This window comes from Diabrotica undecimpunctata, chromosome 8 (genome assembly GCF_040954645.1).
Source record: "Diabrotica undecimpunctata isolate CICGRU chromosome 8, icDiaUnde3, whole genome shotgun sequence".
In the NCBI taxonomy this organism is placed as follows: domain Eukaryota; kingdom Metazoa; phylum Arthropoda; class Insecta; order Coleoptera; family Chrysomelidae; genus Diabrotica; species Diabrotica undecimpunctata.
In genome coordinates, this window is record NC_092810.1 from 100,965,088 (window position 1) to 101,109,266 (window position 144,179).

General features: G+C 33.2%; 2 protein-coding genes across 2 annotated transcripts; both read left to right on the forward strand.

Annotated features, from left to right (window-relative positions):
* Nucleotides 1-1,793: 1,793 nt before the first annotated feature.
* Nucleotides 1,794-90,694, forward strand: LOC140447802 (odorant receptor 98a-like). The gene is made up of 5 exons (XM_072540667.1): nucleotides 1,794-2,074; nucleotides 28,197-28,299; nucleotides 29,338-29,442; nucleotides 79,275-79,433; nucleotides 90,613-90,694. The coding sequence occupies exons 1-5, from the start codon at nucleotides 1,896-1,898 to the stop codon at nucleotides 90,679-90,681; spliced, it is 615 nt and encodes a 204-aa protein (XP_072396768.1). The 5' UTR covers nucleotides 1,794-1,895; the 3' UTR covers nucleotides 90,682-90,694.
* Nucleotides 90,695-98,680: 7,986 nt separating this feature from the next.
* On the forward strand, nucleotides 98,681-99,601 carry LOC140449027 (uncharacterized). The gene has a single exon (XM_072542168.1). It carries the CDS (start codon nucleotides 98,681-98,683, stop codon nucleotides 99,599-99,601), a length of 921 nt encoding a protein of 306 aa, XP_072398269.1.
* The last annotated feature ends 44,578 nt before the right edge of the window (nucleotides 99,602-144,179 follow it).

The window sequence follows — 144,179 nt, forward strand, 5'->3', positions numbered from 1 at the left end:
AAATTTAGAAACAGTAAGCGAATACATCTACCTGGGACAGATAATGAAAGTTAACAAAGAAAATCAAACTGCCAAAATTACCAGAAGAATAAGGTTAACATGCGCAGGATTTGTACATTCATAGTAAATATTTCATATTCTTAGCTCACAAATTCACGAACAACAAATAATACCAATCGCACAGAATGAATGCTCATAACCAAAAGTCCTTATTTATTCTTCAAACAATTAAAAAAACCAATATTTCTAACTTCTTATGGGATCAACACACACAAATTAGAAATGTTTGGAAAGGTTTTTGTAACTTCAGACTTAGGTAGTCCATTTGGATTTAGAAATGGTCTAGGAAATAGAGAGGCACTATTTTGTGTGCACGTTTTGTTACAAAAAGCTGGAGTTCCAAAAGAACCTTTATGTTTGCTTCATCGAATTCGAGAAGGCATTCGATCGATCTACAACACGATATACTTTTTGATTGCCCGTGGCAGCAGGACGTTACCACTACGAGATAAGACTGCTAAAATACTTATATTACAATCAAGTAGCCTCTATCCAAATTGAAGATAGTCGTACTGAAAAACTACCCACCAAACGTGGAGTACGACAGAGTTGTATTTTGTCAGCTAGTCTTTTTAATTTATACTTTGAAGAATTCTTTAGAAAAGCTGTGAAATAGAGACAAGAGGGAGTATGACTAGGCGTAAAAATAATCAACGATATGAAATCTCCTGATATAAGTTAATCAAGTCAATGAAGCCAGTCATTGAAGAGGGTAAAACCAACATTTAAAAGACAAAGTGGATGACGGTTAGAAAGATTAATATAAAGTTTGTTTTTTTGCTTAGTGAAGAGGAAATAGAACGCGTAAACCATTTTAAATACCTCGGCAGCTGGTTAAATGTAAATTGTGACTCTGATGAAGAGATACTAACCAGGATAGAATTGTTACGTAATTCTTTTATGACCTGGAAACCAGTTTTATGTAAAAGTAATCTCTTGATGCGCATGCGTAACAAGGTCCTGAAATATATGTGGCCTATCCTATTATATGGTTGTGAGACATGGACATTACAAACCACAATGCTTAACAAATTAGAAGCATTCGAATTGTGTTGCTATCGACAGATCCTAAAAATGTAATGAGTTTGGCACATTTCTAAGGAAGATTTTCTTGAAATGATGAATTCTGTATGCTTGCTCACAATATCATAAAGAGAAGAAAAGCAGAATACTTTGGCCATATAAATTGAGGCAGCCGATAGAGCATGGTTTTAGAAAATTGTAAACAGGATGGTGGCTAACATTGAAATACGGACATGGCACCTAAAGAAGAAGATATAGGGAGTTGCAAAGGCTTTAACTCGATATCGTATTTGACCCTGGGATGATTCTTACCCTGGCTTAGGGATCAAAGTAAAATAATAAAAAATAGTAGGATACCCTTTAATCAAAAATCGACGTATCGCTGGTTTTTTTTAATGTTGCCGCAGTCTTTGGTAATACCTGTGTTTTCTTTTCGGCCAGTTACCCTGTATAACATATTATATAATATAATATTCCCTTATTGCAGAATAATATTTTATGCCCCACAGTTTTTATATTTACACAGTTGATGCCCTAATTTAATACTTAAAAGTTTTTAATTATACAATAATATATCTATCAGTCTATGTTTAAAAATTTTTACCATCTTAGGAATCATATTTATAATATCGACATCAACAAAACCAGCAATAGTCCATAACCAAACGTTCCCATTTGATGAAGAATTTCCGTTTGACTTAACTCAAGAACCTTTATATCAAATCACGTTCGGTCTGCAAGTTACTTGCCTATCAATATCGATATTTTTTATTACTGTTGGAATTGACTTGCTGGTTCTTGGGATTCTCTTGATGACTGGTTATCAATACTATCTGCTTGAACTTTGTCTTGGACAAATAAATTCGAAAAATATGTTGGAATATAACAAGAGCTTGCGCAGACATTGTCAAGATAAGCTCGAAGAAATATATAAGGATGAGTTAAAGGAATATTTTGTGAGATGTGTGCGTCATCATCAAATGCTTTTAAGGTAAGATATATGCATAATTATTTTAAAAATATTAGAAATTTCCTTAAAACATCTTTCTTAGATTATTCATTAAAATTATTCTTCTGGTACTTGGTTTCGAGGGCTACACGCTTTTAGTAGCAAGTAAAATTTAATATATTTTTTTTAATTTTTGTATTAAGTAAAGGCAAAAGATCCACTGACATGCGTCCGAACGCTCTAAATGTCCTTTATCTAGTGCTAAGGACTAGTTGGAAATAAAGGGGCATCCACTGAACTACAGATATACTTCATACATACTATCTCGAGTATATGTAGTCTCCTCACATAATATTTACTCCAGTTGATGCAGTGGTCATAGGTATATGAGACATAAAAAATTAGTTTTGTTTTACATGTATTTGTGTTTTTGCATTTTTTAGCAGCTCTTGAAAGTAATAATTGTAAACACAATTGAAAGCTCGAGATAACAAATAGTTAGCCAATAGCCCCTTTTATTGACTCCAGCCCATCCAAAACATATATATATATATATATATATATATATATATATATATATATATATATATATATATATATATAAATATATACATATATATATTATATATATATATATGTCAGAAATATTAGTCAACCAACACCCAAACGACGGCACCATCTACGATATAAATGAACCGTCCTCTATTTTCAGCAGCAGTAATAAATTTGTTAGTGATCAGTGTAGTAGTACCTTTCCCTCTTGACGTATCTATATCTGTACAGTGGGGACCGGGAGGGCGAGTTAAGTCCCACAGCACTTAGGTCACAATTGACCCATCGCTTACTCTCGTACTAACTATATCTGCGGGCATTCACATAGGATATGCTCTACAGTTTCGTCTTCTCGTTCACACTTCCTCCATAGAGGTATTTCTATTATCCCCCTATTAAAAATATCCTTTAGAGCTACAGGGATTTAATTATTATTCTTGTGAATTTTGTCATTGTTCATTAGAATTTTAATTTTGTTTAATAACATGCCTAAATTTCCTAAGCAGCAGTGAATTTTTATAATGATATTAACTGTAGAGTTTTTTTTATTTTCTTTATCCGCATCAACCACTAGGGTTATTAGTGGTAGGTTTATGATACAAATAGAAAAAATAAGACATATTTTAGAAGTTGTGACTTACAACAATATGGTACAATGTACATGTATGTACATGTAACAAAAATTAGATCATAATTTATTATAGAGTTTGCAGTAATTTAAAAAAGACAGACCATTGAATTTTGTAACCAGTGCTTTTTCAGGCTATTAAGTATCTTGAATATCGTCTTGGTTAAGATGTACTCTATACATTCTATTATTATATGGTTGACTATGAAAGGTGTTTGGCATCTTTGGTATATTGGTGGTGGTTCTTTGGAGATAATGTAGCTGTGTGTAAGTCGTGTATGCCCAAGCCAAAGTCTGCTGATAATTACCTGGTATTTTCTATTTGGTGGTATAGAAAGATTTTTTGAAGATACGTTTGATTTGATGCTTTTAAGATTTGTGTGATACCTGTAGTAGTCGGAATGTTCACATTCTTTATTGCTCCAAACGCTGTTTTGCGTGCTAGCTCATTACCAGTTATTCCGACATGAGATGGGACCCACATAAATGATATGGTTTTCCCAGAAAATTGGAGTTGTTGCAACGAGTCTTTAATTAGCAATATATTGATGTGTGTAGGATAAACATGTTTAATGGCCTGTAAAACAGTTAATAAATCTGATAATATTAGTACTTGTTTTTCATTTGAGGTTTTACAATGATTTAGTGAGTTAAGTATTGCTTTGACCTCTGCGGTATAAATACTACACCCGTCAGTTAATCTAGTGGCATACGCTTTTTTATATAGTAGCAGCTGCTACTCCGTTGCAATCTTTGGATGCATCAGTGAAGAACAATAATTTGTAAGTGGAATATTTGAGTAAATTTACATGATGCTGAAGCCTGACCTCAGCAGAAATGTGTAAATGCTTATCATGATTAAGTTAGAAGAGGTCTACTATTGGTAAAAAAACTGTCCAGGAAGGTGTCTGGTATATTTTTATGGATGCCAAGGTGATTTGATTGATATAATATGGTAGTCAATTAAGTCGTTCGTAAAATGGTACTGTCTTGGTGGTGTAATTTGTATATTGTTCTAGTGATTCTTCCGATACTAAACTTGCGAAAAAGGTATGCTCCTTTGCGCTAAGAATTTTTGGCGTAGCAAAGTGATAGATATTCTGAGGTATAGTGGCGTTTCTCCTGCTAGCATTTGCAAGCTTCTCTTCTTATTGGAGTAGTTCTAAAGACTCCATTTACTGTTTCATAATAGATGCATCCGTAGTCGAGTTTGCTTCTTATTAATGTCTGATATAAATTTAGAAGAGTTTTAGTATCTGAACTTCATCTGTAATTTGATAAAACTCTTAGTAAGTTTATTCTTTGTTGACAGGATTTGATCAAATTGTTAATATGTGAAGTCCATGTGAGTTGTGAGTCAAATATTATACCCATAAATTTAATTTCGCGGACTTATTTTAGAGAATGACCATTTACATACAAGTTTATGTTGTATTCCACTCTTCTATTGTCAAACATTATTACTTTAGTCTTCTTAGTTGAAACAGTTAAACCAGTCTCTAAAGACCACATTTCTAAACTGTTTAATGTTCTCTGTAAAATTTGCTTAACTAATTCTATATTTTTAATTTTAACATATATTACTAGATCATCAGCAAAAAGATTTGCTTAACTAATTCTATATTTTTAATTTTAACATATATTACTAGATCATCAGCAAAAAGATTAGCTTTTACGGGAAGCTTTATGTGGTTTGTTATATTATTTATTGCGATTAAGAATAATAGTGGACTTAAGGCCGATCCTTAAGGAATTCCATTATAGAGTGATTTCGATGTTTACATGAATACATTCGTTTTTACTTGTATGGACCTGTTTTAAAGAAAGTTTTTGATGAAAGCGATAAAGTTACCGTCTGTTTTGTAGTTTTTCATAACTTTGAGGATATAATGCGTCCATGTTGGGTCGAAAGCTTTTTTGATGTCGAAAAATATTGCGATTACTTTTTGTTGATTTGTAAATGCTTTATGAATTTCGGATTCTAGTACAACAATGTCATCATTTGTGGATCTATCTGAACGGTATACACTTTGTATTGGAGTAAAAAGTTTTTTTTTCCAAGTGCCATTTCAATCTTTTACTCAATATTATCTCCATTGCTTTGCAAATGTTACTGGTGGGCGATATTGGACGATAGGAGGATGGTAAGCTTTTTGGCTTATTCATTTTTAAAAAAGGCATTATAATTGCTTGACGCCATATTAAAGGAAACGTTTTATTTGCGTAAACATTGTTAAAGATCTCAACTAAAATTTTTTTTACTGTTTCAGGTAGTTTCTTAATAAATGTTGTTGGAATATCATCAAGTCCTGAAGAAGTTTGTTTAGCATTGCCTAGGCTTTCGTTTAACTCGTCTAGTGTAATCGGTAAAGTCTTTCATTCCTTCAGTTATTAAACTAATGTACTTTTCCCAGTCTGCTAATTTTAATTTCCATGTTTCATATGGTTTTGTATTATTGTTTGTGTCTTTAATATGAGTTATCAAAATTGGTAAATGATCGCTGTCATATAAGTGTAAAAGTGTATTATTCCACTCAAGTAGTGGTGCTAAATTTGAATTGCTGAGGGATAAATCGATGGTTGAAAACGTGCCATTGTGTGAGTTGAAACGGGTAGTCATTCCTGTGTTTACTAGCAACAGTTTGAGGTTGTTAATTATTTTAGTAGAGTTTTGTCATTTTTGTCAGTTTTTGCAGATCACCAAGATTCGTTATGCTAATTTGTGTCAGCAAAAATTAATTTAAGAGATGGAATTTTTTCTATCACTTTTTGTAGTTCTAGGAGTATGGATTCTTCCGTATGTGGTAAATATACACTGCAAATGTTGATTTTGAAATGATGAACTATTGAGACTGCAACAGCTTCCAGATTTTTATCTAACAGAATTTTTTTGGACTCGACCGTAGATTTCACAAAGATGCCAATACCACCGCTAGCTATTTGCTGCACCGGTCTATTTTTGATGTATGGTGTCTAGTTTTTCAATTTTACATTATTATTAGAAAGTCGTGTTTCTTGTTAACATATTACTAAAGGTAAGAATTCATTGATTAATATTTTTAAGTTTTTGATATGTCTGTAAATGCCATTTAAATTCTATTGAACTGTGAATTTGTTTATTGGATAGAGTTGCCGTCGCTTTCTTCCTCAGTAATAGAAGATTTGTCTGTTCCATGTATCTTTTTTAAGATCCTTGAAATGTTGTTTTTAAGACATCTGTCGTTTGTGTTTGTGTGTACCATTTGCAATTCAGCGCTACGTCTTTTTAGATCATTTTTATAATCCTTTGCTACGTTTTCAGGAAACTTTGAACCGATAGCATTTGTAATATAGTGGCATAGTTATGTGTATTTTAGTGTGTAAGGAGTAGTAGCTGACGATAAAATGACTTCTATAGATTTCATTGAGGTTCCGATGTTCAAAGCTTTTTTAATTCTTTTAGGTGCCGATTTCTTTGGAACAGGAATTATTATTTTTTGATTTTCTGACTCTATTATTTCAGGAGATGTTGACATTTGTCTTTTTATAGAAGTATATACTATTATGTTGGTATTATTAGTTAGTGATTCACTGATTCGAGTAGGTTTTGTAAGTTAAAGGAGGTATTTAGTAGTGGTCTGGTTGAAGAAGTAGGAGGAGCACTGGATTGATGAGCAGTTGGGGTTTCTGATGTAAGTGCTGTTTTATTTATTGGATAATTTTCTGTTTTAGAAATATTAGTATTTGGATCGCCAACCTTCGAAAGGAGACGGCGCACGGAGAAGAAGAAGTATTTATATAATATATTATTGAGATTATAATATCTCAATATTATTGAGATAGCTTGTCAATATTTTGTCTATTAATTGGTTCGATAGTGGAGTTTTCATCTTTGTGATGAAAAGTGCACTATCATGTCATTTGTGACAAAAATAAATTCTGTAGGGGAGATTGTCAAGAGATATTAGAAGTGAATTTGGGATATGATTATAAGTTGTTGAAGCAACAAATACTTGACGTCTAAAGCTTAAATATGATTGTATTCAGATTCAGGCATGCCAACTTTTAAAAATGTTATTTTAGACACCGCAATAAGCTCCAATTTTTTTAGCTCTTCTTTGATAATAGTGTTTGGAATACTGGGGCAGACATTTGATATCACTAGTCGGCTCGCAGGAGTAATTAATCTTCTAATTTCTATGTCGTTTTCTTCTATTGAAACAGATTTGTGATTATGTTGTATTTTTTCTAAGATTGTACTGTTACTGAGATAAATGCATACTCTGTTATTTGAGATTCTGGACGCGAAGATGATATTTTTTTGGTTGTACTAAAGGTGCTGTTGCTGTTATGTATTCGTGTATTTTTATATCCGTTACTGATGATAAAACAATTGCTTGTTCTTTGGATGGAAAGTTAAAGTTGCTTACGGCATTAGAGTAGGTAAATGTTGAAAAAGAGGTGGGTGCTGAAGATGTTAATAATGGTTCGGTAATTACTATGTCAGTTTTAAAATTGTTATTCATTTCTAATTTTAATTATCTTCATTTAATGGTATTAATACTAGAGCCACTACTGACTTACGGTAAGTAAACCGGCTTATTGGCGTTTTTATTTTAAAAATAGATCTTTTAATGTTTAGTTTTCAATAAAATTCTTTAAATGGTTTTATACGGATTAAATAAAAACTGGAATTACAATTTTTCTCTCCTGTAATTAAAAAACACTTTTATTTCACTCTTAGTACAAACTTGTATTTAAATTTTTGGTATAAACCAACACAAAACACGTTTTATTCGGAGCTGAAATTTATCGACACTTTTCTAATGAGTACCTTAATTCTCTCTTTTTAACTGTAAAGTTTGTTTTGTTCTTATTATGTTTTTTTATTTTGATTATATTATATTTTTGTATTGGTATTTGCCATTTTGACGATTTAGTTTCAATATTAATAATATTTTATTGGTTATTTGTATACTTACTTCCATTTTCCAATAAACGTTTACGATTGGCAATTACTATTAACCAATTAAAGTCCTGTCCTGTTCATCCATTTATTTAAACTAACGCTTGAGTGTACTTTCAGGCTATTGTCAGTTGCAATGCAACCAGTATTTCAAGTGAGCCGTAAATCGCTCTTTATTATTTAACTCTTTCCGGTAGCGCACAAAATAAGCCACGTGTGGTGTTCTCTAAGTGTATGTTAGCTTTTATTTTCCATTTTAACATTTATTTCTTTTTAAGATATATTTTATTTACCTACAAAGGTAAAAAGGGAGTTCTATTATTTATAAGGCATGAGGCATGGATGCTCTTTTAAAAATTTAACACAGAATTTCGCGTAAATGATAAAATTACAAATAAAATGCTTTTGGTTTAATCTATTTTAAAACAAACTTATTACCCTGTTATTAGAAATTATGTTTTTGGAATTTTCACAGTAAAACGACAATTTCAAGACCTATTTTACTTATGTGGAAGTTGATAATGATGTAAATCTTTCTCGACGGTTTGTTTTTGTGTATCGGCATATTAACTACTTTCGGTACTCTGACCAATAGCCTATCGTTTGCCTTAAGAAGCTACATAGTATAATTATAAAGATACATCTAAATAAACTCACATCGAGGTATAAATCTCCGAGTCTCCGATTTGATTTAACCTTCCATCGGGAGCGGCTGATCAGATTTATACAACGATAATGTTTAATGCAAGTACTTTAAACTTGTAAATAGTTGAGAATTTTCGCCAACAGTAGCTTCATATATCGCATTCTCTTACGAAACGAGACCAGTTAGTTATAAGTAATCTGTGCTAGAACAAAATATTTCAATTTTGCTCAGATACACCGCGCCCATACCTGTAACAATAATTTTTGTAAATATGTTTCATAGTTATTTTGTTAAGGGCTGTTTATTTGCATCATGACTTACATATTTTATTAACGGATATATATTTTTCACACACTCAGACCCCTTTCATACAATACGACTTAAGTAGTTTAAGTCGATTAGTCAAAAATAAGTTTGATAAGTTGTACTTACTTTATTTTGCATTTGAAGTATTGATCCCAAATTAAATTAAAAACCTAAATATCTTCTTCTTTTTATATAGACGTGACTCTGTCTGTTTTTAAATGTGCCTCCAGTAAGTTGTCGTTCCATTGATTTCGTGGTCTTCCTACTGATCGTCTTCCTATTGGGGAACCATCTCTTCCTGTCTTTACTACTCTATTTGTTGTCATTCGGCTTATATGTCAGTTCCATTATACTCTTCTATTTCTTTCCCAGTTCTTGATGTTCTCCACATTGCTTCAGTGGAGTGTTTTCATCTCTGCTGTTTATAACATCCTTTTTGTCCTCTCTGGGTCTTGTTTCTGCCGCGTATATCATTATTGGTCTGATGACTGTTTTGTAAATTTTGCCTTTCATTTCTTTCCGGATATTTTTATTTCTCCATATTGTTTCATTTAGGCAGCATGCGGCTTTGATTGCACTATTCACTTGATCTTCCACTTCGGTTTCAAGCTTTCCGTAGCTAAATAATGTGATGCCTAGATATTTAAACTCATCACTTGTTTTATTATCTGATCTTCCAGCTCCAATTTACGTCTTAGTAAATTTGCTGGTGTAACCATGCATTTTGTCTTTTTTGGGGAAATTAACATATTAAATTAAAGTTAACTTTTCTGGTAGTTATATTAAATTGGTGCAGCATACGTTGTAAATCATCTTAACTTTAGTTGAGTTGAGAGTACTATTGCGTCGTCTGCATAGCAGATTATTTTAAGTTGTTTTTCTTCCATTTGGTATCCTTTTTTAGTTCTTCCTTTTTTTATTATTTCGTCCATAATCAGGTTAAACAATGGAGGAATGAGGGAATCTCCCTGTCTTATCCCATTGCCAGCTTAAATAGGGTTGGTTAGTTTTTCTTCTACTTTTACTTTTATTGTGTTATTTTGGTAGATATTTTCGATCGTTTTGATTATTCCTAGAGGTATCTCTCTTGCATACAGTAATTAGATAACGTCTTTTAATTTGACCCGGTCAAATACCTTTGTAAGGTCCACGAATCATAGATATGCCGGTTTTTGTATTCTAATGATTTCTCTTTCACTTGCCTTATTATAAATATGGCATCGGTGCATGATGTGCTCGACCTAAAACCTTGTTATTGTTCTGCTAGTGTTATAATTTTATTCAATTTATTTGTTATCACTTTGGTTGTTACTTTTAGTGTTGTATTTAATAAATTAATTCCTCTGTAATTTTCCGGGTCCGATTTGTCTCCCTTTTTAAAGAGAGGTATTAGGATGCTTGATCTTCATTCTTGAGGAATTCTGTTTTGTTCTAATATTTTTTGGATTAGTTTTAGTAGTTATTTGGTCAGATCTGGTCCTCCGTACTTTAGGAGTTCGTTCGGTATTCTGTCCTCTCCTGGTGATTTACTTTTTTTTTAATTTCCTTAATTCTTCCTTTACCTCTTCCTTTTCAATATTTATTTCTTCGTTTGTCGTCACCTCTGGTGTTGGTGGTTCATTATCGTCATCTTTAGCAAATAGGGATCGAAAGTAATCTACCCATTTTTCCTTCTGAATGTGTTTCGTTATAATTAGTTCGTTCATCTCTTTTCTTTGTCCTCTGATCATTCTCCATATTTTTTTTTGTGTTCCGTAGAAATTGTGTTCCATCTGTTTTGAGAAACTCTGCCAGTGTTTCTTTTTTATTTGTCTAACTAAAGTATTCGTTTCATTTTTGATTCGTTTATAGTGGTTGTATGCCTGTTGTGTTTGTTATGTTCTGTATTGGAAAAAATTATTTCTTCTTTTCTTCACATTTTGTCTTCTCTTTCTCTCTTAACCATGTTGTTTTCTTTTTTGATATGTAGTGTTTGTTACTTTTCTCTCTACAAGTGATTCTGTTGCTGCGTTAATTCTATTATTTTTAAGTTTTTTCCAGCTTTCATCGATGTTATCGTGTACTAATTTTTCATTTCCAGCGATCTTCTCTGATATTCTTTTTCTGTATAAGTATTCCGTGAATTCCGTATTTAGTCCTTCGACTTTGATTTTTGTTTGAGTTGGCGCCGCCCTCTTGGGTGAAAAGTATTTCAGGATGATTCTTATTTTATATATTACTAGGCTATGGTCACTACCTACATCTGCTGAGTTGATGCATCTTACGTCGATTATTTTTGATGTATGTATATCTCTGTTGATTATAACATAATCTATCATAGATCTTTGTCCATGGGTGTTATTAAATGTATATTTGTGTTGATCTTTTAGGTCAAAAAATGTGTTGTTTATTCTTAGTTCGTTATTCGTGCAGAAGTTGATCATCAGTTTTCCATTTTCGTTTTTAACATTCTCGTTATGTTTCTGTTTAATGCCGGGTATTACTTGATTGCCTATTCGAGCGTTAAAATCCACCAATATTATTATCTTTCCTCAGACTTGATCTACTAATTATTGTAATAGGTCATAAAACGCTTCCTTTGTTGTTTGAGGCTTGTTATTTTCTGAGCCCTATACTCCGATGATGTTCAGGTCTTCCTTCTTCATTCTTATCTTTGCTGTTACTATTCTTTCTGATATATATATATATATATATATATATATATATATATATATATATATATATATATATATATATATATATATATATATATATATATTGGCACTCTTTTTGATGTGATTTTGGTACCTTTGGTGTATTAGTAAGTCTACACCTTCTTTGGCCCTGTTTTCTTTTGCTAGTTCACTGTAGATGAGTATGTATTTACCTAATTTTGATTGACCTTTTTCTTTCTTTTTTGTTTCCTGTAGAGCACAAATGTCTATTTCTATACCTAAATATATTTAAATAAATAAAAATAATTTTTTTTTAGGATACGGCCCAGAGTCTTTAAGGGGACCATTTTATTCTTTCTTCTTTAACCTGTAGCTGCTTAATAAGCAAAAGGCACCTTTCGGTTTTTCTTCGACCAATAATACAACTTACTGTTTTATTTATTTTTATTAGGAATTATTTTACAAATTGTAATTAATTATATTTTTGAATTTGCTATGGCACCAGATACATAATATCTTCAAAATATCTTCCTCATATTCTTTGCGGATAGACTATCTCGTATTACATTTCCTTACTGTTAATTATCAAATCATCCAGACTCGTTACTGTTAAAGGATACTCTTGCACAAAACCATCCCTGCCAAGTAAAAAATAATGTAATACAGAGCAAGCTTTAATAATGCCTACAGCAAAATCGGGCTCTTTTAGAGATCTATGAAGTATGTGCGATTTGTTGCTGAGGATACCAAAAGTGAATTTAAAATACCATCGAGCTCGACACAAGCAATAGTCAAATATCCTTTTTTCAATATTTAAATGTGTTCCCACAAAAGATCGCAGTAAATGTCGATGCAATCCAAATGCTTCATTTCCTACGTACGAAACCCTTCCAAAGTATGAGACTTTGGGGCCTTCCCTTCCCGGTAAACACTTTTCTCCTGATAGTGGTTGAGTGTTTGATTCAATCGATTGCCATGGACTAGACCTTTTAAATATTAATAAGTCACAGTCTTTATCATAACTTCCAACATCTACAACTACAAATCTATATCTGGAGTCGGCAACCGCCATTAAAACTACATAATAATAACCTTTGTAGTTGAAATACACCGACCCAATGCGAAATGAATAAGTAAGACGTATGTGCTTACCATCCACTGCTCCTATACAATGGTGAAAATTTCCAAAGGTTTCAAAATCTAAAGCAATAGACTCGCAAATTTCTCTTATTGGTGTAGGTATATACTCGACTCGCAAAACCATCCAGATTGCTTTGCAATCCTGTTTTACTATCTTACTTGCAGTAGAAATTTTAATTAGATGTATAGCTCAGTAAATGTGCAGTCACTTGCCAGATATCTATCTAGATAGATATCTAGATATCTTTATTATTAGCTAAATCTTAGTCATCTCTTAAATCTCCAAAAGTGTATGAAATAAACCTGCTTCTTCTCCTCTTCCATTAATTGGATGCACCCCATGTAGGCTAATACATTTCACGGTTTTTTTAACCCTGTATTTATAAATTAACCATAACGCCAAAATTTTTGCCTGATTCATATATGCCCTGTGATCTTTGCGGCAATAAAATAAATATTGCTGTAAATTGTGAAAGCAGGATGAGTACGACAAATGGTCGTACGACCTCTTACCAAACCGACCATAGTCATATTGTATGTAAGGAGCATATATATATACAAGGATTTCCACAGTTTTCACTGTATTCCTTCACTCAACCGTTTTCTCCAATTTTTCCTGTTTAGCCAGTCCCCTTCCCGTAGGTTTCTTCTACTCATTGCTTCGTCCACTTCATCTCTGAAATATCTTCGGGGTCTGCCTCTCTTTCTTCTTTCTATCGGGCTCCACTCTGTTATTCTATTTATCCACCGATTTTGGTCTGCTCTTCTGACATGTCCGTACCAGGTTAACCTCTTCTGTTCGATGTAATCTGTTATGTCGGAGTTCATTCCCATTCTCCTCTTAATCTCCATGTTATTTATTCTATCTCTTCTTGTTACTCTGCAGCTTCTCCTTAGGAATTCCATCTCTGTTGCTCTTATTTTGTTTTTGGTTTTCTTATTTTTACACCCATAAGTAAGGATACTTCTTTTCATGGTATTATATATTTTTTTCTTTGTTTTCATGCTGATGTTCTTATCCCATAGTACCGGGTTCAATTTTCGTATGCAGTCTCTTGTTTGTCCTAGTCTATTTTTTTTATCTTTCTCCGTTGTTCCTTTGTTTGATATTATGAAACCTAAATACTTATACTTGTCTGTTCCTTTGATTTGTTTACCTTCGTCTATTTCCAGCTGTTTTATTTCTGTATTCTCCGTTGTTAGGTATTCAGTTTTCTTTAGGTTTATTTAGATCCCATTCTTTGTATATTCCTGCTCCAGTTTTCTCACCATAAAACTGAGGTCATCATCGTCTTGTGCGATCACTATTTGGTCGTCGGCAAAACTTAGCGTATATAGATATTCGTTCCCCTTACTGGTATACCCATTCCTTCGCACTTTCTTTTCCATTGTTTCAGGGTTTTTTCCAGGAATATTTTAAACAGGGTGGGGGATGTGGAGCAACCTTGTAGTAGTCCCTTTGTCATCTTAAATGGACTGCATATTCTATTTCCCGTTTTGATAGCTACTTCGTTATTCTTGTAGAGTGCTTTTACCGCGTTTATTAATCTTCGTGGAACTTCGATGTCTTCCATTGCTTCCTATAGCTTGGTTCTAGGTATTGAGTCATATGCCTTCTTAAGATCAACAAAAGCCAGATGGACGGATCTATTTTTGGCCATTCTTTTTTCTATTAGTTGTTCGACCGTGTAAATGTGATCTAAGCATGCTTTCCCCGCTGTGAAACCTGCCTGGTCTTCTCCGATTTTATCGTGTATATATATATTTCTAATTTTTCCTTTGTGGTCTTTCCATACAGTCTGCCTATAGACGATATAATGCTGATTCCCCGATAGTTTTCGCAGTTTTTTCTATTTCCTTTCTTGTATATTGATGTCATATATGCTTGGGTCCATTCTGCCCGTAAGTCTTCTCCATTCAGTGCTCTCTCAAATATTTTATGTATCATACGGAATAACTTTTCTGGTCCGTTTTTTATCAATTCATTTGGTTTTTACCTCTGCTAGGCTTAATTCGATTTCGTCATGTGTGTAGATTTCTACTCCGTCTATTTCTGATTCTTTGAATTCGAGGCGGTCTTCGGTTAGCAATTTTTTATAGTATTCTTGCCATTCGTTTTTTTTTTGATTTGACCGATCGTGATTTTCTCTGTCTTATTTCTTTGGAGCGACTTTAAGATGCGCTATGACTCTGAATTTCTCGTTCCTCCTATGTGATGTTCTATCTCTGTGCATGTTTTTTCCCATCTTTCATTTTTTTCATTTGCCACTTTTCTTTTCACTTCTTTATTTTTTTTCCTGTATAGTTCCAAGTCCTCATAGTTTTTTGTGTTCAGGTATTTTATATGGAGTTCTTTTTTCTCTTTTATGCATGTTAGTGTATCTTCGGTTAATTTCGTAGTTTGGTGGGTGTATTTTTGGTCCACTTCTCCAAGAGCTTCTAGGGCTGCTGTCTTCATGCAGGTTTTTATGTGTTCGTATGTTTGTTCTTATGATTCATACCGAAAATCTTCTAGGTTTTAGTCCAATCTTCTCTTATATAGGTCTTTTATTGAGTCTTCTTGTAATAAATTGATTTTGAATTTCTTTTCTTGTGTTGAGCACGTATTGATAGGTGTAGCCGGAGCCGTAACTTGGTCAGACTCTCCCTGGGTCGGTTTCTGTTGGGTCCATATGAAGGGAAATTCCATCCAAGCGATTACTAGTTTGTGATCTGTGCCGCATTCTGCGCCTCGCTTTACTCTCACGTCTTTTATTTTTATCGAGCTTTCGTGGTTTATTATAACATAATCAATAATAGACCTTAATTTTCTTGTTTCTTGTGTCCAAGTGTATTTGTGTATGTCTTTATGTTTGTAGAAGCCGTTTGTGATCTTCAAGTGGTTTATTTCGCATAGCTCAATTAATCTCTTCCCGTTATCGTTCATTATATCTGCTCCAAATCTACCAACTGTTCTGTCGTTTTCTTTTCTTCCTTTTCTTCCATTTAGGTCACCGGCGATAATTATTTCTTGGTTCTTCTTTCTATTTTCGATTTCTTTATGCAGTTGTTCTATGAATTGTTCTTTTTCTGCAAAGCGTTACTCTCTAAATATCAAATTGATACACTACGCTCTATTGAACATTTTTTTATATGTAAACATAATAATACGCGTTTTAGTTCAAAAATACGCTAGAAATGAAAATCTAACTTTCACGACGATTTTGATGATGAAGATACATATAGCGAATATAAAATCTCGTGAAGGCGACTCTGTAACGAAACTAGAAGAGGTTAGTGGCGACGATGACTACGATACAAATGGATCTTATACAAAGGACAACTTTATTTTGGAAGAGAAAAAAGTAGACAAAGGAAGTTTTAGAAAAAACCTAACGGAACAAAAATCCCCCATCACAAAGAGTTCGTTGAAAATCATATAATCCTATTCGCAAGTTACCGGGTGTAGTATATGCTGCAAGAATGTCAAAAACATCTTTCGAATGTTAGAGTTGCGTCGTGGATGACGCAATAATGGGTTACAACAGTGTATAATTGAGCATGTAAAATGATGTACAATAGTTTATAATAGACCAACGACTATATTGCAGCGACTAACGCGATTGGAATGTCAAACCTACTGTCATTGTTAAGCTAAAAGTATTTGTAGGTCTCCTATAGTATTTAGCTGGTATTCACAGATTTAACAAATATTGTTTGGAAGACCTGTGGAAATCCGACACAGACGATATAAAAAATTGCTTTCACGCTGTTTTTCGTGTAGCTTATCTCTATTTTTATGTCTTGTATCAGTTCTAATACTTTATCTATTTTTCTTATGGTAGACGCTTTTTGTGATGTTCTTGTTATCCTTCTGCTCTTTCCCAATAATTTATCTTCTTGGTTTATACTTCGTCTTTTTTTACCACAGTCATTAGTTAATTCAGAGTAAATCATATCTTTTACCTCTTAATATATGATCAAGTAAGTTAAACACTGGATATAAGCACTTATAAAGTACTTTGCATACCTGACATTTTAAGAAAGGCCACCGCTCAGAGGTAAAGATTGGCAGGTCATATCCAATGAGAACGAGATGACCTATGACCGAAACTGATATAGCAGTCTGATAGAGAAAAAAGAAGACTACCAATACGACAACGTACCAGATAGAGAGACAACAGTTCATATTAAGCTAAAGATCTCAATACCATAAGCTAAGAGATAGACAAAGATTTTTTAATGGACTGAAAGAAATGGAAGCAGATACAATGGATTCCAGAGCTATAGAGTAATTATCAAAGCAGATATAGATAAACAAATATTTTGTCGAATTATTATGAAGTATGTGCAAAGTATGTAGACAAACGTTTGCCACCATAACCGCTAACCTCCATTGATGGAGACGGCACTTGAAGAAAGAAAGAATTATGAAGTATTTGAAAAACTATCGTCGATCTCTACGAGCCTATATATGTTATTGGTATAGCGCACAAAATGGTGGGTATGTGAGACATGGCGGTCGACCGTATACGTTTTAGAAAGCTCTTCAAAAGGTAATTGTTATACTTTTTACTTCTTTTACACCGGTGTTTCTATTTGAAACAGAAATATTAATCTACTTGCTGATCAATTTTAATTGCCATTCGGATCCAACAATCCGCAACAATTTAACATGAGCTCGGGCAATCACTTCACAGAAATACAAGTTAGGACGTGAGTTGTTTTACAACATACTTAATTTAGTAACGAAGTCATATTTACAGGCTGTTAATACTACTGACTTAGTTTCTCTATGGAACGAAATATTGATAACTATTCTTTTATTCAAACATCACATTTCCTATTTTTCTTGTTCAACATAGAAAAGTCGTCAGGGAATAAAAAACTTAATTTTTCAAGCGTTTTAAAATGATTCCAATGTTAACGTTTTGATAATAAATCTGCAATAACGAACAACACCATAATTAAAGACTCAACAATAGAAACATATAAAGCTGTCTGTATGACACTATGCTAAAAAAGAATGACCAATTATTTTTTGAAGATGCATGATTTTCAAAATGTATTTATATTTTAAGTAGTTCCAATAAAGATCGTTAGAAAAAATAATCACCTTTATAAAGTCGATACAACAAACTATTTTAAAAAATAAGAAACTGAACAAGGAAAAAATAAGAAACTGAACAAAGAAAGTTAAACAAATGGTTTTTTAATCACATGTTATTCAGAAAAGATAATAAAGAAGTTATGTTCAAGTTAAGTACACATTCACAAACTCAAAATATTTTTTTTTTATTTAAACAAAAAACCACATCAACCGCGCAGGGTTATTAGTGGATATAACAAATACATGAAATATAAAATTGAATAACTTGATGTCTTTTAAATAGCTTAACACTGTAGAAATTTTTTTGGTGAGAACTGTCTTGAGATCATCATCTGTGAATCCGTGGGATCTTCTTTTTTCCTTTAATTGAGGACAATCAAGCAGGATGTGTTTTACAGTCAGTGGGTTAGAGCAGCTGGAGCAAATAGGTAGTGGTTCTTTTGTTATTAGGTATTTGTGTGTTAAGGCAGTATGGTCAATTCTTAAACGATTAATAATGACTTGGTTTCTTCTATTTAAAGGAGTCTCCAGGACATCAGTTATTTTTGGGCAAATTACATTTAATTTAGTACCTAATTTTTTCCAATAATTTTGCCAAGTGTTAATGCAGTGGATTTTAACCAGGTTTTTTAGATCGATGTACGGATATGTCTTAAATTTTGGAGGATGTTTTGAGTTCATTCGACTTTTTTTAGCCAGTTGGTCTGCTTTTTCATTTCCGTAAATACCTGTATGTGAAGGTACCCAAATAAAAGAAGCTTCCTTTCCTAATGATCGAAATTTTTCTAGTTCGTTTTTTCTACTCTGTATAATAGGGTTGTTGGTATATATTTGTTTCAGTTCCAGTAATGCATTTAATGAGTCTGTTACGATAATGCACTTCATCGTTCTACTCTTTTCGAAGAAGATTAGGGCTTCCAAAATAGCTGTAGCCTCACCTGTTAGTATACTGCAGTTGGTTGGTATCAATATGCTATAAGAATTTTCTTTACAGTAGTAGGCAGCAGCGTGACCATTTGGAGTTTTAGAGGCATCGGAAAAGATTTGTAAATAATTAGGATAGTGGTCTAGAATTTCCATGAACAGAGATTTAATTATTGTGGAATTTGTAGTTGATTTGGGATACTTGGTAAGTATTACGTCAATAGTTAATGGTTGGCTTGTCCATGGGGGATAGTTTGCATTTATATTTAGCGATACATTGAGATGATTCATATCGAAAGTTGTGAGCTTTATTCTTTCTTTGAGTGGTGTAGAGTTTTTGGTCTTATTGTTAGGAGAAAGTCCAGGTTTGCTGATGTGGAAAAATACAGGATGCTGTTTCTGGGATGATATTTTTGCTATGTAGTTCAAGGATGCTATCGTCTTATATGTAAGGGAGGTTCTCCAGTTAGAACTTGCATACTACTAACCGGACTAGTTTTAAAAGCTCCCAGTGCTAATCTCAAAGCTGTAAATTGAATACTGTTTAGTTTTTTTAGAGTGGTTTTACATGCAGCATCGTAACATATGCAACCATAGTCGATTTTAGTTCTAGTTAGCGATTATATAAAATATTACAACATATCACAAAGCTGCATTTAACTATAATATCTTAAAAGATTGATTTTCATTCACTGCAAGTATTAGATATTTTAACACAAAACTCAGTCCATTTAGGAAACGATTATATGGAAAGAACCCAAAAATGGCGTAAAAGTGGAATAAATTAACTGAATTAGATCATAAGAGACAACAAAAGAACTACTCATATGTCAGTAAAATATGAGAGCATAAACAAAAGTAATAGAATAACAACGGAAAACGAAATCGACATTAATTATTGGGGAAAAAATAAAAAGAAATAAAAAATTTACTTGAAATGATCTTTTTCCTTTTAGTAATTATTCTATTAAACATATCGTGATATCACAACCTCATCATCATCATCATCATCTTCATCATCATTCATGTCTTCATCGATATTATCAAGAAAACTTGTTCTGGGTTTTTCTCTTCTTATCCGACCAACGGGTCTATCAAGGGGCGTTTTTCTAGCTGGGTCATTTTGTTTCATCCGCGTTACATGCCCTATTTACCTCAGACGTTCTATCTTAATATGTTTTACGATATGTGGTTCCTAGTATATTCTATAAAGTTCGAAGTTGTATTCTCTTCTTTACACTCTATTGTCATTCGCTGCTTCATAAATTCGCCTTAGTACTTTTTTTTCGAAATATCCTAACATGTTTTGTTACATTTTGTTAGACTCCAGGTCTCTGAACCATATGTTACGACTAGGCGCATCATTGTTTTAAAAAGTTTTGTTTTTGTATTTCCACAATATAATTGTGGATTTAAGAAAAAGATTGGGGCCAAAATAGCATCTATTGGCCGTGTAAATTCAGAGGTTTATCTCTGCGGTAATACGAGTATTATTTTCAGCGTTGAGCGCTCCCAGGTATACAAATTGTTGTTTGTTGGTGTTTATCATAAAAACATTTTTATAGCTGATTCTTTTAATGCTATATATGCCTCTGGTACAGCGTTTTCCGTTCTCTTAACAATATTGGTATCGTCAGCATAGCCAAGGATTTACACTGATTTATTATATATTGGACCAATGGTTGTGATTTGCGACATACGTTTCACTTTTTCCAAAGCTAGATTCAAGAGTATACAGAAGAGAGGGTCTCTCTGACGCAGTCCGTTATTTGTTTTAAAAGGTTTAGATAGTTCACCTGAATTCTTACTCTACATTCAACTTTTTCAAAGTTGGTTTTGGTAAATTTACCAACTGATTTGGTATTTCTAGCTGTTTCATTGCTTTGAACATTTTTCTTCTATTTACAGAGTTGTAGGCTGCTTTGTAGTCTATAAATATGTGAACAGTATTAATGCCATATTCCAGTGTTTTTTGTAAGATTAAAAAAATCTAATAAAATGTTGCAATCTAATGAATTGACGATTGACGAATTATCGAATATGTGCCATACGGTGACATACTACTGTGGAAAATATTTTATACGCTGCATTTAAAAGAGTAATTTCTCAGTGGTTACAGTAGGTATTTAAAGATAGCTTTTTTTATGTATGGTGTAAAGTATTTCAATATTCCAATCATCGAGGAGGGATGACTGTGTCCATATTTCTTTTATAAGCTGATGTAATGCCATTGTGGTAACGTGTACCTTCGTTATTTAGTTCAGCTGGGAGATTATCTATTCCGGGTGATTTGTTCCTGGCTAGTTTTTTAACTGTATCTTTAACTTCAAGAATCGTTGATGGTTCCTTTTCCCTCTGGTCTATTCCCTTAACCTCATATCTTTCATCTTCCAGGTTTTCTTCTTCTTCCTCTCTATTAAGTGCTCGATTTAAGTATGTCCCCATCTATTCAATGCATCTTTCTTTGTTGGTAATAGGTCTCAATTCTGACTTCATTGTCGCGTGGTCGCCTTGAATTTCTTTCTGTTGATGTTAACTTTATTATAGAATGCTCTGCATTATAAATTAAAGTTGAACAAAAAACGTTAAACAAATGGTTTTTCAATCACGTGTTACTAAAAAAGAAGATAAAGAAGTTATGTCTATACTTATTTAACTACACATTCACAAACGCAAAATATATGTGGTTAATTTATAGGGAATCCTCGTCTACATCTTTCAGCTTCACGTTCTTGTTTGGCTAAGTTTTTGATATTTTCCTTCAAAAACGAGCTCAAAGGTCTGTTATTTGTTCTGTTACTTGCTTTATTTATCTTTTATTGTTGTCTTAGTATATACTAGCCCATGAAAAATAAGCATTCATCTTCAACAGAACTATTCTATACTCTTTATAAATGTATCTATGAGACTTTTGCGTCGCTTTGAGAGCTGACAATTTTACATCATATAGAAAAACTAGTAAAACTAAGCTATTACGAGCCGTATTTTGGTCTTAAAGGTTACTTTACGACTTTTTTAGATTATTTTTTCTTTGGTTATTTTAAGACTACCAATTATTGTGACCTCGTTTTTCTAATTACTATATTTTGTCTTGGTTGTAATTTTAAGTACAAAAACAGAAAATTTGGTCGTTATCTTTTTATTAAGGCAGTTGCATGATTGATCTTTAAACTCCTATTACACAAAATATGTAATCATCGGTTGTTTGAATTGTTTTGCTCTTCATAGTTTGGCTTCCTATTAACGAGCGATAATTAATTGGTTACCAAAAATTAATCATGTAAATTACTTGTTATCTATAACAATTTGTGTAATTGGAATTGCGAAATGCTACAACCAACAAATATTACAGATACATAATGTTTATAACCGTGACTAATTTCGGGAAAGTAACTTAGGAATCAATAACTGTTTGGTCAATATGTCCTCAAGCATTTACGTCTCTTGCTTTGTTTACTAGTTTTTGATTTTTGTCCATATTAACACACACACACATGTACACATATATATATATATATATATATATATATATATATATATATATATATATATATATATATATATATATATATATATATATATATATATATATATATATATCCGGTCAAAAGGTGGAAAATAAGACAAAGAAGGTGGCTATTTCATCTATTTTTGGACTTATAGGACACTGTCTTCCACGGGACGGTTCGTTGTGCTTTAAAAAGGTCCAATTCGTCGAGTGTTTCTGAGAAGTGTAGAAGCTTTTTGTGGTAACTTTTAATACATTTTGACAAGATTACTACTACAAAACTTTTGCAATCATTTTAATAATGTTACTCAAAGTAAAACACAAATTACACTAAATTAATATTCCATTGTTGAAAGGTTGATGTGTTGATCTTGTAAGTTTTTCGGCCAATACTAGTTTTTTACATAAGTTTTTTACGTACTTTTTTTTTAATTACGTGTATAATAACCACATGTCTCTTTTGCTGTTCTAAGTCTGTGTTAAATTGTTAACTGTACTTAGTTTTAATTGATTGTTTCTACAACTTAACGATTCAATGGTTCAATGTCTCAAGTTTTTTACATTTTATACCTTTGACTGCTACATGTCTTTTTGAGGTAACACTGTTGTATTAACTTCTCTATGGATGTTTGGTGTTTCCATATTATTCTTTTTAGATAAACTGATGATGCTCTCTGATCAGAGATCAAAACGTCTTTAAATAAATAGATGGAGTAACCACCTTCTTCGCCTTATTCCCCATCTTTTGACCGAAAAACCCACCACTCTTCGAGTGATCCTTGATTTATATATATATATATATATATATATATATATATATATATATATATATATATATATATATATATATATATATATATATATATATATATATATCTTAAACCTAAAGCTAAGATTAATACTACAAAGGAATTAATATTAAAAACTGAACAGTCTTCCGGGTTGAACAACGCCGATTATCATTGCACCAAGCTTTCGACATCCTATTCGATGTCTTCTTCAGGGCTTCCGAGGTCGCAGTCTTCCCAGTCTCTAGACACTACTACACGGATCACTAAGCAATGCATTACTGGTACTGGGAATAGAGGATGGTTCATTTATACCGTCAATGGTGACGTGTTTTGGGTGGAGGTTGGCGTAAGGGTCACCGTAGAGATTGGAGCGAGAATAGGCACGGCGGTTGACGTGAACATTTCTGACAGTAGGATTTTGTAAGACTGGTGGGGCAGGCAATATTTTCTTAATGAGAGGTGTCCAAGGCTAAGGTAACCGTATGCCGTCATCTCTTTTATTAAGATAATTTGGCCTTTTGTCAATTAGTTTGACTTCTCGGACAATTCTTGTTTATAGAAGAGGAATGGAATGTTCATAAATGCTATTTTGAAGGCAGTCTGCACAAGGAACAAAAAACTTCTTTTCGTGTTGACATAAAACAAACTCTAATTTCTCGTGACAAGTCTTCCAGAACACCTCAAATATATGGCCTACACAAAATTCACAAACCCGGTATTTTTCGACTTCATATTGTCTATAAATACAACTGCCCTACACAACCATTGGCCAATTTCTTAGCCAAAACTCTACAACCTCCAACTAAAAATACTTTATCCTTTGTCAAAAATTATATTCATTTCACATCAAACTTCTTAAACAATACCCTATCTAACCATCAGACATATTAGTAAGTTTTAAAATCGTTTCACTCTTTGTAAACATTTCTGTAGGCGAAACTCTTAACATTCTAAAAACTAAATACAATATCCAGCAAGACGACTTATCTCTCATTATACATAGTATGTCCAACACTTATTTCTTCTTAAAAAATTAATTTTACAAACAAAAAAAATGGTGCCCCAATGAGCTCCTTACTAACTCCAGTAATTGCCAATATCTTTATTGAAGACTTCGAGACCCGAGTACTATCCACATCAATGCTCAAACCCATGTTGACGTGTCTAAGATATGTTGACGATACTTTCTTTATTCCCATAACATGGATGTTTTTGTGACTTTTTTTAAACCCATCTGAGTGGTATGTATCCTAAAATCCAGTTCACGATAGAAGTAAAAACGGATTCATCCCTACCGTTTCTCGACATTATCATAAAGAAAAATTAATCCCAAGGTTTTCGTCACTCTATTTATCAAATCTTTACTTGCATGCCAACTCTCATCATCCCTCTTTACAAATTAATTCAGTCATTAATAGACTTGTCTCCAGATCAATATGCCTTTGCGATGATGCAAGTAGGCCAGCTGAGCTCTCTAGTTTAAAACAAGCCTTCATCCAAAACTGTTACCGCAAAAATTACATCAATAGGGGCATCCAGAATCAATCTCCCACTCAATCTCAACCCAAAGACTCAGATCCTCATCGTATGAAAGCTTTTCTTCCTTTCATTAAATTACATCAAAGCAGTCACTGACAAAATTGACAAAAGTCTTAAGTCAAGAGGAATAAAGAATATATTTACCCCACAATAAAAACTTTCATCTCTTGTCCGATCAATCAAGGACAACATTCCAAATGAACAACGCGAAGTTTAATTGCTTGTGCAGACTGTCCCCGATCCTATATGGGCCAAACAAATCGTAGAGTCTTTGATAAAAGAATGTATTTTTGTGAAGAAATAATGGCAATGTACGGTAACAATGTGGTCCAATGAGAACATGTTTTGTTTTCTAATAAGACTAACTTTTTACTTTATGCGTATGATTATTCTTAGAATTACTGCTATTGGTCTAGAGAAAATCCTTACTGGATTAGAAAAAAACATATAGAATATGCTGAAAAGTTTAATGTATGATCAGGAATTGTTGAAGATCATATTATATGTTCCTTTTTATTGATGGTAATTTAATTAGCAGTAATTATTTAGCACTTTTCCAAAATATTGTCATACCAACTTTAAAAAACATATATTCTAACCCAGCAAACTTAAGTTCTAGCGAATATAATATAATTTCAGTAATATGAAGCAGCACCCCAATAACAAATCAATGCTAGGTAGTGCTTCAACCAAATATTTCGAAATCGGTGGATAGGGAGGCGAGGATCAATGGAATAGCAGGTACAATCTCCTGATCTGAAGCCATTAGACTTCTTGTAGGAATATGTTAAAAATATTGTATACAAAACTAAATCCCTAGACTAAAATGATTTGAGGAGACGATTAAAGCTTTAAATTACATCGGTCACACCTGAGATGTTGAGTAACTTTGGAAGACATTTCTATTTAAGATTAGGATATTGTCAAGACTTTCGTGAGGAACATTTTGATCTTCTTTTATATGCACATTAATGAATTTTTTTGGTTTTTACATTATAAAAAAATAAACAGTCTTACTTATTAGTTTTCTATTGTGTTATAGCAAATTTTTATACTCAGATGGTTTTCTTTTTTTTTAATGGTCTTTTTTTCAAAAAACCTGAAAACACCTGACATTTCCGATTTATTTATTTATTTATCGTATGGCAATTACAACACATTTAGAACAAATACACAAACACTAGTAATATAGGTATTTGACAAACTTTAAATAGTTACAAACAAACATCAAGTGTATTTATATAATCAATTGACTCTGAAGTTGCAAACAGGAAGTCTTCAGGACTACCATTGTAGGATCTTGAGGGACACTCTTGAATAATGTGGTCGATGGTTTGATTCTCCCCACAGTCACATTGAGGAGACGGGTTCTTTTCCCATTTGTGTAGCATGTATGCACATCTGCCATGTCTGGTTCGGATCCTATTTAGAGTGGACCATGTTTTGCGTGGAAGATCAAAACCTGGTGGCTTGTGGGTAATGCAGGGCATGTTATTTTGCCATTCGTTCAATTCTTGAGACCATGCATTCGTGATGTTGAACTCCTCATGTATCATTCTTGCCGTTTTCATTGGTGGTTTTCTAGAACGGAGACGGGTATTTCGTGCATCCTCGGTATCTTGGTGGATCGGCAGGTTTATATTGTTCATGATCTTTTTGTATTCACGTGTAAGTGCGTCGACTCGTCGTAAATGTGGAGGTGGGATGTGACTTAATACTGGAAGCCATTGGGTGGGAGTTGATTTAATTGTACCAGTTATCATCCTCATAGTGCTGTGCAGCTGATTGTCGACCTTTTTTACATGTGGACTGTGTAGCCAGACTGGAGCACAATATTCAGCGGTCGAGAAAACAAGGGCTAAGGCAGTAGAGCGGAGAGTGGAAACAGATGCTCCCCAGGTGGTACCGCAGAGCTTCTGTATAATGGTATTTCTTGTACTCAACTTTTGGGCAGTTTTTGTTAAATGCTCTTTAAATGACAGCGTTCTGTCTAGTCTTACGCCCAGGTACTTCGGTGTTTTGTTGTGGGTAAGTGTGGTATTTTCAAACCGTATGTTGAGTTCCTTTCCAGCAAGTTTATTGTTCAGGTGAAAGCAACTAACTTCTGTTTTGGATGCATTTGGTTGAAGTCGCCACTTGCGAAAATATTGGCCCAATATATATAAGTCTGCCGTCAGAACTTCTTCAGACGTTTCTAGTATTCTGCATCGTGTAGCAAGGGCCCAGTCATCGGCGTATCCGAACTTTCTTGATTGTGTTTCCGGCATATCTGCTAGGTATAAGCTAAATAGTAGTGGAGAGAGCACTGACCCCTGTGGTAGGCCATTCTTAAGTTTCTTTGGTAGGCTGATATCTGTGCCCATCACTACTTGAAACATTCGGTCGTTGAGCATGCTATCTATTAGGCGTGTTATTGGTTTACAGGGGATTGCACGGAGAATTTTGTATATAAGGCTCTCTCTCGATACTGTATCGTAAGCTGCCGAGAGATCAACAAATGCCGCTGAAGTTTTAAGTCTTCTTTGGAAACCCGCTTCGATGTAGGTGGTGAGTGACATTACCTGGTCTGCACAGCTTCGTTCTGGTCGAAAACCCGCTTGTTCGACTGGGATCGCCTGGAACAGTTCTGTACTGATTGTATTATATATAAGCCTCTCTAATAGTTTGTAGATGACAGAGAGAAGCGCAATTAGTCTGTAGTTTTTTAGGTTGTCGGCGGGTTTGCCTGGCTTTAGTATGGCTATCATCTTAGAGCGCTTTAGTTCTTGTGGAATATTTCCGAAATTATTAAGGATAGGTATTATAGGACATTGCACTTACATGTTTAGAATATTTTGGGGAATCCAAGAATTGAAAATTATATAGGATGTTGTATTTAAAATAAGAAAGTTGGTATTAGTGGGCGTTATATGGCACATTTTGTATGAAAAGTTTTTATTGACAAAAAAATGCTGCTACACCGAAACCCTTTTTTAACACGCCCTCATTTATTTATTATTGAATTGAGTACGTCTGGCTGTTCCACTCTCTATATAATTATTGTACGTATAACAACTAATTTTAGCTTTGTAAAATTTAAACAAATAGGTAAACAGTATTTTGGTTTCCATGTCAATGACCATTAGATGTCCAGATACGTAAACTTACATAAAAAATTCTATATTAAAATCTGCAATTAAGACAAGAAAATCACATAATATTTATAATGCCGAAAAATATGCAGAATTAATATTTTCTTATTACTCAAACACACTTCCACAGACGAACAGTCGAAAACCAATTATTGTTCATTTAATCCGAATCGTTATTTCTGTGTCTTTATTGTGTATTTTAAAAAGTCGTTTCATTAGAAACTTAACCATTTAGCAATTAGAAGTAAAATGTTAGAAAATCTTACCGTTTAACGCCATCTTGTATAATATTTTCCTTATACCATTTTCAGATACACAAACACGATAAATAAAACCTTGAATCCACTGGAACTGTGCCAGTTGGCCTATAGCATATGTGCTATTTGTTTTGGCATCCTTCGGATAACTTATTTAGTAAGTAGCTTCATAAATTATGTTTAGCATAGCAATTCTATCTTAATATTTTAAAATAATATGTAGTGGAATGGGTACATTGCTTTGCTTTAGATTTAATTAATACAATACGTTAACGTGGATACAATGTTTCTAAATCTAACCAAAATAGTTTAAAATGCACACTACTACAGTAAAATTTTTATGAGTTAGTTTTACAATCGCAGTTTAGTTGTCCGTTTAATTAGTTCACTGTTAAAAATAAAGTTTTAGAAAAATTGTGTTTTACAATGAGTTAGTTAAGCTGGTTTAACAAACGGAGCTTTGTTCTAATATTAATAATAATTTAATCCATAACGAAAACTTTATACTGGTACATATTTCATTGTTGAGCACCTTTCAATATTGTCAGTGATAAGCTTAGACAAAAAAAGCGTATCCGATTAAGATATCAGCAACGAATTCAGAAGCTCTATATCACTGTTGTTATCAATGATACCTATAATAAAATTTAGTTTTCTAGAAAAGTATATTTTATTAAGTTTTATATTTAACTAATAATATAGCCAACAAACTTACTGACGATTACTGACTGTTTTAATGTAGTTAAAAAGTTGGCATTGTTGGGGAACGCAAAGGTATCTTACATTTCACTAATTATATTAAATTCTTCTTATACTTATTAAACTAATACCAAATTTCTTCTGTTTGTAACCGAATTAGTTTTTTTTTCTATAATTGTCTACTATAATGCTTTCTTATTTTTATTATACTTATTTATTAACATCTTGTATATTATACAAATGTGTATTATTCAAATTAACTAAAAACCGACATCTGTGAACCTTTGTTGTACCGGAGTCCAGTCAGTTCTACGTTCTAGAAAAATATTAGAAAAGATAAGTTAAGGAACACAATATTTGGTATTAAAAATGATTTAATACTATATCAGAGCTCGTGCTTCTTCTTTCCAGGGAAAAGTTTCTCATAGATTTTTGTGTCATATTGTTCTAGCTTACCATATCATAATACGTACTAATATTTTCTATATTTTAACAGAATGACATTTCGCCTACCGAAATTATTATCAGTATTGTTTATATAATTGGATTTACGATGCAGCTTCTTATTGATTGTATTCTAGGAACTATTTTATATAATCAAGTAAGTATACGATTTCTTTTTGTTACATGTTAAAATGTATTTATAATAATGTAAGAGATATAATTTAAACTGCGATGTACAAGTTAGGGATATATTTTAGTATTAAATTATAACCTTGGAAATCTTTTTGGATGGTGCTAGAAAGGTCAAAAATAGAGATACTGCGAACAGCAGCTAGATAGTTGGTGGAGAGCGAGTCGGGGGTTCGAAACTAGCTTTTGCAACCAGGAATCGATCCCACAGAAGAAACAATAAAGATAAGACAGGATAAGATAGATTAGAAAACACAGAGAAATAGATAACAAAAGAGATAGGTAAAATTACCAAACATAAAAGAAGATAAGAAAAAGGGCTCCAATTAACTTTTTGGGTTACAAGGGAAAAATTAATAAACCTTAGAAACGAAAATAGATAAGGAGAGATAATTAGGTTCTGGGACCAAATACAAGAAAAGATGTTAACAGGTAATTATTAAATAAAGGTGGTCAACGCACTACATAAACAAATAATAAATAATATGTTCGGTGAAATTTGTCCACCTACTTACCTACAAACATATACAGCCTGATATTTCTTCTGGTCGAAAATATTGTGATAGTTAAATATTTTTATTAGCAAATATTCAGAGATACTCTATTATCAGGAAACTTAGGAGTACATAAATAAAATTCAGTAGGTAAACAAAACAAAATATATTCAATAACTGAATCAGGAGACAGGTGAATTCCAAAAACAAGAAATACAAATAAATCTACCGTAACATGTAAAAAAATGCAAAATCTTTTAATATAATAGACATAATTACATGCACATATAAATAAAATATAACGTTAAAGAGAATATGATGTTTTTAAAAAATATCCAAAAGAGTAGATCATATAAATATCTCTCCTTAATGTTTTAGGCTTATGTCGAAATAATTGTCTTTAAAAGTAATAATTTATAGCAACTACAAAATAATACTAAACTAATTTACAATATAGTTGCAGAAGAACAGAGACAAGATTATAAAAACCAGTTTTACCAAAAATTAAATCAGGACCAACCCGCACTTGGTTCACAAGAAGCTACTCGCACAGCTTTTGTATAAATAATGAATGTTTGTAATTAATATTTATTATTGAAAATATATGAAAGTTAATGAAAGTTCTGAAAAGTGCAATTGATGAAATCGCTTTTTGTTAGAGGATCTGATTGCATCGGTAGTTAGCTTTAACCACCGATCAGGAAAATGTTGTACAGTAACTCTAAATGATGTTGCCTCTTAAATCGCACTGAATTTAAACTGTATTCAACTTTAGCACCAAACACTGAAGTTACTTACTTACTTAGTCCTAAGCCTTTCTACCGTTAGCTGTAAAGCTTGTGGAGATAAGTTTTGCACTGTTGTCTCCATACTTTCCGGTCTTGTGTTAGATTTCGTGCACTTTCCCATGTCAATCCTTTCTTCTCAACTTCTTTTCTGATTTCGTCTACCCACCTAACTTTTGGTCTTCCTCGTTTGTTTTTCCCTTGCACTCTCGTTTCAAACACTCGTTTTGTTAATCTTTCATTCGACATTCTGCACACGTGTCCGAACCATCTTAGTTGCCACTCTACTAGTTTTTCGTTTATTGGTTCTAGTTTTAGGTTTTGTCTGATTGTTTCGTTTCGTATTTTGTCTGTCCTCTTTCTGTTTGCTATTTTCCTCAGGAACCTTATTTCCATAGCATTGACTCGAGATTTTTGTCTCCCAGTCAATGTCCATGACTCGCTATTATACATGATTGTAGGTCTAACTACTGATTTAACGACTGCCGTTTTTACCTTCTCCGGTATTTCTTTTTTTTTCCAAAAATGTTGTTTTCATAGTGTTAAAGAAGCTTCCTGTTCCTCCCATTCTCTTATTTATTTCCATGTCTTGATTACCGTTTGATTCAATTATTACTCCTAGGTATTTAAACTGTTCCACTTGTTCTAGTTGTTTTGCGTTTAATTGTATTGAGTGTGTCTTTCTCTTATTTGAAATTATCATTGTTTTTGTTGTTCTTCTAGAATTTCAAGGTTGTTCTGTAGGTCTTCTCTGTTTTCTGCTATCAAAACCATGTCGTCTGCAAATAGAAGCTCTGATAGTTGAGTCTGTTTCATTTGCCAGTATCCTAATATTAGTTTTTTCATTATTCTCTTGGCTTTCTTTATTGCTTCATCTGGTACCACTGAGAACAGCAGTGGGCTCAACACGCATCCCTGTTTGACGCCTTGACTTGAAGTAAATTTTTCAGATTCCTCGTTCTTGGTTTTCACCGTATTTATATTATTATTGTACATATCCTTTATTACATCAATTCTTATCCTGTCAACTCCTCTTTCCTTTAAAGTCATCCATACGTTCTTTCTTTGTATTCTGTCAAACGGCCTTTCCAGATCAATAAAGCATATATGTATTTCTCTATTTTTATTGATTACTTTCTCACTTATTTGTCTTATTGTAAATATGTGGTCTTGCGTGCTTCTGTCCTTCCTGAATCCACATTGTGTATCTTCCATAGTTGGTTCTATTTGGGTTTTTATTCTTGTTTCTATTATTCTTGTGAATAGCTTCCCAGGAATACTTGATATATTAATACCTCAGTAATTATTACAGTTTCTCTATTAGCACTTTTTGTTTATTCGTAGTATAATGTCTTTTTTCCAGTCCTGTGGTATTTCTGCTCTCTTTATGATATCATTCATTAGTTCTTTCATGCTGCCCACTCCCTCTATTCCCATGAATTTTATCATTTCCGGGGTGATATGATCCTTGCCTGGTGCTTTGCCCAATTTAACTCTTCCAATTGCCTTTTCTAGTTCCTCTGTTGTTATGGGTTCTACTTTTTGTTCTTTATTTATTTCTTGTATCTCCACCATGGGGCCTGCGTAGCGCAAGCGGTAGGATACTTGCCTCGCATGCCGGTGGTCCGGAGTTCGAATCCTACCGCCGGCAAGAACAACTAGACATTTTTAATGTCTATAGGCCCCAGGTCGACTCAGCCTGAATAAAATGAGTACCTTGGGTAAAACCAGGGGTAATAATAGGCGGTTGAAGCGTAGCACTGGCCATGTTACCTTCCTTGTATACCGTAGGAGCTAGATATAGCAGACTACCCTGCTATACTCCCAAAGCCGCGAACGGTATAAAACGGGAGACTATTATATCTCTACTATGTTGTCTTTGTCTGTATGAGTTAGCTCTTTGAAATGTTTTCTTCATCTTTCCATTATTTGGTTTTTATTTTGGTTTTATTTCTATTCATTGCCCTGGTTGTCATTGTCAGACCTTTTCCGTTGCTTTGGTCGTTATCAATATTCCTCTTGTGGGTGTAGTTTTCTAGTTTTTTGGATGTTTTTCCAGTTCCTTTTTTATTTTGTTTCATCTCCATTCTTTTTGGTTTACTAAAACCTTGTTGTAACCAATTTTGATGTCTTTGCCTTTCTCTTTTTCGTTTTTTGCAAAATTTCTTAGGGGTTTCTGCTTTTCTTTTTCATCTCTAGTCAAGTCATCATTGAGGAATACTTTCTCTCCTACGACGTTTTTTAGTTTATATTCTTTTGCCATGATCTCGTATTTTTTCTCTTCATTTCTTAATTCTATTACGCATGTATTTTCGCCTATTTTTTTACTGTTGTAGGTGTAATATTAATTTGAAGATGTTTATTAACAAGTCCTTTTATTCTTTCTTTTAGGCTGCTTGGTTCATTTGTATCCATTTTTAGACCATTTATTACAATGTTGTTTTTTCTTCTATTTTTTTCGATTATTTTGACTGCTTTTTCATTTCTTGTAACTCTCTCCTTATTTCTGAATTCGCTTTTCTTATATCCTGATTTTCTTTTTTTTTAATTAATTGTTTTCTACTGTCAGTTTTAGTAGAGCTTCGTTTGTTTTGTTTTGTTGGTCTTTAATTTCTCTTATTTCAGTTTTTATTTCTTTCTGTTCTTGCTTAATATCTTTTTAAGTTGTGTTAATTTTTTTCATCATTATTAATAACTGGTCTAATTTCTCAGATTCAGTTGTTTGGCTTTTTGTAGGAATTCTTGGTGTTTTTTTGCTGTTTACAAAAAAATCCATATTTTCTCCAGTTCTTTTTTTTTTCTTTTATCTGTAGAGTGTTCGTCCATTTTTAAAATATTTTCCTTGGACTTTTCTTGTTATTTCGCTTTTTATCTCCTTCCCTGTCCTACACCGCGAAAAGAATCGTCGACCAGTCAACCCGTCGAATCTCCGACCCTTATCGGTGTTTATATGTGGGTCACTTTTACCGAATTACTTTTCGTTGTAAGTCCCGTTTTCCGAGTTTTCTTACAGCCGAAAATTAAAACGATATTTATTCACCAACGCCACTTTGCCGTCGATTTTAGTGTGTGGCCACCTTTATTGTAGCGAACCGTAATTACTGTTTGGAACAAAAATGTTACTTACAATATAAAAAGTTAATAGGTTAAAGTTGATAATACTAAAAACTTTTACTTTAACTTTAAACAATAATTTAAGAATTTTAAACTTTTCTCTTAATTATATGAATTGAATTATATTTCTGAACCACCTTCGTCTCCAACTCTTCTTTGCATCTATAGGAATAGCGTCTGCCAGATTTTTAATTTAAATATAAAGTGTACATACCCAAATTCACAATTTTCCGAGAAAACACTTTTAAACCTACTTGCTTGTAACAGGTGACCACACACCTAGTCACTGAAGTTAATAATTTATGATATATATTTCTATCTACCCGGGTGTTAGATCAAACAACTTAGAACAGGATCATCCCCACTTAAAGAATTCCCTCTTAACAAGAACCGACTTATTTTCATTTTGGGCGGAAACATATAAACATAACGATATTTTTTAAAAAGGGAAGCAAAAAAGCAAATAACTGTACCATATTGAGGGAAACGTTATCTTTAAATTAAAACTATTTGTAAGAAGTTTAATAAATTTTATTACACCCTTCCTAGCTCTAAAAAAAGGGCCTAAATGTTCTTTGTTCCCAAAAAAATGACGATTGCTCTCAAATTTCTAACAAAGCAGCCATCTGCATGTTTCTGTACTTCTTTTAAGGAATAAAAAAGATTAAAGATTTACGAAGAATTAGGTCTATAAAGATACAAAATCTAAAGTACCGTTAAATTCTCATAAAGGACAATATCGGCACCTCTCATTCGTTTCGGCGAGGTGCAAAAGGGAGATTTTTGGATACGGGTATTGGCGTAACTGCGATAATTGCAAAAGGTTTTTAAAATTAATCTTAAAGTAAGATATTTTTAATAATTAGTTACTAATCTCATTATAAAAGATATTTTACAAAATAAACATTAATGCAACCAAATACAACTCTATAAATTAATAAGGTAACTTATCGACATCAAAAAATAATACTAGTTTTTGTTTTTTTTTTATTCAAAGAAATAAATAATTAAATTAAATTAAATTTATAAATTGTTCCGAGTTAAAGAAACTAGTTGAAGTTGCAAGTGGAAAATCATTTGAAAAATCGAAAAATTACTGGGCACTATTTTTTAACTGGAATATCTGGGAGAAATCAATAGAAAAGGCGTATTATCTCGTAGTTATTGAAACTTTTACTGCGTCATAACATTTAAGCAAAAAAAGCAACTTTTTTCATTTATTTCAATATTTTGGAAAACTACGCATTCTAGATAAAAAAGTTCAACAGGCGACTTTCTTTAAAATACTTGCTCTTTAAAATGAGATTTCCTAAATTAAAAGATGTTTATAAAAAAAATTATTGCAAATTAAACCCGAAAGTAAGCAGGTTTTTTAATTGCTTATAATTAATAAAACAAACAATAAAAACATTTAAGACACATTTAATAATGTTAGTTTTTATGTAGTTATTACTTTTGCGAAAGATGAGCACAATCGGTCAAGTAGTTTGTAAACAGTTATATTTGTTTATCCCATTTAAGAGAATAAAGGTTATGACTGTACAGCTGCTTTGTCAATACTTAGAATGTTTTTTTTGTGTGATTCTCTTTATAAAATCTTAAGTTTTTAGTTGTTTTAAAAATTTTAATCATTTTAAATGTCTACTTCTAAATATTGGATGCAGAATGAAATATCATTGCCATTATATTGGTAATATCCCTAACTTATGCCGCGCACTATATAAAATTGGCTATTTGAACAATTGGTAAAATTAGGAATTTATAAAAGTGCTTGTTAGGTTTAATTGATCGAATTATACTTTTTTACAGTTCGTACCCTTTCCTCGCTTACATGAATATATATTATAACTGCACATTTATTGCCTTGTTCAAGTTAAATCAATTATTTTTTATTTATTAGGCATATGCGTCGGATAACTACCAAATTTCAAATACCAACTCAAAGTCCTCTCCGAAAAATTTAATTTTGTGAAATAGATCATAGACAGTATCGGAAACAAGTCTACTATTAGCTATTAGTGATAGTAATATTGTATAGTACGAAAAAGTGTCCTCTTGTTTAAATAAATATATCGAAAATTACTCAAACTAAAGTGAGAAAGCTGACAAAAGTTAAAAAGCTTTTCGTTCACAATACTTAACGAAGACCACGTTGCTCAACTTAGGGAGCTTAATTGGGGGTGGGTAAGGATATTTATAGAACACAGAAAAATTGTAGATTAAAAATAAATAGATATCAATTTAATAACAAAATATGATATGATAACGGTTTGACAAAGAAATATTGAACAAGAAACATGGAATACAGTCAACTGTAAAACAAAATTAGCGCCAATGATTTTTAACCTGAAACTTATGAAGGAACTCCAGAATAAATCAACTAAACAAAAACATCTCTCAACGACTTCAGAAAAATACACGTCAGAAAACATGCTAGCAAATTATCAACAAAAATCACGAAAATCGACATAATCCATAAGCTGTAAGAAAAGATTATATTGTATTCAATAAAATACTTAATGATTTATATCGTCTTTAAAGAACATTCGTCATTTCTTATTAACACTCAAAAATTTTATTAATAATTACTTTTTTACAAAACTTTAATACCTCAACAAAAAATTATAATCAAATGAATATTTTGTTTCGTTTTATTCTAAAATTAACTTTACAAATAAACAGGAATTTTTATCATTCCTTAAATTTGTAATCATAAAAATAATTTATAAAAATTTAAATTCTTTAAGAAAAAGTTTGGTAAAATAAAATAGATAAACCGAACACAAAAACAACAAAAATTATCTGTGGCACTTACATTCTGACAAAGTCACTGGCTTCGAAAAAGAATTGATAGTCGGACTCTATGAATAAACGAAAAAAAGGATCTCTTATTATCGCAATTAATTAAAAATAAACAGTGACTGAGAACTAAAATCGGATTTGGGCTTTTTATAAATTAGACATTAACTAATTAATTTTTGAGAAGGGGATGTGTAGTTTGGATCGAAATATTTGTTCCCATGAGAAACTAATTGAAGGGTCTCGGGAGAAAACCACGAATGTCACAAACTAACTACAATCGTTTTATTCAATCAACGCCTATATCGATAGAAAACCGTGCATGTCCGCGCGTAAACGGCTGAAATACTGAATGTCCACTCAGCAGGGCCAGAAAATATAATTGGCATCCTTGTCTTACAAACGGTCGTGTCAGTGTAGTAAATACATCGTTATAACCACGTGCTGGTGCTGCTCTGTTTTGTTAATAAATTTATTTAAAACAATTATGGCAGATAGTGAAAACATATCCACTAAAAAGAGAAAAAATGGGCAGGTTATACGAAGTCATGAAAAAAATGAAGCTTCAGTCACATGATTTTGGTGAATTCTGCAAATGCAAACGCTTGAAGTGTTTGCATTTGCACACTAAACGTACAGAGGCGGCGATCTAGGGCCAAAAATGTACACGATGCAATATATCATGATACAGCCTATATTTATAGGGTCAGAGTTCAGCTAAGGTCAACTGTTAATGCTGAGGATGAGAAAAAATATTACGAAGAAGTACAAGTTTGTGCCAAGTTTTTTTATGCAGTTCATGGTATTACAGGGGCAAAACTTCAACATCTACAGGAAGAGTTAAAGCAGTCTGGCACGGCTCCTAAAGATAAAAGGGGCGGAATAAATTATAATAAACTGAAGTCGAGTAGTTTTAATAGTGTTCACGAGCATATCCAGTCATTTAAATCAAGAAGTAGTCACTATAGCTTACATGATAATAAAGGTAAAACCTACTTACCTAAAACTTTAAATATAATAAAAATGTTTTCTCTGTTTAAAAAAAAATATCCGGAAGTTAAAATTTCTTATCAAAGTTACAGAGAAATTGTTAGACAAAAATATAACATTAGTTTCGGTTATCCGCGATCGGATACCTGAAGTCAATGTGACGAAATTACTGCAAAAATGAAAGCAGCTGAAACAGAACAGAAAAGTGGACGTACTAATATAACCAAATTAAAAGCACTTAGAGAGCTCCACCTTCGTAGAGCTCAAGCGTTTTATGACAGGAAGAAAGAAAGCCAAAGAAGGGCACGAATAGAAAAGAATTATGAATTAGACGATAGCTATGGACTTCCAAAAAAATGTTTCCTACTCTTTTAACATCCATGTGTTATCAAACGCTGATTCTTATTATTACACATATCCAGAGTTTATTGATAAAAAGGGATCAGTTGAAGTGTGTTCGTTTTTTTTTTGATTTTATTATGCATCATTTGTCTCCAATTATTCAACATCTACACATTTTCTGTGACGGAGCAGGTGGACAAAACAAAAACTATACAGTGGTAAGGTTTATTCATTACATGGTATCAGTAGTAAAACGCCTTCATTCCATTACAATATTATATCCCGTTAGAGGCCATTCGTACCTTCTTCTTCTTTGTCAACCATTTTCCATCCACTCCTGAATGTAGGTCTCTCCCAATTGCTTCCATCTTTCTCTATCTTGCGCCAATCTAATCCACTGTTTGCCTGCTACTGTTCATATGTCATCTACCCATCTTTTTTGTGGTCTACCCATGCTTCTTGTTGTGGTCTCCATTCTAGAATTTTCCGTGTCCACCTGTTGTCATTATATCGGGCTACGTGACCTGCCTAGGGCCATTTCATTTTTACAATTTCTTCCACAATATCCCTAATCTTCGTTCTACGTCTTATCTCGGTGTTTCTAATCTTGTCTCTTAGTGATATTCCAAGCATGATTCGTTCCATTGCTCTTTGCGTTGTTTCTAATTTTTTAGCAGATTTTTTGGTAAGGGCTACTGTCTCCAAGCCGTAAGTACAAACTGGTAGTATGCATGTATTATACATCCTTTTCTTTGAGTTTATAGGAATTGAGGTGTTTTTCAAGATATATGCTAATTTGCCGAAAGCGCCCCATGCCAGTTGTGTTCTTCTTTTAATTTCAGCATCTTGATTTGGTTTTCCTAGTTTGATAACATGACCTAGATATATATAATGTTCAACATTTTCTATGGTAAGATTTTGTATTGTTATATTTGTCTGGTCTCGGCTCAGTATTTTTGTTTTGCTGTAGTTCATTTTTAAGCCTACCGCTCCTGAACCTGCCATTAATTGTTGTAACATATCATTTAGTTCTTGGATATTATCGGCTATTAAAACTATGTCATCTGCGAATCGCAAGTGGTTTAAGTATGATCCGTCGACGTTGATACCCTTATTGCTCCATTCTAGTTTTTTAAAAAGGTCTTCTAGAGCAAGGGTAAATAGTTTGGGAGAGATGGTGTCTCCTTGTTTTACTCACCGTTGTAGTCTTATGGGATTAGTTTTTGTGCTTTCGTCCAGCTTTATCTGCATGGTGGCATTTTCATATATGTTTTTAATTATGTTAGTGTATCTTGAATCTATACGTGCATTTTCTAGAGATTCAAGCACTGCCCATAATTCGATGGAATCGAATGCTTTATGGAAATCGACGAACGCCATAATGAATTGGAACATTATACTCGGAGCATTTTTCTATCAGTGTTCTTACGCTGTGCAAGTGGTCTATGGTACTAAAATGTTTTCTGAATCCAGCCTGCTCGATAGGCTGATAGAAATCGAGCTTATGTGTTAGGCGGTTGGTTATGATTTTAGTTAGTAATTTATACAGATGTGAGAGCAAGGATATTGGTTGGTAATTCTCGATGTTTGCTTTGTCTCCTTTCTTAAATAGTAAAATGACTTCGGAGTTGTACCATTCTTGAGGAATCTTTCCTTCATCAATTACTTAATTAAATAAAATATTTAATACCTGTTCTATTTTTCTTCCACCGATTTTTAACATTTCGACTGTAATTTTATCGTCTCCCGGACATTTATTCGTTTTTAGTTGATTTAGGGCCATTCTTATTTCATAGTCGGTTATGTCCGGTATTTCTTCTGAGAAAGTGGTTTAAAAGAAAATATATTCGTTTATGGGATACTATTATAGCACCAAACATAATTTATTACTTAAAGAGTCTTTTAAGTTTAAGGGTAATTTAAACACTCATAGGTATTCGAAGAGAAAAAAATTATTAATCCCAAGACATAACTAACTAAAACTGCAGGCACATAATAAAGAAATTTAGCATGCTACAAAACACGTCCATAAATTTAAATGCAGCTATTAACCATCTCTACAAACTTCTCCAAACTCAAAAATTATTGCTAGGTCTCCTTAAATATTACTAAAAAATACGCCACCATTGACATAAAAAAAGACAATTAACCTAAGGTCGCAAGTATTATCTTATCATCTACTAGTTACCCCCATATTAGATCCTCACACTTTATCATAGTCCAGTCGTCAGAAATTTGGCCTCTAAAAATCATACGAACTAGCTGAATGTTGCGGAGAATATAAGATTCAATAAAGTTTGCCACTCCTACCACCGGGCTTCCCTCTAAAACCCCCTTTTGTATGGGAAAAATGGAAAACATGGATTTACCAACCATCTGTACGCGTTAAAAAAATTATTAAACAAAAAATATAGCTGACATACTTATAAATGAAATTGTTAATGAACATTTTTGTTCAAAATGATCTCAGCTACATTTCTTGTTTGAAACATTTTTTGCTACGGCTTAAAGATTTTTGGTGAATCGATTCCGTTTTCCCTCCCTACGAGGGACATTTTAGAGGGAAGTGCAGGGTACGAGCGACAAAATTTTTTTGCGGTCCTAAAATTGACATTTTTAACAAAATTCAGCTTGTTCGTCTCTGACGACTGGAGTATCAATAGATATCTTAACATATAATCCATACATCGAACACTATCCTTCCAATCATCACTTAATATACAGAGTGATTAATTTTTGTGACGAAGTCCGTTATATCTGTTAATATGGAGATACCAAAAAAAAATCATTCACAAAAATAGAAGCCGGCTATTACCTTTCATTTTTTAATTAGTTACAAATCTAAAGGATATCCCATAACACTGAACCGTATCAGTTAGTCTTCGAACGTGGTTGTGTTAAGTTATATTGTTTTGTTATCACGATCGGCTTACTCAATTGTGTTCGTTTATTACTATTATTGTTTTCGAGGGGTGTGGATACGACTAAACTGGTTGTAAGTGTATACCAGATATCTTTTATTATTTCCTTGATTGTTGTTTACTATTACCGACCCAGTTAAATATTGCAAATTTAACCTTCGACCATGACCTACATTTGCGAGAACTGCGTTTGTGAGGTTATGTTATGGTTGAGGAAGCCCTTGCCTTATTTATTATGTTGCCAACTTAAAAATCTTGGAAATGGAGTGCTGGGATACTCAGTCCGCATTTTTAGAATTTTTTTTATATAGAAATATTGAATATTATTCTACAGAACGTGGAGATTGGATAATTTCCGACAAAATATTTTCTCCCATTTGCTGTTGCAAAAAAAATTGGGAGCTCGGCGATATAAGGACTACAGTCCTGAAGATGTCGGTACAGCCGTTAAAGCAATCAGGGAGAGACCTATGAACAGCCGACAAGCAGCTGAAACGAATAAAGTACACCGAAAGTATATTAAAAAAGTGGCGGTTAGACAAGCCTATCTGAAGGCATGGAGAGGACACTGGTTGATGTATTAACCCTTCACTAGTCGCTAGGAATTTTTGAAAATTAGTAGTCGCGTGCCGTCGAAACGACCGTTTGGTCTTTTACTTCTTAGTTTGTGTTAATAAAAGTATTTGGAACCAGTTTAAGTAAAACACAATTTTATTAATGTTTAATAAGTAGAGTAACATATTACAAAATAATATAAAAAGTAAACTAATGTTAAAACCACTGGATAGAACATTAAAAAAACTATTTTCTACGCCAAAAAAAAAGGAAACTTTTAGTTAATCCGAATAAGTTCAATTTGGCACTCTTCGAATACTGAACGTGTATGTTCTCTGCATGAAAACTTTTCACATTTACAGCAGGAAACAGCCGTTATCCGGTTCTTTTTAGGGTCGCAAAAGTAGCATCTACCATGTACTCCTTCATTCGTTGAAGTGCCGTCTGTGTTAGGAATATTACATATGGCCTTAATACGTTACTTCAGATCTCTATTTAAATTGTCTACTGTTGCTCGGACCCGTAGATGTACATCTATAAGAGAAAATGCTAAATGCTTCAAAAATTTTCTTCTAAGCATTTTATTATTAGCAAGGTTGTTACTTGCATGAATCACTAGCGAATTAATGCCTGCGATATTTAGTATGGTGTTAAAAATTACCATGGGCCAACGTATTGTTTTTCGCGAAACATCATAAGAGGAGCATAGCTGATCAACGACGTCAACCCCGCCTTTTGTTTTGTTATAAAACGTCAGAATTTCAGAATGGTTTATAATGTTCAAATGTTTCTCTATCTATAGCGTCGTCATCATGTAGACTTAAAACAAGAAATACAATTTCTTCTTTTTGGGGATATACGACACTAAGGTACATGCATCGCTAAAGGCGAACATACTTGATTTTAGAGGACGACATCCTTGAAGTAATTCAGGGGGCACTTCTCTTTTGTTCTTTCTAATGTGCCCACAACAGTCAATCCAAATTCTTTTTTTAAAACATTTATTAGAGGAATGCTAATGAACCAATTATCTAGAGTAATGTTGCGCCCAGAATTCTTTATTGGCGCACAGATTCTTCTATAAACTTCTTTAGGGGAATTGTCTACAGTAAATGGGCCATCTGGTTGACGACCCACATAAACCTCCATATTTATGGTATAATACATTTCAGCATCACATAAACTAAAAATTTTGAGCCCATACTTTAAGGGTTTGCTTGGAATATATTGTATCCAAGGGCAATTCCCTAAAAATCCAGGAAGCATTTCATCGCATGTTAATTTTTGCGAAAAGCGGTATCCCGATTTACACTTTTCTACGAATATGTCAAAAAATACTCGGATGGCGGCCATCTTATCCAGTCTCCTACGTTCTTCACGATCGACCTTATCATCAAATCTAATGCATGTTAGAAGAAACCGAAATCAGGATAAGGACATAACTAGTCTAAATATTTCGATACCTTCGCCATTAGTTTGCCAGATATCTTCTGTATTCAGGTGATGGGCTTTATATGTCCCTGCCAAATATAAAAGGCCTATAAGAGCGCAAATTTCAGACGAGTTTGTAAGCTTTGCATCCCTTTCCCTAGAGAAATTGCCTTGCTATACTTTCAATGTATTTATTAGTGGATTCTAAAATTATGTAAATCATGTCTTCATCAGTGAAATAACTCCATATTTCATAAATGTCTTTCAACTTTTTCGTAAATCTATTAGGCCCATGTGATTGTTTTACTAAATTAGGCTTGCTCATACGTACCCTTTTGTTTTTTCTTTGATGCTTTCTCTGCACTGTACCATATTTTCCCATAAAAATACTTTCTTCTTGTACATTATTCAGTAAAACTTCTCCGATTTCCTCTAAATCCTGTTCTTGTTCGCTTTCCGAATCTTCCGACCTCTCATCAATAACTTCCGGATTTACTTCATTCTCGTTATCGTCGTAGTCATATTCTATATCAAGCGGTTCTTCTTCCATGAGGGCTTGAAGTCTCCTTTGTTCCTTCTCATAGTCCATTCTAAAAATAAAGCCAAACAAGTTATATATAAAAGTTTACTGTAGCTTAAAATTTAAAAAAATTAATATTTGATTCTCAATAGTAGAACAAAGAAAATTATGAAATATCGTAATAGTAATTTGCTGCAAAGTAGTTTAAAATTTGATGACTAATTACATAGTAAAAAAAGAGAGGTATATTCAAAAGGTTACTAAACAATAAGACAAAAGTATAATAGTATATTATTTAAAAAAACTAGCGTTTATACATAATGTAAGGTGATAAGAAACACAATAAAACGATTTATAAAAACTTTTTAGATGACTAGACGCGCGCGGAAATCATGACCTTTGCACTGTAACTCCTAATCAACAAACCTCCCGCTACTCTGATTTAGTACTGAGGCTCCTTGTATCGAATGAGTAAGATACTGAAGGCCGTGGCTGCCAAATATAATTTTTTTCCGAAATATTAGCAATTTTTAATACGTGCGGTCTTTTTGACCATGTAGCGACTAGTTAAGGGTTAATGAGAAAATGAAGCCTCCCTCAGTTCTTTTCAGTGTTCTCTACACTGGGCCGTTTAGTCGGTAATCATCCTCGGCTTCCTTTATAGTTTCTGGGCCTCCATTCTATAATACGTCTGGTTCACCGTCCATCTTGTGTTCTGGCTAAGTGCCCTGCCCAGTTCCACTTAAGCGTCGTGGTTCTTTCGATGACATCTTAAACTCCTGATTTTTGTCTGATTTGTTGGTTTATTATGTGGTCTTGAAGGCTCACGTTCAGCATTGCACGTTCCATGGCTCGTTGTGTAACTCTGAGTTTATTCGCAGATTTTTGCGTGATGGTTAAAGTCTCTGCTCTATAAGTTTCTACAGTCAAAACACATTGGTTATAAATCTTTCGCTTGAGACACATGAGAATTAAACTTTTTAGAATATGGCTTAATTTGCCAAATGCTGCCCATATCAGGCCTATTTGCCTCTGTATTTCATGTGTTTGAGTGTTTTTGCTTATTTTGATCTCGTATCCCAGATATTTGTAAGTATCTGTTTGTTGTATGGTAATATTGTTTATGGTTATACTTCTACTTATTACGAGATTTGTCATAATTTTCGTTTTCTCAAAGTTTATCTTTAATCCTGCTCTTTCAGACAGACTTTTAAGCGAATGTATCATAGAAACTGTATCCTGTAAGTTATCTACAACATTATCTGCAAACCTTAGATGATTTAATCTTTCTCCATCTATATTGATGCCCATATCTTGCCATTAAGTGTTCTTAAATATTGACTCTAGAGCTGCAGTGAACAATTTTGGTGAAATATTGTCTCCTTGTCTAACTCCTCGACCTAATCTGAATTGGAAGGAATGAAAGGAATTGTTTAATATAAACGATACACCCGGTAAGGAATGTTCCCTGGCTTTCATTAAAAAGCACATAGAGCGGTTAACAAATAGAAGTTGCCAAAATAATAAAAGAAATCGAGCAGATAAAACAAAATGAGATTAACAACTATTTTGACAGTTTACAACACCATATTTAAGATATTCCACCTGAGAGAATATTAAACTATGACGAGACGAGCATCACACATGAAGCGGATGAAGTTAAATGCATATTTTACAAAGGAACAAAAGATCACTGGATGTTTTGATCAATTTTAGTTTCAGGACTGGTTTGAGCGAATTGTAGTTCCTTGCGCAAAGAACTTTGAAGGCCTAAAAATAGTAATTGCTGATAATGTCTCGTCTCACCTGATTGTAGCCATTGTAAAAAGATGTCAGAAATTTAACATACTTTTCATTTTCCTTTCTCGGAACCTGACTTATCTTACACAACCACTTGACGTGCGATATTTTCGTTCTTTAAAAGCAACATGGCGGAATATACTAACAAATTATAAATTTAAAAACCTAGGAGATAAAGCTTTTAACAGGTCAACTTTGCTAAAATTACTCATGAATAAAATGGTGATATATAAAAAAACATATCCAAAGCAAATGGAATTTATCCTTTAAATCAAAATTAAGTCCTAAATATAATGCCACAAATGCGCGAAGAACAAAGAATACTAACGACAATAAATAAAGCGTTATTGCAGTATCTACAGGACAAAAGACTTCCACAAACTGATTCTCATCCAAAAATTACAAAGATTGTGAACATTGAACCTGGTCGGTCAATTTTCCTTAATGATCTAGAGGAAATGTTAGCAGATCTTAGTAGTGATAAAAGTTCCAAGCAAGGCAACAAAAATAAAATAAAGTATGATTTGTACAGATAGTTTTTGAAAATATCCTAAAACCGAAGCCTGTAAGTACTTTAATTATATACCTGTTATAAAGGATTTTTAAATAAATTTTTTTGATTCATGGTATACAACCAACTACAGGAACTTTATTTTCCTTGTAGATTTTATTATAAGCAAAGGGTGGAAATTATCTTATTTTGGAATAGCGTCGCGTTAAGTACCGAAATTTCACATACTTCACCGCGAACACATTAGCAAAATTAGAATAACATTTATGTTAATAAAACTTAAAATTTTAGGCAAAGTGACCCCACTTTAGGTTATCAATGGAAAAACCCAAATATCTGACAACACCAAAAAACCCGCTATGATTAAATTGAAAAAAAGTAAAATTAAAATGCATTGGAAAATAGTAAGACAGAAATTGCAGTTTAAATATTTTGGAATAGTTCTAACTAGTTATTTATAGGTTAAAAAAGAGTTTCGATAAAGAACCTTAAGAGCAGAGAAAGCGGCGGGATCTCTTAATGATACAGTCTAAAAGAACAAGCACCTAAGTCAAGACACAAAACCAAGGATACATAAAACAGCAGTTAGGCCTCTAATGAAATACACTGCAAGAAATTGCAAAGATGAGAACACTCCAAAGATGACTGGGAAAACCCTACTGTATAGAGAAAAGCCAAAACATAAGAAGGGTGTGTAATTTACAAGACATAAATACATTGGTAACAAAACAAAAACAGAAATAAAAACGAGTACATTAGCAGAATGCTAGAAGATAAGATAGTAAGAATAGCACGACACAAATCACCGAATGATCAAAGAAGTGCTAGAACACCAATGAAGAGATGCTGCGATAATTTTAATAATCATCATCATCAACAGGTATTCTATCCATCGTCGGAATAAAGCCTTTCTTAGGTGTATGTATTCGTTTCTGTTCGTTGTTTTTTGCATCCATTCGTAACCAGCAATTCGATGTCATCAGTTCATCTGGTTTAAGGTCTTTATTTACTTCTCTTGTTTGCTTTTGGTAGCCATTCAATAATTCGCTTCGTCTAATGGTTGTCTACAATTTTAATTAAACAATGCACAAGGCTAATATCAAAAAAGAAACAGGTTTTCGGAGCCTATATAGAAGTTATAGACGAACTGTTAAGAAGTACTGAAGTGACTGTTAATGTTGACTTGAGAAAGCTGAAAGCTTTTAAAATGTGCCTATGAAGGAGAATATTGAAAATACCATAGCCCGATCATATGAACGAAATGGTGTTTCACAGAATGGAAACAGACATATTTTTTGACCATCATTAAACAGATAAAGACAGCATATTTGGGGCACATATTTTACAAGCACATAAATAATAAGTATGAGTTATTGTAACTGATTATAAAGAGTAAAATCTAAGCAAAAGAGGTACTGGTAGATGACAAATATCCTGGCTAAAAAACATTCCCGACTGGACCGGGTTAAACATACAGACACTTTTGATAAAAGCCGAAGATAGAGACAAATTTCCAGTGGTTATAGCCAACCTTTATTAGCGGAGACGGTACTAGAAAAAGAAGATTATCTCTCTAACAGATTTTCTTAACCCGCCGTTACACGCGCTATGAGGGAATACCTCACCATATTTATTTATAACCAATAAAATTGTCTTGGCTAATACGATAACCTTGAGCACCAAAGAATGCCTTTATCATCGTTCATGAGAGGGAATGACAAAGTTGTAGAATATTTCAAGCGGTTAGTGTGCTCTGATACTTGAAAGAAGTGACATCCCTCTTCAGGTGAGAGTATTCCTCACTGCGCGTGCAATCACGGTGAAATCACATTTGTGTTATCCCAAAGAAACTTTTAGGTTTTTGTTTAATATTTGGGTAAGTTTAATTAAAATATTATTGTTTACTTTAGGTTAGAAACCATAGGCGCCCATACCCATGGGCAAGGGGGAGCCGTGGCCCCCCTAGCTTTTCGGAAAAGAACAATTATATTATACAATTATAACAAATTATATTATATATTTATACGTATGATACCTACATATATGGACAAACATTTTGACAAAAATGCACGTCTGCCCCCCAACCCTACAAATTTCTATATGGGCGCTCTTGTTAGGAACCCTTTGTTAATTTTAATTTGCATTTTGAGTAAAATGAATTCACGTAAAGAACGTCAATTACTTGAAATCAGTGGCTTGCTGAAATTGAAAATAAAGAAAACAGCGAAAGTTTGGAAAACCTCGATGATAGTGAAGGAAGTGAAATTGATGAGGTAGAGATACAAAATTATAATACGGATAGTGAAATGTCGGCAAGTTCTGAAGACGAGGGGGACTATATTCCTTGCCTCCCCGTTAGTGTATCACGCAGTCCTACGTATTTAGGTATGAAGCTTATTCAAATACTTTATTATAGACTTGTTACAATAAAGTTGTTTAATTTTAGGTAAAGATAATCAAACCGTTTGGAATGTCCACTAGAAAAATCGTTATTCGAAAACTCTAGTTAGGAATATCCTTACCAAAAAACGTGGAGTAAAAGCTTCCGCAAAAGAAAAGAAAATTCCATTTCCAAAAAAGACCATGAGTGTTGGAGTTTATATTTTCCAGATGAAATTGTTGAAAAAATTGTTATATATACAAACAAATATATTTTCAAAATTCGATAAAACATATCCCGTCCAACAGACGCAACAGACACAAATTTAGACGAAATTAAAGCATTTTTTGGACTACTTTACTTCGCTGGGACCTGGAAAAGTGCTCATGTAAGTGTGGATGACTTACGGGCTGCAGATGGGCCAGTAATATTCAGAATAACAATGGGGAAAAATCGGTTTCGTCTTCTGCTAAGGGCACTCAGATTTGATAATTTTAGCGACAGAGAAGAGCGTAGGAAAACGGACAAACTGGCGCCGATACGAGAAGAATTTGACTGTTTTGTGGAAAAATGTAAGGTTAAATATGAAATAGGACGGTATGCTATAGTGGATGAAATGCTGGAAGCCTTTCGTGGGAAATGTGCATTTAGGCAAAATATTCCTAGTAAGCCAGCGAAGTATGGCATTAAAATTTATTCACTGGCTGATGCGGAAAACTGGTACACTTGTAACTTGGAGGTGTATGTAGGTTACCAGCCAATTGGCCCATTTCAGCAAGATAATAGTTCGGCAGCACTTTTGATAAAACCCATTGCAAATACAGGTCGTAATATTACATGCGACAATTTCTTCACTTCAGTTCCACTGGTAATAGACGTTCTAAATAATATGCGCACTACATTAGTGGGAACTCTAAGAAAAAACAAGCGTGAGATACCAACAATTTTTCTCGCTACGAAAGAAAGGAACGAAAATACATCTATGTTTGCTTTTGGGAAAGAATGCTTACTTACCTCCTACGTACCAAAGAAAAATAAAAATGTTTTAGTTTTGTCAACTTTGCACGATCAAGATATTATCGACCATAAAACAGGTAATCCCAAAAAGCATGAAGTGTTAACATTTTACAACCAAACCAAATCTGGTGTAGATGTGGTCGATAAATTAAAATCTTTATATTCAGTTTCAAGAATAAGTTGTAGATGGCCACTTACAATTTTCTTCAGTCTGTTAAATATTTGTGGCATAAACTGTCATATTATTTATTATGAAAATACTATTATTGAATTACCACGACGTAAATTTCTAAAAAATCTGGCTTTAGAACTGATTAGACCACATCAAATGTTACGAATGAACATAAGAACTCTCCGTATTGTTACGAATGCAAATAAGGGACCATTTGGGAATTCGAAATAAAGCAGAGCCTGTAGAAATGGAACAAGTATCTAATGAATGTGCATACTGTCCTAAGAAGAAGAGCCGAAAAACCCAGACAAAATGCTGCAATCCAAATTGTAGAAGACCAATTTGTAAGGAACACACAAAAACTTTGTGTAATTCCTGTTGGGAAATAGAGAAGGAAGAATCTGAGTAGATGCATTTATTATTTTTAGATTTGTGCAATATTTTTAAAACTTTTTATTTGTGTATTGATTATTTCTTTTGTATATTATCATATTATTTTTGCTTTATGTATTTGACATTTTTATACTTTTGATCTATATTATTTTATGACTTTTGTTTTGTTAAATTAATAAAAAAAAAATGGTTTATGAGACTTTCTATGATATGTGAGTATAACCCATTTTAGTTTTATATATATTTAAATTCATTCTTCCTCGAAATAAGTCGAATTGATGTAGGTGAGGGCGACGCTAATACGCGTGCAACCAAGTCACAATAGAAGATGCGTGTAACGGCGGGTTAAGTTAGAATTATTTTCATGTCATATCGTTTTAAAGATTTCTCTTCTAAAGACTTCTAAACTGTGTATAATATGTACGATTTTTTATTAAGTGAGGTATATCAAATTAAATAACTACAATAATAATGTTTGTAAATAGCAAAAGAACAAAATATTTTGTTTACTTTTTGGAAAATTTCTATATTGAGAACAATTTTCGATTAAGAAGTCGAAATGTCAGAGAATGTTTTTTTAATTGCACTTTTTGATAATTCCTAAAAAGTTTACAACAATTTTAAAGCAAAATATCAGCAGAAAATAGCTTTAGTACCACTCAAAATTTAAATTATTTTCACCTAAAGTTCATTCACTGGATCTATTCACTGTTTTTCTCGTTTTGTTTATAAACATTGCCAGCGAAGCGAGTTGCTGGCTACGCATTGTATCCAGAACAATTTCAGCCAACTAGCAATATGCCATTGGAAACTTTCTCATATTGCACAGTATACTGATCTGATTAGTATACACCAAGACCAGCTTTTTACGGCAGTTTTGGAATTTTATTTTAAAATATCTTCATTAGCTGAAAACTTTATTTTCGAACAATATTGAATAAGCTGTGGATGTTTGACATGGAATATATTTTAAAAATTCGTACTTTCAGAAATACAGATAAAAATGTAATAAAATTTGCAGATATCTATATTAATAATTTAATATGCAGACAACATAAAGAATTTAATAAAATTATATTATTATAAAGGCTCAAAAATTAGGAATGTTTTGAGTACACAGAAGAATCTTTTTAAATAATAATTAAATAGATAATTAACTTAAGCTTATACAAAACATTTGGCCTAAATTTTTAAGTCCAGAAATTCTCCATTTTTAACTATACGCTTTCTCTTCATATTTCCTCACATTATCAATTTTAGTATTGTATAACTGTTTTCCGTCACTACAGTTATCTTTTTTTCCCTGCATGCATTACCCCTAACCATCCGATAATTTTCGAAACGCATAATATCGAGTGGTTAAAATACTCATCCCAAACGTTTTCTTAATTTTTACATTTAAAATTTTCGTGGGAAAGAAACTTTATCAAACTGTTATTAGTTGGTCATATCTTGGTGGTGCAATTGGGGTTATTTGAACAATTTATGTCTGTTTCCAAAAACGTCTGCTTCTGGAATATAAGTATTTACTTCTTCTTCTTATTTAGACATGACTGTCTGTTTTTTAATGTTCCTCCACTAAGTTGTCGTTCCATCGTTTTTGTAGTCTTCCTACTGATCGTCTTCCTAAATTAATTCCTTTGTAATTATCTGGGTCCAATTTGTCTCCTTTTTTGAAGAAATGTATTAGGATGTTTGATGCCTAATTCTTGAGGAATTTTGTTTTGTTCTATTATTTTTTGGATTAGTTTTAATAGTTGTTTGGTCAGATCTGGTCCTCTGTACTTTAGGAGTTTGTTCGGTATTCTGTCCTCTTCTGGTGATTTTCTATTTTTTAATCTCCTTAGTGCTTCCTTTACCTCTTCCTCCCCAATATTTATTTCTTTGTTTGTCGTCACCTCTGGTGTTGGTGGTTCATTATCGTCACCTATAGCAAATATGAATCGAAAGTAGTCTACCCACGTTTCCTTCTGAATGTGTTTCATTTTTATTAGTTCGTCCATCTCTTTTCTTTGTCCTCTGATCACTCTCCATATTTCTTTTTGTGTTCCGTAGAAGTCGTGTTCCATCTGTTTTGAGAAACTCTACCAGTATTTATTTTTTATTTGTCTAACTAAAGTATTCGTTTCATTTCTGATTCGTTTATAGTGGTTGTATGCCTGTTGTGTTTATTGTGTTCTGTATTGTAAAATGGCTTTCTTCTTTTCTTCACATTTTGCCTTTACTTCCGCTCTAAACCATGGTGTTTTCTTTTGTGATATGTTAGTGTTCGTTACTTTCCTCTCTCCAAGTGATTCTGTTGCTACGTTAATTATGTTATTTTTGAGTTTTTCCCAGCTTTCCTAAATGTTATCGTTTTCTAATATTTTATTATCAGCGATTTCTCTGATATTCTTTTCCTATATAAGTATTCCGTGGATTCCTTATTTAGTCCTTCGACTTTGATTTTTGTTTGTGTTGACGGCGCTCTCTTGGGTAGAAAGTATTTCAGGTTGATTCTTATTTACATAATACTAGACTATGGTCGCTACCTACATCTGCTGAAATAAGGCATGTTACGTCGAATATTTTCGATGAATGTATATCTCTGTTGGTTATAACATAATCTACCATAGATCTTTGTCCACGGGTGTTATTAAATGTATATTTGTGTTGGTCTTTGTGGTTGAAAAATGTGTTGTTTATTCTTAGTTTATTATTCGTGCAGAAGTTGATCATTTTCGTTTTTAACATTCTTGTTATGTTTTTGTTTAAGGCCGGGTATTACTTGATTGTCTATTCAAGCATTAAAATCTCCCAATATTATCATCTTCTCTCTGACTTGATCTACTATTTTTTTGTAATTGGTCATAAAACGCTTCCCTTGATGTTCAGGTCTTCCTTCTCCATTCTTATCTTTGCTGTTACTATTCTTTCTGATATGTATTGACACTATTTGATGTGATTTTGGTATCTTTGGTGTATAAGTAGGGCTACACCTTCTTTGGCCATGTTTTCTTTTGCTACTTCACTGTAGATTAGTATGTATTTACCTAATTTTGATTGACATTTTCCTTTCTTTTTTGTTTCCCGTAGAGCACAAATGTCTTTTTCTTTCTCTTTCAGCACTTGGGTTATTTCTTGGTCCCGTCTTGAGTAAACTGATATTCCAAGTAGTAATTCTTATCTGGGTTTTCGATGTTTTTCGCTTGTCCTTATTGGTTGCCGTAGTCGTCTTCATAGTATCAATCCGGTTCCGAGGCTGTACATTGTTTCTTTGAGCAGTATTTGTTTTTACGATTGGTAGGTTTCTAACCTTGCCAATCACTCTCCACATTTTGTCCGGACTTGGGACCTGCTTTGGTAACCGCAAAGCTACTTAATCCACCCCGCAATTACTCCAGGCAGTGTTTACACCCATAACTGTTTACGTTATATACAATTCATTTTAACACTTCTTACAGATTTTTTTATTTTGTTATGTTGAGAAGACACAAAGAACATTTTAATTAAACTTCATTGTCTTTGTATCTAGAACACAACACGCAGGTCATCTGCCTCGTTTGCGTATTTTGCACTCGGGTTGGATGTACTTGTTTTACTTAATATGCACTGCGCTGCTGACATATTATCAAAAAGTTTATTTTTTTCACTACTTTTCTAGTCAGCCTGGAGCGTATGGTAATTTTACTTATCCTACACCTTATAGGAGGTTCTACTAGCTCCTATCCCAATTTCAAAAGAAACAGTTATCTTCTGTAGCGACATTCTGATTTTAAATTTGGGTTCAGCTGTTTCCATAAAACAAAGGCATTTACTGCCGCAATTTCGATAAAATTCATAAAGAGAACAGCTAACCATATATGTGATTACCATACAGGTGTATTTTGTAACCATCTTATCTACCACACCCTTGGTAGTATTAAAAGGAAAATTATTTCCAGTTTTGTGTGTGGTTGACACACAGAAAAGACGTAAAATTGTTCACTGTCGTTATTTCGTGTCCAGGATCCAAACGTGAAACCAAATCTATTACCACTATCTTGCCTTGGTCGTTTTATGAAACATTTCCCTTCTTTCTCAAACATAGTTGCAAATTTTTGAAATAGAAGTTCTCTGACTTAGCAAAAATCTAAATTTGTATGGCATACTTGGCAGGCTTACTTTTCAGGTAGACCCTTAATGAACATGTAGCACAAAAAGGTATCAGTTTCTCGATGTGTGATCCTTGGTTGCAATGCAAGTCGTATATTTGAACATGTTGACATCTTAACTTACTTTAGTTTGCTAATAACTACTACTTATAAAACAAGGGAAGAAATTAAGAGATGAATATACCTTACAAATAGAGCATACTATTGACCACAAAAATACACTCAATAAATAGGCAAAGAAAAACTAAAATTATTGTATAAAAAACACTTCTGAGGTCAGTTCTTACATATAGAGCATAAGAATGGACTCAAACGCCAAAGGATGAAAGAGTTTTAGGAAGATTCGAGCCTAAAATATTTAGATTATTAAAACATACAGAAGTTAAAACACTTCACCATTGTATTTAGGTATGTAAAATAAACATGTAGTTAAAACTTTTACAAGTGTCGTCAAAATTTATACAGTAGCAGCATAACGTTTTCGATCTAATCAGATCATCTTCAGTGCCTTATGTACTTGAAGCTTACAATGAAATTAGATTTCTATGACATCCATATATGGGTTACATCTTTCCAAACTTAAATTATGTGTTGACTCTAGGTCGATGACAATGGATAAATTTAATACTTGAGGAACTACATGTCTCTCTGCTCGGTTTTGAACACGTGGTTCTTGTCAGTTAAGACGACACAGACCAACTGCTGTTGGCATTTACAAATCGGACGTAGAGAAAGTCATAAAATAAAGCAAAAATGGAAAATCTGCAGGCCCTAACCAAATATCATCAGACTAGCTCAAACTTCTAGATGACGATAATGTATCAGAACTAACATTTATAACTACATATACGAAACTAGAGTAATAACAAAAATAAGGTTAAAGTCTACATTTATCCCTCTCAAAAAAAACCTAATACATCATTATGTAAAGTCTTTAGACCAATTAATCTTTGAGTCACTCTCTCAATAATTTGGCTTCTTACAATATAATCCTCGAAGAAACAATAAGAAATAAAGAATTTAATTTTAAAGAAGAATTGCAAACAAGGGAAGCTTTGTTCTCAATGCTAACATTACTTCAAAGATCATGGAAATTGCAGAAACCAGTTAACGTCTGCTTTATAAATTTTGAAAAGCCGTATGATAGGATGTAACATAATACAATCCAACATGATGGGCTGTTTGAGTATCTAGAAATCATTGGAATGGATGATAGAGATCTGAGACTTTTACATCATCTACACTGCGCGTCACGAAAAAGAGACCACCTAAAATTTTTGCCATTTTTTAATTTTTACGAATCATATCACAAAGTGTTTGTCATTAGATGTTTGTGTAATATTTAAGAATGTGTTTTAAAGTAGTATGCAATCATTTTTTAAATAACAAATGTCAAGAAATTACTTCCTCCAAAATAATGATTTTAGTTGGTCCCAAATATGTTTAATATTTGCTTCGGTAATGTTTCGGTGTGAATTTAATGCTGCTCTATCAATAAATACGAGATCAGTACGGCCCTCGAATGAAATGCCTGCCCAAAACATTACCGAACCTCCTCCAAAAGCAACACGTACTAGTCGAACATAAGCAGCATATCGTTCCCCACGTCTTCTCTATGTTTTTTTTTTTTTTTTTTTTTTTTTTTTTTTTTTTTTTTTTTTTTTTTTTTTTTTTAATTTATTTAATGTCGTCCGAACCACTGGAGTTATAGACGACAACAATGGAAAATACATATTGTAACAAAGAAAGGTTAATATTAATTACGTACTAACATTAAAGAAGATTGATATATGTAATATAAGTACAGTCTAGATATTAATTTAAATATCTTTTATGCCTACAACCCTTAAAAACTTTATAATATTGTGTAGATGATTATTGTCTCTAAGAAGGTCGCCTATGTCGCTGGGAAGGTTGAGTTTACTTCTGGTTTCCTGGAAAATTTGACATTCGGTTAAAATATGTTTAACCGTATTGTTGGTTTGACACTGGTTGCAGTATGGAGGATTGTCTCTTGTAATTCGGTAAAGATGTGTATGACGGGTGTGGCCAATTCGAAGTCGAGAAAAGATGACTTGTTTTTTCCTCGGTAACACAAAGGCTTGTTTTTGTAAAACATTGTCTTTAATTTGCCTTAGTTTTTCGGAACACTGCGACCATTTGTTTTGCCACGCACAACTAACTATGTTTTTTAAGCACAATTTAAGATCACTTGGCACTATTTTATTTAATTGCACTTGACCATCACTTGTCGCTGCTTCGTGAGCTAGACGGTCCACAACCTCGTTACCATGTATTCCAATATGAGATGGAACCCAGATTAATATCACATGTTTGTTTTCCTTTGCAGCATTTTGAAGTTCTTTGTAAATGTCTTTATGAATAGGATTTCTGGAGTATATGTTTTTGATGTCACAAAGAGCATTCATTGAGTCAGTAATGATTGTATAATTTCTCTGGTCCGTTGTGTTAATGAACTTTAGAGCTTCAAGGATTGCGTATAGTTCTGCGTTCGAGATAGTCCAGTTGTTATGCAACTTAAATTTAGCATTATGAATATTACAGAAAATGGCTGCGCCGACTCCGTCCGTTGTTTTTGATGCATCTGTGTAGATCTGTCGGTAGTCGCTAAATCTATCCATAATATCTTTGAAGTTGTTTATTAATATGGCTGGTGGGGATTCATGTTTATTAAATTTTGATAGATCAGTATCTATATCTGTATCTGTAGAGTAGGGAGGGCGAGTTAAGTTTCACAGCACTTAGGCCACAATTGACCCATTGTGCATCCTCCCAGGGAGCTGTCACCCTTAGCTCATTGTCCATCCTGCCAATTCTAGGAAGGTGGACAAGTCACCAGGAGACATCTCTCTTATGTGGGCAGGTGTTGGCCAGGACTCGCCGAACGCGTACTCTCGTATTAACGATAACTCTGGGCATTCACATAGGACATGCTCTACAGTTTCGTCTTCTCGTTCACACTTCCTACATAGAGGTGTGTCTGCTAGCCCCAGTGTATGGAGGTGTTTGCTTAGTTGACAATGACCAGTTAAAAAACCAACTGCCAAACGTAGGTTTTTCCTGGTCATTCCCAAGTACTTCTTAGATGTTGACTCTTCAAGGTTACTTAGTGTTACCCTGGCAAGTTTACATCCTTTCCCTTCTTCCCATCTTTTTACGGTTTGAGTATGGGAGTGACATTTGACAATTTCCGCGATTGTTGTAGTTGACCAACCAAAAAGATCCCCAGGTCCTAAGAGTCTTAGGCCTGCCGCCTTCCTAGCTAATTGGTCAGCAATGCGGTTGCCTTTATTCCTATTGTGTCCTTTAACCCACCTCAGGATGATGGTATTACCATCCGAAGCTTGGGTTAGTGACTTGTGACACTCCATTACTAAACCTGATGTGACACGTGGTCTATTCAAGGTTAGTAGCGCTTGTCTGCTATCTGTGCAGATGATTATAGTTTTACCTGCTATACCTTTTTGGGTTATCTCTTTTGCGGCTATGGAGATACCAGTCAGTTCTGTCTGAACTACGCTGGCATTTTTGCCCATACCCCACTTTATTCTTAGGTTCAGTGATCTGGAGTATATCCCGCATCCTGAGCCTTCTTTCATTTTGGAGCCATCGGTGTATATGCAATAGGCATTTGCCACGTTTGTCTCCATGTACTGTCCTGTTTCAATTTTGTAGGGTTTGTTGAAGACAAACTTTGGTTCAATTGAGTCGCAGCCTGCCTGTAGAAGTGGTAACGCATCCAACTCTTCTCGCCAGAAACGAGTTCTCAATTGTCCCATTCCTGCATCAAGGTTTGCACCAGCTGAGCGCAGTCGCATCATTGTCACTAGCGCCACCTCTTTGACATATATATCTAGAGGCGTGATGCCAATGATCAACTCCATTGCAGCAGTTGGTGTTGTTTTCATGGCACCTGTTATATTTATGCAAGCCATCCGCTGAATATGGTTTAGTTTGTTAATCGCTGTTGCCTGTAGCACTTTTGGTACCCAAGCAATAGCTCCGTAAGTTAGCATTGGCCTAATGACAGCGGTGTAGACCCAGGCGATCACCCTGGGCGTGAGGCCCCAGGTGCGTCCGACCGTTCGTCGACACTGCTCATAGGCAATATATGCTCTTTTAGCTCTACCATCTAAGTGTGAGTTCCATGTTAACTTCTTGTCAAGGGTAATACCAAGGTACTTCACCTCGTCAGAACAATTTAGACTGTAGTTTAGAATCCTTGGGGGTATTAAGCCCGTGATTCTTCTTTTCCTGGTAAAGAGGACCATCTCAGTTTTCTTTGGATTTATAGATAGTGAGTGTTCCTTGCACCATGTTTCTATTAGTCAGAGAGCAACTTGTGATCTCTCACATAGTGTGCTCTCAAACTTACCGCTTTGCAGGACAGCAATATCGTCTGCATAGGCTATTGTGTAGAAACCGTTGCTGCTGAGTTGGTCAACCAGGGTATCTAGAACTATGTTCCAGAGTAGTGGTGATAGCACCCCTCCCTGTGGACAGCCCCTCGTAACCATGCCTCTAACAGAAACGTGTTCTACATTTATGCTTATTGCTCTATTAGAGAGCATACTGAATATCCATTCGCTTATGGCCAGGGGAACATTCCTGACGTTGAGCTGTTGGGTGATAGTTGGGAATGTGGTTTTATCAAACGCTCCCTCAATGTCTATGAATATACCTAGGGTGGATTCTTTATTATCCAGCGATCTTTCAATTCTTCCCACTACATGATGCAGTGCAGAATCGGTAGATCTTCCCGAAGTATATGCATGTTGATTTGGGTGAAGTGGGTTATGGACCAGAACTTCATCCCTTATGTACCTCTCGCATAGCCTTTCCATCGTTTTCAACAGAAAGGATGTTAGGCTAATTGGTCGGAAAGCCTTTGGTAGGGTGTAGTCCATCCTACCTGGTTTTGGTATGAAGACCACACGTACCTCTCTCCACTTCCTAGGAATATATCTCAGAACCAAATAGGCTCTGAATATTTCCACGAGGTGCGGCAGAAGGATATCCAGTCCCCACCGTAGTAGGGCTGGATATATGCCGTCAGGCCCTGGTGATTTGAAAGGGGTGAAGCACAATATGGCCCATTTTACCTTTTCCTCATTAATCATTGTTCTGGCGAGATGCCAGTCGTTTGTTGACGGTATGATTGCTTCTTCCATCCGGTTTGGTGCTGTTGAGACACTAGAACCGGGAAAGTGTGTTTTCATCAGGACCTCAGCACTTTCGCGAAGGTTGGAAGTTTTATTCCCATCTTCCTTCGTTAGTATGCCGACATGCCGATGTGGGTCCTTTGAGAGCGCTTTTTGTAACCTGGAAGCCTGCGGGAAATCTTCGATTTCGTCACAGAAGGTTCTCCAAGCAGCTCTTTGTCTTTGTCTGCAGACTTTTTTAAACTCTCTGAGATTTGATTGGTAAGAATCCCAATCCTCTTTGAGTTTGGTGCGTTTTGCTCTATTAAAAGCTGTTCTTGCTGTCTTCCTAAGGTGTTCCAATTCAGTGCACCACCAAGAGTTGGTTTTGCGACTTTCCTGGACCATCCTTATTGGACAGGATTTTTTATAAGCATAGCTTATTTTGTTTTGGATAGATACCGCATACCTTTCCAATTCTGTATTAGTTCCTGGAGTTGAAGCCCTTTCATTCCGCAGAGCATCTTCTAAGAGTCGGTTGTAGAGTTCTACATCCGTCCTCTTAGGGTCGCGCGATTTGATAAGGCTTTTTTCCAGACTAATATTATAGGTTAGCCAGCGGTGGTCGGACATAGAAATATCCTCCGATACCTGCCAGTTCTGAATTTTATTCGATATTTCAGCTGTTGCCAGCGTGATATCGATGACTGTTTGGCTACGAACATTAATAAAGGTAGGTTCGGTGCCCTTATTTAAGATATACAAATCTTTTATAGTAATATAGTTATAAAGAGACTTACCTCGGGCGTTGTTATCTCTGCTGCCCCAGCCTAGATGGTGAGAGTTCGAATCGCAGCCGATAATAAGTTCTACCTTCTGACTGAGACAATGGTCTACCAGATCTTCCATTTCCCTTGTTGGTGGTAGGGTGGCTGCATCTGAGGGTAGGTAGACTGATGCTAGTATCAACTCTCTATTTTTGCCCTTTCCCCATGGGCACTTCACTTTAACCGCAGTTACGTCTGAGGTGCAAAACTGCGCCATAGGGGAGGCTTTGATTTTTCTGGGAACATATATTGCTGTTCTCGGTTGTTGATTGCTTGGTAAGCTGAAAATTTGACCGTTTAGGCTGCTAAGACCAGTTATTTTGGTCTTATTTATCCAAGGTTCTTGGATTAGTGCTATTGCATCCTCCGTTACATCCAGGCGGCGACATAGTGTTGCCGTTGCCACCTTTTTGTGTTGGAGGTTGCATTGAATAATAGTGACCTTATTTTTTTCGACATCCTTGCCCATGGCTTAGGTATCGTTTCGGCTCTTTTTAGGTGTCCATTTCCTCCTCAGTTGAGGAGGGGGCAGCCTCAGTTATTTCGGAACTTCCTCCGCAGAGTTCGTCAACCATCATTTGATGATCTTCTCCCTGCTGTGGGACCAGGGTTGTCTCAGTCTCAGCAACCGCAGTCGGTTGCCGCGTGTCTGAGGTTCCTGGTTCCGAGGAGGTATCCTGCACTTTGCTTGTGCTTGTTTTTAGATACAATGAGGTAAACGTGCAGCTCAGCCTCATTGCCCTTTTCCTAAGGACAACCATGTCATCGTCTCCGATTCCGAAGACAAACAGGTGTCCTTTAGGATCCTTTTTTACCTCATGGTGAAAAGTGCACCATCTCGCGACTGCCATGTCTGGATTTTGCGCCGCTAACCTCCGCAGCACTCTTTCTGGGTCATCAGAGGTGCTAATAGCATCCTCCGGGATCCATAGAGAGGCTTTGGTAAGTTTTGGGAGCTTATCCTGACTGACAACAGCCAGTGATGCTTCCTCCCACGGTTTGAGGTCAGATGTAGCCTTTTCCAGCCATGCAAGCGCCTCATCGTCATCACAGACTACTCTGATGATCTCACCTGAGTAAGTCCACGACTTGAACGTGGGTGCTTTTACCTGGCTGCTCGAGGGTGACAAGATTGTTCTGTCCAATTCCTCGATTAGGCTTTGTTTGATAAGGTTTGCCCGGTCGGCGGTGACCTTTCCATACGGGTTTAACTTATCTATAATAGCAACCTTAAGATGTCTTAAGGTAGCTTCGGCGAAGCTTTGGGAAGGCGCAGCGGTGTTTCCACCACCGCGTGACTTCTTATGCTTCCTCGGCGTGCCCTCCGTGGAGGTACTTGGGCGAAGGCGCTTCACACCGGGGGCTGTTGGTTCCTGTCCTCTTTTGGAGGTGGAACCGTTGTCAGCCTCCGATGTGGGCATCTTCACCTTTGTTTTGGGAGGGGCTGGAGAGGGATGAGCTGCTCCCGTGGGTGCTTTTCCCATCGCCTCTCTGGCCTTCTTCCTTCTTTTTGCCTCGGCGCCGCTAATTCTGTGGCGTTTTGGCCGGTTTTCCCGAGGTGGTCCTTGTCCATCCTCCGCTTGGGCCGAAGCTTGAGGTGAACATTGCTGTTCATCCTTAGCTCCGGCTTCAGGCTGAGGTGAACGTTTTGGTCCAGCCTCCGGTTTGGCCGAGATTAGAGGTGAACATTGCTGTCCATCCTTATCTGCGGCTTCAGACTGAGGTGAACGTTTTGGTCCAACCTCAGAATTTGGTTTTGGTTTTTTATTTTTCGTATACATGTTGTTCCCACGAGTAGCTAGGGAAAGCTTGGTCGCCCCTGGCAGAGCCCCGCATTACCAGGGGAAGGCTTTATACAGTGGGGTTTGCCTGGTTCCCCAGGGGGATCGTTCACGACCACATAAAACCCTGTGGCCATACAGCCATCGGCACGATTACCTCACACCTTAGCTTGGGTAAGGTAAGGATAGATCAGTAATTACTGGTGGTTTATTTACAGTCCATGGGGGAGGAGGGTTTTCGGAAGGATGGTATATTGACGGGAATTGTATGCTATATTTATGAAGTAATCGGTTAATTCGTTCATAGAAAGGCGGATTACATTGAGGATGAGATGAGAAGTAGTGGCTGAAACGATTGCTGTGAACGTTATGGTAGACTGGGTTATCTAGAGAGGATAGAACTTTACAAGCAAACGACAAACTTAAAAATCTCTTCTAAATTCTAAAGGGGTTTGCCCTGATTCACTACATATACTTAGTATGGGGCTTGTTCGAAAGGCACCCAAAGCGACTCGCAGTCCCGTATTTTGGATTACATCTAGTTCTTTAAGAACAGATTTTTTGGCTGAGTTATATATCACTGAGCCGTAGTCAATTTTTGATCGAACTAATGATGAAAAGATTCGTAGAAGAGTTGCCGTATCGCTGCCCCAGTTGATGTTCGACAGTGTCTTTAAAATATTAATGCTTTGCTGGCAAGTACCTTTTAGATTTTTAATGTGACTTTTCCAATTCAATGTTTTGTCAAATGTAAGACCGAGGAACTTTATTTCTTTTACAAAGACCAGATTTTTACCATTCAATGTTAAAATTGGATTATCCTCTTTTCGCTTTTTTGAGAAGAGCATGCATTTTGTTTTTTCGTTAGAGAAACTGAGTCCTGTTTTGTCAGACCATTTTTGGAGATTATTTAATGCGCTTTGTAGGATTCTTTGGGTGGATTCTAAATTTGTTCCTCTTAGTAGGATAACCAGATCGTCTGCGTATAGTCTTGCTTTTACTGGATGTTGACATTGTTCCAAGATATCGTTAATTGCAACAAGAAATAAAGTTACACTTAATACCGATCCCTGGGGGACTCCATTTTCCTGGATTCGACTTGATGATAGTGTTCCATTTGATCGTACTTTAAATGTTCTAAGTTGAAGAAAATTTTGAATAAATTTTAGGAATTGTCCATTAATACCCCAGGAGTGAAGCTTTTCTACTATACCATATCTCCATGTGCAATCGTAGGCTTTTGTTATATCGCAGAAAATAGCTAGACAGTGTTGTTTGTTAATGAGTGCTTCGTGAACTTCGGATTCAAGATCAACTAGGTTATCCGTCGTTGATCTATTTTGACGAAAGCCGTTTTGCTCCGTGATAAGCAATTTTTTATCTTCCAGAAACCATGTAAGACGACGGTTTATAATCTTTTCAAATAGCTTACAGGTTGACGAGGTTAGGGATATTGGTCTATAGGACTGGGGATCTGTTTTCGGTTTTTGGGGTTTAGGGATTGGGATAATATATGATTCTGACCAAGACTTTGGAAAGTAGTGCTGAATCCACATTTGGTTCAAAACATTAAGGAGGTATATTCTAGCATTTGTGCTTAGTTTTTGGAGAAAAATTATTGGTATATCATCTGGACCCGGAGAAGAGTTTTTTATGTCAAACAATGCATCGTCCATTTCTTCAAGTAAAATTGGCGAGTTCATGTAGTCTTCCGTGTTCTCCGTGATCATTATCTCCTTTTTTTCATTTCTAAATTTAAATTGAAGAAAATTTGGAGGGTAGTTGTTAGTGCAGGAATTTTGTTCGTAAAGGTCTGCAAAAATTTCTGTGATTTCTTGTGTTGAGGTAATGAATTGATCATTATGTTTTAAGAAACTAATTTGGGCGTTTTGCTGTTTTCCAGATAGTTGACGAATTTTCCTCCATAATGCAGACAGGGGAGTAGAGTTGTTGATGGATGCCACGAAAGATTTCCAGTTTTGTTTTTTAGTTTGCTTAATTTGATATCGAGATTCAGCTCTCAGTTTTTTATATTTTATTTGATTTTGTGTAGTAGGACATCGTCTGAATTTGTTAAAAGCTTGCTTGTATTTTTTGATGGCTTCGTCACATTTAGTATTCCACCACGGTACTGGCGTGTGAGTTTTTAGAGTTTTGGTTTTTCCGACTGCTTTGTGGCCTGCTTCTAATATTAACTCAGAGAATTTTAGATAAGTTGAAGATATATTTGAGTTACTAGGGTTAGGGAGATATGGGAGTTTTTGGTCCATTTGGTCTGAGAAAAGTGTCCAATTTGCCTGGTCTAATTTCCATTTGGAGAGAGGAGTAGTTAAGGCGGTTTTAAAAGGACGGGTTATAAGAATAGGAAAGTGATCACTCCCGTATACGTAGGGATGGACTTCCCAATTTAAAGATGTTTGTAGGACCGGATCGCACATGCTTAGGTCGATAACTGAGGATTCTCCTGTTTGTATATTAAATCTTGTGGGTTCCCCTGTATTCAAGATGTTTATATTGTTACTGTCAAGTAATTGTTCTAGTACTTTTCCTTTTAATGATCGAAATTTGGATCCCCAGTAGGGACTATGACTATTAAAATCTCCTAAGAGTATACGGGGAGATGGGATCTGTTGAAGTAGTTCCTCAATTACGGCAGTTGAAAAATTTTCACTCGGTGGAATATAAATGTTGCATATTGAGATCTTTATATCACTATTAATTGTGATTGCAACAGCTTCTAGGGGTGTATTTAAAGGTATTAGTTCTGCTTCGTACATTTGGTTGATATAGATTGCTACTCCACCACTTGCTTTATCTCTATTGGTCCTGTTTTTATAAAAGCATTTAAAACCCTTTAACCTTGCATGGTGAGAATCTTTGAAATGAGTTTCTTGAAGGCAAATAACTGATGGTGTTTGTTGAGCAATTAACTTTTGTAACATTTCGCAACGGGTGTTGTACCCGTTGAGATTCCATTGTATGATACATCTGAATGTTAAGTACTTAAGTTTTCTTGAGAGGATGAGAGTTCGCTGTCCATTGATGCAGATGTTCTGGAGAGTTGATGCTGTAATTTTCTTTTAATGTTTGTGATTTTTGTTTTCAGCTTTTTTGAGCTTTGAGTGTATATAGTGTCCAGATCCTTAAGGAGACCTGGTACATTGTCTGTATAGGTTTTAAGAAGATCCAATATGTCTGCGTTGTGTGGGGCTGATTCAAAGAAATTTAAAGTTTGGTTATAGTTCAGTGTAAAATTGTTTTTATCGTCTTCAAACATTTGTTGTAATGGTTGCATTTCATCGTGAATGGATTTTTCCGGTTTAATTTTCTTGGGTTTGGGTTTTTGAAATGTAGGTTGTTTGTGGAGGTCTTCAAGCGGTGGTGTAGACTCTGACATTTGTCGTTTAATGGAAATCGTTGAAGTTTCTTGGGCTACCGTTTCAGATGTTTTCATTGGTTCCGTATTCTGTTTATTTCGTTCTTTGGTACTCACATTGACATTTTGATTAACTGAAGATGCGCTTATGTTTTGACAAGATTCATCATTAGACGCTAAAGTGTTGGCGGCTTCTGTGCATTGGGCGAAATTCTCTAATGAAGTTTGCTCGTTATGTTGTAGAAGTGGGCATACTACAGCTAAGTGACCTGCTTGTTTACAAGAAAAACATTCAAGGTTGTCGGTTGCTAAGAAAATTCTGTATGATGTATTGTCGAACTTTATTATGAAAGAAGCTGGCAATATTGCATTGTTTTCTAAAGGAGTAATATACGTTTGTCGGCGAAAGCTGAGAATATGACTAAATTCTGGGCGAGACGCGTTTATTTTAAGAAAGTTGATAGGCGATAATAGATTTAGACCTAGCTTTATTAGCTCTTCTTCTAAAATAGAATGTGGTATGCTGGGGCATACATTGGATAAAACAATTCTTTGACTTGGAGTGATTAATTTGCGGGCAGTGAGAATTTGATTGTTGACTTTAATTGAACCATAATTTTTTAAGAAGATATCTACTAGTTCTTTTGAGGATAAGTAAATGCATATTCTATTTTGAGAAATCCGTGAGGCGAAAATAATATCTTTAGGATTTACAGTACTGCCCAAGGCTATTAGATAATCTTCAATTTTTACGTCGTCAATGGAAGTAAATAAGATGGCTTGCTGTTTATGGGGAAATTTGGATGATGTTTGATTTTTTGTTGTAATTGATGCGTATGATTGGGAATTGTATTGAGTTGAAGTACTAGATATGGGAAGGTTCAGAGGAGGGTTTACTTACTGGTTTTTGCAGATTCAACCGTTGATTTTAGATGGATTTGATTATAACACTGTTTTTGTTTAATGAAAACTAATTAATTAAATACTTAATGTGTTTTACTTTTTTAAACTCGATAGCTTTGGAACTCGTATTAAATACGTCTATTCACTTTGCTGTCTCGATGCGAACTCTTCTGTATGTTTTAATGCGACCATCTGAGCCATAAAGAACCATACTGGACTCATCACTAAAGAAACATTTTTCCAATCTTCTATCTTCCAATGCTCGTGGTCTCTACCAAACTGTAATCAGCGTTGTCGATGTGCTGCTGCTAACAAAGGTCCTGTTGCTGGATAGCGAGCCATTAGACCAAATTCCCTCAATCTTCTTCTCACGGTAGAATCGCTTAAAGTCCACCCGTGGGCATTTTAAAAACGGTTTTAGATTGATCTAGCCGTAAAGAACCGATTTTGCAAAAAAGTACGTTATAAAGAACGGCCTTCTCTGGCCGTCGTGAATCTTCTCGGGCCTGATCCTAGTCTACGATGAGATCCAGTCTCTACGAATCGTTGGTAAATTTTTTGGACTATACAACGACTGACTCCAAGCTGTCTAGCCACTTCTCTGTGACTCATTCCATTAATAAGTAAAGTAACAATTTGAACAGTTTTAAGAAATCACTCAGTAATAGTTTTAAATTTAAAAATTGCACAAGTTTACTCATCGAACAACTGTACCCTAGTGAAAGGTTTTTAAAAAACATAATAGCCATATTCCAAGAAAAATAAGGTACAAACAACACGTGTATTATCCGAAGTCGTAAAACTGATATCAATTCTGCAAACTTATTACCCTTAATTGACCTGTTGGCACCGTTTGTCGGTGCCTAAAAGACGCTAAAAGTGTTTCTGCATTGTGAGAATTTAGTTACAATAGAATAAATTGTATAAACTTAAAGTTATTGAAAAATTCTAACTTAATTCTAGGTGGCCTTTTTTTTGTGAAGAAATTTCTAGTCTGTCTAGGCTGTCTATACGGTAAAAAAACAGACACAATTTTCATTCAAAAAGGTGTCAGGCAAGGTTGTGTGTTTTCACGAACTTTATTAACGTGTACTCGGAAATAATATTTAACAAAGCCTTGGAGAGGCAATTTGTAGTTTGATTTGGAGGAGAAACAATATCAGATATTTAGATGAGATAGCGATCGTGGCTAAAAGTATTAAATATCTTTAAGTCCGCATAGATCGAGTCACTAAAGAGTGCTCCAATATCGGACTTGATATACATCAAAGACAAAGTTACTTGTGATTAGTAAACAATACGTTGGCCATATGCAACTAATTGTCAAGAATGAGCCGATTACAAAAGTTAACCATTCTAAATTCCTAGAATGTTGAGTAAACGAGACACTAAATCGGGATGAAGAAATTGAAATTCGTATAGAAATTGCAAGAGGAGGATTTATGAAATTTAGATCTTTACTGTGCAATTTTTAGCTGAACTTACAACTAAGAATCAAGTTTCTAAAATGTTATGCGTATCCTGTATTACTATATGGATACGACATCTATATTATAAAGGTTAATATGATAAACAAATTAGAAGCCTTCGAGATCATATCGGTCATATCGTAGAATGCTCAAAATATTATGGTTTCAACGCATCTCCAACATAGATTTGCTAAACAAATAGGTCAAGGCGAAGGTGACTTAAAGAATATGATATAAAAAAGAAAACTGGAATGAATATTTGGGGCATATATTGAAAGGTAGCAGAATCTTAATACTGCACTTATTACTCAATGAAAAGATCGAGGTAAAAAATGGAATTGGTAGGAAAAAATATGCCTGGCTCTGAAACCTTTGTCAATAGAGTAGCTTATGAGCAGATGAATTGTTACATGCCGCGCAAGATCGAGAACAATATCGGTAAATAGTTATGGAAGCTACCCACGCCTAACTTGGGCACGGTAATCAAAGAAGAACTAATTTACATAACTCTAGAAGATTTTTTTTAAATATCTCTTCTTCTACCTTTATTTATTTGGTAATTAAAACAATCTAAGAGCTCTGGATTTTCCAGCTACTACTAGGTAAAAATCTATTTTGTTTTTATTGGTAACTGGCATTATTCATAACAATGAAATTGATGGGTAGTAAAATCAGGGGCCCTTAATATTCTTCGAAAACATCAAAAGTTATTTATTCCTATATATGAAAGTATATATAAAATTCAAATAAATCTTGATACCTATACAAAATCCTTTATCTCTTTCAATATGAGTAATACCCAAACGACGATCTTTACCAGTTGGAAATTTTTATCCAGTAGACAAACCTTCAGTAAATGCTTGACGAGCATTTATAACCTGTTTATCTTGCTAAACATGTTTTATTAAATTTTTTTTAATAATCCATCTTTTATTCAGTTTTCGAATTTCGCATAAATATTATCTTCTCTGTTAAACTATTTTTTTCTATATATGGACAGCTTTTCTATCGTGTTTCTTCCAAATAATGTGAAATTTGTCGGTTTGTTATGTTTGACGAAATCTTGTTAGTGTTATTGTCTGCTAAAAGTTTGTCATTTGCAAACGAAGGAATTATTCATAACTAACAAGTTCAAGGTGAATCATTGAAGAAGGAAAAGAAATAATTAAAGAACAAGAAAGGGCGGGATACATAAGGAAATTTATTATCCAAAATTCAGAATTTATTATATACAATTATATTTATAATTCTTTAAACTATAACAATATATATATATATATATATATATATATATATATATACATATATATATATATATATATAATATATATATATATATACATATATATATATATATATATATATATATATATATATATATATATATATATATATATATATATATAGAAATGTAGCCATAAGCTCCCTTACTATTAAGAATCAGCAGATTCCGATATCCGACGTTATAAATAGGAAGAAATCAATATTTTTATTATTATTGTAATTATTATGTTTCAATAGTCAACTTTAAATCATTAAATGTAGTAGTTTGTAGAATTTCTCAAAAATTGTAACTTATTTTCGAAATAAAGATTTTTTTTTGGGAATATCGACGTTGAAGAAACATTTCTGGCGCTGCGAACCACAGGATATTTCATACAGAAACATAGTCGTTTCCTGGTCTACATTAGTTTAATGAAATCCTGAAGAACCTGGTAAAAGAGAAAAATGTATTGGAAATCAAACACGATCATCCTTGCGTAAGTTTTTCCTTTCTTTACCATTGTTTATGAGCATTTATTATTTTAATTGAATTCTTAAACATTTACATTGAATTTATTATTTATTGTTTATTGAATTTATATTATTTATAACATTTTACTTCAACGAATTTTTATATATACTTGCATTTATATTTTTGCATATATTTTATGAGTACATTGAATGATATTTCCCAAAATAGTATCGAAAATTTAAGTTTACTATTCGACAATTTAAATTTAAAAATAAAAAGAAATCTACAAACCTCTAAATCTAAGCCTGCATCTAAATTACGTTCCAAAATGCCGATGACCAATAGCGATATTGCTAGCCTTTGCTCAACTCTGCCCGAATTCTCTTCTGGAGACAACCTCTCCACCTTTATCAAAGCAGTAGATAATTTAATAGTTTTCTTAGGCACCCAAGATTTAAATCCGTCCCAAGAATTTATCTTAAATTCCCATATCGTATCTCGAATTAAAGGAGAACCTAGAAATTTCTTAAACTATTCTAATAAAACCAATTGGACAGAAATTCGTCCAGCGTTATTAACTAAATACGGAGACAGACGTTCCGAAGACATATTAGTAACACAACTATCCACTACCGTCCAAAAACATAGTGAATCCTACGACAATTATCATCAGAGAATAACTACAAATCTGAACGACTTACTCCAACACATCACCCTAAACGATAATCCCGCGACAGTAACATTTAAAACTCCATATTTCAAAAACATTGCCCTCAAAACTTTCTGTACCGGAATCAACGAGCCTTATTGCGAATACTTATCGCATTTTGAATTAAATTCCCTAGAAGAAGCCCTTCAAAAGTGTATTGCCTACGATAACCACAAAAATCAACAACAATACATGAACTTCCTTAAGAGCCAACAAAACAAAAAGGCCCCACTCAAAAATAAACCCTATCAATCTTCGAATAATCAAAGATCCACAAACTTCCAACCCACACACTCAAACTTCCAACCCACATACTCAAACTTCCAACCCACGCATTCAAATTATGTGAGACCTTCAACTCACAACACAGAGCCCAATTTTAACTTCACTCCACAACAGAACTATAATTTTCCTCAGAGACAAAATTTCAGTTCTCACGAACAAAATCAATCCTTCCAACGAAACAATGTTCCGAAAAACAACCAACAAAGATTAAATAAATATAAAGCTCCTCGACCCCAACCAAATTTTGCTACTCCAATGAGCGGTGTTCAAACTACCACAACCAGAAACCATCAGCCCATGACAATTACAACTAATAGAAGCCACAATTTTCACATAGACTCAAATGATACCCAATATTTCGAAAACGATTTCGAAAATTACGAATCCGAACAAGAGCCCGATTTGCATGATGAAAATCATCAGGATTTTCAAGCCATCCCGTTAAACGATCATCCACCCCCTGTATAAACCTACATAATATCGAAAGTTCCCCTGGGTTACCCTGTTTCGTTACACCCAAAACACATCTACGCGTTTTAATCGATACCGGCGGTTCCCATTCAATTTTAAATCCGCGAGCTCTCAAACTATTTGATAAAAATCATATTTATCGAAAACCTTTTTCGCTAACGTCAATGAAAATTACTTCCAAGCACGACTTAAATATTAAGACGCCACTATTCCTAGAATATGGAATTCCACAAACATTCGACGTAAAAATTGCCGACTTTAGTCAATTCTTTGACCTCCTCCTTGGAACTTACGATCTGAAAAGATTCCACGCCACAATTAGCTACGCAACTCATACTTTAACCTTTGAGAATCCTCACGTTAGCATTCCATTTGAAACTTTATACCAAAAAATTCCAGTAAGCGTTCATAATGGCGAAGTTTTATTGCGTGAAAGACACTTTCAAGGTATCAAAATTCCCAATTCTATTCACGTTGCAAAAAACGGCTTTCTAGACACTTTCGACTTACCTATGCCTATGAAATTTAATAAGAGAATTGAAGTTGAGAACTTTTGTAATTATAATATAGCAAAAATTCCAACGACGCATTTTAACGAAAACAAAATCCGTACTTCGCACTTAAATAACGAAGAAAAATATAAAATTATAAGTCTTTGCAAAAAATTTAAAGACGTATTTTACGACGAAAATAAAAATTTAACTTTCACGTCAGCTGTTAGACACGAAATTAAAACTAAGGATGAAAATCCAATTTATGTAAAGGGATTTCGGCATCCCAAAGCAATGCAGGAAGAAATAAAAAAACAAATAAATAATTTATTAGATAATAAGATAATTCGACCGTCAATTTCACCGTACTCAGCTCCAGTTTGGATAGTACCAAAAAAAGCTGATGCCTCAGGTCAGAAAAAATTTAGATTAGTAATTGATTATAGGAAGCTCAATGATCATACTGAAAGTGATCGCTACCCACTTCCTCAGATAGATGAGATACTGGATAACTTAGGAAAAGCCAGTTATTTCACAACATTAGATTTAGCTCAAGGTTACCATCAGATTGAAGTTCATCCGGATTCTATTCGGAAAACAGCCTTTTCAGTTCCGCATGGTCACTTTGAATTTTTACGTATGCCCTTTGGTTTAAAGAATAGCCCAGCAACATTCGAAAGGTTAATGGACAATATTCTTAGGCCCTTTATTCATAAGTTTTGCTTCGTCTACATGGACGACGTCATTATTTTTTCCAAGTCACTGCAAGAACACTTAGTTCATATTGCGACTATTTTTGACACTTTCAGAAAAAATAATTTAAAAATTCAGTTAGACAAATCCGAGTTTCTCACGAAAGAAGTTTCTTTCTTAGGTCACGTAGTGACAACCGAAGGAATCAAACCTAACCCAGCAAAAATCGAAGCTATACAAAAATATCCTCTACCAAAAACAGTAAAAGAAATTAAATCATTTCTTGGTTTAATCGGTTACTACCGAAGATTCATACCCAACTTTGCAAAAATAACGTCCCCATTTTCGAGATGTACTCGAAAAGGAGCAACTATCGACCCCACAAATCCAAATTATTTAGAATGTTTTGCAAAATGCAAACAATTGTTAACTAATTCTCCAGTCTTACAATATCCAGACTTCGAAAAGCCTTTTGTACTGACTACAGACGCCTCTAATATAGCTATAGGATCAGTATTATCTCAAAATAATCACCCTATTGCCTACTATTCCCGAACTCTAAATTCCGCAGAACGAAACTACTCCACTATTGAAAAAGAACTTTTAGCCATACTAGATTCTTGTAAACACTTCCGTATGTATTTATACAACCAAAAATTCACCGTAGAAACAGATCACAATCCTCTCGTATGGATCTACAAAATTAAAGACCCCACTTCTAGATTAGCCCGATGGAGACTTAAACTAGAAGAATATGATTTTGAAGTTAAATATAAAAAAGGCAAAGAGAATCAAGTTGCTGATGCTCTTAGCCGAGTCCAAATAAATGCCCTAAGTTCGAGTTCAGAATGTGCTGAACCCCCGAATTCAGAATGTGCTGAACCACCCGACAATTTCGACATAGACGATTTCCTTGCCGATTTTGACAACTTACAAAACAGTACTAACACACAACATACATCAGTTGAGAACCCTATCACTGGAATAGAGATTTCACCTGAACCAATTAATTTATCCTCAAACCAAATTATTTTTAAACCAGAGTCAAATAATTTTGAAATTAAATACAAAAGAATTTTTAACAAACACCGTTACACTGTCACTTTGACAAATAATTGGAAAACAGAAATAGCAAATACCTTCCAAAATATCCTTAGACCAAATCAAAAATTTGCAATAACAATCCCTCACGAATTTAGACCTTTTATCTGTAACTATTTTAAAGAAAAAATAAATTCCACAGTCAAAGCAATATTTTGCAATATACTACTTCAGGACATAGAAGAAGAAAACCAACAAATAGAATGCATAAAGAAATATCACGTAGAAAATCACAACGGAATAATTGAAACCTACAAACATTTAAAACAAAAATTTTACTGGCCCTCAATGCAGACAACTATTTCTAATTTTATCAATAAATGCGAAATTTGCCTAAAAAATAAATACGAACGACGCCCTTATAAACTTCCCCAATTAGGACCGTTGTTAGGTCAAAAACCTTTTGATATATTACATATCGATCTATTCCACTGCAATAAAAACCTGTATCTCACAATAATAGATTCTTTTTCCAAATACGGTCAATGCTATAAGCTCACCGACAAAACTTCCATTTCCATACTAAATAAATTAAGACACTACTTTTCGCACCACAATTACCCAAAAAAGATTGTATGCGACAGCGGCACCGAATTTAATTCCGCAGTCATTAAAGAATTCCTAAATATCCACAAAATCGAAATACATTTTACAACAGTAAACAATTCTTCCTCAAACTCTCCAGTAGAGCGCTTTCATTCAACTCTTATTGAAAAACTTAGGACCTTACAAGCCCAAAATCCAAATGATTCGTTAGATGACATTCTAACACACGCCATTCTTATTTACAACCAATCAATCCACAGTTCCACAGATTATTCCCCGTTCTCAATTCTGTACGGACCCTATGCAGAAGAAATACATTTCGACTTTGATCTTCCGATATACGAAACATATAATCAAAGACATAAAGAAGAACTCCAACCCTTTATTGCAGAACTATATAATAAACAAAAACAAAAAAGACAACAACTTTTAGATAGACAAAACGAAAATGCCGAAGATATTCCGGAAATAGACCTTACAAAATCCCTATATGTTTCTAAGAAAAAACATAAGTCCAAATTACAAGCCCCTTTCTCCACTATTCATCCAGAAACGCAAGACAAAACAAAAATAATCGGTAAAACAGATAAACAAAATTTAACAAGCACTCACCTTAAATATGTAAAACGAATACGAAAACATGTAGATAAACCTACTCAAGACCCAAATTTTTCACAGGACAATCCTCGCCCTGGTCCATCCACTCAATATTCAGGAGATTCCGAATAATGGTTACTATGCTGAAGAGATAGGCAAATCAAGAGAAATCTCCCACTATCACAGACATTTTCTTCACATTCCACTAGACAAATTATCCGACAGTATTGACGCTAGTCCGACAAGCTATTTCAAAGATCACTTCAAAAATGCACCTCTCTCGCTACTGTACTCCCAATACACCCACATACAAGAACAAACAAAAGACGATCTACACAAGATTACGCGAAAACAGAAACGCGGACTTTTTAATTTTCTAGGTACAGCCATCAAATACGTGACTGGAAATCCAGACGACTCTGACTTAGACTTGTTAAAATCACACATAATCTCTTTAGAAAATAAACAAAACGAAATCATAAAAAAATTTAATAACCAAATATCTTATGGAAACTCTTTTAACACGAGATTCGATAAACTTTTAGAAAAACTAAATTCTGATAATTCAATTCTCATATCTGCACTCAACAAATTATCAGCTGATTTTGACAGCTATATCATTCTACACAACGAGATAATAAATCTCCAAAATATAAACGAATTTCTAATGAAACTTATAAGAACCATTACTTTATCTGAACTTAATATCTCTAATATAGAATTATTCACTTTAAAGGAAATAATAGACCTTAAAGAGAACCTTCTCAAAATTTATCCCAGAAATTCAATTCCCAATAGTAATGAACACCCTTACGAACTTATAGAGTCAACAAAAACTTTAGTTTGTGTAACTTCAAATACAATGCTCATAATAATTAAAATCCCTATACTCCATGAAATTCCTTATACTACCTATAAAATCTATCCCATTCCAAACAAAGATCATGTTATGATTCTGCCACCTGCAAGCTACTATACAAATAATAAATGGTTCAACACTTGTATAGGACAAGGCGATAACATAGTTTGTTCCAACTATGTACAATCCAAATGTAACATACCCAATGTAGATAATTGCACAAAAACGTTAATCACAGAGAACTTTTTCCAAGAAACCAGCAAAGTCATATTGCTAGGAATAGTTCACCCAATGAGAATCCAGCAGATAGAAATTAATTCAACCAGCCTCTTGACGACAGATGTACCAATAATGATTGAAGGTATCCAATTTAATAAAAAGACGTCTCAAGATATTTCCATTCCAAAAATTGTTCCAATAAAATTAATACCAAACCATGAGATGAAAATTGAAAAATTAACAATCCCAGAGACACATGGCCAAATTCAACCAATAGATACCATAGAAGTACTACCCCGATTATCCATAGGACTGAGCACCACTTCTGTTATAATATTTTTAACTATTTTAGCTTTCCTAATAATCTTCCTAATTAGGAAAAGAAAACGAATTTCCAAAATCCTATTTGGAGAAAAATTGCATCCTGTCCAGATCCAGATACTAGACGAGCTGATAGCCGAAGTAACCAAAACTTCGAGGACGAAGTCCCAACCAATGGAGGGAGGAGAAATGTAGCCATAAGCTCCCTTACTATTAAGAATCAGCAGATTCCGATATCCGACGTTATAAATAGGAAGAAATCAATATTTTTATTATTATTGTAATTATTATGTTTCAATAGTCAACTTTAAATCATTAAATGTAGTAGTTTGTAGAATTTCTCAAAAATTGTAACTTATTTTCGAAATAAAGATTTTTTTTTGGGAATATCGACGTTGAAGAAACATTTCTATATATATATATATATATTTATTTATATGAACTTTGATCAAATAAAAGGCAGATATCGAGCACACTGTATTAATTAAATCTTGCCCAAGTACTTTCGCTTCCTAGAGCATCTTCAGAGGCATCTGAAATAAGCCAAGAAACGTTTTTTTAATTGAAGAAAATTAAGTAATTTCGATAAAAAACTCGAAGTTGATAAAAGTTTTTATGTGATATAACGTTTTAGACTTACTTAGTTAATTTTGGCATATCCAAAAATCTGTTGAGAATGTCATAAACATAAAATTATACATTACACTACACTACACAAGGACAAACAGTTTAACATTTTTAAAAAAAGGCGAAGCTACATTATGGTTGGCATCAGGAGAGAGAATGGCTCCTGGTTTTAATGGAAATCTTAAGGTGACATGTGACATATGACAGCTTGGATGGCCAGTCACAGTCATGGTGATGTGATCTGCACATTTCAAAATTCTATGAAACTAAACATTGACCAAAGGTCCAACTGACACTATTATAGGAAATCAACTGATACAATATTAAATTATATAGAATATTTTAAGTAGATTGCATAATACAGATCACAAACTCAAACCTGTCTATAATAATTAGGGTGTTAGTTTGAGGGCAACTGAAGTGGGCGTAAAGTATGAATGCAAGAAATAGACTAAACAATCTATTAGACAGTGGGTGGTTGACTACAATAAAAGGGTCTACCAAGCACTATCAATACTGTAGAAAAGAAGAAATCTAACTATGAAATTAAAATACTAAAAATTAAAAATGAAAATTGAAAGCAGAGTGTATAAATGAGGTATATTCCAAGTAGTTTAGTTTAACTCACAGTCAATGGGAGAACCATAAAATTAAAATGTCAAAGCATTACTCAAGATCAACTGACCAACAGTGGAAGATGTTGAAATATACAACTGTGGAGATGGTATATCTAAATTACGCAGAGACATGGAGAGTGTAATCAACGCCAACTATAAATCAATTGAACGTGAGCAAGCTAGTTTTGTAAATTATTGAAGAATAAACTAGTAATGTTAATCAAAGTATGAAATTAATAAATTCTTAATAGGTATACTCAGTGCAAGTCATCTAAACAGCCGAGCTGGGTCTCCCACGAGGTAAAGCTGCAATAAAGTTTTTAAAAATAGGTTTAAATTTAGTACAACATAAATTAATTTGAGTATTAAGACAGTAAGAGTTTTTATTTGTTTCCCTTGTAATCTCCAAATCTTCCAATAAATCCAACTCTAAGTAGTTTTTCTTTTTACTAATGTCATGTAAAATAAATGAAGCAGTATTGATGTTAAAATTATCTCTACTGGATAATAAGTGTTGACCAAAACTTGAAGAGTTTGATCTTTTCAAATGTTCTGAAATTCTAGTACCTAACTTTCTAATGGTTCTAACTACATAAGAGGCATCACAATCATCACATTTTAATTTATAAATACCACTTTTGTCAAGTATATTTATCCTATCTTTGCTGTTGATTAAAAAGGAACGTAAGTGTTATGTGACTTAAAGGAAATTTTGATGTTTTCAATTATAGAAGTAAAAAGTTTAAATATTTTATTGGAAATGTTGCTAGTATAAGTAAAGCAGAAATATCTGATGTTATTTAAAGCATTTGGTTGAAGCAAACATTGTGATGAATATGCAAGTTTTTCTGCAATTTTGAGTTTAGCTCTATTTAAAAGCTTATGGATAATGTTGGGATCATAACCATTATTGAAAGCAACTGCTTGAGAGTAACCTATGAATGTAACTGTTGAAAGCAGCTGCGCCGAGCTTTTCGACAACCTCTTCAGGGCTTCCGAGGTCTCCGGAGCCCCAGATACTACTAATATATATATATATATATATATATATATATATATATATATATATATATATATAGTAAACTCGTAAATATTGGGGAAATCTGCAAGAAAGACTAACGAGTATCAATTGTTTCGCCGAACGTTTTCGCCAAAGAGAATTAATTTGGCTTCTTCAGGGCCGAAAGAGAATAAATGATAATTAGCTACCATATATTATGTATTAAAACATTATTGATCTTACCGTAACTTAGAATTGTAGAGTAAGAATATTAAAAACTTTGCTAGTAACATAGTGGTGTTTTTTGTTACTATGTGCAACAAAAGGTTTTTAAGGTTAAAAAAACTTAAAAAAAACCTTAAAAAAAACTTTTTTTTGCATATACTAACAAAAAACACTACTATGTCACTAGCAAAGTTTTTTAATATTCTAACTCTACAATAATTCTAAGTTACGGTAAGATCAATAATGTTTTAATAGATAATATATGGTAGCTAATTATAATTTATTCTCTTTCAGCCCTGAAGAAGCAAAATTAATTCTCTTTGGCGAAAACGTTCGGCGAAACAATTGATACTCATTAGAGTCTTTCTTGCAGATTTCCCCAATATTTAAGAGTTTACTATTTAACTTATCTGCAAAGATTAAATTTCTTTGTTTTGTATAAATATTGTGGATTGCGTATCCGACTTCAAATATCTATCTATGTAAGATCAATTTTCCCTTATTTCGGCCCTGCTTGCTTATGGGAATACAATACAGTGCAATTAACCTACCCTTGTTAGTTTTTAGCCCGTTGTGTTATTTTAACGAATAGCTCCAATATTTTGTTGACTGTTTTTTATTTATTTTAAGTGTCTATCGATTTTTTAAATCACTTTTATTCCCCCAATATTTTATTATATATATATATATATATATATATATATATATATATATATATATATATATATATATATATATATATATATATATATATTGGATTTGAAATTTCCGCGGGAGCTATATGTGGTTTCAGTTGTTTTCCGGGTTTGACTCTGCGTTTAATAGTTTTGGTTTTTTAGAAAAACCATTGTTTTGGCGATGTTTCGGCAAGGTCACACTTGCCATTATCCGGTCAGATTAGTTCTGCGTCTTCTTGATGATTCAGAAGAACTAAGTCAGATTAGTTACTGGAAAACCAGTTAAATGTCATAAATATCGACTAATACCTTAAAACATTGCTATTACCTAGTAAAAGCCTCATATCTCGATCACAAAACTAAAAAATATAATAGTTGGTTTATTATATTTGTGTTAAATATGTTATTTAAAGAGTAACTAATTTATTTAAATTTACAGGTAAAACCTGGTAAGTGATAGCATTTCTAACTTAAATTTAGGATTAGTCAGATAGGTGTCTCAACTTTTTCAAACTAATGATAGAATATTATTTTAGATATATGCATCTTTTACTAGAATACCTAATATCAAAAACAAGCTGACTGCTTAATTCACAATAAAAAACTAAACTTTAAAAACGTTTTTTCCCGATTTCGGTATTCCGACATTTACCTGGTTTTCGCAGTATACCGACGATATATTTTTCAAACTAAATAAAAAAAATATATAACTCTAATATCATTAATTATTATTGTTTGCTTAATTGTTTTAGGCATCTTTGTTACCTGATTATATATTTAGCAACAATTGGGAAAATCTTGAAAACAATATACTGAAGAAGGACATTATGTTTGTGTTAACGCACGCACAAAGAATACCCCAATTTAATGCATATGGATTGTACGATTTAAATATGATGTCATTTTTAAAGGTAAAAAAAATATCAGATAAAAAAACTCTTAAAAAGTATCATAACACAAGTCTACTACCAGACTTAATAAATAAGCATAATATATTGGAAAAATACATAAAATATTCTGAATGCCACTGAACCTCTAAAAATCATAGTAACAAGCTGAATTTTGCCGAGTATATTAATTTTAGCAGGGTATATATTAAATAGATTGGCGGGATGTCTTTATAACACTATATGGCGAAACAGAATTTTTTTTTGAAGTTTTTACCCCCTAGGAGGGGGGTAAAAACGCAAAAAAAATCAATTTACCAGAAAACTGTACTCTGTAGAAAAAAATATTTCAAATAAAAAATGTAGCTGAGATAATTTTAAACAAAAATCCTTATAAGCATTTTTCGTGTAGAATGAGCCGTTCTCTAAGAAACAACGCTTGAATCGACTGTCGATTTTGCATGTCAGTTACTTGCGCGAAATCAATGTTCAATAAAATCTGTATCAGCTCGACGGTAAAAATTCAATATTTTTTGAGTCAAGTGACCTATCGTCAAAATTCTAAATGCGTTTAAAAGGTAAAGAGTTCAGCTTTCATACGCAGTTTTTGTATTTTGCCGCAAATAAACTCAGATTTTATACAGGTTTCACATAAATAAATAAAAATAAAATTTTATTGAATATTGATTTCGCGCAAGTAACTAACATGAAAAATTAAAGGTCACTTCAAGCATTGTTTCTAGAAGAAAGGTTCATTCTACACAAAAACTGATAAATATTTTTGTTTAAAATTATCTCAGTTACCCATTTTTCATTTAAAACACTTTTTTCTACGGTGTACAAATTCTTGGTAAATCGATTTGTTTGTGTTTTTACCCCCTGCCGGGGGGTTTTAAACGAAAGCGCGGCGGTAAAAGTGGTAAACTTTTTTGCATCTTTTTGGGTGGTTCCATAATTAATATTCTCTGCAAAATTCAGCTTGTTCGTATGATTTTTAAGGGTCAACTCCCTGACGACTGGACTAAAAGATTAATATAAGAAATTAGATACACGAAAGTCAGTCCACCAAGGATTTCCAGACCATAATTGTATTTAAATTATTAAAATGATTAAATTAATTAAAAAAAATTAATACGTTTTTGGTACGTACCCAAGCTACTAGCTTGATTCCCCGTACATTAGCTTTATGAATTTCAGTGATACTCATACAATCACTCAAAATAGCGGAGGGGCACTATATTGTAAAATTATTTGAAATAGAATTATAGAACATGTAGTAACTCTTTGCTTTTTGTGTGACTCTTAATATTGTGGGTTTCCCATATATATGAGGGTTTCTATAGATACTGGAGTCGAAGTGCCCATTTAATCTGGTGATGGTGACATCAAGAAAGTTAATTGATCGAGAAGATTCTAGTTCCATGGTAAACTTGATATTGTGTTGGATTTGGTTGATTTTAGAAAGTAATTGATCAGCTGAGTTCATGTTACTAGATGTGAAGACTAAGCAGTCATCAAAATATCGAAACCCATGGTGTTTTTCAGGATTTTTCATGATCTGTGTGGATTCTAAATGACAGCTACCCATGGCTAAGCCATCAGGTTGTCTGTAATGTTTATTATTGAAAACAAAGAAATCTTGATTTAGGCAAGTTTGTAATAGTTGGATAACGGTGATAAAATTGGCTCTTAGAAGAGAGTAAACCGGATTAAGTGTTTCTTGTTTAGGAACAGAAGTGAATAGACTGCTAACATAAAATAAAATCATAGTGATGTTGGGGTGAAAATATAATAGTTGGAGGTTGTTGGCTAGATGACTGGTGTTTTTGACTGAGAAACGAGGGTTAGGATGGAAAAGTTTGTCAAGTTGTTAATGAGATTTAGTACAAATTTTCATAGAGTGGAAACTAAAGTTTTGATATAACTAACAACTGGACGAATAGGAATGCCCTCTTTATGTAGGTAAATCATATAGTCTGGCTGTCAATGGGTTCCTGGGTTCATGGAAAGTTTATAATATGTGGCACCATGTTCAAAGAAAAATATCTGCGAAATGTTTGATATTGCCCTTTAATTTATTTGTGAACTATTTTGAGGGATATATCGGTAAACTAAACTTATTATTGGAAAGAAAATTAGAGACTTTCTCATCATATAAGGTTTGGTCTAAAATCACTAGACAGTTTTTTTATCAGCTTTGCTAATAATTAAGTTATTGGATTCTACATTGTTTTTAGTGGATTTAAGAATGTTCAGACGATCATTGGATTTATTATGAAAAAAATAAGGAAAAAAAGATGTAAATTGTGCATGTTGGAAAGTGGAAGGTAAGCTAAAGGATGATGAATTATTAGTTTATTATTTAATGCTAAAAAATTAGAAGAAGAAATATTTTTGTTATTAAATTTGTTGATGGTGTTAAAACATAAGTTCCTGATTGATGTTTTTTATTTAAACAGACAGAAAAATTTTGGATGATGATACCTAACTCAATAGAGAGACTTTAATCCGGCATTTACCTCGAAAACTTACAAGCATTTCATCAATTGTGGCAGATTGACCAAGTCCGTATACACTTTGACAATTTTTTATGAAAGTATTAAATATAAATGAATTAGCTGCAGTTGGATCATTTTTTTGCGTTCCTCCCTATCTTCAGGATTGTCGAATCGGATAGCAAGTAAAAGAACAGCAAATCTTTTTTTTGCTGATGACTGCTTTGAAGATTTCTCTTCGAGTTCGATCTGTTGCAAATAAACGGTCTATATTTTCGTGACTGGAGTTGAAAATGGCAGAGTGAACAAGGAGTCCCAAAAAAAAGTCAATAACATCCATTTCTCTAAGATGATGGATAGAACTAGCAGAATATTTCTCACGCATTGATCGTAATTTTGTGTTTGTATTCTGCTCAATATGTTGTAGACTGTTATCATTAAACAACATATTCCAAACAGACAAGGGTATCGCAGCCTCGCCGAGCATTTTCGGCTTTGTTTTTAGAATTGGCACTTTTATGACAATGTTGTGTTTACGTGTTCTAGATGAGGGGATAACTTCTGACGTACACCACCTGTGTCGATTTTTGACATAAACATAGGTTTTGCCACTATCAATTACTGCTAATTCATCACAATCTGCAGGCTCATCAGAATCAGAAAATTCCGAACATGTATCGTGTTCAGGATATCTTTCAACAAAAACCGGTACCTTATATTATTCGGGAAACACTGATAACCAACATAGACGTGGAGTAGCAATTATTGTCGATACAGAGGTCAACAAGTCAATAGAGGGCTTTGTCCCAATCTCAGAAAGAGTGATGCTACTACAAATAAGGACATCACACACAAAACTAAATCTGATCCAGGTATATGCACCAACGACGGATGCAACAGAAGATGAAGTAGAAATATTCTACCAACAAATTGAAGATGCACTGAAAATGACAAAGAACAGGGAAATCACGGTAGTTATGGGCGATTTCAATGCAAAAGTCGGCAAAGGCAGAGCTGGAACAGTAACGGGAGACCAAGGACTAGGGGAACGTAACGATAGAGGCGATCGTCTAATACAATTCTGCCAAGAACAAAGTCTAATAATCACAAACACGTTCTTTAAATTACCAATGAGACGGTTATATACATGGCGCTCACCAGCAGATAAAATGGAAAAAGTTGTAAGAAACCAAATCGACTATATAATGATTAAAGAGAGATATCGTAACACCATCAAATCAGTTAAACATATCCAGGAGCAGATGTCGCATCAGACCATAACCCACTAATCGCTAATGTCACGCTTAAGCTTAAACGTATAAGAAAATCACAAAGAACTCCAAAATTAGATGTTAGAAAACTGAAAGAAGTTGATATAAAAATCAAACTTCAACAGAAAATATACGAAAACATTGATAAATTAGATACTAACCCTTACGAGATAAACGAACAATGGGAAACACTAAAAAACTGCCTCCTCGCTCCATGCAAAGAGATATTAAAAGAACCGACACGAAAGAAAGACAATTGGATGACTGACGAGATACTCGGCATGATGGAATAACGAAGACAAGCCAAGAACAAAGACAGTCACAATTACAAAATCATTAACAACGAAATTAGAAAAAAGATAAGAGAGACAAAACAAACTTACTATAAGGAAAAATGTAAAGAGATAGAGGATCTTCAGAACAAATACGACCTATTCAACATACATAAAAAGGTTAAAGAAATGGCAGGACTGCAAAAAAGAAACCACAATACAACTCTTTTAGATAAAAATGGAAATACTATGATAACGACTGACGAAAAACTAAAACGATGGGAAGAGTATATGGAAGAGCTCTTCGACGACGAAAGAGGAAACCCACAAGACTTGTCTTTCGAGGACAGAGAAACAAGTGCAGAAATTACAAAGGAAGAAATAATGTATGCACTAAAGAACACCAGAAACATAAAAAGCCCGGGGCCAGATCAACTGCCTATTGATATCCTTAAAATAATAGAAAATGAGTACATTGATGTCCTCTTAAAGCTTTTTAATAAAATTTATCAATCGGGTGACATACCCAACGAATGGTTGACCTCAACATTCATTTGTCTCCCAAAAAAAAAAAATGCTAGAGAATGCACTGACCACCGTACCATAAGCCTGATGTCTCACACACTTAAATTGTTTTTAAAGATCATTCATAAACGCATCTACAAAACACTTGATATGGATATTGAAGAAACTCAATTTGGATTCCGTAATGGCGTAGGTACCCGTGAACCTCTATTTGCATTCAATGTACTAATCCAGAGATGCTTGGATGTGAACCAAGATATGTACGTCTGTTTCATAGACTACAACAAAGCTTTCGACAAAGTCCGCCACAAAGAGCTAATGGACATCCTCAAAGCAAAACAAATACAACACAATGACCTTCGAATTATAACAAATCTATATTATAAACAGCAGGCACACGTACGCATTAATGAACACATATCAGAAGAGTTCGAAGTTAAAAGAGGAGTGCGACAGGGGTGTGTATTGTCACCACTACTATTCAATGTATACTCTGAAGAAATTATGAAAAGAGCTCTTGAGGGAGAAACAGCAGGAATCAAGGTCAATGGAACACCAATTAACAACATTAGATATGCGGACGATACTATCATAATAACAGACAACCTCCGAGACCTCCAAAAGCTAATAAACAAGATAGTTGAGTATGGAGAGGAATATGGATTATCAATAAACACCAAGAAAACCAAATTTATGAGGATATCAAAAACCCAAAATAATGGTGAAAGCCTGACAATTAACGGTAGTGCTTTAGAACAAGTTGAAAACTACCACTATCTTGGCACAATAATTAATCACACAAACGATTACTCCAAAGAAATCAAAGTTCGAATAGAGAAAGCACGTACAAACTTCAATAAAATGAGAAAGGTACTTTGTGCAAGAGAACTAAAATTGGACTTGAGAGTTAGGCTGGCAAGGTGCTATATTTTCTCGACTCTGCTTTATGGGATAGAAGCATGGACACTTAACGCGTCGACTGCTAAAAAGTTGGAAGCATTTGAAATGTGGGTGTATAGAAGAATCCTGAAGATATCATGGACCGAGCATGTAACAAACAACGAAGTCATGAGAAGAATCAAAAAAAGAATGGAAGTATTGGAAACCATCAAGACACGAAAGCTGCAATACCTGGGGCATGTTATGCGTAATGAGAGATACAACCTACTTCAATTGATTATACAAGGGAAAATCCAGGGCAAGAGAAGTGTAGGAAGAAGAAGAATCTCATGGTTGCGTAACTTGAGGGAATGGTACGGATGCACATCAATTGAACTATTCAGAGCAGCAGCATCTAAGATCAGAATAGCCATGATGATTGCCAACCTCCGTCGCGGAGATGGCACGTGAAGAAGAAGAAGATCGTGTTCAGATTCCATGTTATGGTCTTCCGAAATATCGTCTACATCCGAAATGCACCGTTTTGATGGCCCGCCCATAATTTTTAAAAATGCACGACACAGAAAAAAGTCACACCAACAGTCTGGCGTCGTCTGAGGAACTACTCTCGACCTAATTGTTGCGATAACTTTTTAGGAACTGAGAGAAATTTGTCGCAAATACACCTACTTGTCAAGCTCCAATAGTTTAAGAATTAGATAGAAGGACTTGCCTGTGGACGGTGCGAATTTCCAATAAAATATAATTTAAAATATGGAATCGTCTGTCAGACGACACCGGACAAGTTAAGGGTTAAAGGTCTTTTTTAGAAACCTTTCTAGGAAGGCAGTATTTGAAGCCTAGTTCATTTTTATCAAAGGTCACTGAAAAAAGTTTTTTTAGTCTAGGATAAAATAAAAAATGAGAGAATTTATTACTTTTATTGTTACTGTTATAATTTAACGATTGTGATTTATTTTTAATGTTGTTATTTATACCATTTTCAAAGTAAAAACGTTGTACGTCACAATTTATATAAAGTGACGTCACTTATATTTAAAATTTCCAGAACGTCAACCTTAGAGTTCAAATTTTCCAAACATAGCTAATAACTCTTTATATAGATAAATAGATTAGACAATTGTACGCAACTAATACGGAAATACCTCAAATTTTAATGACAGTTCAGCATGTGGCAAAATTGTATAAAGTGTTACCGCTTTTTTAAAGTAAGAATTTTGTTTATGTTTTGATTTCTTACACAATAATATGCAATAATAACTATTTCGCCACAACAAGATCCAGTTTTCTATCTCCCTAATTCAAAAAACATTGCTGATACCTTCTTTTTAAGACCAGTTGATAAGACTGAATTCATTCGAACAATTCGTAGTATAAAAAGCAAATCGTCATGTAGTACAGATGGATTATCTATTAAAATTTTCTCAAATCTTCCGCATAGTGTATTGAAGGTCATGGTCTCGCTAGTAAATGATTCCCTTGAAAAAGGTACATTCCCTAACTGCCTAAAGACTGTCATCGTTATTCCTCTTCATAAAGGTGGAGACAAATCTGATGCCTGCAACTATAGACCTATTGCCTTGTTACCAGCACTATTAAAAATTATTGAAAGGCTTATAAAAGTTCGACTTTGTTGAGATGTTTTCTGTGTTACATGAGGTATATCTATTACTAAATAGTAATCTCTCCTCCGCCACCGTTTTCTGCGACTATTCCAAAGCCTTTGACTGCGTAAATCATGACATTCTATTAAAAAAAAATAACTTTCTATGGAACTCGGGGTGTGGCTTTGAATTGGTTCAAAACTTACTTGGTAGGTAGGAAACAATTGGTTAGAATAAAAGACACCGACTCCAGTTGTAAAGAAATTGAGTGTGGAGTACCGCAAGGTTCAGTATTAGGTCCCATTCTTTTTTTACTTTTCATTAATGACATCACTTACTTGAAAATTAAAGGGAAAATTTTAAATCAGCAGAAATCTATTTGCTGATGATACCAGTATTACTTGGAGCAGCTCTAATATTTCAACGCTTCATTCAATTATAACCGCTGATAATCAAGGCTTGGTCAGACTCCAACTTACTTAGCTTTAACGTAGATAAGACAGTAGCATTATCTTATAAAGGAGTCATTCAACCCTTGCTTTTGAATGAGAGCCAAATCAGTATCGTTAATTCCGTGAAATTTCTAGGTATTCTTGTCGACAGCGATCTTAAATGGTCCTTGCATACTGACTCCTTAAGGAAGAAACTAGCCTCAGCTTGCTTTGCAATATGATCTGTTTCGAAGGAACTAAATTTATCTTCTCTAAAAATGGCATATTTTTCATTGTTCGAGTCCCATCTTTGATATGGGCTTCCATTTTGGGGTTCTAGTACAGCGGCCCAATTTGATACTATTTTTAAGTTGCAAAATAGAGCAATTCGTTATCTATTTTGTCTCAAACAAACAACTCATTGCAAGACCTACTTCAAAAATCACGAAATTTTGACGCTTCCCTCTTTATTTATTTTGGAAACGGTTTGTTTGATTCGCAAGCATCTAAACAATTTTCCCGATAGACCTGATCATGGCTACTCCATTAGAAATTCGGATTGTAATGTATATTTACCGATCCCGTCCGCTCAGCTAGTAAAGAATTCTATTCTATATAGTGCAAAAAAACTTTATAATCACCTTCCAAGAGAAATTAAATCCGCAACATCTTTCATTAAGTTTCGTAAGATGACAAAAATCCATCTCTCTGAAAGACCATATTATTCAGTTGACGAGTTTCTTATTGTATAACAAAGAAACAAAATTAGTATTGTTTATAATTACATTTGGGTGTTTCAAGCAGTGGCTACAATTTGTCTCATTTGTTGTTGTCTGTACAAATTATGTAAGTGATACAATAATTTTACTAATTTTAAAATTGTATTGTTCTGTTTTTTTATTATATTTATTTTTGTTTTATACTTTTTGTACTTTTTGACTGATTTTTTTTAGCTTTGTCCATAAAATTGTTCAATAATTTTCACTGACAATAAAGCATATTTCTATTCTATTCTATTAAAATGTTTTCCTATGTATTTTAGTGTGTTGCACTAGTCTTAACACTAAGTGTATTTACTATTAATATAACAGTTTGACAAATAGTTGACATTTTAAATAATTCCTCACTTACTATTCTGGTGTTTTGGCAACGCTGTGGGGTTCTGACGTCGTAAATCTTGAATAACGTGCAATCATTTTTATATAAAAAATTCTATAGTTAACGTTAAATTTAATAGAGGTTATATTGTCCAATCTGTCCTAAAACTTAATTCAAAATGTTTTTTAAGTTATCAAAACCTATGAAGTCAAGAAAAGAGTCACACGTTCCTGTAAGTTTACAATTTATGAAGTTTAGTCTGGTGTAATGGTTACAAATCTCCTTGTTTAAGTTGGGCGGTTATCTTTAGATTGACGGAAACATTTCCTGGAGTTTTATCCTACAAAAAAATAGGGAAGACTTGTTTATAAATATATATGGAGACGAACCATGTATCTAGAGTTAAAGTGCTTTCATTGGCTAAGAGCATGGGCGGTTTACCATAAATCACAAAAATTTTATTTAAAAAATATTTTATAAAAATCCCTTATATAAATAAAAATACCCTTTCGGACTACATCACAGAACGTTTTAGAAATGACCATTCCATCATTAGTGCATTAAAAAGTAGTCCACCCTGAAGTTTTGTTGGAAAATTGTAAAAGGGGTATTGTTATAGATAATGAACTAAAAAATTATTCAATAAGGCCCTATAAGATTGATGTGTTAAATTATGTATGTGCGGATTTATTAAATATAACATAGAACAAAATAAATGATGTAACAAAACAATTCATATACTCATTCCTAATTCCACCAGCATTATATTGCATTATTTATTCTGTTCTTTTTCTGTATTTGAATTCATTAATTTTTCAGTTTATTATCGATTAATCAGATATATGTTACGATGTTTGCCTACTTACAATAAAAACTTTTGTTTAATTGCATCCCATCCATAACAATACCTTTTCCACAATTTTTCAACAAACCTTCAGGGTAGATTACACTCAGTGGCGGCTGGTGTGTTAAAATTTTGGGTAGGCCAAGCCAGCAAATTACAAATAGTTATGTGTAATCAGTGGCGGATCCAGAGGGAGGTCATGACCCCCTCCCTCTAAAAATATTTGAAAACCCACTTATCCTATTGGTGGTAAGACTAAAAGTGACGCATCAGAGAAAAGTAATCACCCTCAAGACCTCCATGACCTCCCCAAAAAAAATTCTGTAGCCGTGTGTGTGTGTAATACATATTTTTTTTTGTGAGAGTGGGAATCTTTTTTTTTCGAATTTCACGATTTTTTAAATTTATTTGGGCAACCGTGCACTTGTTTGCAATTGTGTTGTTTGTTTAAAAATATGTTACAATTATAGATTATATTACATATTTTTTTTATCATAATTTAAAAGAAAATTTATATTACAATTCGATAATTACGTCACAAGTGACAAGGAATGATCGGCGTAGGCCCGATCGTCTGGTGCCTAAACAGCAAGCATAAACACGACAATATAAATCATTGTCCGGCAAGCTGCTTAACTTCAAACGCTTTTTCTACGGGGATCTTATGTGAGCTGGGTCGGCCAGTTCCGATCGGGCCTATTAATGATATTTAAAATGCCTGATGAATACATGTTTTTCAATTTTAAAGCTCTTAAAACTATTGGGTAGGCCCGGCCTATCCTGCCTATCCCCAAAAGCCGCCACTGATTACACTTTAATCCCAATATATTGATGTTTACCACTGTTATAACTAATCAAATTTTAACATATTTAATTATACATAATGTTGGCGATAGTCCCATTTGGACACATACTTCGAGTTACATTGACTGCTTTGTTCAGACTTCCGTCCTAATGCATCATGTCCATCAGTTGCTATCAACAAGTTCTCATACATATTTTTTCTAAGGGCCAGCAACCCCAGTATTGGAGTCCTATGTTGCCATGAAATAAATTCCGTCTATAACTTAAAACATCCGAGAATATTATCAGCAATAATTTAAGTTAACATTCCTATTTAACTATATTTAAAGTATTTTTACCCAGATATTTGGTGGCTTTAAACATGTTAACCTAGTAAGTATTAAATCGCATTTTTTTTATAACCCTAATAAAAATTTAACTTTCACGTTTGCTTTAATTAAAGTGGTAATAATTATTTTAGGATAAACACTAATGCTAGAATCGTCATTCCAAAAACGTTCTGTGATGTGATGTAGCCAGAAAGGGTTTTTTTATATGATTATACCTTTGATAAAGTAATTTTTAAATAAAGTTCAAAATTAAAAAGATTTATCATTTTCGATTTCAGTGCTGGACTGTTTAACCAATTTATTAGTTTTGGCGACAGTGATATACCCTCCCGGTGCTTTATAATTTTTCAAAGCGAATTTGATAAATTTTATTCATAGTAAATTGAAATTTTTTAAGTAGTTCTCAGGCATATTATCTAATCTTTGATTTATGTATAGCTTACAGGTGGCTGTGTATTGTTTATTGGAATATAGCACCCTTGAAAGCTACTCAACAATCTGACTGTTTTTTCTAATATATTAGGTCTAGTAATTCTAAAAATTTTCGAATTAGATAACACAAGATGCAATTATATAATTTTCTACAATTTTAGGTATACCTGCATAATATATTAACTTTTTTCATTTCAGGTAATAAAAGTTGCGTTTTCATTTTATACAGTTTTGTCTGCAATCGGAACAAGAAACTCGGAAATATGAATCACACCTTAGGAATAGGAATATTATTAGAAATTTTATGTAAGATACCTACCATTGTAATTGCCTACAGTAATAACCATTAATAATTTTACAATTGCATTATCGTTGTTTCTTTTATTAAACCTAGGCCACCTTAAAATTGACTAAATTGTTAGTTTGATATGTTTTGTAGATTTTCCCCTATCCTTATCCTTTTATGGTTGTTTTTCAGCCTATGTTTAAAGATTAAGAACACACAGAACTGAATATGCATACAAACGCGTTCAACCCTGCCCCTAAGGAACATATATGTATGCGGTCATGTATGATCAAATCGGTCACACAACGCTATGAAACAGCTTTTGTTTTTCTTGACTGTGACTGTTGTTTTCGACTGTCACTTTTTCGAACCCTGTTGCGAAAATCTTCATTTAATCATTGAAACACGCCAATAGTTTGTCTGTTTTATTATCTAACTTTTCGATTTGTTTCTTTTTTGCGACTAGAGCGTAGCTCTTGATAGCAGAGGTGTGTGCAGTTATAGCATTGTTAGTTCTACTACTATCTTTGTTGTAGGAGTATTATTTGTTTTCTGTTTTGGCACTTTTGAGCAGTCTGTGCTCATGTCTTTTTGACAGTCGCTGTTTTTGTACTCCAAATGTGTGCTCCCCATAAAAGTTTCATATTTTCAATAATAATACTGCATTAGGTATATTTGTTGAATTGTTGTTAATAATACTGACCAGTTTTTATAACAAAAGGTTTACTTATTTCTTTACTAGACAATAAAAAGACTACTCCATACATTTTAAAATTTTTATTAACCATTAAAATTATTTTGCTTTAATGAGAACTTTAGTGTAAATTTGACAAAAAAAAAGAATTGTTGTGAATAACAATACTTAGAACAGAATCAGCCAAAATCACATAAATAAAAGTACTGTTAAAATATTGTATGACTTAGAGATTATAGAAAACATCACAGATTTCTTTCATGTGGTTTTTGCAAGCAAACGCTCCGCACTTCACACAAAACTTTCTAGAAGATTTGTTAAAATTAGATTATTTTCTATGCCCAGCAATAATTAAGCTCGCTTCCTCATTTCTTTTGGCAACCGAGGAATTGTTAAACTAACTTCAATTTGTAGTCGGAATAATTCCCAAGCACACTTTTCAAGAAGGTCACTGCGTTTTATTTTCTACTTGGGATGATTAGCCTTATACACGCAGAGGGTGCTTATGCCATAAATATTTAGTAAATGGTAATACACAACCATTGGGCAATGGCGTGTATTTCTTCCGACGTTATAATTCTGACTACCATATCCACGCCGATTTTGGTGTTGTTATAATCAGTGATAATTACTGGCTTTCTATCATCTTCAGTATCTTCTTTATATAGCATCATCATTGTGCATAGAGAATATCAATACCACCGACTTTTTTTGAGACATATGACACCACAGTACCTACAATTAGCTTGGAAACCAAAAAGAGACGACTTAACTTCTCAATTTTTCTGGGGCAGAAACTCTTGAGGAAGCTCTAGTTTTTGCTTAAAGTACCCACATATGTAAGTTTTTTCTTCAGTAAACTGTTGACCAATAATAAACTGCTAAACCAGTCGCAGTCTGCCGTAATATTACGACTGGTACCTGCGATGGACTCTACCAACCGAAGAGTTATTTCGTTACTGGTATTTATTCAAATTTATACAAATTTCGTAAAAATTTGTATAAACCTTCCTGATTTTTTTTGGTTTTCACGTAAATTTCCAAATTGAGTGTGTAAAACATTTTTGCGTCTACCAGAGCAAATGTTTTAATGCCATGTTTGGCTGACTTCGTTGGGATGTACTACTTAAACGCACAACGTCCTCTAAATGCTAATAGTTGTTTATCTATTGTAAGATACTCACTAGGAATGAAGTTATTTTGAAAATTCACCAAAAATATTTCCAGAAGTTCTCTAATGGGTGCAAGTTTATCAATTTCTCTTCGCCCTGTTCTTTTCTCCACATCATCAAATCGTAGACATCTTATGAGAAATCGAAACCTTTTCTTGCTTATTGGCAGGTAGCATGACTCAACTCCGGATCCTTGAGAATTATCCCATAATTTATGTAAATTTTTTCTGGAACTTCTAAGAATACCAATCAAAAACCGGATCCCAATACATGCACGAATTTCACTGTTATTAGATTGTCTACAATCTTGATTTTTTTGGTAATTGCTTCGTATCTTTTCAATAAAAATATTTGTCGAGACAGTTATTACTCTAATAACTGTTTCATTTAAAAATAACTCCAGGCAAACAATTTTAGTTCCAACAGTGCTTGCGTTTCCTTTTGCACCAGGTATAAGTTTAATGAGATTCTGAGAATGGATACGAACTTTTAAATTGGATCTATTCTTTTTCCATTTAGTCACCCTGTCTTTTCATATGTAAAAATTTAAAGGACGTGCTTTAGCACAGTCGTCTGACGTTCCTTTATCTTGGACCATTTCATCTTGCTCCGATGTTTCTAATTCAGAGTCTGTTTCGTGATCACTCCTTTCAGCAAAATTAACATTCACATCTAGATCATCTTCGGACTCATCATCACAGTATTTTTCCCCACTTGATATCTCCTCAAAACATCAAGACCAAACATCCGGGTCGTTGCTTTGTTCCACCCGTCTTCTTTTATTATCAGACAGTATTATCTAAAATATATCACAGTAGCATCAGTGGACACGTGGTCTACAATTGTAGACCAGTACTGTTCTATGCTTGACAAAATACTCAGTTGAAGTGCCGAACACAAATAAAACCATAAATTAGAATAAGACGCCCGTTAGCAACAGCTACTGAGATGCACGCGCATGTAACAGAAAATTACAGAGATATACAAGTGTTTGAAAAGAGGTTGTCGACGATTGTAAACCACGTGCCTAACGTAGGGTTAAGCTTGTAACTAAAGTTATTTAAGGCACGTTCAATAAGGACCTGTTCAGCCATGACCGATTCAGATACTAATTTATTTATACTTATGATTAGGTTGTTTTTTTTATATATTCCACCTTTTCTTAACTCATATCCTTAAGACTTTACTGGCTGTGACTTGCTTTTATTTTTTTTTTGTTGTTTCTTTCTATTTATCTACTATTCCACACATCTTTTTTACGATGATGTTGTTACACTTTTAGATTGGTAAAAATCGTCGGTAAACAATAAAGATATTTTGATGTAACTAAAGCTACTGTATTTGATTTTTCCCTGGTTCATTTTTTACGAGAACCTAGGAAATAGCTGGTAACTCCCTGTAAAGTTCGATATATCAGAGGAAGGTTAATAAAATCTGTGTTTCACCTTATGTCTGGTGTTATGCCGTCCTTAACTTCTACTAGTTGGTGCTCGCCTTATAGTCTTAGCGATCATGACCGAGTTTAAAACAACACCATTTAACGTCTCACGACTCTTGGGCAGAGCCATGCTGTCGACGTAAGCAAGGGAAGTACCGTTTCCCTATACTTCGATATAAGAAAATATATTATTAATTAATATTTAATTATTAACAATATTTTTTTAATCTTAGTTTATTTGCACCTGTGTTAACAGAAGCGCTTCTTAAATAGCCGCACTTATCCTCTTCAAACGTTGCTAAGGGATTGCTGACCTTAACCACTGGTTGTGTTGAATTATGCGGGAATTTATAAAACAGGCAGCCCTTCCGAGGCAGCCTTCTACCTTTATTTACTTAGTAGCAGTCGATGTACGATCGGTGACGACTGACGGTTAAAAAAATTGTAAATTTTGTGCTGATTTTCTTCTTTGTTAATTATCATCTCCGCAATGGAAGGAGCAGTTGAAGAACTATCGTGTAGGTTTGCGAACAATATAGAAAACTGTGTTTCTATTGTGAGTTGTTTATTAAAAAAAAAGGATTTTTAAGTCAAAGTTCTTAAGAGAAACTAAATATTATGAAGTCTAGTAGGTCAATGAACCTCATTAATTTAGAGACAAAAGCGGAAAAATCGGCAAAGAAATTAACCAGGCATTTTCACGTGTGTTTATATATGATAAGTATGAATCGTTAACGGGCTGAAAAATTGTATAAATTTGTTTTTGCTGGCATTATTTACTTTTTAATACAAGCGAAAAAATACATTCCAATTTAGTAAATAGTAAGGGTCTTTTAGTATTACAATTAAATGAAAAAACATTCGGGACATATCGCATTAAATATAGGTTGGACAATCATTTGGAAATAAGCCACACACTTCACAACAAAAGGTTAAAAAAATAGGGATGTGTTGAAACGATTCATTGATGTAACTTGTTTCTTAAGAGATCATGAATTATGTTTCAGAGGTCATAATAAAACAAGTGAATGAGCCAATCGCGGAAAATATATGGACCTTGTAAATTTAATAATAAAATATGATGAGACCCTACAAAACAGGATGTAGCCCAAACAGGATCCAAAAAGATCTAATTAAATGCATTCATTGTAATGGATCACATTAAAAATGAGATTTAAAAAGCACCCTATGTTTCAGTTGTACTTCATAAAACAACCTGTCAGTTTCGTTTGAACCTTCGTAATACTGAGGACCGGTGTGAGAGTGTGTCTCTTATTCAATCGAATTTATGTAAGTTTTAATTAGGTTTACGTTAATTTTAAGTTATTAGTTTAGCATTTGTACTGTAAGTATTAATATTTACTACATGTTTTTGATTAATACTTAACCCTGGGATGTCTCAGGGTAAAAATGGTGTAGGTGGCAAAGACCCACCTCTACAGGATCAAGTTGATAACATGTTAAGTAATATTCACGTCGAAGAAATTGTTTTTTTTTGGGTTAATAATTGTAATAATACTCCAAATGTTTTGAATTCCAATGATTTTATTAGTAATAATTCCAACATTAAATCTATTGTTAATGATGGCAATAAAAACTTGCCGTCTACAACTCAACAATATAAACAATCAAGTCATGTTTTAAATACTTTAAATCGATTTAGCGATACTGATACGGGGCCGTATTTTATTTTTGTTCAACATACTGATTTAAATTTAGGTCGTCTTCATCCTATGAAAATAGGAGAAAAAATTAAGTTCTCTCGCGGATTACGATAAAAATATAACTGAAATTGTTAGTGTTGGCAGGAATAGAATTAAAATCGAAGTAGATTCAAGACTGGTTGCAAATAAGCTGGTAGAAGAATTTTTTTTGAAAAAAATAATTTAATTGCATTTATACCTAATTATTTGACAGAAAAAAGAGGTTTAGTTCGCGCTGTTGACACTACTATAAGTGAAAATAAACTCCTAAATATTATAAAATCGAATGTAATGGTTAAAAAAATCCAAAGAATGACTAGATTAATACAAAAATCAATAAAGCCCGGTCGAGGTATATGTCAGCCCGGTCATGCAATGTTACTAGTGTTTGCGTTATGGTTATTCGGCTACTCAATGTAAATAAAAAAAAGGTGCAAAAAATGTGGGAATCAAGAAAATAAAGATTGTCCCGAAAAATGTAATACCTTTTGCGTGCATTGTCAAAATAGGGTCACGAATCAATTTTCAGAGAATGTCCTGAATATCTTAAGCAGAGGAAAACGAAAGAAACTATGGCTAACTTGAACATTTCGTTTAAGGAAGCTCAGAAAATATCTGATAATCCAGGTTATTTCAGCCTTGTTCAGAAGAATAGATTTGCACCGTTAATCAACTCTGACACGGAATTTCCCCCACTAAAATTTGATTCTACTCGTCAGTTCAATTCTGGTACAATTCATAAGAATAACAATATTCTTAAACATCATAAAACTTCGGTAGTTAGCCCTCCCAAAAAAAGAAAAGAGTTCCAGACTAGTTTCTGTGGTGATCCCGTATTCCAATTCGGACAACCTGAACCTGTAGATGAATTTAGTAAATTTATCACTCAGCTTAGCGTTACTCTTAAAATTTTATTAAACAAAATTTTCAATATTTTGTTAATGCTTCTTTAAATATAGCTTCTAATCTTTAAGTCAATGACATTGAATTTGAGAACAAAGTTAAAGAAGTTGTTAATAACATTTTTACTTAAAATTATTCATGGCTATCAAAGGTATTAAAATGATTCAGTGGAATATTCGATCACTTAACGCAAACAAATTTTCTTTACATCAGTTACTTCTTGAAGACCATTTTTATATAGCAGTTTCATCGGAAACTTGGTCCAAACCCTCAGATAATGTTTGTTTTAGTAATTTTAATACAGTAAGTAAAAGTAGAGCTAACGGATACGGTGGAGTAGCTATACTTATATCAAATAACATAAATTACGAACCTATTTCATTTGTTAATAATTTCAAAACTTGGAAGTTTGTGGCGTAAAAGTATACGATTTTAAGTTTATACCGACCAGTAAAAGCAAAAGTATCAGTGCAAGATTATGTCAACCTTTTTTCACAAATTAACAATGACTGTATTATTTCTGGGGATTTTAATGCGCACCATGTATTATGGGAATCAAATGCATGTTCTTCAGAGGGTAATATATTAGTGGAAGCCTTGGATTATTTTCGTTATTTAATTATCGTAAATGATGGATCGGCTACTAGGGCTACTCCTCCAGGTCATGCCAAATCTGTTGTAGATCTCACCATTTTATCTTCCAATTTATGCTTAACTTTTGACTGGACTGTTATACAAGATACATATGGATCCGATCACTTTCCTACTCGAATGTCTATGAATAATATTAAAATAGAAAATATGAGGTTTATATCTACAGTTAAGTGGTCGATAGCTAATGCCAGTTGAAGCCAGTTATTAATACTACTAACGAGATGATTTTATTCTTATTAGATTCTATTACAAATGCAGCGAACAAATCTTGCACAACAATTAAACATTCAACTAAACCTGTAAAAGTTCCTCCGTGGTGGGATGAGGAGTGCCTAGCTGCTTAAATTTTAAGGAAAAATTATTTTAAAAAGTTTAAATTTAATCTAACTCTTTTGAATTTTAATGAATATAAAAGAAACGAGGCTATGTGTAAACGTACTTTTCGCTTAAAAGCTAAATCTAGCTGGGTACAGTATTGCTCTTCTCATAATAGGCAAACCCCTTCATCAGACATTTGGAAAAGGGTAAATAAAATTCAGTCTCAGAAAAAAATTATTATTATCGATGAATCAGCAGTTAAACAACTTTTATCTGAAATTGCTCCCGACTCTGTTCATTTACCAATAAAAATATCAGAGAACCATATCGATGTCCACTTTTTACTCACTCCTATCACTCCGAGGGAACTTACAGCAAACATTAAAATTTCAAAAAATACATCTCCAGGTATGGACGATATAAACTACCTCATGTTCATAAATCTTCCCTAAATTGCTATGTAAGATATTTAACAACATTTTACTAAAAGGAGATAATTGTGATTGTCTCAAGCAATGTCTGGTCATTCCTATACCTAAAATAAATGATCGTACTTCTTTAAGACCCATTTCTCTGATGTCATGTCTATTAAAAACACTTGAACGGATTCTTAAAACTAGTTTGGAATGGTGGTGTGAAAAAGAAGGCATATTCCCGGTAGCTCAGTTAGGCTTTCGGAGAAATAAAGGAAGCATCGACTGTCTGTCACAATTAACTACTGATATCGAATTGTCCTACTCGAATAATAATTTTTTAGCAGCACTTTTTCTAGATATTTCGGGAGCATATGATATTATTATCTTAAACTTACTTTTCGAGAAACCAAGACATATTAGGGGTCCCAACTAGATGTGCACAGGTATTGGTTAATCTATTTGTTAATAGACAAGTATTCATTCGGTGCAATTGATTGGTACAAGGTTAGTTTATCAAGGTTTGCCGCAGGAATCTGCGCTTAGTCCTCTCTTGTTTAATCTCTATATTATGGATCTACATGGTATGGGAATTAATTGTAATATTTTAAAATACGCCGATGATTTCTGTCTTTACACTTGTATAAATTCTTATCAGAAATGTATTGATTCAATAAAACGAATTATGTACAGTGCAAGACAATACTCTCTTAACCAAGGGTTGGAACTTACTTCGAATAAATCCGCTGTGGTGTTGTTTACTCCTCATCGCTTACCCAATATATCCAGCATTGGAATTGATAATCTAAGTATACCTGTCCAAAAACACTATACTTATCTTGGCGTCACACTTGATACTAAATTATCATGGGAAGAACATATTAATAACTGTTTAATTAAATGCGAAAATAGCCTAAATGTTTTAAAAGTAGTTAACCGTCACCAATGGGGCGCTGACCCTAAGGTTAATAGACTTAAAAAATTAGACCGAATCCAGTACAAAGCTCTACGTTTGGTTTTAGGTGCACTTAAATCTACACCTACTAAAAATCTATTAGCCGAATGTATGGAACCTCCATTACATTTAAGACGTCTTTTTTTAGCTGAAAAGTTTATCCTTAAATGTCAAAGTAATAACCAATCCTACCTATTGCAAAAAATATCCGACATATCTGTGTCTAACTTAGTTGACAAATGGTGGCATAACATAAAATCTCCAACTTTAGCTATAGCATTGCCTAATGTTTCTTCCTATTTAGAAATCCCAGCTGAAACTTATTTCTTTCACTCTAATTTCAATATTCTTTATTCCCAAACCAAAGTTTATTTCCCTACTTTTGATGATAACAACGCCATTCAACTTCATAAACAACTTGCCAAATTTGATAAGCCATATAGGATTTTGACAGATGGGTCAAAATCCCTTTTTGGAGTTGGTTGTGCGGTATATTTTCAAGACAATCAAGAACAAATTATGTTTAAATTAAACCAACAACGTTCCATTGATTACGCAGAACTGTTTGCAATATATCAAGCTCTGGAATGGACTTTTGAGAAAAGAATGTCTGATCAACAAATAATAATTATGTCGTATTCAAAATCTTAGTTGTCTGCTTTAGATAATTCGCATAAGCATTTATACAAAAACAGTATTATCGTCAAAATTTTATAAAATCAACTAAAGCTACTTAACAGAAATAATTGAGTGTCTTTCATTTGGGTAAAAGGACATGCTGGTATCCCGGATAACACCAAAGCAGATTATTTTGCTACAGAAGCGGCTTCAAAAGGACTAGAAATTAGCTGGCTCAATAGAAGTGATTTAGTCTCGCTGCATAAACAAGCATTAAAAGAAAACTGGGAAATTGAATAGAATGCTTTTTGTAAAAGAAGTAACAACATTTATACAAAAATTCACCCTGTTTTACCTACTGCGCCTTTTGCTGCAAGAAGTCATCCCAATAGAAGAGTATATTCAATGTTTGTTAGATACTCTGATTAAGAGGAGAATGGGAATGAACTCCGACATAATAGACTACATAGAACAGAAGAGATTAACATGGTACGGACATGTCAGAAGAGCAGACCAAAATCGGTGGATAAATAGAATAACAGAGTGGAGCCCGATAGGAAGAAGAAAGAGAGGCAGACCCCGAAGATCTTTCAGAGATGAGGTGGACGAAGCAATGAGTAGAAGAAACCTACAGGAAGGGGACTGGCTAAACAGGAAAAATTGGAGAAAACGGTTGAGTGAAGGAATACAGTGAAAACTGTGGAAATCCTTGTATATATATATATATATATATATATATATATATATATATATATATATATATATATATATGTTAGATGCCTTGTTATTCATGCTACTGTGAAAGCATATCTTCATAGATTTAATTTAAGTGAAACAGAACTTTGTAGTTGTAATGGTAACACTGACGATATCAATCATTGGATGTTCAGGTGTATATATAATGATGCTGCTATTAAGTATCTATTGGAAAATCTGATAAAAGAACAAATACCTCTTCCTCATTGTCAATCTTCCATTTTATATATCTTTCGTCATAATATTAGGCTTAACCAAATTTTTTGGTGATATTTAAAAATGACTAAAAAAAATTTAGGATGGAATGTGTAATGTATAAATCTAGCTTTGTTCCCTCTGTCTATCCTTATGTTATATAGTTACCTCCTAACCGTTGCCTGTCTTGTGTTGTAATAAAGTCGCTATGAAAGGCACCTTAGCGTGAAAAGTATTCCTATATTATGTAATCCCTTGTTGGTTCTAAATATTCACTTTAAGTTGGTTAGGGCATTGATGGAACGAATAAATGTATGGTTTTTTATCAATCTACTGATTCTTGTGGTACTGATCTTTACATTATATTTTTAATTCACCTCCATTCGAAGTACTATTTTGTTAACAAATGCAATAGGTCAATACATCATTAACAAATTCAAGTAGTCAAATACATTATCGTAGCTGAATGAATCAAGTTATCCAAAGCCATTAATTAAATAAAAAAAAAACAATCCTTATATAACTAATTTGTATTGCCCACATACATTTCCGCGAAATCCGATGGGAATATTTAATTTTTTGTTTGTGCTCTTAATACATGAACTACCAATGTCCGTCAAAGCGATTAAATAAACTTAATTACAGATATTAATAAAAATATTAAACCTGGGGCGAGAATTCGCCAAACCCGGTATTAGAAAGATTAATCATTATTTACCGATTAATCAATGCATAAAAAATACAGAAAGCAGAATTCCTTAAAAAGTGAAATTACATATTTTTTCTTAGGTTTTCTTTCGACGACGGTTAAAGCAGAAGCGATCAAAAAGACGGTTTTTTGACATAAGTGCCACGATCCACTGTGTACGAATCTATAAAAGACGGTCCAGTGTTGAGAAAAAAAAAAAAAAAAAGAACGGATTCTGGTGCTCATCCAGTATTACCGAATTTTTATTTATCAGCTAAATGGGAAACAATATATCATATGTATTCAATGAATAACTTACTAACTTTAAATAAACTTTTGAGTGAATTAAGAAACAGAGAAATAATCCTCGAGTGTCATAAAATTACTTTTTGGAGGTTTTTAAAATCTAATGTTTAAAACAGTGAATAAACGGCAGGCAATTATGGAATCCAGCCATTTAATTAAGTAGAGGTTCGATTATTTGGAGAGTCTAAGGTATTTTAGGAGTGAAGGGAAGAACTTGTATTATTTGGATGAAACTTGGTTCGACACCCACGATATAGTTAAAAAATGTTGGACCGATGGTAGTAAAAATTTCGTTACCAATGTTTCTCCCTCTAGAGGGAAGAGAATTTGTATTTTACATTGTGGGGAGAATCAGGATGGGTAGAAGATGCTTTATTACTCTCTGCTAAAAGTGTAAGTGATTGTGGTTTAGATTATCTTAACATATAAACAGTAGTTTGTTTGAAAAGTGGTTTGAGCAGCAATTACTCATCATCATCATTTTTGGCTCGACAATCCTCTGTGGATCTTGGCCTGCTGTAAGATTCGTCGCCTTTCTATTCGGTTTCTGGCAATATGTTGCCATCTTCTGATTTTTAATATCCGTAAGTCGATTTCAACTCCATCTAACCACTTAATTCGCGGTCGGCATTTGCTTCTTCTTCCTACAGGTGTTCCTGTGGTTAGCTTTTTAGCAATCGTATTTTCTGGCATTCGCATTATGTGTCCAGCCCATCTAAGTCGCTGTGTTTTAATGAACGTTATGACATCTGTCAGCAATTACTACCTAAATTTAAAAGAAATAGGGTTAATATTTTGGATAATGCTCCGTATCATTGTAGACTAAAGAGTAAAATTCCAAACACTAATTTAAACAAATCTCAAATTTAAGAATTTTTATCAAAACATGAAATATACTCTATGGATTCTTATACAAAAAAACAACTTGTAGAATTATTACAATAAGTTAAAGTTGAAAAAAATTATGTTATTGACAGGCTAGCTGAGAATTATGGCCATAAAGTATTAAGATTACCGCTTTACTATTGTGTACTAAATCCAGTAGAATTGTTCTGGTCTCAATTAAATAGTAATGTGAGGAAAAATAATAATTCTCCTAAAAAAATTTCTACTGTTGTAGATTTAATTAAGACCGAATGTAATAATATTACAGCAGATAATTGGAAAAAATGTATAGAACATGTCAAAAAACTAGAAGGAAAATACTTACAGTTCCAAAACATTAGAAATAGAGTAGTTATAGATTTAAACGATAGCGATGATAGTGATACCGATTTAAATGTAGACGATAGTTAAGTTTAAAATTATTTTTTTGTTGTATTTTTTAAATATGTTAAATATATATTTTAATACAAAAGTATTACTCATATGTATTTTTCTTTTACTTTGTGGGATTGCCGTAATTTTGATAAAATGTATCAGTATATAAGTTCGACCCTGTATACAACTATACCTAGAAGATTAAATCCGAAATATCTTGCAACGAACAGTACGTCTAAATTTTTAAAATCATAAAAATTTATGTATGAAATTACATATTTCTACTTTGCATGGATCTGACTTTTTCCTAACCATAGGAATAAATAAAATAAAAATTGTGTTTTATGCGAAGTGTATTTTTGTATACATATCAAAAATATTCTATTTGCAAATTTGATACCATCTGAATGTATGGGATACAATTTCATACCAAATATACATGCGTACGGCCTACGCTAGTGTAGATATTTGATACAATGTGCCGATAGTGTCGGCTGAAATTGTAACCATTTATGAACTAGGATTTTCTCAGTTTATACCCGTTCATTCCATAACCAATTTAATGCTACAATGAACTATAATAACAGCTCGTCACGTATACTATTTTCGATAGAATAATAATATTAAGTGATTTATGTGATCACTTTACCAATGGCGTGGAAGAAATTTGTAATGGGCTTTTGCATACCAAATTTATTCGGAAACTTCATATCATACTATACTGTTGGATGAGAAGTTGTAGATCTGTTTTTAGAATTTTTATGTTGTATAATACTACAAACTTATTTTCATTTGAAAGTAAAGTTATAAACTTTAGTTTGGTAGTAGTTATTGTTGTATCAAAAATATTAAATATACATTTTATGATGTAAACCACAAAGGGATAAAATTCGGGAAACTAATAAAATATTTGATTGGTTTCATAAGAGTATACTTATCGTAATTATTTTTTAAACAATTCAAGAGGATTTAAAAAAATCTACATTTAAATTTAATTTTAAAACCGTTTTTACGACTATTTAAACAATTGTCTCTTAAGCATCGGTTTCTGATTATTATTAAGTGTCTTAAATGTAATCAAATTTTTCGTTACTCATTAGTTGCAATAGAAACTAAAAGTAAAGTAGATTTCACTACTGCGGCTATTTTGGATTACACATAAAACCTTTGACTGACAGCCCGGTCCGCTGTTCTGTGAAACTTAATAGCTGATTCACCAAATATTTGACTTCACCAAATATTTGACGCACGGTCAAAGACAATCAAAAATAAAATTTTAGGAGGTTGAAAGGGGAACTGAACAATTACTGGGTTGGAGTAATAGTAAGCAAATAAATTAAAACGTTTGCGAACGGTTACTCGTGTTTTGGTTGGAGAGCCAGGTCGTGGATAAAAGTTTCCTTATTTGAGGGACTGGAGAAACTAACTACAAAAAAAGAAATTAAAAAGATGTATATCTAAAACACGTCTCACCATTTTCGCTGCTAACACTCTTTCCAATTACAAGTACTTAGAACCACAATAAATTTTAGGTAATAAATAATCTGGTTGTAGAAAATATTTTGCATGTAACTATAAAATAAAAATTTGTTTTAAAAATCTAAATCTTTTCATAACCTTGTTAACATGGAACCGTTTTTAATATTGATCGGAAAAGGTAAAACTGTTATACAAAAAACAGATTATAAAGAAAATTTTTTTTTTTTAGTTCAATTTAGAAAATATTTGTAATTTTTATGTTTATTACTAGAGCTAATTTACTTTCGTGTTTATCACACTATTTATTAGAGTGGGCCATTGGCTGCCTAGTGTCTAGCGATAAACCAAAAGGGTTGAAAATTCGTGAAATACAGTGTAGGCACTAGCCCGCTTTTAGTGGAACAAATATCAACAAAAACATACCTGACTGTCTGGTATGTGTTTTTTATCATCTTGGCAGCAACACTCCTAGCAGGGTGATTGCCGCCCTATTAAGGCTCTTTCGATTCATTTGTCGCAAAGAATCAATCCGCATAAAATTTATGTTTTACAATTAGTTGTGTGACTTGACGTCTTCTACAATATTTCTTCATTGTTTCCTATTTTGGTTTATACAATCTCTAACTCCCATCTATTTAAGGTCCGAAATTATCTGGTTCTCCCATCTCGTCTTCGGTCTCTGCCTGATAATGGTCTCCATTTAGTGATTTTCTTGATGACTGCTTTTGGATTTCTCCTTTCTAGATGTCCCATTTAAGTCCCTGTACCTTGATAAATCTGTTGATGTCTTCTCCTTTTAAAAGTTCTCTTACTTTATGGTTCATTAGTTTTCTAAATTCATTATTACTCAAGTTTAGTGGGCCTGGTTTTCTACGGATGATTTTTCTCTCTTACATCCTCAATCTCGTCAGGCACATTACTTCAGCCCCATATGTGATTACTGGTTTAATTTCTGCTCTGTAAATTTGCAGTTTGGTATTCTGAGTAAGCTTTCATCTTTGAGATAGTTGTTGCATTCGCAGTAAGTTCTGTTTCCTGCCAGAATTATTTGATTGATTACTATGCTTCTTTTATTAGTTCCATTAACGGGGACTTCAAGATATTTAAGGTGTATTATCTTTTCAAAGTAATATTTTTCAATATTGAACCTTGTCACAGTAACTGTACTTTTTCTTGAGCATATTAGGTATATTGTTTTATTTTGATTTATTGCCAAACCTCTCTTGGATGCTTCCTTGCACAACTTCGCAAATTCTTTTTCGAACTGTTTAGGTTTCTACCAATCAGTGCTATGTCGTCAGCGTAAGCCACAAGTTGTAACGTCGATGTTATAATTGTACTTTTTATATCAGTAGCTCTTATTTTTCTTTCTATAACGACATTAAATAGTGACGTTAAAAGGGAGTCGCCCTGTTTTCTTGTATTTTAGTTTCAATGTATTTTAAGAGTATTTGTCTGATTAATGATGTCAATATTTTGTAGCAGCTGTTTAACAATGTTATTCCTCTATAGATGTTACATTGTGTGGTGTTCTCCTTCTTTAAAATAGGAAATATCCACCTTGTTTTCCATTCAGACATTCTTTCTTCTTGCCAAATCCTAATTATTACGTCCTATATTTTTCGTTGCAGTTCTTCCCCAGCTTGTTTTATTAGCTCATTTGGGATTTCGTCTGAGCCTGCTGCTTTCTTTTGCTTTATATTTATTATCACACGTAAAAAATCCTCATATGATGGATTTTCGATTTTGTTTTTATTATTAAGGGTTTCTTTCGTGCATTCGTGAGTACTTTCTTCAGCCTTAAATAACTCTTCGTAATATTTCTCCCATATTTTGACATCAATCTTAACTATTGGTTCTTTCCTGTTTTGGAATTTTATATATTTATATAGCTTTACATTATTCTTTCTATTTATTTCCCACTCTTTTATGAGCTCATCAATCCATCTCTTTTTTATATTTGTTCAGCATTTGCCTTTCTTTCTTCTCCTATACTCTTCCAAGTCTTCTGCTCTACATATCTTCAGCCATTTCTTTTGTACCAAGTTTTTTGCCTGGTTGCTGTTTCACAGTTTTCGTCGTACCATTCTTTTTTCCTTTATATTTCTTTCTATTCTATTACTTTTTTTGCTGCTATCGAAATGTGACCTTTTATTTCTTTCCACGTTTATTATATTTGCTATATTGTTACGATTTATGAACTTAAAATTTTCTTCAAACTCTTTAGAATAATCTTTCTGAATAATATCTAAATCTAGTTTCCCTACATTCCACTTTTTTCTTTTTGTGTATGGGTTTGTGTCTTTAATTATTTTCATTTCTATATTTTCTATTACCAGAAAGTGGTCAGAATCTGTCTTTGCACCCCAATATTATCTGACATCTTAAATTGTTCTTCTCGTAAGACTTGTTTTTGTCTTCTTCTTTGGCGTTCTCAGTCGAAGCATATGTATTAATGAATGTTAAATTAGATTGCTTATTCTTTATTCTAACATAATATATTCTTTCACATATAGCTTTAAATTCTATCACTTTCTCCCTTTGTTTATTGCTAATTAGGAAAACCATACCGTTATGAACCTGTTTGATATATTCTGAATAAAACATTGTGTATTTCGTTTTTACTATTACCCCTTGATCTTTCTATCGAATTTTTTGTAACGCTAAGATTTCGATCTTGTACTTTTTCATCTCCTTTACTAGCTCTTCAATTTTACCGGCTCTTAATAGAATCCTAATTCTAGTATCCTGGTAGTTTTTCTTTTATTTTGATTTTTTTGGGTGTTTTGTATATTTCTTTCCTATTATGCATTTGTGTAATATGAGTTTATGTAGGTGTATGTTTGTGTATTGTTTATTACATTACACAAACAAATAAAAAGAAATAAGTAATACAAAAAAACATGTATAAGAGCCAAAATTTGATATTTCGAGGGTATAAATATCACCCTTAGATTTACATTTGAAGCAACTGAATCCGTGTATAAAGGAACACCCGGTAGGAAGTATTATCATGAGTTATGGTAAAAAAGTCAGGAATAGACATCTTTTCTAGGGGTGTAATAAATGATTGCCTTCTAAAGCTCAGAACATGACTGTATTCACTTTCAGACGAACCAACTCAAAGATACATCTGTCAAAAAACTGTCAAAGTTGAAACACGCTTTTTGAAGTTCCTTATAATTTTTTAGAGAATTAAATAGTATTAAATACAGTTCCGTAGTAGTATTCATAGAAATTAGACGTACAATTAGAAATACAATTAATATTGTGCTTTAAATTGTGAAATTTGTTGCATTCTAACAGCAATATCGTTTGTTGAACCACCAACCATATGAGTGTCAATAGCGGGGGGAAACCCCCTGACTCCAAAAAAACCACAAAACCAGCTATATCTGGAAATATATTCGATAGTCAAAGTGATGCCGAAATGGATATTTCTGTAAGTACTCCAATTCCAATTAATTTGATGAATAATGCAAATACAACCAATCTGAATGAGACACAACAAAAAGTAATAAAACAGGTAAGGCAAGCATTTTTATTCAAGAGTAATGATCTAGGCCCATATCATGTATATATCGAGAATAGCTCTACTGAGTTTAAAGGTAAACTAAATCCTTTAAAGATTGGTGAAATTATTTTGTCTAACTTTCCTGAAGCAGACAATATGATTTCAAGTATAGACGCCATTGGCCGAAATAGAATTAGAGTCAAATGCAAAGATTATAAAACTGCCAATAACCTCATTAAAAACAAAACTCTAGAAATATTTCGTTTAAATAATTTAGATCTGTATATTCCAAAATTTATTTTACACAGACAAGGAGTTATTAGGGATATAGACACAGATTTATCGGAAGAGTATATTAAAAATAGAATTAAACAGTATGATAGTCATTGCATATTTGAAATTGCAAACGTTAAAAGAATTACGCGTAAAGTAGAAAAAATTGTTAATGAGGAAAAAATTGTCGAATATGTCCCTACTAAATCTTGTATTGTGACCTTTAAATCGCAAACTTTATCTAAATATATAGTAATCAATAAGGTTATTAAAGAAGTTGAAATATATAAACAGAAAGTTTTGTTATGTTTTAACTGTCTTAGATACGGCCACTTGGGAAATCAATGTAGGAGTCAGCCAAGATGTAACAGATGCCAAGAAACCCATAATTCAAAGAATTGTACAAAAGTTGAGTTCACACAAGTATGTTTCAGTTGTAAGGGGAATCATTTGACCACAAACTTAAGCGCATGCCCAGAATTTTCACGACAAAAGTTAATAAAAGAGACGATGGGTTTAACAAACGTTAATTTTTACAATGCAAATAAACAAGTGCCTAAGAATTCATATGCTAGTGTTCTTAGGACCAATACAGCCAACAATGATACAAATTTTCCACAAAATTCACAACCTTGTACTTCCTCCCAAGGAAATAATTTTGCTAAATTCATATTTAATCCTCACACAAATACCAGTAGGCCGAATAAAAGGCAGAAACCAAATAATTCAGACCCAACTGATATAGCTAGAAAAGAAATAGTATCTACAGTTTTCAGTCCAAAACATCCTGAGGGAATAGTTAAAAGTCAATTTTACCAAAAAAACTTAAACATTGCAGATTCACGGTCAGAAGAGTTAAATTCTTCTGTAATAAATGTCATTTTAGATTTGGTTCTTACAATTATTAATTCAATTAAACAAAATAATAATTTTAATATTTCAAAAGCTGATGTAATTCAGATAATTAGTAACCATTTTAACCAAAATATAGTATCAAATTCGCAGACTTAAATAAAATAAACATATTACAGCGGAACTGTCGTTCAGCAGTTGCCAATAAAGAAAATTTAGAATATTTACTTCATCAGAACGACATCACTATAGCTCTATTATCTGAAACCTGGTTCAAACCGGGAAAATATTATAATTTTAAAGAATTTAATTGTGTTCGAGCTGATCGCCCTGATGGATATGGCGGTTGTGCAATCCTTTTGAAATCCAACATCATATATGAAGAAATAAATTTTCAAAATACGTATTCGTTTACATATAAGTGTATTTCAATAAAAATTTCACATTTCAAGAAACCTTTACATATAATTTCTCTATATAATGAACCCAGGAATAAAGTTTTAATTCAACAATGGATCAATTTTTTAGAAAATATACCAAAACCATTTATAATTGGAGGCGATTTTAACGCACACAATTTGGCATGGGGCTGCGAAGTTGATGATAGATTAGGTAAAGATCTTCTAGATGCTATAGAATACTGTAATTTAGAATATTTAAACGACGGATCCCCCACTCTTGCTATTTCCAATAAACCTTCTGCTGTAGACTTAACCATTTGTTCCCGAGATATCGCCTCTGATTTTCGTTGGAATACTCTACAAGAACCTTATGGATCTAATCATGTGCCAATTATTTTTTCATCACAAAGTTTCTCCGCAGCAGAAGCCACATCCAGTAGAAAACATAGAATATGGAACCTTAGCAGAGCCAATTGGATGATCTATACCAGTACTTTGGAAACAATGAAAATACCATTAATCTACGAAGAATTGTTGACAAATATAAACCAAGCAGCCAACGTCGCTATCCCAAAACATTCTTCCATTAAAGAAAAAAACAAAGGTCATATTCCGAAACCATGGTGGAACAATCATTGTCAGTTAGCAGCTGAAAATAGAAAACATGCGTTTATAAATTATAAACAGAATCCAACGCTCCAAAACCTAATGGAGTATAAACGACTAGATGCTATTGCAAAGAAAATCTTCAAACAGAAGAAAAAGAAAAATTGGATTGAATTTTGCGAAAGCCTTAACTCAAGAACACCAATAAAAGATGTCTGGAAAAAAGTTAATTGTTTTAAAAACCGCAAACAAGCCAACAAAGTACCTATTGATCCCGAAGATACATGGTTGCAGGAATTCCATAGAAAAATTGCACCGGCATGGGTTCCAAATGACGACACTGTACAAGAACATATCCAAACAGTACCCCGACAAAACCACAATTTTGACGAAAATTTTCATTTATGGGAATTGCATCGAGCTCTTGAACAAAGAAATAATACTTCTCCAGGTATTGACAATGTGTCATATTCGCTGTTATACAACTTACCTATAGAATATAAAATTTCACTAGTAAACATTTTCAACAATATTTGGAAAAATAAGACACCAGTACCAAATAGTTGGAAAGAGTACCTGGTAATTCCGATTAAAAAACCTGGCAGACCAGAACGTGATCCAAGTTCTTACCGACCTATCTCCTTATCTTCATGTGTTTTAAAAACATTTGAAAGAATAATTAAAAATAGATTTGAACATTGGCTAGAACACGATGGTATACTTCCAAGTTCCCAATATGGTTTTCGCAAGTCTAGGTCCACTCAAGACGCAACTACAGCTCTAGTTACTTCAATTCAGCTTAATTTTACATCAAATAAGTCTACAGCAGCTGCGTTCCTTGACGTTTCTGCTGCTTTTGATAATGTTAATTTAAACATTCTTTACCAAAACATGTTGTATATTGGAATCCCTAGATCATTTGCTCTCTTTTTAAAATCTTTGTATTCTAACAGACTAACTTTTTTAAAAATTAATAATGAGGAATTTTCATACTCTTGACTCACTAATATTGGATTGCCACAGGGGAGTATTTTAAGCCCGATATTATACATCCTGTACAACATAGATCTTGAAGTTAGTATACCGAACCATACAAAAATTCTTCAATATGCTGATGATGTTGTTTTATACACAGCAGGAAAATTTTTAAGTACCTGTGAGGATAATTTGAAAGTCACATTAGAAATCGTAAATCAGTACTATGAAGAAATAGGTTTATCAATTTCCGACACAAAAACTGAGGTGTGTTACTTTTCACAAAAACATAGAGTTTCACAAGGCAATCTTAATGTGGGAAAGTTTAATTTCCCTATAAAAAACTGTATTAAGTATCTTGGTACCTATCTAGACAGGAAATTGTTATGGAAAGATCACATTCATCAAATTGTCAAAAAATCAGAAAACTCAATAAACATTTTAAGAGCTTTCTGTAAAACAAATTGGGGAGCAGACCCAAATATTGCTTTGATGTTTTACCGTAACATGATCAGGCCGATTTTCGATTATAACTGTCATTTATTTGGATCAGCGTCCAATACACATCTAAACAAACTTGAAATTCAAAAAAATAAATGCCTGAGATTATGCCTAGGTTATTTAAAATCTACTCCAGTCCAAATAATGGAAAATGAAGCGGTGGAACCTCCATTGCATTTACGCCGCCAATTTCTTAGCGACAAATTCACAGTCCGAATTATGTCCAAAAATTGTAAATACCTTCAAGATCTTAATGAGCTATCAGTTTTAGACCTCACCCATAGGTACTGGAGAACTAAAAAATCTATACCTTTGGTAGAAAGCTATCTAAGTACGGTAAAATATAACGATATTCTCTATAAAAGCCAAATTCCGCCCTACTACGGTGAAATGGCAAAAACACTATTTTCTAGAAAGGTTAGGATATATGTTACTTAAACTCACATTTACTCCCAAATATGTTTGATATAATTATTAAAGAAAAATGGACAAATTATCAGTACATTTTTACTGATGGGTCAAAAGACGCAAATGGAACGGGCTGTGCAATGTTCCACGAAAATAAAAATTACCATCACCAGTATAGCTTACCCAGTGAATGCTCAATATTCACAGCAGAAATGATGGCAATAATGTTTGCTCTTCAGTATGTAGTACTGAATCCGACTAGCAACTATGTTATATTTACTGACAGTAAAAGCGTGGTCGACAGATTTAACAACATTCAAACAGTTAAACAAATAAACCACATTGAACTGGAAATTCTTAAAATTCTTTATGAAACTATACAATTAGGATTAAATGTAACAATTACATGGATCAAGGGCCATTCGGGAATAAAAGGCAATGAGATCGTTGACAATTTGGCTAAATCAGCATACATGCTTGGAGAAAAAGTAAACAGAAATTTAATTCCAGCGACAGATATTGACACCGTTAGTAGACAAAAACTTAAAAATAATTGGCATTTACATTACAGGGAATGTAAGACTGGCTTAAACTTTTATCATTGTAACACTAGGATACCCTCCATAAGATGGTTTTACACAGAATCTAATCGACATTTTATAAAGACCATTAATCGGCTGAGAGCAAATCATGCTCTTACGCCATCTTACATGCATGGAATCGGCTTATCAAATACTCCCAATTGTACTTGTGGTAAAATAGGCGATCTAACACATATTATATTAGAATGTGATTTACAAATTATTAATATAAACGAACTTTATAAGGAATTAATAAATTCTAAGTGTTGTTTTCCAACAAACCTTAATCTTTTAATATTTTCAAATAATATGGAAATTCTTCATTGCATTTACAAACATGTTAAAATATGTAAATATAAGTTGTAAATAGTATATAGGCGTAATATGTTAATATGGTTTGAAAAAAAAAAAAAAAAAACAAAAAAAAAAGTATACCACAAATTAAAAAAAAAAAACATAAAAGAATTAAGAAAATAGAAATAGAACAAAAAACAAAAAAATAAATCCAAAAAAAAGAACAAAAAAAGCAAAAAACAAAAAAAAATCAAAACAGCAACAAAACAAAACAAAAAAAAACAAGAAAATAATAAAAGAATAAAAAAAACAAAATAAAAATATATCAAAACAAAATGTATGTACCTATCCATAAAAATATTAGCTATATGTAGTACTAACATTTGACTATGAATCTGCAATCAATAATAATTGAAATTCAGTCGATTTTAACAATAAACACAAACAAGTCTGGCTAATTGGCTCTGCCAAAGCCATTTTTCAGAAAAAAAAAAAAAAACTCAAAGAGAAGTCATTTTGGATACAGTGTGAATACCAAGCGTCTGTAATTCTTGTTCAATTATTTCGTTCGAGATTGTAGGACACACGTTAGATATTAGAAGTCTCTGGGCTGGAGAAATTGATCTTCTTATTTCGACTTGACATCCATTTATTTCGATATATTTATAAGAATGAAGAAGAGCACAAACAGTGTTTTTTGAAGATAGGTATATGCATATCCTATTGTTAACAATTCTGGAGGCAAAAAGTACATTAATTGGACTCACTAGTGATCCAACAGATACGACGTAATCATGGATTTTTGTACCTTCAATGCTGGAAATGACTATTGCTTGTTGTTTTGTTGGATGTTTAAAATAATTTACGATATCTGAGCATCTGTGTTTAGTAGAATTGTGTGGAATATTATTGTTGTATCATCAATCAGCCAATCCCGTCCACTGCTAAACATAGGCCTCCCTCAGTTCTTTCCAGTGTTCTCTACACTGGGCCGCTTGTAGCCAGTTTCCCGCTACTCTTTTTATGTCGTCGGTCCATCTAGTCGGTGGTCGTCCTCGGCTTCTTTTATAATTTCTGGGCCTCCATTCCATAATTCGCCTTGTCCATCGTCCATCTTGTGTTCTGGCTAAGTGTCCTGCCCAGTTCCACTTAAGTCTCGTGGTTCTTTCGATGACGTCTTGAACTCCTGATCTTTGCCTGATTTGTCGGTTTGTTATGTGGTCTCGGAGGCTCACATTCAGCATTGCACGTTCCATGGCTCGTTGTGTAACTCTTAGTTTATTCGCAGATTTCTGCGTGAGTGTTAAAGTCTCTGCTCCATAAGTTTGTACAGGCAAAACACATTGGTTATAAACTTTTCGCTTGAGACACATGGGAATTGAACTTTTTAGAATATGGCTTAGTTTGCCAAATGCTGCCCATGTCAGGCCTATTCGCCTCTGTATTTCATTTGTTTGATTGTCTCTGTTTATTTTGATCTCGTGTCCCAGATATTTGTAAGTGTCTGTTTGTTGTATGGTATTATTGTCGATAGTTATATTTCCACTCATTACGAGATTTGTCATAAGTTTAGTTTTCTCAAAGTTTATCTTTAATCCTGCTCTTTCAGACAGACTTTTAAGCGAATGTAGCATAGAAACCGTATCCTGTAAGTTATCTGCGATTAATACGACATCATCTGCAAACCTCAGATGATTTAATCTTTCTCCATCTATATTGATGCCCATATCTTGCCATTGGGTGTTCTTAAATATTGACTCTAGAGCTGCCGTGAACAATTTTGGTGAAATATTGTCTCCTTGTCTTACTCCTCGACCTAAGCTGAATTTTTCTGTGTCTTCGTGTAGTCGTATACTTGATGTAGCGTTCTCGTAGATGTTTTTGATTAGTGACGTGTACCTGTAATCTATTCGGCTTTGATTTAGGGCTTCCAGTACGGTTTCAAACTCTACAGTATCAAAAGCCTTCTCGTAATCGACAAATGCAAGAACCAGTGGTATGTTGTACTCGATGCATTTTTCAATTAAGATCTTTATGGTGTGCAAATGGTCATTTGTGCCATATCCTCTCCTAAAGCCTGCCTGTTCTTTGGGCTGATAGAAATCTAGTTTAGGTGTTAGTCTCTTTGTTAAGATTTTCATAAAGAGTTTATACATATGTGTCAAGAGGCTGATGGGTCTATAATTTTCTAATTTAGTAATATCACCTTTTTTGTGTAACAAGATTATCACTGCATTGTTCCAGTCTTTAGGAATCGTACCCGCATGTAAGCATTTATTAAACAGTTCGCTTACTGATTTTAATAGAATTTCTCCTCCTGCTTTTATTGCCTCAATAACGAGTCCATCGTCACCAGGCGATCGATGGTTCTTCATTTCCTTTAAAGCTGATCTTACTTCTGACACAGTAATGGGTAAAAGTATTTCCGATCCCTGATTTATGAGAGTCTTTACTCGTGTCGGTAAATTTTCTTGTGATCTTTGGCTGGTATAGAGGTCTTTATAAAACTCTCTAGTTATTTTCAGAATGTTTTGTTTATCTGTTGTTGCCTTTCCGTCTTTATCTTCTAGCTTGTATATTTCTTTTTTACTTTGTGTGAGTTCTCTTTTCATTATCTTTAAACCTTTGTTCTTTTCTACTGTTTGAGTAATTACATTAGTATTATATCTTCTTATATCTCTTTTAATATCCGCTGAAATTCTTTTATTTAGTTTTCTATATTCTTCTTTGTTTCCTTTTTCTTTCTCGCTTAGGTTTCGTCGTATTTCCATGAGAGCTTTTGTGTCTTTGCTAATCTTTCCACTTTTGGTGTAATTTTTCTTGCAGAATTTGAGTTGTGCGTTTCTAACCGAGTCTGTAATTAATTTATTATGATCGTCGATACTTAGAGGTTTGGGATTATTACTCTGTAAAGTTTCTGCTATATTTTTTATGTACGCTTCTGGCTGATTTGGTGAATTCCAAACTATGCGTTTGCCACTGTTTATCATCTTTGCTCTTTCTTTTTGTAGGTTTATCGTTATTCTAGCTCTTACTGGTCTGTGGTCGCTTCCTACTGATAGTTTATTAAGTACAGTGACATCTTGAATAATTTGCTTTTTGTCTGTTATTATATAATCATATTCGCTCTTAGTTCTTCCATCTGGACTAACCCACGTCCATTTTCTACTCTGTTTCTTCTTAAAAAAGGTGTTCATTGCATACAGTTTGTGTTGCAGTAGAAAGTTGGTAAGTATTTCGCCCCTTTCGTTTCTTACTCCGATTGCTACTTCATGTTCGTCCTTTTTCCTTCCGAGTTTCCCGTTAAAATCTACCATTATCAGATTGTAATGGGCCGGTTCCTGCTTTTTTGCTCTTTCGATTTCCTCATAGAAGGCTTCAACAATCTCATCTTCGTAATCGCTGGTGGGGGCGTATACCTGGATTATTTTCAGATTGTATCTCTTATTTAGTCTTAGATTTATATACATAACTCTTGGGGAAATGCAGCCAATGCTCTGTATCATTTTCTGTAATTTTTTGTGTACTAATAAACCTACTCCTCCAGTTGTCGATTCTGTTTCCCCATTATAGTGGAATATGTTGCCTGATTTTAGTTTGACCTGATCTTCACCTCTTCTTTTGACTTCACTAATTCCTATATTATCCCATTTCACATGTCTGAGTTCTTCCTCCAGTTCCGTCATTTTTTCATCTTTGGATAAGGTTCTTACATTATACGTAATTATGTGCAGCGTTCGTCGTTCTTGGTAGCCTCTTACATCCCGGAGATTCTTTGCACCCTCTGCCCGCTGTCCGTGAATCCTGCCGCTACCTTGGTTGGGAACTAGCGAGCTGCCGGGGACTGAGGGCCCTTTTCTTGAATGTCTATTCATGCTGAGGGGTTTTGGCATTTAAACACCACGCTTGCCAGGCGGGTTGGTGAGTTGGTTTGGGAAATTGGTAGGATAGTAGGTATTGGGTAGGAATGGGTTAAGGACATGATTTCTCTCCATAGGAGTTGAGAGACAATCAAGGCTCGCGTAGGGCAGGGTCGCATCCCTGAAGTAAGTCTATCCTCCACTGGGATTGTGGAGGAGTACTTACCCGCTACCGCTATAATATATTGTTATATAAAGTCATTTTATTAATTTTCTTTATCAGAAGTTAAGCTGGTACCTACTGTGGCCGGTCCAAAAAACTGGTCAAGATCCAACTGGAATTTCTTTACGTAGTTATTATTTAAAGGCTATTTTGTTGTTGTTACAAAAATAATACGAAAAGAAGTGCTACTCACTTGATAGTCTGATAAATAGAGGTATAAAATATTAAATTATGATTTGTTTTTATCATTTAAAATGACTATATTTCGGGACAGCTGATAACGTGGTAGATTTGATCGTTATCAGGGCCAAACTCAACCCTCAGATTTATTCAACTGAAGGCAGTCTATTGCCTTCAATATCGAGGCCATGTCAGTCGACCGTTAATTTTGACAAAACATAACTTCCCAACCACTTCGTTGGTTATACATTTTAGCAGAATTTTGAAAATAATCTTTTTTAAAAACGATTTTAGGAGGGAAAAACGAAACGTCAAATATTAGTTAAAAATATAATTTTTATTTGAATCAATTAAAGCTTAATCCCATATAAACATAATATTTAACTCATACATGCCACAAGAAAACTGTTTCAGAATATAATTCTTTTTAACACGATCAACTAAAAATTTCTCCTTTATCCATAATAACGCATCTTTAACTAAATATTTTTAATACAGACCAAAAACGAGTATTTTATACTTTCTAAAAAACAAAATCAAACCAAAATGCATTATTCTGGCCGGGTTTATGATCTATATAAATGTAAATGAGCAGAAGTGAACACTGAGTTTTATGAGATACATTTTAACGACGCCACCAGATCTTTCATCAAACTTTTGACGGTAAAAGATCTATAAAAAAATTAAAGCAACCTTTAGAACTTTAAATAAGCACCTTTAAAGAATAACGAAGTTATTTTAAAGTAAGTATTGAAATTTCAGGACTCTTTATGTTTACACAAGATAACTAAATTTATACAAATTTAGAAGCATCAAGAAAAAAAATGTCTTAAAATTTTATTATTTTATTAAAAGAATATTATATCAACAACGAAAGAATATATTATTAAGTATTTTAAAAGACAATTTTTAAAAAGATTATTTTTCGACTGTTCTAACAACCATTCAAATTTCGTCATTTTGTGTCATGTGGAACAATTTCACCCAATCATGTCAACATTAGACTGATAATTGCATTCAGTGCAATTTTCAATCCCTAGGACAACACGATCGAGTTTGACAACTTCATCCAAATAAATTTCAAAATGTCACGTTTCGGCAATGAGAATGTTCAAAATATAAATGCGCTAATCAAAGAAAAAATTCCCAGCAGTACAATCTACAGTCACAAATATATTTGGGGAATATTCATGGAATTTTTCTGCGGACGAGAATATGAGTTGAATGAACATACAAGCTTAGAAGAATTGGCGTTGATACTAAAAGATTGAGCCGTCAATATGAGAAAGAAAAACGGGGACGAATTCAAAGAGGCAACGGTGAAGACAATGTGGAACGTAAATGTAAATAATTTAATTTTAATAATTTTTTGCACTGACAGTTAACGAGTCGTAGTTCTGTACATAATATAAAGTTCGGTCCTAGTAAACTGTTCCAAAGCGGTCGGTTTAGTATTGCCATCCGTCGCAAAGAGAATAAAACTTGACAAAAGAGATGTACCAGCTAATATTAGAAATGTGGGGAGAGAAAAAAATAGCCCCGAAAAAGTAAAACAGAAGTATAATCTGGAGATCTATTCATAACAAGGAGAAAAATTATCGCTCAAAATTATACAGACATTTCTCTACTTTGTTAGGGTATAAAATACAAATATTCTTAATCGAAGACCTAACCTCTAGCTAAAAATATCATAGGGGAATATCCAGTAGGGTTTAAGCAAACAGATCAACCATCGATCAACTCTTTACACTTCAATAAAAACTAGCCAAAGCATGGTAACATATTATAATATAAACATAGATGTTTCCAATATAAAGGTAAACTTTAAAAGCAAGACTATAATTTAATATAGACCAAAGTTTTATTTTATTGTTAATATAGTCCTTTGATTTAATAATTACTGTAAATTGACGGCTTCAGGAAATTTTTGTCTTTTCAAATATTTACCTATTACAACAAATTATATCTCATAACTAACCACTGATTTTGAAACTCATCAAGTAATTGCGACAAAATTAACAAACATATATTTCAATATTAAACCAATATTTCTAGCTTTGACTGACAGATAAATTATTTGACTAAATATTATCGCATAGATTATCCTAACTGAATAAATAAAAGTAATACTTTATTATGCAGTAGTCCCGATGATTAAATTTATGTCGACGTTTTAAATACCAGCTTTGGTTTCGAATGTTCTATTTTTTAAGCCTGATTGCCTGATTTAAAATTATATAGGATTACATTTTATTTTAAGTTGTAATATATATTCATATATATATATATATATATATATATATATATATATATATATATATATATATATATATATATATGTATATATATATATATATATATATATATATATATATATATATATATATATATTTATCCGTTCCCACTTGTATCTTTTGAACGGTTATTGTTATAATACATAGTAACCCCACAGAAAAAATCTAATGGTGTGAGGTCTGGTGACCGAGCTGGCCATTCTATCGTACCTCGTCGTGCAATCCATCTACCACGATATTCTTCATCTAGGTTACGTCATATTGCACCATCTGCACCATAATGGTGTGCAGAAGCACCATGTTGTTGAAACGTTATGTCCAAGTTGCCGAATTCATCTGGATTATCCTCTAGAATTTCAAGTATTAACGGTTTAATTGCATTGCGTAACATCTCCAGATACACTTCACCTGTTAAGTTAGTATTAAGAAAAACAGGCCCAACTATGTGGTTTCCCAAAATACCTGCCCAAACATCTATTTTTTTTAATTGAGTATGTGTTTTACGAAAGACGTGAGGATTTGTGTCACTCCAATACCTCACATTGTGTGTGTTAACATTTCCATTGAGGGAAAAAGTATTTTCGTCACTAAAACAAATTGTTTTTATGTAATCGGGTTGTTGGTTAATTTTATTGGACATATTTTTACAGAATTCAAGTCTTCGGTCGGGGTCATCATCTGAAAGTTGGTGCAAAATTTTTAACTTGTATGGATGAAATTTATTTTTAGCCAACACTCGGTATACTGTCTTTTAACTGAATCCATAGATATATGCAACTTGGGCTGTAGAAGAAGTAGGGTTCACTACCATTTCTAAAATTATGCCAATTGTTTTTTGTCATTATCAATGTTGGTGGATCAGATCCTTTGACGTCTTAAACACTACCTGTTTGTTTAAACTCTCGAAGAAGCTTCCTTAAATAAGCTCTTGATGTAGTGTGATCAAGGTACCTCTTATTAAAAAGACGTTTGGATACATGAAAATTATTTCCACATTCACATTTCATATAGAGAATTGACAAACGTCAACTTTTTTGACAAATAACCAAAGGCAGACGTTAGAATTTTTATAAATTCAATGCTAAACTAGAATTCTAGTATTCATTTAATTGATTCGTCAAAATTATCTTAAAACCAAACAAAATTAGTATGATTAAATAGGTATATTAAAATAATTGTAGTTTCGCATTTAATTAATAAATATTCTAACGTTCGCCTTTAGTTGTCAAAAAGTTGAAGTTGACGTAAAGACAATTAGATAACTGAAAAACGTCAACTTTTTGACAAGTAACCAGAGGCGTAACTACCATTTATATGTCCAGATCTCTAAAAAATGAACTTAAAACCTATTACAACATTAAAAAAACATTTTTTTAAACACTCATTATGGCAATTTAATAAAAAGGTTTCCACAAAATGTAACATTACAACTTAAACTACAAGAGAACTAATATATTTAGTCTTTTACAGGATAAAATCGCTGTCAACGAAAAAAGAATAAAACATTAATTTAATTATTTTTTAACTTTGTAAATATATTCAATGCTTTATTGATTCATTGTTAAATAATCCCGATAAAAACAACAACAAAATACCTTGACATACAGTTAAAAATTATTAAAGTTTTAAATAAACAATAACATAACCTTAAAATATGAACATTTATAGTAAATGTATACTTACTTACCAATACCTAATGATATTCCTACCTCACAAATTCACGATCAACAAATAATACTAATAAAACGGAATGAATTTTAATAGCCAAAAAGTCTTTATTTATTCTCCACACAATAAAAAAAAACGATATTTCCTAATTCTTATGGGACAAATACACACAAATAAGAAATATTTCAAAATTTTGACGGCATTATGTTTTCCCACTTTCCTCAAATAAATTTCTAGTAACTTGAATAGTTGTTTATCATTTCAATAGGGTAGCTTTATTTTGCATATGTGTTTCATTCCGAATTTGACTTTATCAGTGTGTGGACCTTAATAGTTTTATTTTGTTTTTTTAATTTTCTTTGTAGTTCAATATGAGCTTGAGAAAAGCCGAAAATACTAGAATTATTAAATTTTCAAAATAGATCAGGTGACGTAAGAGTAATTACGATAATGGCACGGTTTTCCATGATGACTCCCTTCGAGATACTGATTTTGTGCTGTGCAGAACATAGTTCGAATCGACAAATCATTATGCGAGGTTCAGGTATACATGGTAGAATATCTACTCATTTTTTTTAGAACAAAATGTTCTAAAAGTATCTTCGGGTCCAACAGCTTTTGCAAAACATTATATTCAAGAGAATAATGTGCTAACGTCTTGGCGATTATTTATCAACGATTCTATGCCACCTTACATAAGGATCCGCAGACAGAATAAAACCAGCTAATAAATCAATTATTGAAACATAAAGCATTTCTCTTCCAGAACTGGAAGCATTTATTGCTTTGCTTTATGCTGCGGTGCTGTCACTTGCTGTGTATGAGTCACTTGGATAATAACTTTTTTTTGACCAATGTATGGGAAACAGCTGTGTCTAAACAAGCTATGAGCGGAAATGGGTTCAAGGAGATACTGACCTACCTACGATTTAGCTTAAAGAGCAATATATCCTTGCGAATTACCACAGATACGTTTGACTTAGAATCAGAAGTTTGGAACTTACTAAAAACTGCCAAATGTGCTATACTGCAGGTGCAAACTTGACTAGCGATAAGCACCTATTTCCTGTAAAACTTGCTGTCCATTTATTTAGTACATTGTAAATAAACCCATTAAATTTGCCATAAAAATTTTTGTCTTGGTGGACGTTGACAGCAAATATCTTTGTAATGAATTTCCTTACTTAGAAAAGGATAATGAACGTAAAACTCAATCACTACCAGAGCACATTATCTTAAAACTGCTTTAGCCATTTGTAAAAAAAGGGAGAAATATCACTACTGACAACTTTTTTATATCTTTATCATTGGCAAAAAAGTTGAAAGACCAAAACACTATTATTGTTTGTACGATACGCCGTTCAAGAAAAGAGATTCCTTCTTTATGGAATACGATTTGAACCGTTTGTTATGAGTCGTTTATTTTGAAGGCGGGCAATAACACAACCGTTACTGTCAACCAAGGAAAGTCGACAAAAAAATGTAATTATCTTGAGTACAATGTATCCACAAGTTAAAATTAACAAAGATGTTAAAAACTCCCTGAAACGATTTTTTTTATAACGCAACAAAATTTGGTGTTAATACAGTCGATCAAATGGCATGATAATATAGAGAGAGAGCTAATAGCCGAAGTTACATTGTGCATAATGTGTTCTACAATGTGTTAGATTTGGCAGCAATTATTTCGTGAATTGTATATATAGAAATAACAAAAAAATATATCGCATCATGATTTGTTTCTAGAAATTACTGGCGAACTTTGAACAGAATTTGTAAAACAGAAAGCGGACTCCAATAGTGTTCAAATTTCTCAAGTACTCAAAGTTCTCAAGGCACAATACTAGATTTTTTACATCTCCATGTGAAAGATGGATCACATATGAATCAGTTATTCATTAAACATTAACTCACCCTTATACAAGGAAAGAGAGGGGACAGGTAACACTCATTTAACCCCGTAAGGTACACATTAATTTTGAAGTTTTCTTCAAAAAATGATCGAATTTTTTTTTAGTAAAAATGTTTTGTATTGGTTATAATTAAATAAAAAAATATTATCAGTGGCGCAAAACTTTTACACATTCCTGGGGGGTCAGGCGAAATATTTATTTTTGATTTCATACATATACCAATAATATAGACATATTATATATATATATAAATATAAATATATATATATATATATATACTTATACAACTATATTTTGTTGTACTTTTGAATGTCCATAAGCAATAAAAAACCGATATACAAATTTTATTACTTAAATAAAAATTAAAATTATTGATATTTCATAAAGACACAGGCATATAAATTTTCAAACATCCTGTATAAGACAAAATATGTATTTTAAGTTGTTCGAAGAATTGTTCATTAGGCCTCAGAGACAAGACTTTCAAATATTATCGATAAGAAATTTAAATAAGTCGGTTATTGTGGATTGGATTTACCCGGAATAAAAGTGTATATAGAAAGTGTTTAAACAATAGACCGGGATTTGCGGTGGTTTTTCTCCCCGAAAGATTATATCGGTAAAAGTTTATTAACAAAAGACATTGAATTGAAAAACAGCTCTCGTTTGTAGCTATTAGTAAGAAATATTTGTAAAGCAGATAGATTTAGTTAGAATAATTAAAGAATGTTGTTTTCTGGAATTACCCGAATGACGTTTTATAGAGAGAGTTGGTTAGTAACGATATACGTCACAGAGGTGGATGATTTTTATTGGTCAATTTTTGAATGCAAGGAGGTGGTGGTTTTGGCTATGAGATAGGAGAGAGAAAAAAATTAGTTAGTCAGTTTTCGTCGTCCAAGAAGGAAGGAGCTTTGTGATTTGTGTTTGTTTGAAGTCCCGAAGACGTAATTTACCGGGTGTGTTTATTTGCTGAGTAAAAGCTGACCAGTGTGAGGAACGGGGTACAGAGAGATAGAAAAACCAAAGGGTATAAGAATATTAATATCAGACGAAGCCAGAAACATTTGGAGTTATAAACAGGCGCGGAGATTGGCTCAAAAGGAGGCTGCATAGACTAACACGAGTTGTTGGGTTGCAGATACAAGGACAGATAGGAGAAAGGTGTACGTCATCTGGACCACCATAGGAGCAGAAGCAGAGAAAGGATTTTTTTTTGTGGCGTGGCCATAGAATTGCAATGGCAGAGAAAGAAAGGTCAGTCAATTTTCATTAGAGCAGGAGTGTGGTTTTCATTTATTAATTAAATAAATTGAATTAATAATAGAGACAGTTAATTTTGCGATCATTTAAAAAAAAGAATTATAAAAAGAGCTTAGTCATAACACATATTAAAAATCAATGTAAAATAACATTTGGGTCCATGATAGAAAACAATTTCTCATATATTTAAAGTTAGTATATTGCAAATATTACAGGATTGATTGTTATATAAAATTTCATTAAAATAAAGGACATCTCACATATAGTTCAGTTGAAATTCTATGTATTTTATTCAGGTCATATTACCTATCCCAATTAGGAAGCCAATTGGAAAATATTTTGAATCCACGATCAAAGGTAAATAGTACAAGTTAAATAGCCTGAGATTGTAATTAATTAATGCTGATTTATTGTGATTAATTGGAGATTAGATCATTTAATAAATATAGACAGGAATTTTTCTAAATAAGCAATATAATACAATTTAAATAGCATAATAATATATATATATATATATATATATATATATATATATATATATATATATATATATATATATATTGCTAATGGTCTTACAAATTACTATAGATGACAGTAATGCACTGTTTTTGTATGCAAATCCGTTGAAATTTAAAAATTTTTTGCAGAAGAAATACCTGAATAGGTAAATAGTAGTATGATTTATATGAAAAATACAAATAATCCAAAATATTTTATTGACACATAAACAGACATAAAAAAATTAAAATTTAAAAGTCAATTGTGTATGGTACACCATACAACACGGCACAGCACAAAATCCCAGATTACAATTTTTGCAAAAGCTCTGCCTCTTTTCGCTTTTTCTTTCCTTTGTTGTCTCTTTTGTTGTAACATACTGCACAATGCCTACATGGATTAGCCTTTTTCTCGGTTGGTGAAACATATTCCGGAAAGTGCTTCTCAGTTAGACGCTAAGGTCCAGGTTGTATGCTACGTCTTCCAGCTATTTTAGTGGGTTTATGATAAATTTCAATTATTCTCTCCACTAGAGTTTTTCTAAATTCCAAATTTCTTTTTTGGCACCCATTTTTGGATACAACATAAATGCGTTCCATACCGTAATATCCAGTAAATGAAAAAATATCTTTTTGTACTATTTTCCCCTCTTTCTCGTTCTTGGGTAGTTATGAAGTTGTTGAACTAGCCGATCAACACACCCCATTGTATCATTATAGTCGATGACTACTTTCGGTTTAGAAATCTGATTTCCTTCACTACTGAACTGCGGAATATCGATTGCTGAGTCAATCAAGTTTAAAATGAAACTGCTGTTAAATTTCAAATAGGAAGTGAAATGATAAATAAATATAATAATAATTATGTATAAGTGATGAAATATTATTTTAGAATAATATTGTATGTTTACAATAACATACTGCTGTTAAATTTCAAATAGGAAGTGAAATAATAAATAAACATAATAACAATTATGTATAAGTGATAAAATATTGTTTTATAATAATATTGTATGTTTAAAATAACTGAAATATATAAATCTGGGGAATTCTGTTTAAAATCTGGCAACTTTTAAAACACAATTTGGGGAAATAAAATTTATGGGCCTGGCAAGGCTGCTGCCCACTGAATGACAGCCGCTCACTAGTTGGTCAGTGACATGCACGTAGCGCACTACCGTTAATTTGTTTTGTGATTTTTGTATCTACGTTAATATGGATCCGAAAAAAAGAAAAGTGGACAGTGAAAATAGGAAGTTTCTGGCAGAATGAACTGAATAATATTGTTTTACACTGCCTGATTGGCCGCAAGCGGTTCCGGTGTGCCTTATATGCAACAAAACTGTCGCCTTAGTTAAAAGTAAAAAGTTGAAGCGACACTACGAAACAACTTATCAGCAGTTCCACAAAAACTTTCCTCTTGGCAGTCATGCGCGTTAAGAAAAACTTGGGGTATATCTTAATTCTTACGAAAAAAGTACAAAAATCCTAGTTCGCTATATGAGCGACTAAGAAAAATCCACAGAGGCAGCGTTACGTGTGTGCTGGATACTTAATAAACACCAAAAACCATTTTTTTATTCTAAGATAGTGAAGGAATGTATGCTGGCAGTATCCAACTCACTTTTTAAAGAAAAAAAAAGATGTTGCCTCAGCAATTCTAAGCATCTCATTGTCAGCGTGAAGTAATAGACAAAGAACGGAAATTTTAGCTGCAGATATTAAAAACTCTCTTCTTAATCTTTTGCAAAAGGCACCTTACTACGCCATAGCATTTGACGAATCATGTGACATTGTTGATGATAAACAAATGTCAGTTTTTGTAAGATTTCTTGGTATTGAGTGTCAGATTTTTAGGGAAGAGCTGCTAGCAATATTGCCGCTGAAAGGTAACACTCGAGGAGAAGATTTATTCAAGTTATTGATGAATTAATTTTTAAATCTTTTAAATCAGTTATAATAAAAATGATTTCGCTTTTTATTGATGGGACCCCAGCAATGATTGGCAAAGCAAAAGGTGTAGTAAAGAGGATCAGGGATAAAAATTCAAATTTAATAACATATCAGTGCATAATACACCACGCAGACCTTTGTGGAAAACTAAGTGCTAGACTTAAAGAAGTTATGGACAGTTTAGTGGACTTATTTAATTTTATGAGATCTTATTCTGATCTTCAGCACCAACATTTCAGGGAGTTTCTTTCTGAATGTGATTCAACATATTCTGACTTACTACAACACAATAATGCTCGTTGGTTAAGTAAAGGTCAAGTTATTGAACGTTTCTGGCTAATAAAAAAAACATGTGATCTTCTTCTTACAAAATATAGATACGCAGGTAGCCAGGGCACATTTTGAGTATATAACAAACAGGCGCAACATGCTGGTTTTGGTTTTTCTAAAATATATTTTAAAATATTTGAATGCGCTTAACAAAGAGTTACAAGGAAATGGAAAATTAGTATGTGATCTGACACAAAAGCGTGTCTGCTTCTCGTTGTAAGCTGGATATCTTTGAAAAAGATATTACACAACAAAAATTTATTTATTTTCCAACTATTCTTGAATATAATAAAAATAAGGATAACTCCGAAGAAGACATTGCAGTGTTCGGAAAATTTCTGGGCGATCTTAGGAATGAATTTGCTTCAAGATTTCAAGACTTTGCACAGGTAAGCAAATTATCTTCATTTCTAAAATCACCATTTGAAGTTAAAGCAGCGGCAGAATGGACCGATGTGGCTGCTAAGCTGTTTAATTTGTCAAAAGCATTACTTTAAATGGAGATTATTAAATTACAAAAAAATTTGTCCTTGCACGTTGATAAATCGGTATCCGCCGAAGAATTTTGGGCCAAACATGTGCCATGCAAGCAAAATATTAAAATTGCAGACAACTTGCAATCAATTTGGCCACTATGTTTGGCTCAACGTATATGTGCGAAACGTCTTTTTCAAAAATGAATTTTTTGAAAAACAAATATCGCTTCCGATTAATGGACGCCCACCAAGAAAATACACTTCGAATTTGTTGTTCTACTCGAGAACCAGACCATAAACAACTAGCTTAAGACCGTCGGTGCAATTTTTTGCATTAATTTAAGGTCTTTTGTTTTATCATTAAGAATGTACCAAAATACTAAACATCTTGTTATTAAATGTTATCATTTGTTTTTTTTTCTGGAACTTGTTCAAATTTTCTTCTAGTATCCGGACCCCACATAAAATTACTTGCCGACCTAACCTAACTTTTATTTGTTTTTCTCTCTGTCGTAGCTAATGCATTATTGTTGCGTTACATTCGTATTTTAGTAACAAAAATGAGTGATAGTGAAAGTGTTAAACGGAAGAAGAGAAAATGAGTACTACACACTGACGACAATAAAGTCAATAGAATTAAAAATGCAATACTTTCGGAGCAGATTATTTTAATTACAAAGGCAATATAGTACATGCAAGAAAAACCGGAAAATCGTGCATGTAAATAGTTGTAACTAATGTACATAGGCAAGTTATGTTAAATTAGGTTATATTTTAGCTGCAAGATGAAATTCTGGGATAAAATTAGGAAAAAACAGCCAGGATATTAAAATAAAAAATTCCTTCAAAACCAACAAAGAACAAGACATGTACCTACAGAGTCTTATCGAGGCCATACCTAGAGAAAATCGAAGACCAAGAAAATTAGAGAACAAGAGGAAAGGATAATTTAAAGAGTAACCAGTTTCATTTATTAATAACGTTCATTTGGGAGAACGTAAAATATTGATCTGCATTATAGCGTTTGAAATATTCCATGACGTAACATCAGTCAAAATTATTCGCTTACAAAATTTACTACTTTTGGGAAAAACTTCTGAAGATAAGAGAGGGCAGCAGAATAACTGAAAAATATTACAGCCAACACTGTTGCTCAAATAATGGATCACATTCAATGTTTTTCTAGAAAAGTCATTATTCTACACAAAAAGTCGAATATCTTTGTTTAACCCTGAACATAAAAGTTATCTAAGATCTTTTTAAAACTATTTACCCTGACACAAAAGTAGGATAACCATTCTATTACATTTTTAAAATGAGGTTTAACTACCACATGGCCACAAGTATACACGTGCTGTGAATGTGAAAGACTAACGTTAAGACTAAAAAATACAACACTTAACGATACTGCGAAACGTGTTGCCGCTGCTGAATTACTTGTCCACAAAAAAACGGAGTAACAAATTTAACAAATCTATAAGGGATACAACAAATCTATGTAAAGCGAGTGATGGTACATCAACTTTGTTTAAAATTCGACTATATGCAGAATATTTCACTTCCATGCACTCCTATCCAGTAATGTACTATTTTAGATAATTATCCGTGGTTTCATTCTCAATTCATAATGTTGGTGATGGAACTGCTATTTTTAACCTATACCTTCATGGTATCTAAGGTTCATGGCCTTGCTAAGAAAGGACCAAACGCGGTTTGCTCCTACCTATTGGATTACTTGAATATTTATGCTTTACCTGGCGTTGAAAATTTGTACCTGTACAGTGACAACTGTGCAGGACAAAATCAAAATCATTCGATGATACGTTTTCTCTTGGCATTGGCAGGTATGGGCCGATTAAAAAAAATGTATATAGATTGCCTTAAGGGGTCATTCATTTCTCCGAATGATAAATTCTTTGGTCTGGTTAAGCGTGTATTACATCGAACAGTTTCGCTAAAGAAGTCATGGAACTAATACTACGGCCTGGAAAGAAACATAAGTTTTTAGTAAAGCTAGTTGATACTACAGAAAAAACTTGATTTTCAAAAATGGTGGTCAACCCTCTACAAAAAAGTTACCAATTCTATTGAATGTATTGCTAACAAAGCACAAAGGAAAGAACCTTCTAAAATTTTAGAATACAACGAATTTGTATTTGACTTAAAAAACAAAAGGTACTGTTACTGTTAGTGATTTTATTTGTGACGCCATAAGTAGTATGTTTACTTTAAAAAAGCCAGGGCGGCATAATGTTTACCTACCTACTACTCAAGCTTGTCAATCGAAGTGTCCCATTTTGAAAGAGAGGATTTAAAGAAGGCACTTCAGTACTTACCAGAAGTGCACAAAGAATTTTATAATACGTTACAAAACTGGCCAACTCGCCAATAGGGAATAGAGTCTTGCATCAACACATGTAATTTAAGTTTATAAAAGCACATACATGTTTTTTGGCAATAGTTTCTTGTTATTTTTTCACGTTTAATAGCTTATTTTTAGGTTTCAGATAAAAAATATATATCAACAACTACGTTTATTTATGATTATACTAAGTCATAGCATTTAAATAAAAAATTATTCTTAACCTAAGATTGAAAACTTTGTAATTTTATCCTTGTCATGTTTTATTTAAACCCTATTGGCAGTGTATTTCATGCCCCGGAAACTTATATACATGACCTTGGAACATTTCCCCATCACTTTGACCCCAGCCAGTTAATAAAGAGAAATGACAGCCTATCTCTCTCACGAAGACTTTATTTATTTTAACACCATCTCGGGGTTTCACAAATAAAATAATCAAATGAAGCTTAATTCCGCAATGTCAATTCTGTCAAAAGTAATGACAGATCTTCCGTTCGTTTACAAGCTTTCAATTTTATTTTATTATCTTTAACTTTCGTTTTCATTTATTCTTAGTAATTTTAATTTAAGTTGGTTACTTAGTTTTTAAAGTTTAGTTTTAGTTACCTATTGTAGCAAAGAACTTTTGTGTTGTGCTAGTAAAAAAACTAAACATGGTGAATTATTGTATTTTTTCCGTTGTGTACAAATCAGGGAAAAATTACAAAAAGGATGATGATAGTATAGTTCATCCCAAACCCTTCTTTCAGTGCGTCATAGTTGATCGAATTCTCTCTAACACATTAAGCTAGAAGTGACAGAAAAAAAACGTGAGTCTGTGATTATTATACACAGAACTTAAAAAATTATTTATCGTAAAGCTAATTCTACTTACGGGTCTATAATTGGTTGGAATTTAGAATACGCTAAATAGATATCCAATCGATGATGCGCATAAATATAATTTGACGCAGAAGGTATCTTGACAGTACTTTCACAACGTCAACTGATAAAATAATTGTCATTCCAGGTTAGTATTATCAGACATTTTACAGTGACTATTTCACTCATCTTAAAATTTTCACATAATCTGACCAATCACAAACCAAAGACAGCTTGTGTTATCGCGAAAACACCAACTGTCTTTCAATTCTGATTGGTCTATCAGCTTCGTGTTTTCAACGACGTAACCATGGATACCGATCGCAAAGCAAAGTTTGACGTTTGCCAAAAAAATTATTGTAGCTGTATACGTCAAAATGAGTCGTTTCGGTGGTACTTCAAACGAAGTTATAAACCAAAACATTGAAGAAAATATACCGAGTAACACAAGAAAATCTAAATCTTATATATATATGGAGACAATTTATGATGTTCTGTATGGATCGCAACTACAAATTAGATGCAGAAAATAACAACGAAAGACTAACTAAATTCTTTCCTCTCATTCTACTGAATTTTTGATATATCACTTTGTTCGTGAAATAGTCTAATAAAATACCACTCGTGATTTAATTTAGCTTATAAGTCTGTCTTTTATTTCTAAACTCAACTGAGTTTCTTAAAGAAAACACCATTCGTTCTACGGACTCGTGGTGTTTTTAAGCAACTCAGTTTCGTTTAGAAGTAAATCGACAGACTTATCGCGAAAATTGAATCACTAGTGGTATTACTATTGAAAATTTAATTTTGTATTTATTGTCATAAAAATATTTTAAATATGCCGAGATATATCGAGAAAGAACAAAGACTAATATTAAAATTATTAAATTATTTTCAATTAGAAAAAGAGGGATTACAATCCTGCAACTGTCAAATTTAACTAAAATGACATGCAATAACTCTCGACATTCTTAAAATCCTATATTATGTCAAAATTAGTGACGCACTGAAAGAAGGGTTTGGGACAGACTGTAAGTTGTCAAATAGTAAGTTGTAAGGAAGCAACCAATAATAGTATTTAACATTTGTATCTAAAAATATCAGTGTAATAAATATTATGTAATTAGTTTATAACTGTTTTATCTTAAACAACAAATACATATACGTATATCTAGAAAAAATTGTGCATTTTTATGTATCCTTTTATTTTTTAATAATATATGTGGGATTATTTCATCGGAAAACAATAAGATATTTTCCAGTAAATTTTAAGTAGTAACGAAATAGCCCGCAAGAGATGATAAAGAGTATGTATGTAAGGGGTGTCCATTTGAATTTCCCGCCAAAAGATGATTAGTAATGACCCCAGTTGTAAGTGGTGCTAATGAACGAAATTTATACATTGAGTTGCCTATCTATTTTTATATACTATATTATTTATCTGTGGTGTATTTTATATATTTAAAATAATTTATATGGATAATAGTTTACATAAAAAAATTACCACAAACAGAATACCAGATGAATGGAGGAGAGCGATCATGGTGATGTTCTTCAAAAAATGAGATAAGAAAAACCCCAATAATTATCGAGCAATAAATCTATTAAATATAACACTCAAATTAACCACAAGAATAATAGCGACAAAAATAAACGAACGAATATCTCTGCAAGAGGAACAGCAAGGATTTCGGACAGGAAGATCATCAAAAGTCGCTGGAACACAACAAACCAGCATATATGTGTCTGATAGATTTGAAGAATGCGTTTAATAGAGTGAGAATTCGGGACGCGATACATTTATTATATGAAAAGGGAATATCACTGGATTTAGTAAAAACCATTGAGAATATATATAAAGATAACATAGCTATGGTAAGATGTAAAGGAAAACTATTGCAACCTATCAAATATAAAACTGGCATTAGAAAAGTAGATTCGCTGAGCCCATTAATATTTAATCTGATAATGAATGAAATCATAAAGAAAGTTAAAAAAAGAAGAGGATATAGAATGGGGAAAAGGAAATAAGGATAATATGCTACGCCGACGACGCCATAATAACAGCCGAAAATGAAGATGACCTACAAAGATTAATTAAAGAATTCGAAGATACGGCGCTCATATACAACATGGAGATCTCAACAGAGAAAACTAAAACGGTAGTGATATCAGTGGAACCGAGACGATGTAAACATGTAAATAACAAAATAATAGAACAAGTGATGGAAACTGAATACTTGAGAATAAAACTGTCAAGCTACGGAAAAGTGGAAGAAGAAGTACAAAAACAAGTGAACATGGCAAACAGAGCAGCAGGATGTCTCAACAACACAATCTGGAGAAACAAATACCTCACAATGGAAACGAAAACCAGGATATATAAATCAACAATAAGACCTATAATGACGTACACAGCGGAAACAAAAGCAGATACGGCGAAAACACAACGACTACTACTGGAAACAACAGAAATGAAAGTCTTACGAAAAATAACAAACCAAACTCTAAGAGACAGAGTAAGAAGTGTAGAAATACGAGCGAGATGTGGTATAGAGGAAATAAACGCGTGGACCAAAAGAAGAAAAGTGGAATGGAATCAACAAATCGAAAGAATGACAGAAAATAGAATAGTAAGAGACAAATCGCCAAATGGAAGAAGATAATTGGGACGACCGAGGAAAAGATGGTCAGACAACGTCAATTGAGGCTAAAAACCGAAGTAAAACAGGCATTAAGCCTATTTATAAAGTAGGAAGAAAAAGAAAAAGAAAATAATTTATAACATATAATCTCCTGGAAACGGTTTTTTGTTTCTCCTATAAAATTTAGGTTTTGCGACTTACTATGTTTCATAAATAACTGATTCATATTGCCAATAAGGTACGTCCTCTTTTGTAACAAAACATAGTTTAGCTACATACATAAATTCTTATATGTTTGTACACTGACTAAGTGAGTAGATTGTAGATAACATCGTCGGGTGACTTTTAGCAAGCTCGGATTTTGCAGTTTACCTAAATCATCGTCGATTAAAAGTCTTGAGACTTTATATTTCTTCTTACAAAGGTCGCTACAAGCGTACATGGGTATAATACGATATAATATACATGTAAATATATAGTTTGAAAAATGAATGTAGTTTAGTCTACAAGTTTTTTTTTGAAGTGAATAGTAATTATTTATTCTATATAAACTATAACACTTTTTAAATTTATAAAATGTTTATACAAAGTTAATTCCATAATTGAATATTCTCGTAATTGGGCGTTGTTCTTGTTAATAAATATTTTTGAGGTATCATGCAGCATCATTCAAACAATCCAATAAATTGTGTTTTTTTCATTACGATATTCTACGGTCTAATTTATAAGAGAAAACTTGAAAACACCATTACAGTAGCTCGGGAATGTAATTCTATCTCTGATTTCTATTACAGTTCGAAATTCAATTTGCAAACAAGCATGGAATCGTAATATCATTCCAAACATATATTGCCAGAAATACAAAATATAAGGGTAATATTACAGCTCTCATTCTTTTTTTTTTCGTTTTTTTGTTGCTTTTGTTAAAGAATAACAAGTAGCGTATTTATGGAAATCTAACATTAGCTAGTACAATTTACTTAAAATAAAATAAAATTTAAATAAAGAATTTACCATTTTCAGCAAACAACAAAAGCAAAATATGAGAAAATTAATGCATTATGATCGTATTGAATCTTTATATCATCCTTCTATGGCCACCATGCAGGGTGGGCTTCCCTAATTACATTTCTCCATCGATTTCTATTTAACCCTTTAAGGCGCAAAACTTTTTTTACGTTGTTTAAATAAAGTATAAATATAGTCGTAATGTATCCTTCTGTTATTATGTTTTTCCTTATCGAACAGGACCTGGTTAATTTTTCAACCAAAGAACCATTGCGGTTCCAACGACTTTAAAAATTTTACTGGTTGAAAAATCAACCACTTGTTTAATTTGTTAAAGAAATTGTGATACTAAATAAAAAAAACCACTGTAAACAACGTTTCATTCAAAAGATAATTACTATATAATATAGAGATAATTACAAATGGAAAGGTGTAAAACATTCCAAACAAAGGGCAACATCACATTTTTTGCATATCATGAAAGATCGCTTTAGCTTCTTCTCTGTGCTACAAATAGCACATCGCCGAGAGGTACCTTTTACAGGTTAATGATCATCAACCATCGAACTTTTAACTACAGGATAAGTAGACACCTTTCGTCCTTTAATCTTGTTTATTTTACGGAATGTTGTCACTACAGAACCCCTCCGTTTTCTACTCGAAAAATTATTTATGAGCTCATTGGCAAAAAAGCTGCGGTATGCCAAATGTGACAAAGGCTTGTGTGAATTTCTTTTAATTGAAAGATTATACAATATATAACCGTTTACTACTGTAGCATTTAGGATGTAGTACAATAGTTTTATCCACCATTTTCTCAATTTCCAAGAGATATCGTAGCAAGAAAGCATCTGGTCGAATCTGTCAACACTCCCATAAATCGATTGTAATCACAAACTGCTTGTGGGCATAAAACTTTATTCCGTACTCTTGCTTTATTAGTACGCTTTACAGTTTCCTTTTTAGCGGGATTATGCGTACCTATTGCTAATCACCACTACACATTTTTTTTCTCTATCTCTCCATTTTACCACAGATATTTCTCCAGTTTGAGCAAAGTCGGATTCTCCAAGTTTCATATCTTTGTCACTTCGTAAAAACTCTTTTGGGTAATATTTTCGGTTAATTATAAATATCCCACAGCCAAATGACGGTCTTTTAAATAGTTTTTGTAGAAGAGGAATACAGCTAAAAAATTGTCGAAGAAAAAGCAATAACCTTTATTTCATACGTTTTTTAAAAGGGGTAGAACAAACCCTTCTTCTTATGAGTAATTGTCGCATTTAGTGGATTTACCTTAGTACACTTTTAACAAATACATATATTCCGTTTCAGCACATGCAGCAACCCAAACTTTGAAACTTCGCTTAATTGGTTTTAGAGGCATATATTTCTTCAAGATTGACGTACCTTTGAGGCCAACCATACTTTCATTGATGGATTATATTTCAAGAAAACTCATAATTCTGTTTGAAATTATTGTTGATATTAACAATCAGTGGGGATTTATAGGAATGAATAGTAATATTTGAAGAAACCGCTTTTAAGTCATCACATCGCAAATTGTCTGTACCCTAATATAATTTGAATGTCGGTAAGGAATGAAATCCCATTATGACGAGTACTACAAAAAATGCATTGAGCTCCTGAACGTTCAAATTTAGTGTCATCTCATGCTGCTGGGCATATATATTAGACTATTCTACTATGTGCTGCAGCATAATTTGGCCCAAAAATTGGTGGAAGATGGACATCGGAGAGTCAACGTTAACTGATGTATTGTCCCCACTTCGTTCAGAAAATACATTTTTTGAAAGCAAGAAAGGATCTGAAGCTTCCTTTTTGTATGTAAAGATAATGTCATCGCCATCATCAGAAATAATATTACCACCTAATGGCATCTCGTAATCATCAGAGTAACATATTTTTTGACGTGACAACGTCTTAAATTAGGTTGTGGCTCGGAGTCACTCATGAAAAAGTGTAACGCCCGCTCACGTCTGTTACGATGAGTCACCGAACGAGAGAGAGGCCCGCCGGACCGGCGAATACCTTGCGTCTCTCTCCCACTCAAACATGATCGGTCCGCTGCGCGCGCAGCACTAGAGAATTAGGCGCGTTGAATCGGTGCGTGCTTGTGTCTCTGTCTTTCTCGAGCGTTCTTGGCGTTGGAAAACCGAGAAAGCGTCATAATACAAGTTCACACGTGTGGTTAAAGTATCGTCAGCTGTGTCTGTAGTGAAAATGTGGAGTGCTTAGATTCGTCATTTACAACAACTACAACAATAAAGGTAAATAATTGTACACTAATATTTCATTATCGTAAACTATGATTGATTGATTAATTGTTAGATTGACACAAAAGTTGAGAAACTGAGTTTATAGGTTATGCCATACTATTGACAAATGTTGATAGTGTTAAGTAAATTATTAGTTTAAATCACTCTGCAATCAATCGTAATTCAGTCGATTGAGAAGAAACAGCGCGTTTCAACTGCAAACAACTATTGTGCAATTTAATAATATTCATATCAATAAATATTCTACCGAGAAAAAGACGTTGTCACGTAAAATCTTCGCCCGTAAAACCGACTTTACAGGCAACCGATTTTTTTTTAGAATATTGATAAGTCGGCCGTCAACGAATCATTAAAGTCAAATACTGTAACTTCCTCAAACTCATAAATATGCCGTGCCCTATCGAGCAAAAGGATACTTTCAGAGTTATCATTGGCTGAAGCTAAAAAATATTAGCAATAAGTAATTATGTCTAGTTCCAATACATTTATACCCTCATGAAGAAGCATTCACCTTTGAGCGTGTGCATGTAGCATTTGTTACATTGTATATTACAGCATCCTGTACATTACTGTCACCACCATCGTCTGAGTCTATGGCTTGAACATCAGTTATACCATCAATCCCTCTGTAGAGTTGATTGAGATCTAGCTCTTGTAGCTTGTCAATGCTGATTCTGAACATTCTAAAACAGAAACTTTATTTACTATAAAAAAATTTAAAGCTGCTATTATTAACAATGCTTTATAATTATTATTTTGTTATAATAATTGTTATCATTATTATACAGACAAAATAAATAATTGACAGTTTCAAATCAACTAACACGTTGGCAGTACAAACTGGATATAACATGATATTATAACACCTCAGACGAAACTTTATAAACTAATTTAGGATTTTATTTTATACATATAGTTTAGTTAATGAAGATAAGCTTAAACAATTTTTGCTAACACTACTAAGTCAAAATTAAACAAATAAAAGCACTTCTAACCTAAAAATTTTGCTTTCTATCAATATTTTATTGTGTTTATTACTAATAAGCTGCATTCCGTTTACTTGACACAATGTAATAACGTTCTGTATAAACAAAGATGATATAAAATATTGAAAACTGACCTAAATAATGTTTTTTTTTTTTAAATATCGGGCACTTGAAACAACAAAACAGAACACTTGTAAGACATCTAGTACACTAAAGGCGCACATGCTGAATTATAAACCACTTGTGTCTGTAGTTCGCACGAGTTTGCACTTACCGTTACTGAGTTATCGAAAGATCATTCCTTAGACAGAATCGTAATAACTGGCTAATTCACAAACATGTACGACATTTATAAGTAAGTGATTCACGTCCTGCCTAAGCTTCTCCTGTCTTTTATAGTCTTTCTCTCCTACTTCTCCATGAACCCGCAGATTAGCAATTCTTCGTATTGGGTAAATAACTTCTCGACATTAAATATGACCAAACCATCTAAACCCATGCTCTCCCATTTTGGCATCAATTGGTACGATTCCTAGACTTCACCTAATTTACTGATTCTTAATTTTATCCTTTTTTGTTACTCCACTTATCCATCTAAACTATTTCTTTTTCTTTTTAGCTGCCAAAATATATTTCTGTATACCATAGCTGGTCTTATGGGTGTGTTATAGAATTTTTCCTTTAGATTGTTTGGGATTTTTTTCCTACACAACTCGCCTCTTTATCCATTCAACCTTAATTCTAATGTTTGTATCTCCATATTTTCCTACATTACTTTGGAATACCAATTATAGTACTTAAAACTATTAGCCCAGTCTGGTTTTACAAAAATCATCGATTTCACGGCAAAATGTTTCGCAGATATCTGAAGCTTTTAAGACATAGGTGGGGGTTACTAGATGACGAATAGATAAAAAGATACTCCTATTTTTACCTTGCGTTTTCTTTAAACAATAATTTATGGTCAGAATTTGATTTTTTATTTATTAAGTTTTTTCCCTTATAATTTAAATAAACAATATTTATACCATTCTTTTATATCAAGAATATCTTTATTTTCCCGTTTTTTCAATTAAAATTGATAAATAATTTACGGAGATATTTGCAATAAAGAAGTTTTTTTGCACTAATGTATAAATTTAATTAATTTTTTTATAAACAAAATAAAATGTTATTAATATATTTCAACATTAAGGAATTACAGTCCTTTAAATTTGTGCGAAATTTCCCCCTGATCGGTCAAACAGTTTAAAAGTTATTCAATTTGTTTATCCCTAAGACTAATTATTTAAACCATTGATCTTGCCCTATGAATGATGCTAGACACATTTAACAAATTTTATAGGATTCTTTTAGACTTGGTTAACGTTGTCTGTATCGTTAATTTGTTGCTGCACTGAACGGAGGTTTTCATTTATTTCTTCTTCTGTTTCTTGTCGTATATTTTTATTTCTAAGTTTATTTAAATCTAGTGCCTTTCTATGTGGTCTTCTAATCTTTTTTGGTCTCGCATCTATCACAGTAACTACCGGGTTATGATCTGAGCCTATATCAGCTCCTGGGTACGTCTTAGTACATTTAACAGCATTATGATACCTCCTTGCTATCATAATGTAGTCTATTTGATTTCTCACTATTTTTTCTTTGGTATGTTGTGGAGATGTCCACGTATATAACCGTCGAGGAGGTAATTTGAAAAAGGTATTTGTTATTACGAAATCTTCACTTTGGCAAAATTGAATCAATCGATCTCCTCTGTCATTTCTGTTTCCAATCCCATATTTTCCTACTTGTTCTCCTACCTTACCTTGACCCACCTTGGCATTAAGATCGCCCATTAATATGTTAATGTATGGAAAGACTGAATTAATAAGTGAAGACAAACAACCTGCAACAAAAAGGTTCAGACCTGACAGTGAAGTTGAATAAATAAACCAAATTTTAACTTTTAAACCAATGTATCTAAAGAAAATAAAAAAAGTAAAGTTCAATAAACATTATAAAATTTATAAGACAAGTTATGAAAAAATTGAGTTATTTTATCAAAGCAGTAAGGCGATTAGATTAATATTGTATATCATATTTGTAAGAAAAATAGAATAAAAATCAATATTGTTAATTATAAAAATACAAACAATTATAAGTAATATAAGGAATATAATAATATAATGTGTAGAAAATTACCTGAAATTTAATTTATAAAATATATAAGTATTATTACATCATTGATATAAAATGAAAAAACATATGTTGATTTTCTGGGATTTTCCGAGATTTATGGGAGGTGAAAATGTCATCAATATTAATATTGCGACAGACTATTCGAGCAAATTAAAAAAAAAAAGTAAGTATTTATGGTGAATTTCAAATGGACTTAATTTTTCCGAGTTCTCCCATATTTTCCGGCCAGTGAAAATTATGTAGTTATTCATATTTCGACGAGCTACCCCGGAATAAAAAAACGAGGCTTGCAGCTGCAAAGGAAGCCGAGATAATGTAAATTTTTCCTACGTGTTGCAATCTGAAGTTCCGATGCCGAAAAAAAAAACTGAGCTGAAACATTTGCACTAAAATTTGTGCAAATTTTACTTCTTAATGTTTATAAACAATGGAGATATGATTTTTTTAAAAATAGTCACTAACTTCGTTTATATTGGTCATTGAAGGTTTTTTATTTTTTAATGTGAGCTTTTTTACCAGATATCCAGTGGTTGTACGTACGTTAGGTTAAGTTATTACAATTGTTTATAAGTAAAAAACATACCCCTTTTTCAAACGTTTATTTTGTAAATAATTTCGATGAAAACTCAATATGCATTTAACTTCTGAGATAGTCTAAGTCTTAAAGAATCCTATGAAATTTGCTGAATGTGTCTAGCATCATGCATAGGGCAAGCTCAATAGTTTAAATAATTAGCCTCAGGGATAAACAAATTATACATAAAAATAATAATACCATTTTATTTTGTTAATAAAAAAATTAATAAAATTTATAAATTAGTGCAAAAAAACTGCTTTTTTGCAAATATCTCTGTAAATTATTTATCAATTTTAATTAAAAAAATGGGAAAATAAAGATATTCTTGACATAAAAAAATGACAAAAATATTGTTTATTTAAAATATAAGGGAAAAAATGTATAGACAAAAAATCAAATTTTGACCATAAATTATTGCTTAAAAAAAACGCAAGGTAAAACTAGGAGTATCTTTTCATCTATTCATCATCTAGTATCCTCCACCTATGTCTTAAAAGCTTCAGATATCTGCGAAACATTTTTACACCTTTTTTTTTATCCAGACTGGGCTATATGACTTTTCACCATAATTTCACCATTCAAAACTATCACTTTATTTGTATTAACTTCATCTTTAAATAAACATTTAAATGACTCTAGCTTTGTCCCATTATGCCCTTCAATTGATCGTTCTTCTGCCTTTAGGCTAATTTCGTCACCCCAAGAATATTGTTCAGACCCAGGGTATTAAATTAGTAGTATTAAATGAAAATATAAATATAATAATTAAAATAATAAGTTTTGTCTTTTCTTACTTGTATATTTTTTTTTAGTCTGGCGCCGATATCGAATAAGCTTAGACGTTTTTTTGATCGATCCTGAAAAACTGTGAAATTTACATAGTAATAAAAATCGTAAAATTCTGCACTGCACCTTCATACAGTATTATAATGTTAGTTTATTGTGCATCACAGAAACAAGGTATGTGAGTACATATTTTATTATTAATAAAGTAATCGCAGTATCTTAGAAACACAGTACAATACATAAATTATTATACCAGCGATTTATCGACATCAGTTTTTATCATAAAAGGTAATTACCAAAACCTGAAGCGGAACAGGTCCGTACTTTGGATAGTCAAATGGTGATTAAAAATTGAATTTGACGTTACTGATAATAACGATGAATTATCTCAATCTACTTTACCTTTATCTTACTCAGCTGAAGACAGTAAACAACAAAAACCAATCTATCCATCCAAACTACTAGCAATAGTTTTCAATTCTCTCAATAGTGTCAAATTAGACAAATATTTGTTAGCGATAGGCACTCTAGTTAGTCCAAAACATATTCTTTTTTTATCAAGAAACACGAACAATCGTATCTGCATTTATTTTTCAAGTAAACAAATCATAGATGATTTTTTTTAAATACTGGAGGTTTCATCACTGTAAACAATATACAAATTGAAGTTCATAGACTAATTACTCCATATAAAAGACTTTTAATATCTAATGTATCTTCCATTATCCCGCATAAGATAATAGAGAAAGAACTTTTATCTTTATGGCTAAAACTAACTTCAACAAACATGTACTTAGTTTCCGTCGACATATTTACGTATCCCTACCCACAATCCCAATTTTTGATTCCATTGTTATAACGTTTGACGAGTTTAACAATCGAATTTTTTTAACGCTAGACAATGTATGTTTCCATTGAAAACAACATGGCCACATTTCCAGTAGTTGCTCAGTAACTATAAATAACTCAGATGCAGCTGTCACAACTACTACATTTTCAAACAGAAATGCATACACTAGAGTAGCTTCAGCAGCCTACTATGACACCTTCAACAACGAGACCTCTACAAATATATCAAATACATCAACGTTATCTTCAAAAACATCATCCAAAACTCAATAACGCAAGATACATCGAATACAGTTAATGCAATATCAGTACTATCCAAAACAAATATATCCACTTCACCAACCACATCATCCCATACAAGCATTACTAAACAGTCTTTATCTTACAGTCTACACAATAATTCTAGCTCTTTTAACTCTGCTGTCCTGATCGGGTCTATTTGACCCAAAATTTTTTTATTTCTTATAACGTTTTGGTGTTTCGTGACCTTATTACCTAATATGAGGTCTTGTCTTTCAATTGCATACGAGATAAAAAATCAACTTCCTGACTTTTTTGATAAAAATAATTGTTACCTATAGTACATTCGGGGCAATATGATCCACTTCGTTAAAAATTACCTGTGTACTTATGTTTAGTTGGCAGTATTTTATATATTTTCTAACGTAGAAATGTCACGTAGAAGGAAGTGGAAATGATAGACAAGTGGTAGGCTGGTAGAACACTGATTTGCCAAGCGCATTTATTTATATTTCCAATTTCAGTCTATGTTTGCATGTTGATAATGTGTCATCGAAGAACGCCAACCAGTGGCGCACCCAGAATTTGTCTGAGGGGAGGGGGGTTTTGAAATTTTTTATGCTACCTCCATTTTGAATCCCTAAAATTTGGGTTTTATAATCCTGCCTACCTGCTACCGACCTCGGAAATTACAGGCCCATAAGTCTACTTTCACATATTTATAAACTATTTACAAAAATAATTACGAAACGACTAGAAAATAAATTGGAATTTTATCAGCCCATAGAACAGGCGGGTTTTAGAAAAGGCTATGGAACAAATGATCACCTATTGGTAATAAAAAATCTTATAGAAAAATGCACTGAATATAAAAAACCACTAGCTTTAATATTTGTCGACTATGAAAGGGCATATAATTAAACACATATACCAAAACGCAACAGCCAGTGTTAGAATGGGTGATCGTCAAACCCAGAATTTCCCGATACAACGTGGAGTACGCCAGGGGGACACCATATCGCCGAAACTGTTCACTACGCTTTTGGAATATATATGTAAAGGGGCAAAACTGACCGACAAGGGCATAAACATAAACGGAGAAAAGCTTAGCCATCTAAGGTTTGCAGATGATATTGTACTAATAGCTGATAGGATAGATGAGGCCAAAGAACTTTTAAATCAGCTCTACCTTTCCTCGCTAGAAGGGGGATTGAAAATAAATATATCTAAAACCCAGATGATGACAAATCTTGTAGTCAGCGAAGATATATGCGTAGGAATAAGATCCATAGACCAGGTAATGGCCTATAAATACCTATGTCATGAGATTCGCATAGGAAAAGATAATCAAACCGTTGAGCTTCTCCGTCGTATAAGACTGACTTGGGCAGTCTTCGGCAAGCTGAACCATATTTTCAAATCGTCTGATATACCAATATGCCTTAAAAGAAAAACGTTTAATCAGTGTGTTTTGTCAGTGTTAACTTACGGTGCGGAAATGTTGACCATGACAAGGAGAACTGTTTAAAAGATCCGGTGTGTCAAAGGGCAATGAAGCGTGCTATGTTGGACGTTTCACTACGAGACAAGATTCCAAATCGCCAGCTACGACAAAGAACAGGAGTGGCTGATACAGTAGAGAGAGTAGCAACACTGAAATGGAACTGGGCAGGTCACGTGGCTCGAATGACAGATAATAGATAAACAAAGCGGACACTGGAATGTAGACCAAGAGATAATGCCTAACGAAGTAGAGGTCGTCCACCAACACGTTGGACTGACGATATAAAACGTTGTCATAGGAATTGGATGCAAGAGGCACAAGATCGAAATAGATGGAAAATTATGAGGGAGATCTATGTCCAGCAGTGGAAAAGCGAAAATTGAATGATGATCTTGCCTACCAACTTAAACCACCTTCTCTTCCCGTTTTCCTACGCCAATCCTCCCGGTCCAAGGCATGCTCCTCCTTCAAACTTCTCGATTCCATCGCTCTTCTAATTTCTTTATTTCATGAGCGTCGAGGTCTACCTCTATTTATTCGTCCAGGGGGCTTCCGTTTGTGAA

Coding starts and splice junctions, on each gene's coding strand:
- LOC140447802 (XM_072540667.1), top strand. CDS start 1,896: ATGACTGGTTATCAATACTATCTGCTTGAACTTTGTCTTGGACAAATA. Junction 28,300..29,337: donor TCCTTCGGATAACTTATTTA/GTAAGTAGCTTC, acceptor ATATTTTAACAG/AATGACATTTCGCCTACCGA. Junction 79,434..90,612: donor ATATGATGTCATTTTTAAAG/GTAAAAAAAATA, acceptor TTTTCATTTCAG/GTAATAAAAGTTGCGTTTTC.
- LOC140449027 (XM_072542168.1), top strand. CDS start 98,681: ATGTACAGTGCAAGACAATACTCTCTTAACCAAGGGTTGGAACTTACT.